The sequence below is a fragment of the Pholcus phalangioides genome, unplaced genomic scaffold (assembly GCF_987345545.1).
Source record: "Pholcus phalangioides strain wild (caught in Gottingen) unplaced genomic scaffold, Ppha-v1.0 ptg000015l_1, whole genome shotgun sequence".
NCBI lineage: Eukaryota > Metazoa > Arthropoda > Arachnida > Araneae > Pholcidae > Pholcus > Pholcus phalangioides.
In genome coordinates this window covers 68,996,805-69,127,736 of record NW_028301608.1, presented here as the reverse complement: position 1 = coordinate 69,127,736, position 130,932 = coordinate 68,996,805, and the positions used below count along the sequence as shown (strand labels likewise).

General features: G+C 36.9%; 3 protein-coding genes, 1 non-coding gene and 1 pseudogene across 4 annotated transcripts; 2 read left to right on the top strand and 3 right to left on the bottom strand.

Annotated features, from left to right (window-relative positions):
- Positions 1 to 19,881: 19,881 nt before the first annotated feature.
- Positions 19,882 to 62,586, bottom strand: Ccdc58 (Coiled-coil domain-containing 58). Its single transcript, XM_089244230.1, has 5 exons — positions 62,484 to 62,586; positions 51,901 to 52,026; positions 32,297 to 32,443; positions 21,625 to 21,684; positions 19,882 to 21,126 (listed from the first exon to the last, which is right to left on the bottom strand). Exons 1-5 carry the CDS (start codon positions 62,532 to 62,534, stop codon positions 21,073 to 21,075), a joined length of 438 nt encoding a protein of 145 aa, XP_089100356.1. The 5' UTR covers positions 62,535 to 62,586; the 3' UTR covers positions 19,882 to 21,072.
- Positions 62,587 to 62,759: 173 nt separating this feature from the next.
- Positions 62,760 to 101,587, top strand: Kap-alpha1 (karyopherin alpha1). The gene is made up of 13 exons (XM_089244228.1): positions 62,760 to 62,900; positions 66,418 to 66,533; positions 70,403 to 70,501; positions 71,784 to 71,880; positions 73,716 to 73,807; positions 74,596 to 74,727; positions 79,636 to 79,724; positions 85,039 to 85,138; positions 85,771 to 85,934; positions 88,217 to 88,421; positions 88,525 to 88,652; positions 94,939 to 95,114; positions 97,433 to 101,587. Exons 2-13 carry the CDS (start codon positions 66,423 to 66,425, stop codon positions 97,621 to 97,623), a joined length of 1,584 nt encoding a protein of 527 aa, XP_089100354.1. The 5' UTR covers positions 62,760 to 62,900; positions 66,418 to 66,422; the 3' UTR covers positions 97,624 to 101,587.
- TRNAA-GGC (transfer RNA alanine (anticodon GGC)) lies at positions 93,108 to 93,179 on the bottom strand. Its single transcript has one exon. It is a non-coding gene; the product is annotated as a tRNA-Ala (tRNA).
- A 2,942-nt stretch (positions 101,588 to 104,529) lies between the features above and the next one.
- On the top strand, positions 104,530 to 123,449 carry LOC149076607 (organic cation transporter protein-like). Its single transcript, XM_089244227.1, has 12 exons — positions 104,530 to 105,004; positions 111,169 to 111,464; positions 112,677 to 112,892; positions 113,899 to 114,002; positions 114,180 to 114,334; positions 114,618 to 114,786; positions 115,170 to 115,320; positions 115,646 to 115,737; positions 119,029 to 119,243; positions 119,545 to 119,726; positions 119,845 to 119,984; positions 122,599 to 123,449. Exons 2-12 carry the CDS (start codon positions 111,252 to 111,254, stop codon positions 122,660 to 122,662), a joined length of 1,701 nt encoding a protein of 566 aa, XP_089100353.1. The 5' UTR covers positions 104,530 to 105,004; positions 111,169 to 111,251; the 3' UTR covers positions 122,663 to 123,449.
- A 1,548-nt stretch (positions 123,450 to 124,997) lies between these two features.
- LOC149076606 (prefoldin subunit 1 pseudogene) lies at positions 124,998 to 125,372 on the bottom strand (annotated as a pseudogene).
- Positions 125,373 to 130,932: the final 5,560 nt, after the last annotated feature.

Here is a 130,932-nt window from a genome sequence, read left to right as displayed (position 1 = left end):
TAGGGGGGCGGCAATTTTAGGTGGGAACAAAAAACACCGTTATAAAATTGTCGAATTTTAAAGTTGCAGAGGCGGCAAAATTATGTTTGCCCCGGGGAGCAAAAATCCTAGTTACGGCCCTGTGAGTACATATTATACGAGGTCGGTCGGTATAGGATTTTTCTCCCAAAGCCTCGAGTATGTATAAAGCATCAATATTCATTTAAAATGAGTGAAATGTTAAGAAAAATAAAAAAAATTGATTTCATATCATAAGTTAGCCTACCTTCCACTCAACAGCAACTCTTGTCTTCGTCTTTGGCTCAAGCTCCTCGCATAGCTGTATTTTTCGTTTACCCTAAATATATATTTTTTTTTACATTAAATGCGTGTATTAATAGCGCGGAAAAACACGAGGAGAATTGTTTGAATCGAACATATAAGTCCATCCAAGCACACATCGCGCCACCATTACAGAGAAAAAGTTGTCGTTACGAGCTAACGAGAGGGGCTTCTTTGTCGTTATCACTGTCGTTAAACAAGGAAAAAAAATTTCCTTATTTAGGGAAAGGCGAGCGCGGAGTGCGGAAATTTTCCCTTTTTCGTTAAATAACGACAAACCGCGTGCGTAAGGAAAAAACTGGTTCTAAGGACAGCGGGATTTTTTTTTGTTCACCCCCCCCCCCCCCAGGGTTTTCCAACGTGAAAACTCGCGCGGAAGGCTATTCCGCGGAACCCTTAACAACTTTCGAATATTTCTTCAACGTACAGGGTGTCCTAAAAGGCCGCATTCGCACTGCGAAACAAGAATCCTCAGTTGCAGTACATAAAAGTGTCAAAAAATATATACATATATTTGTGAGTTACACGTAGTGTGACCATATGATCCATATTTTACGAGGCACAATTATTTTTTCATAATATTATGTTATTTCATCATTTTAATAAAACTGTTAATTTTGTCAAGCTTTTTAAAGAAACTGACTTCCCTGCTTCAGTTTTTAAAAAAACTGATAGGCCCTGCATCAATGGAAATGTCCGTTTTGTTTTTTTTTCATATGGTCATACTTGTTATACCCATCAGGATAATGAAAAACATGCTCATTTATTTTTTTTTTCTCCTCCACACAGGCGCGGATCCAGGGTGATGTGTTGGGGGGGGCGATTTTTTACAGTGAAGATGTCGATCGGTGAGACCCAACCTTGTGTCCGCAGGTGCCAAACGTACTTAAAATAAAAAAACTACTAAAAAAATTAATTAAAAATTAAAATTATTTAAAACTTTCAATTAATTTTCATTTAAAATTAATTGAATATAAAAATTAATTACGATTACATTTAATTAAAAATAAAAATTAATTAAAAATTGAGAGAAGACAGTTAAAAATTAAATCTAGATTAAAATTTATATTAATAAAAATTATATTTTTTCAATATGCAACATACTTATTTAAAAAATTGCTTGCAGCAACTGGTATTACAATTGATGAATAAGCTGTTTTTGATAATAAATTTGAACGTTTGTGCCGGCTACCCTCGCAAAAAATACCGTATGAAAAAAAAGTTTGAGGTGCAGACTGAATAATGTGTGTTATTTATTATTAATTATTAATTATTATTTTATAATAATTAATAATTAATTATAATTAATTAAATATTATTAATATAAACATTGTAAGGAATTCTGATGCACATTACCAGCTGAAAATGTTTTTTATTAACAGTATCATGAGCAATTGTACAAATAAATAAAAACTTTGCAGATGAAAATAGAGCAGAATATGGAAAGCATATGAAGAATTATTATTTTTTTAAGTGTTCCTAGAATCCTACTTCTTCCTCCTTCGCTTGATAAAAATTAAAGCTCACAGTTAACCGGACAAAACAATGTGCACAAATTGCAGATTCATCCGGATGTATTCGATAAATGCTTTTTTTCCAGCTTTTCAAGTCAAAGTAGATAGATACTTTCCGTTTAAATTTTTTTTTATCCTTGTGAAAGTACTAAACGTTTCTCTTTGTGACGTTGTGATAACAATTAGGCAAAATAATATGAATAAAATAAGGATCTCGGTCAACCAGAGGAAATAAATTCTAAGCTGACTCGGATACAAGAAACCTCGTTTGATAGAGACGATCCTTGAACATTTGAAGGAAAAAAATTATATAAAGACCTGACCATGGCCTCCACATCCTAGAGCGGGGCCCTTAGGCAAAAACATCTAGTGGGCCCCCAGACCAGACTTTTCACTGGCCCCTTTATGGTTAATTTATAGCTTAAAAAAACAAAAAAGATGATGAGAATCGTCCCCGGCCCTGTCAGCTCCACCCTTAGGAGCATGAACTTGACGCACAACAACAAAGTAGTTATCAAATAAATAGGTACTACGCACACACAATGACAGCCCCCTTACCCGTAACGGGTCGCACTGAGCTTGTTGTGACCGCTCAAACTTTAAATTACTGCATGCTTTCAGATAAAAAGCTGAACCTATGCGGCGCAGCTTTTGTTCTTTCATATGTAAGGTCCGTGATAAGGCAGTTTCGGTTTCAGTTCAAAACAGGGTAGATGTTTTCCCTTTTCAGACTTTGAATGCCGGTGATGGGATCGGCCAAATGAGCTTTGTTAACATCAGTTATTCCAGGTGAGCCCTCTGTGGTCTGTCTCGTTCGATAGAGAATTCTATCTATTTGCCGGCAGATCCATATGGGGCCCTCAATTGGCTCTGCTTGTCTCGTACTAATTCATATCAGCTCAGTACTTCCCACTCGGCACTGGACCCGACCAAAGGGACTTTGTTTTCATCCGTGGGGTCCCTAAGGTGGTCCCTCTTGTTTCGCTCAAAACCTTGTTTAGTATTTACTCATGATCTGCTTGGCGTATGCACTGAAAAGGTTCGGAACCACTGCTGGAAACTCAAGCATCCAAAGCCGAACAGCAACTTTTCGTGTTCACGTATACGCTTCGAGGACTTGGCGATTGGTATAGGGAACATTAAGCAGTCTTCTTTCAGTTCTAAACAGTTAATTTGTCTTTCTGTGAACAATTTTATAGCACACCAAACTTGTATCCTCTCTTAAAATGAAAATAAGTACTACACACAGTAAAACACCCATTTATGACATGTCTGTATTTACAAATAATACCTTTAACTTCCTCATTTACCTCTTATAATTTTCAAACGAGACGACAAAATTAAAAAAAATTATAAATTTCCAGCTTTGTATACCCGATTTATGAAAATTTTTTGCGTCTGAAACCCATTTATGTCTTCAAATAAAGTTTCCCATACTACTACGTATAGAGTCAGACTTTCAATAATCCCTCCAGTAATCCGATGTTTTTAGGCCGGTTTTCTCCGAGCATAGAAGAGGAAAACATAGTGCGCACATGTTTATGAGCAGAAGTTTGTTATTTAAATGGACTTTTTCAATCAATTTGCAGTAATTCGGCGATTTCGTTAACCCAGTACACAAGGGCGTAGCGAGGGGGGGGGGTACTTGGGGGGGGTCTGGTCCCCCGCCCGAAATGTGACAAAATGACCGTAAAAGGGGGAAAAAAAGGCCAAATCCATTGTTCTGTCACTTTGGTCCCCCCCGAATGAAATTTCTGGCTACGCCCCTGCCAGTACACCCTGGTGTGATATGTGCCAGATTATCGAGAGTCTACTGTACTAATAATTTATATCTCTATTAGTTCCAGAAAAATTCAATTCCATCAGCCTTTTTTTTTTTGCTGGTAGTTTTTCAGTTTTTCCCCTCAATGTTTTTTGCAACTGATTTTAACCATCCTCATGCCCCGCTACTGAAGACAATGTCCTATTTACAGGAGAACTAAGTGCGCTATAGCCCAGGGCGGGAAGTTCAGAAGATCGGCAAATTTGGGGATTGAGTGGCCAAGAAAATTAGCAAAATGGGAGAAGGGCGGTGAAATTTTTATAACCCTCAAATAAACCCACCTCTGTCCAGACAGCAAGTGACTGGGTCAGTGAGTGACCTAGAGAGTTTGCAAGCACGTGAATGAGCAAAAGCGTGACTTAGAGCCTGAGTAAGAATGTGAATGAACAAATGAGTGACATAAAGAGTGAGGGACCAGTTCAGTGAGTGGCCTTGAGTCAGCCGTCAGAAGCGTATACTGGGCCCTAGGAAAAAATAATTTTTCTGAGTCCCCTACCTGGCGAGATACGTTTAGTTTTAAAATTTTAAACCAGATGCCTCTCTGCATTTGAGGCCCCCGCCCGCGGGGAATGCGTTAAGACGGTATTGTCTAGAGCGCGTGCAAGTAACGAAACAATTACCAAAACCAGCGTCAAACACGTGTGTGACCAAAACAGGGTGCAAACATGTAAATGACTGAAAGGTCCGTCCCACGAGAGTTTGCTAGAGGACGCTGGGTAAGATAATTAAAGTTAATAAAAGTCTAAGTCTTTGTTGGACATAAACCGCAAAAACCACAGCCGGCGTGAAGTAATCCGTGCTTGTTCGGTCATTCACAAAGGAAGACGCTCGTTCCTCTGCCTTTGTATTGAAAGCCATAAAAATTATTGCTTCCCCGAGGCGACCGCGGATCCTGACAAAGACTTATTATCTTTAACTTTAATTATCTTACCCAGCATCCCCTGACAAACTCTCGTGAGACGGACCTCTAAAAGAGTGACTTTAACACACGTGTACTTGCAGGAGTGGGAGGAGGGCTATAACATCGGATGGAAAATTCGTGGATAAAGTAGTCAAGAAAATTAGACTAGAGTGGAAGAAGGGCGGTGAAATTTGAATAGCTTTCAAATCGGCAAAACCGTAAATTCGCTTCTGACTGAACATCAAAATTACTCTCAATCTCCTAACCTGAATCTCTGGTTCGGTTTCAAATAAACAAGTCATAAAGGATGAAAACTTTAATTTGGAACCACCTTAGCACGAGTTTCAGAGAATTACTATCAGAGAAACACAAATACACGAAATACTAAATGGTAAATCTTGCTTATTCGAATAGGACGTCAAGAAAAAATATGAAAATGTTTTTAAATATGAAAATATAGCATTGAAAAGTTATTGAAACAAGTATAGACTGTTTTCGATAACAAGAAATAATTGACGCATATTTCAATAAAATATGAGGGTACTAATTTGTCTGCATAATTAAGAAAAATTTCAGAGTAAAAAAACTTTCTAATGAAATTCTAATATTGCGCGATTTAAAATAATAAATTTCTTATTCAATTTTGTGCAGACAATTGTTGTTAAAAACCTATTCAAAAACAGTTTTTCGCTACAGATACGTTAAATAGCAAAAGCTTACTTTCATGCAAATTGGAATGATTTTCATTAATATTTAATTATGATTATCAAGTGCACAATATAATTTTCAGATTTTTTGTCTGAAATTTAAATTTCAGAGATTTAGAATTTTTGTGGTTAAATTTAATTCCCTCAGAACATCCGACACCACGCAATCAATTTTATATAGTGGATTCTACTTATAACGTTCCTCAAGGCCGAAACTTGGGAAGAGGAGGTAGGTATGGTGCCCCGGGCGCTGGACCGGAGGGGGGGGGCGTGAATTTCAACCTTTTACCTGCCCTTTAACATTACAAGGGACACCAAGATGCTGACCAAGCATCTGGTTGCGGCACTGCTCTTAGAACCTTTTCTCGCTTAGTGCGATTCATTTTCGTGGTCCCATCTTCAACTAATGCTCAGACTACAAAGACGTTGCAAGGGGAGAAACGACTTTTATGGCGGTTTTTGTATGGCGGTTTAACCCTGTGGGGAACTCCCCGTTAATGTCATTATCAGTGAATCCGTAAGCGAATGCAGCTTCATTCTCTGGGAAAACCCCAGATGTGCTACATAAGTAATAGAATTAATTTTCTTAGCACCCATTTATTTTAAAATTTTTACATACCGAAAACAGTTTTTTTTCGAAGATATGGCCATTTTTTGATCCACGTCAAGCTTGCGTGTTGCAGGACTGAATTGAAGAAAAAGACATAACGAGGGCTAGAAAACGATGATTCATCTCATTGGATGGCTTGTGCTTTATTACGCGTTACCAAGAAAACTGAAGGGTGTACATTTTTTTGCCTCTCTACACGGGGCCTTAGGCGCTAGGGGGTATGTTGCAGCGAAAAGGCAGCGTGACGGCCGAATCCCTGTAGAACCTTGGTGGGAATACAATTGACCCTCCTCCGGCTATGACTTCTTTATTTTTTCGACCTTACCAGCAGAAGAAATCTCAAGGTGGAAATTTTTCGAGTGCACAAATTTTAGGGAAAGGAACTTTGAGAAAAAAAAAGGAAATTAATTAAAAAAATTAAGGATTGATAAAGAAAAAAAGTGAGGTAACTGGAGTTATGTTTGCTTGAAAGCTCTTGGGAGGGGCGATCGCCCCTTCACCTATTGCTTAAAGGCTCTTGGGAGGGGCGATCGCCCCTTCACCTATTGATTAAAGGCTCTTGGGGGGGCGATGGGGGCGATCGCCCCCCCCCTGGATCCGCCACTGCGCTCCACATTCATTTTTCTCATTTTCAATAAACTAATTAGACCGTTACTTATACAATATCCCGATCGGCTTTTTTTTGTTTCTCACCGAGAGGGGTTTGATCACCAAACGTTCAGTGTGCACATTAGCAATGTGCTGTTTGATCATCATGGCGCTGTTTTCGCAATAGTTCCTTGTATCAGAAAAGGCACTGTAAAGGATAAAAGAGGGTATTGAACACAGTTCACTAGTATCTTATCGACCTGGGCTACCATATATTTCACTGCTATGTAATTAGTATTTCACGAATACCCACGGTTTTTAATCTTGACAACTATGTAATACACAGTAACACTGATTTTTCGTTTAAGTATTCACATTAAAATTCGCAAATGCAGGAAACTGTTAAAAGAACAAGAAAATAGTAAAAATAATAGATGAAATCAAGACCGGAACTGGGGAGGGGGCAACTGCCCCAGGCGCGTAATTCCATACCGTGCATAGGATTTTTAACATGGGATGCGCCTCATTTAAGATGCCTTCATATACCTTCCCTCATGTATACTCCTTATGTATTAAGGAGTTCTAGCCTCATTGGCTAAGATCACTATTACGTCACTAAATCGTCACACCCGATCTCGACTTCGGAACTCGATGTAATGCGCATGCGTGACATATTTATTGGCACGCGTTTTTCCGACGACTGTTGGTTGGCGCCAATATACTGCCTGGCAACGTTTAATAATACATATATCTAATTTAAGGCGCAATCGGCGTATGCCAGTTGGTGAAATGGTTAGAGTACGGGGTTTGTGTGTTGAAGGTTGTGGGTTCGAATATCAATGTAATCCCACTCGAATTCTTTTTTTAATAGTGTTACCCGCGGTCTGTTTTTGGAATATCTTGTTTCAACTTAAAAGTTTTGCCATATTTCCGGTCGTGGTGACAACATAGTTGATATTTTCAGTCCGGGGGGCAGAGGACCCCTGTAACGGCCGGAGGAGCGAAGCCGTTTGCGGACCGCAGGCCCGCGCCGAACGAAGTTCGGCCTACAGGGGCATTTATTAATAAAGTAGTCGGAAGCATGTTTTTTTGAGTTGTGATATTATATTGTATATCATTATTATGATAATTATATTATGTTGCTATAAAATATTATGTCTTTGTAATATTATATCGTGATCTTTAATGAATCCTGGTGTTTGGCGATAAGTTGCCAAACGTAACAGCCATAGCTCCGAATCGGTAATGTTCGGCTCTTCGGCTAGTACGTCACGAGAAAGGTTCGGAGTTAGAATTTCCCTCGATCTTAAATGACGTCATTGTGATCTTCGCCAATGAGCGTATCCTAGGTTAAAACCTGTGTACATAATGGAATTGTGCGCCCCGGGCGCCAAACTTTAGGGGCGGCAAATATCAGTGAAGAACAAAAATACCGTTATAAAATCATCAGAATTTAAGTGGAGAGGGTGACAAAATCATGTTTGCCCCTCCTCATAAAAATCGGTCACTACCTTGGATGAAATTTCGTTAACGATAAATAATATTGAAAACAAAATACAGAACAAGAGGAAAAATTACTACTCACTGTGCTTGGTCATGGGTCGAGTGTGAATTTTGGCATACACCATTCTCATCCGAAATGTGGAACGAGTGATCAAAGTAAGAGAAAGGGTGAATATTACCCTCCCCCTGGTCCAGGGTGCCAAACTAGCACCAGCTATAGTGAATATGAACAAAAACCATTTATTCTTAAGCTTCAACAGAGTAAAACAAGACGAGCTGAGGCTTCAAACAAATAAGAACACAACGAAACTACAGCCAAATCGCTGGATCACTTCCCTTGTGATGAAAGAGATCACAAACTGATATCGTGGCCTCAGAGGAGCGAAAAATTCCAACTTGAGCAAAAACACAAAAGTGAAAGGACGGTCAGTTTTTAGCAATTGACCTGGAGACGGTCCGTTTTCCTGGAGAATATAAATGTTTGCTTGTCGTGGGATGTTACATGACCAACACTGATTAGACATTGAGAGCGATTATGTGTTATTACTAGGAGTGGGAATGTTGACATTTTCGGTGAACTCCCCCACATACAATGATGGTTACTCGTGGGAAATTTCACTTACGCTTTTCTTTTAACATTAAACAAAAGAATAATTGGAAGAAAAAAAACACAGGTTAACGTCAATGTCTTTCTTGAGATCTTCTTCCGCGAATGATCATTTCTATACATTGAATCGATGTAATTATTGTGGATTACAAAAATGTATCACTATAATAGTTTTTCATTGCATATTGTCTCCTCAAAAGCCCTAAATTTTTATGATCGACTAATTGACCGATTGTTGACAGAGGTACGGTATCAGAGGTCGCAAACAGATGCTTGGTCAGCCGGGGCAAGCACGTATTAAGGGGGCTCCCCCTTTTAATGTTGGGGGAGAAGTTAAAGAGTGAAATTTTTGCCCCCTGTGGTCTGGCGCCCGGGTCACCAGAACTCCCAAGTTCCTCTCTGGTTACAGCCCTACTCAGAATAGTTAAAAAAACACACCCCTTTAAAGTACTGAACAGGCAATCAGCAATGTCGACAGCTTATGCCCTGAGAGACTTTGAGAAACACTGATATCTAGTATTTCGGTTCTTCTCTTTTAGACAACTTTTAGAGAGTTGGATCTGCTTTGCTTAGATATGGAAAACAAAAAAAAACTTTTTCAAAAGTGAAAAGTTACGTTTTTTCCCCCTCAAAATCTTCAGAAGAACAATATAAGAATACTCAGGATTTAAGGAACGGTGATGAAATGCGAATTAGTTATCTAAGTAATTTATATTATACTGTTTTGAAAAATTTAATATTGTGGCTAATTTTTCTCAAGAATTATTATTATATAACAAACAAAATGCAATTGAAACCATTGAATTTTTGTGATATTTACTGTGAGATGATCTATGGGATGGGGCCCTCATTTTCAAAGAAGTTTCAATTGTACGATTTTCACCCTTATACGAAGTTTTGACGTGGCCTCTTGCACGTTGTGTAAACGAGGTTCCATTTGCCGTAACGAATCTGTAGCATGGGAGAATTTAACCTCAGGCAAGTTAGAAAGTAAAGCTTTTCCTTTTTCTCTGTCTTAGGATTTGATAGTCAGAAAAGTGATAAGAATCCGACGCCATGAATCTAAATTGACGATTCCAAGGAAAAGAGGCAGGCTGGTGGGGGCACAGAATGCAAAGGAACAATTTAATACTTCCGAATCTTTGAAGGAAGACCCTCATAAAAATCCTAATGTAGGTCTCTTGAAAGTTTTGGGAATACCAATTCTCAGGAAATCATCTTGACTGTTGTTGTCTAAAGGATTTGTGTGCGAGAATAGGAAAAAAGAAAGGAGCCAACAGGAATATTGTTTGTCTTCTACTGGTCGATTATCCAATATTTACATATATACTGCGTATGTATACTTACATATATGCAGCGTTAAAGAAGTGACAAACCATTGTAAAGGCATATACACGTCTGAAACGCATTACTAGGGAACCACGGTAACCAAAGTAAACGTTCGGAAAAAGATTGTTGAGGCCCAAAAACAATTCTTGCCCGACAGTTTGTTTTTTTTTTGCCCATTTGGGGAATGCCCTGCTCTGATGAAATTTTAAAGTAGCCTATCGTTCAAGTCGGGTCCCATTTGTTATATATGCAAAATTTGGCGACGATTGATCTAAAAATATAGATTTATATAGAGAACATACATACACAGACAGAAAATCAATTATTATATATGTAATAGCTATAATACCCGGCGTTGCCCGGGTTTTCTTCAATGAGGCTTTTTTTGGATCACGTGATATCTCCCTCTTCCTTTGAGAGACATGCAAACCGTATCCAAGTTCACCAATATGAAGACTCATGAAAAAAACAAATCTAGATTTAAAGAACGTAAATATATATATATATATATTTTTTTTCTTTTTTTAAAGGGTGCTAGGTATTTCGATTCCCCCCTTTGAACTTCAAGTTATCTATCTCTCTGTTTCTGCTTCAAAAAATGCTTAAAGCTGTGGAATTTTTTCGATGTACTTTTTGCGGGCCCATAATTAATTTTAAAGCAACCTAAACTATATGAATTTATGCAGTTCAATATTAAAAGACAATACGGAGACATTAATTTTCATGCTTGAGATATAATGGGCTTCGTATATCTCTAAGTGAACTCGATATTTCCAAAATCGAGTATTTAATACAATTTTTAAAATTATTGATGTGACAGAAAAAACCCCCACCAAATTTCCGCATTTCTACAATAAAATCGGCAATTTTAACACTGATTTATATGGGGGATCATCCTTTGCCTATCGGTTTTCAACTGGGGTTCCCAGAATCACAAACGTCACAAAACCCTCGAAATCCGGAGACCTTTTTGTTACTGTGTAAAGCTATTCTTTGTTTTAAATTTTAATGAATCAGTGCCGTTTAAAAAATTAAGACCACTTGGATGACTTAAACAACTTAGAAAACAGTAACATTACATTTTTTTAAACATTGATTTTTTAAAGTAGAAGCTGGTTCCTACTCAGTGCGTCGGATAAGACATACATTTCATTGAACGAGACGATGAACCTCTTTGTTAATTATATGTAGTACAGATGACTGGATACGAAGCGAAGATGATTGGAAAGAAAAGTCACATTTCTCTGTGGGGAATTGAACCACCAACCTCGTACTTTCCGGACGTGTGCTCTACCATCAAGCTACAGAGGACAGGCATTTTCTTTCCTAAGAACACCGTGTTCCTTTGGGCTGAACGGGACTGCTCAAGAGACAGCCTCCTAACTCAGCAACAGCTCGTAACGAAATTTGCCTCCGCAACATTGAACTTCTTTGTTAATTATACGAAGTACAGATGATTGGATACCCAGCAAAAATAATTGGAAAGAAAAGTTATATTCCTATGTGGGGAATCGAACCAGAAAACCTCGCATTTTCCGGGCACGTGCTCTACCATTAAGTTACAGGGAACAGACACTGCGTTGTCCTGTTCAGCTCAAAGGTACACAATGTTCTTAGGAAAGAAAATGTCTGTCCTCTGTAGCTTAATGGTAGAGCACGCACCCAGAAAGTGTGATGTTGGTCGTTCGATTCCTCACAGAGGAAAGTGACTTTTATTTCCAACTATCTTCTTATCTTCACTTGGTATACAGTCATCTATACTTCATAAAAAGTGCGAGAAATAATAAGACAATAATAAAAAAGACAATTTCAATTTTAGTGAAACCACAAGGAGTGAAGTAAAAAATATAAAAAATTCCAAGCTGTCTCAAAATATGGTGCAAAATAACTTTATACCAAATATTGGAAATTTAAAAAAAGATTTTCACATTATTTCATGGACAAACAAAAAATATGGCATAGAAAAAATTAAAAGACACTTATACTGAATTTTGAGTGAAAAGTGAAAAAATTCAAATTTATCAAAATCAATATTTTGTACAACCACCTCTGTTGCTAATCAAAGCAAAAATGCAATTTAGCATGGACTCAATCAAATCAATAAATCAATGAGTGTCACAAGAGACATCATTCCAAGCTTGTGATATGGCAGCTTTTAGATGCTCGATGGAAGAAAATTGCCTTTTACCTGCGTATACAGATCTGCAAAGAATGTCCCACAAGTTTTCCATGGGGTTGAGATCCGGGGAAAAAGCCAGCAATGAAAGCACATTGATGTTTTCTTGCTTGAACCACTGTTTTGTGTGACCAGACACATGAATTGATGCATTATCTTGTAGGAATATGCAATCTTCACCACCTCCTTTACATATACCAAGTTGCTTCTGCAAAAGTTCTACATAGCTTTTCGAGTTCATCCATAGGGTAGAAAAACTATATTAGTCTTTCCTTGGGCAGAAAATGCTCCCCAAACAATCACTGAACCACCACTCATTTGACGACTCAACAACCCGGTTTGTGCTTCAAAGTTAATGAAGGTTTTTTTCTTCATTTTCATGAGTTTGATGTTACTTGTAGAACAAATTGTTCGCTGTGAGCACTGCAGTTTTAAGGCAGATTTTATATTTCTGGATGACATTTTGCTCCTTACTGCTGGAGCAAAAACATTATGTTTTGATCAAGCAGACAAACATGGGGTGTGGCCAGATTATTATTTTTACAAAGCCACATATTCCATGGCCTAAATGTGGTGGCACATCGAGAACGTACAATTATATTTGCTATATATGTTTCAGAAATGCCGGTGCCATGCAATAGCCACAAATCGCCATAGTAGTGATCGACTGAAGTTCGTTTGCTATGGTTCCCAACTTTGAGGCATAAATGTGAGCCGATCTTCCTGTTAAAAAGTCTCGCCACAGAGAGCAATAGGCCTACAACAATGCAATTATTCAATCATTACACTTCACCCATAGTTAGAAAAAATTGGTGGCAGATGGCAGCACTACTAATACATCACTCACTTCACTTCTGAGATATAGATGGCAGCACTGAAAAATCATACACAACACTAGATACGCACTCAGACTGTTAGGTACACGCACTTACACTTCCGGCACAACTCACTAGGTAGTAAATTGCCTATGGCAATAGACCTGAGTTGTACTCGGTTTGAAAAAAAAAAAAAACACTACTAATAACAAGCATTATGCGAAAACAAACTTCACGTCAGGTTCACTATACATACACACAAAGTTCAACATGTAGCTTCGCAGAGGAATATGGATGAGGTGCATGTATGGTTCAGCAGTAGCAGCTCTGTACCCCTTGGCATTTTTTCTACTGATGAGGTAGTTGTAAAAAGGGAATATTTTTAATTCATTTGTTATCCAGTGAACTAAAAAAAATAATTTGCATAAAATAACATAGTGCTACACTACTGTAAAATGGCAGAAATGAAAATGTCTAGAATTCACAAAAATACTAAATATCAACTGTTTCTCAAATGTAATTTCACTCACAATTGTATAAACAACATGACATACACATATCAGGGGTGGGAAGTGACAAAGTCCATTTCGGAGCAGCAAAATTCAGGATTCGGAGCAGTTTTGGAGCAGCAAATTGAGGATTCGGAGCAGTTTTGGAGCAACAAAATATAGAATTCGGAGCAGATATTTATAAATTAGAGCAGCGAAATTAGCAACAATATTTTCGATAACCCTCACCCTTTTTCAAAATAAAACAACTGCACTGTCTTTTGTTATCAAACATCTTTTCATCAGCTTGTTTTTTGTTTTGGCTTTTGACACCTTGTTTGAAAGAGCGGCTGCCATAACATTTTTCGCACCAGTCTATTTAAGATGATTTTTTCTTACTGAGGGCACTATTTGCTGTCTGGAACAGCAGCCCTTCAAATGGGCTAAACATTCTTTAGTCTTCATAGATATTACAAATTTTCTATATCAAGTTTTCAATTTGTTTGAAAGAAATTGTTGCAAAATGGGAGAGAATTTCGGAAGAATCAACACGATGGTTGGCGATTCAGCACTCATTATTTGGCGAGATTGGCGATCTGACACTCGTTATTTGGCGATTTAACACCTATTATTCGGCAACATTGGCGATTTAACGCTCATTATTCGGCAAAGTTTCTAAATTAGCAATCATAATTCGGTGGGCATGCTCTTTTCACTCCCGGAATGTTTTTTTTCACGAAACATCGGGGTTTGACGCAATGACGATCGACCACAGCAGTGGTTCCCAACCTTTTTCAGTCCACGTACCCCCAGCCCCGATTCCTCCAGACTCCACCCCTCCAATCTGTTTCACCCATTACAGTTTTCGAAAAACTTCAAGAAAAGGTTCATGTTGAATTAAATTAAATGGTCTTTTTTTTCATTATTTAGCTTTTTATTTTTCAAGTAAGCAAACAAATTAACCCAAAGATTAGGAAAAAAAATTTAATGTGATATTAGGGACTGTATTGAATTACAAAGTTTCGAAAAATTAAGCTCAAAAGAGGATAAATACAAACTCAAATCCGGAGCGCGTTCAATTTGCTTCTATATTTATTTTTTATGTAAGTATACGAAGAAAACGCCCGTTCAACAAGTTCCGTGTTAACAAACGGCAATAAAAACATTATGGCTTCTCTAGAAAGTTCAACGTATTCGTTACTACGGCAGGCCCAAAAACTGACTAGGTTCACCATTCCGCCATTGAAAAGGTTCTTCAGAGTGGTATCTGATGCGAGCTCTAGCAATTTCTCCTTTTCTGGAATCGACAATGAAGCCGGTTCAGAATACTCTTCTTTGAAAGGATTAGATATACATCGATCACCCATTTAAGGCTCTGAAAATATTTTTCAAACGAGGATTTTAATCCTTCCAAGTGGCCAACTGTTAAATTTAGCTCGGCTTGTGACAAGAAATCGTGAAGTATTACAAACACTTCCGAAAAAAAAGGGCTACCTCGTGCCGAAGTTTGAACAGCAACGTCAGGACTTAACCCCGGGACAACCACCTAACTTCGGTGTGCAAAAGCAAAGCGTTGTGAAGAATGTCCATGTATTCACACAACAATTTAAATAATTTGTAGTTGGTAGGATTCACCTTGAAAAAGTTGACAACCTTGACCGCTTCATCAAGAACGTTTCGCAAATTTGGGGGCAAAGGTTTCGATGCAAAGCTGTCTGTGAATATAGCAGAGAGTCCATTTCATTTTGGGAGAGACTTCTGCCACGCGTGCACGACGGCCTGAGTAGCAACCTTCCGTGGATTTCCCTCCATCTGTTGTGAGCCCAATGCATTTTGACCATTGAATTCTTTTCTCAACGAAATAATGATTAATTGCTTCAAATAAGTCTTTAACAGTCGTACAACCCCTTTAATGGGTGACAAATAAAGATTTACTTCGAATTTTTTTTCAAGTACTACCAATTACAAGTAGCACAGAATATTGCGCAAGCAACGTCGGTACTTTCGTCGACTTGGATAGAAAAAAATTCACAACCTTTGACGTGACTTATGACCTGTTCTCTCAACATCGTCTGGCACGTCCTGTATTCTTCAAGACGCCGTATTATTCGACAGAGATATTAAACTCATTACAAGAGCACTTTCCTCTGCAAACATGCATCTGGCAGCATCTTTTCATTAATACTGCGATTCCCCCCCAACCCCCCCGTCTCGCAATACGATAGCTGATGTAGCAGGAGGTTTCGGTAGCGGTATTTCATAATGTTGTATCAGTCCTCTTCCGCACAGATCTAGTTTTTAGCCACTGATCCATAGCGCAAATCACGTGAGTAGTAGGTGCTTGGTAGAAAATTGTGGGATTAGCACGCACACGCCTCAATACAAACGCCCACAATAAAAGTTAATAACAAAACACGAATTAATTAATTCTCCGTTTTTATGCACAGTCCGGCATGCGTCAACAATCAAATCTAAAACGCCAAAGAAAAGTGAGCCGAGAGAAAGGACTTCACGAATCCCGATTATAGGTTGGGAGCGGGCGGGAGGAGGGAAGACAGAACCTTCCAGCGGACGCCACCCCCACTTTCATAGAAGATTACATTGATAAGGAAGTCAATATATTACAACTGACAATATTAGTAAAAACCTCTTACCTACTTTCAAAAATTCTTTTTAATCTTTTGTAATCATTTTGTTCTTTTTTTAGATGGGTACCCCCCTAACGGCCTCTCGCGTACCCCAGGTTGGGAACCGCTGGACTACAGTAATTTCTGTTGCTTCCAGTGGCGACTTTTTTTTGAAAACGGAAACACACTCGCATTTGACCTTTAAAGCTGAAAGACCATTGCAAACCATCCTCAGTTGCACGATCACGGATATTATTGGGGTTTCGCGATGGAAAGCCCGATGATGGGCCGATAGTTTAAATACGGTGATAGTTGAAGTACAGTGGAATAAAACACGCTCTTTTCGGAAAGAATCGTTTCGCGGCAAGCAGGAACAAAAATATTTTGACGTCCTTTCCGAAATTCCGGCCATACCGAGGCAAAATTCGCTATTTGGCGCAGAAAAATACGAAAATACCCTATTGGAGCAGGATGGCGCAAGATGTTAACTTTAGCGCAGAATTCCCACCCCTGACATATTCAAGTTTCATTATTGTAGAAATATTTTTTTTCTCGTGAATACTTGTGGTGTCTTATAATTATGTCTCACTGTAAATGTCATTTTTTGTTTCATTAGGAAATTATGTCAAATAAAAAAATTGCTTTTAGAAAATTTCTATTAAACATTAGGAAAGTGAGGATCTTCTAACTTCAGAACTCACATGAACTTTGTGTCACTCAGAGCTATTTACCAGAGCTCATCTGGGTAAGGCATGAGAACCTCAGCTACATAGGGACTTCCACGATAAGGCGATTTGGCTCTATGATTTATAAGTAATGTGATGTAATCTTGATATAAATGTGTAAATTTGAGTCAATGTCCAAGCATAACATATTGCTCAGCAGTTACAATACTGTTACGACAGCAGTAGGGACACCCTGTACATTAGATAAATGTTCAAAATTTGTTTGGGTTCTGTGGAACAGCGTTATCATCAAGAGTCCTGCACAGAACAGCCTTACAACTAGTAAGAAAGCGTGAGTTTTTACGTTGGAAAACCGTCAGAGGCATACTTCTAATTATAAAAAGTATCCAAATAAAGTGTAGGCCTCAGATGCATTATTCATGTTGTAAGGGGTTGTTCAGTTATCAAAACAAAAATGGTAACTTTTTATATGGACACACTGTCCTAAAAAACCCAATTAGAAAGTTGTTGCCCTGTCTTTCCTGAGGCCAACAAAAAAATTCCACGCTTCCAAGTGCAATTTTTGTTGAGATATTTGAATTCAAAATCAGAGAAAAGTTGGGAAAGAACATAAACAGACAATGCTTCTTTCCTCATTTATGCTGGTTTTTTTTTAAAAATTTCTCCAATATTGAATTCAAATATCTCAATGAATTGCACTGGGAAACGTAGAATTTTTTTGTTGGCTTCAGGAAAGACAGCGCAAAAACTTGCTAATTGGGGGGTTTTTTTGGGCAAGGTTTCTGTATAAAAAGTACAACCCCTTGCAACATGAATGGCGTATCTGAAGTCTACATGAAATCAATAGACTGAGAACATTATGCCAAGGTGAACGCAGAAAAAAGTGCTGGTTCTCTTTACCACGAATCAAATCTGGGTAAGTTCACTGGTCATTATACCATAGAGAGACGATCCGTTTCTCCTTAAATGGTTCTTAATGGTCAGCGTGCTTGCCTGGTATGCAAGAGGTCCTAGGTTCGATTCCTGTTGGATATTTTTTTTTCCAAGCTCACATCCAGAAAGTCTATTGATTTCATGGATCTTAGCTGAGCAAAAATCGCCATCCATCTCTGAAGTCCACGTTATTTAAATAAATTTTTTAACTGGACGTATGCCTCTAGGATCAACGGTTCACCAGTAAGAGACAAGGAGAATTATGGAATTAATGCATATATATTTAATACAATAGACAAGGGGAATTAATACAAGGTTACCCTGTATACTGTACTTCAGAGTGTCTTATAGGATCATGAAATGTTTCAGGAGAGTGCTCTGATCTTTGCTCCCTCTTCTATACAAATACAAAAACAACGCCACAACAGGCAAAATGCCCAACGAGGTGGTCTGATAAAAAGATGCCCATAAAAATATGGCTGTCATATATTTCAATATATGGAAATTATTGGAATGGCAGCAGGGTTGTTTGGTTTAAACCTTGGTTTTAACCAAGTGGTTTTTTTTTAAAAATCAGTTTAAAAAGACACTTAATAAAAGTGGCCTAAATATATTTTTTTCCTTGAAAAATATCATAATGGTTCATTATTAGCCAAAATTTTTCATTTTTACCACATTTTATATTCTTGGGGTATATTTTGATGGTATATCTTTAAATGGCATGAGATGGTATAAGTGGTTTTTCAAAGAGTATCATAAAAGTGGCCTGAATATATATATTTTTTTTCATATGAAGTCTTATCTTAGTTATTTAAGGTTATATATAGAAGCCAAAATTTCTCATTCTTACCATATTTTCTAACCTTTGGCTACATTCTGATGCTCTATATCTTTAGCAAATTCATGAATAAGGATTGCATCACGCATCTAAATGTAGTGGTGTTTTATCTCACAGGGTTTCTTTTTCCCTTCACAAAGAACCAGCAACAGTAGTGACACCATCATGCAAGGGGCAGGTGGTCCTATAATCCAATAACAGCTGTCCCTAAAGGACAAAGACTAGTGTACTAGTAGTTACATTACCTCACAGACATTTTAATTTTCTTTCCCATAAGAAGTAGCACATCTCACACTATATATCACCCAACAGTTTTTTATACTTTCATGGTTAAGCCCAGTTAATCAAGGTTCTACTGTAACAGATTCATGAAAAATAATCAACTATATACAGGGTGATTATAATTAAAGTTTTGATTCCAAAACTATACAATAAGTACGGGTCAGAATGACTTGAAAATTTGCATGGATATTCCTGAAGCAATGGAAATTTCTTTCGCAAAAGGAAAAAAGTGCACGTAGATGATGCTGTATTTCGCCAGCAGTATAATCTATTTTGTGCAACCACATCATTTCGGCACTTCCACAACATCAGTGTGTAGATTGAACAACATCTATCAAGACGCACATTGCAATACCAGCAAAGCAGCTGCTGAAGACCCATTTTGACAATAACAGGATGGCACGACACCTGGCTGGCCGTCAGTTCACTTGACATTAACCCTTGCAACTTCTGGCTGTGGGGGGTACCTCAAAATGTTATGAACAGTGGTCGGATTGCAAACTTCGGTGAATTGCAAGCTTCAGCACATCCCCTATATGTTAGAAATTCCTCAGTAAATATTATAACGTGGTGACGCATTTGATTTAATAAAGGTGAATTGCAAGAGCATCCACATCATGAACATGGCATACTATGATCCGTTGTTGAACAAGAATTTTTGTGCTTTCACCTCATAGCCAGAACACGGACATTATATTTAACATTTCTTAAATTAAGTTATAGTTATTTGTTCAATTACTTCACTTTTTTGTGATGTTTCCATAAATTATGAAATCATGTAATGCTATAATTAAGTACGGGTCATTTTGCCATGACTGGCTATTGTTTCCATTCTACAAGCAAATTTCCCATGTGTTGGATGATGTTATTAATTTTACATTTTTAAGTATTTTTCCCCTTTACTTAATAAAATTCCATTTCTTCAGAAATATTCATGTCAATTTTCAAGTCATTCTGACAATTGTTCTTTTTTTACAGTGTTTTGAAATCAGAACCTTAGTTATAATCACCCAGTATATCATAAATCATCGTTAATTAATCTGCATTATTTATGCTTCATTAAATACATTATATTCACTTAACTTTTATTACAACTTTTGCAAAATAGTTTGCTAATTAAGCACACTGAAAGTAACTGGAGAAAACACCTTTATATTATATGGTTAATAATAACATTAAGAATTTTCAAGCACAAAGTAATTCATTGAGTTAAGCAAAAAATAATTAAATTGCGAAAGTTGGTTTTTGTTGAAATGTAAGAAATATTTATAGATTAATTAATTTTGGAATAGTGTTAGTTGCATTAATAAACATTTTATTTTAATTATTAGAAGTTTACACAGTTATTTATAAACACTTGATTAGGGCTTATAATTTTACATTATAAAAATTATTCATTGCTTTACATGTAGGGAACCTGAATTCCAGAAATGAGGGATGTTGCTCAAAGTGTCCACCGATATTTTGTTGACACATTTACATATATCTTACTGCTGTAATGTTGAAATAATTTAACCTACAGTACAGCTGGTAATTGTACTTACATAACTATCAACAGGAAGTAACAAGGTGATGTTTATGAAAACATTTACATGTTCCAAAGATACCAAAATTAAAACAATGTTACAACAAACAATTACCATGCTTAAAAATAAATGATTAAGAGATACAAGTTCCCCGTATTTCCTTTCTGGAATGATATTTTTGAAATCATTTCAAATTTCAAGTGTAAAGTTGAACCTCATTAACACAGAATACCATTTTAATCTGAATATTTTTTCACATTTATTGGATAGCACAAAACTAATTAGCATGAAATGATTTTTTCCAGTTAGGTGTTAACAAGGTTCAACTTTAATGTTATTCAGCAAATCTGAAAACTGGGAATAAACTTTTCATGACTTTTTATGATATAAATTTATTATGAAATCAATGTAAGACAACCCTGAGAAAAATATTGACCTAGGATGTCTACTCAAACACATGAGGGGCCTGGTCAACGACGGGAAATGTGGAATTTAAATGGAAATGTGTTGTTGAGCAACATCAGCTTATTGGTTTCATCGTCCCTGTTTACATGTTTTAAAAGAAAAACGTCACAAAAATATTCTTATTAACCATAAAAATTACTCAAAACAAGGGATATGGGCTTGGTGTATTCACATACATCCAACAGACATGAAAAAATTCAATTCAAAAAAAAAAAAACTTATTTAAATAAATTTAAAAAACTTTGTTCTGTCATATGTATATATTTTAATGACATTATGTAATGAAAACTATGCAAATTACAAAACTATATAAAGTTCTATAATTTTCCTAATGTCAAATCTTCAAATCTACTGGTTTATAGAATGGACGGCAGCGTTCATAAAAAACCTAGAAAAGGAAAAAAAAAAAATCAAACTGCCATAAAGGAAGCAAATGAAATAAGTCATTTTGGAACCAATTGTTTCTTAAATATTTTAATTTAAATACTTAAAATAAAAGTAAATTGGTCGATTCAAGGAATTGTATGGGTTTTGATATATTTATCTTATATTATTTTAATGGAGAACTAAGTTTTTAATGATTTGAAACTAAATATATTTTTTCCTCTTCAATGAGAAAATGCACTTACGCCCATAAATATAAAGCTGAAAATGTTAAGTTTATGAGTGTGACATGAAAAACAACCCATTTTCTTCTTTCACATAAAATTCAACTTAATAAAGAATAAAATATATTGAAAGAAAAAATAAAATTTTACCATAAAATCAAAATAATATTGATGTTTGACACATTCTATAATATGATTATTGACAAAATATGATTAATGACAAAATATGATTAATGAAATCAATATTGCTTAATGAAATACAAGTGCAAAACACAAACCTTTATACTCCTATCTTTAACAACTTCTTCAACATTCAGTTCATTTTGTAAGAGCCTCAACTATATTGAAACAGACATATAAAAGAATTGATTTGAAATATTCTTTGAAGATTTTAAAAATATTAATAAATATTTCTGAGTGTATTGAAAATTTTCGATTTACTTACTTCATCGTGAAAATCATTTGTCATAGTTAACAAAAAGAACGCAAAATAAATATTGTAATTACAACATAATATTTAATTCCGAAGTTATTACGGGGTTCCTGGCAAAATCTGCTCTATCATTTCCCTGACCGTAATTCAAAAATTTCCGACCAAAAATGCATGTACTGTTATGGGCATATATAATTTAAAAATGTTCCACATCACTCTAAATTATACCATTTCTCGGTAATATACCAATAAAAAGCACAGTGCAGATAGAATTTTCATATATTGCCCTCTCCCCACTTTTAAAATCAAATTATATATAATGCTCCTGTATACAATACCACTTTACTTTGAAATATCACACAGAGATCATTTATCACCAATTCACATTGTTTTAACATAATAATAGATGAAAGAACTGCAAGAATGACCAGTAACAAGACATAGCAAAAAAACAATAATTAAGATGTTGATGATAAGCTGTCACTATAACTTGGAACAACCACATAAACAAAAGCAGTGGTAACAATAATGAGATAATTTTCAAATTATATTTATCATTTAACAAAAAACATTTTTCTCCAAATCATTCAATTTATTTCTGAGTCGTTCTGCTCATAATTTTGCTTTACTCTTAATTTGTTGTTTTTTCCTTCCAAGTCCCTGATATTTTTTTCTCTCTCGTTCTTTTTTCCTCCCTTGCTCCTGTAGCTTTTGCTTGTCTTCTATGTTTTTGATGTCAATGGCACGAATTCCACCTGCTTTTGAAATTGCATCATACATGTCTTTGATGTATTGAAGTGCACTTTCAACAAATGTCATAGGCGCTGGAATCTGGGGCCTGAGGCCGTTTGAGCATCACCTCCTAGAGATAGGCGGCCTCTGCACTGTTTGCCATAAACGTCATTCAGACAACCTAGCAAGTTTGCCACATTTTGAAACACAGCATCCTATTTCGTTTCTTCTTATTTTGGAGTAGAATCTTCCTGATTAGCTCACAAATACCGCGTAGTGATTCGATGTGGGGCATAGAAATCGCCAAATCTGAACCCAATCATTTCTTTTCCTCACAATGATGATACTGGCCAGAGCAGGGAATTTTTTTTCCCTGAATATTCTGAGGGAAAATGGACTGCTTACTGACGTCATAAGCTGAGTGCAGAGGCCTTCTATCTCTAGGAGGTTCTGGTTTGAGTCCCCTCCCCCCAATAAATTTTATGAGGGCTCATGTCTGCACCTATGACACATGCATTTCCACATGAGAAAATACGCATTTCAAGAACCTTTTATGATTCCACAAAATTCTTGTCACAAGCAAAAATATCTGAGAAGAATTTGTCTGTGAGCCAATTTCATCCGACCTTACTTTGAAGAAATTTTCAAATTCATCTTTGAAGCCAAAATTGACAGCACTTGCTAGATCAGTGGTTCTTAATCTTTTTTTTATCCCCCCACCCCCACAGTGCAATACTATTTGCCTTTTTCATACCCCATTGGATAATGTGTTTTCTATTGTTTGTAAAATTTAGTTTTTGTAATTAATTACATTAAATTATCCCTTTATTACTTTTTATAAATTCTTTTATATATTTTCTAATTCCTTCTTTGACCTATGGATAATAATTGGCTTTGGCTTATTTTTTTTAATTAATTCAAAAACTAAACTGAAATCATTATTACATTTCAACATTTTTTGAAATTTGACAGAAAATAGTTCAATTAATTCACTGATTGATTTAAGCCCAAACAACAATATTACATGTGTGTGTGTGTGTTTTTTTTTTTTTTTTTTTTTTAGCCCTTGATAATTTAAAAAAAAAATTTCCTGCTTATGACAGTATCAAATCCAAGCACAACCGGCTAATAGCATAAGATATGAATGTAAACAACCCGAAAAGTATTTTGGGTGGAAAATTAATTTTTACAACATGAACTCCACATGACAAAGCAAGAGAAAGCTAAAAAATGAAGCATCAAATTGTCAGCATGATTCATATTTTTCAAAGAATTTAAAAATCAGTTAACATGTTACAATTTTTTTTTTTCATTTTGCACCCCCACAAAGACTTTACCGCATCTCTGGTTAAGAACTACAGTGTTAGATCAACATATGCTTTAGCTTTCTCAGCAACATTACTTATCTGGTTTGAAAGATACAAACTCTGGAGCACCACTTCCATTCTTTGGATGCCAATTTTTGGAACTGTGATTAATGATCCTAGGGGGATGATTAATGGGTCTAGTGCTGACAATCCCTATAGGACTGATATATACTGAGGACTCCTATCCATCAACTTCCCAACAATATCTACTAACAGCCTCTTCTACACTGCAGATATAATTCAAAAATATCATTAGTTTTGCTTTACACAAGAAATTTTTTTGCTGCAAAGCCTATATCAATATTTTTGTTCGGAAGCAAGCTTTCTGCCTGATCCAGATCAATTTCAGGAAATTGCTTTGGGGAAGCTGCAACCTCCCACTTATCAGGCTCAACCAATCTTGCAATAAGTTTTTACATGAGATCTTGAGGACAGCTTCAAACAAACAAGTTGCAATAAGTTTGGAGCTCTGAAAACTTTTCAGAAATGATTCATACTCTGAGGACAATCTTAATAATTTCTTCTTGCACTTAATGAGGGGATCTTTTACTGTCAAGCTAACAGAGGTAGCAGGCTTACATCAAAGAAACTTGTTCTACATAAACTTCACATTGTTAAAAATGTCTATAGCTCTTTCCAAACATTGCACATTTTCAACCCATTTCCTACTACAAAATTTCAGAGAACACAATTCTTTCATTTTTACTTATTTTTATTGTCCGTAATGTCTGTTAACCAGTCAACTGTCCAATTAATTTCTCCGAGCGTTACCCACAGTGCCCACTTTTTTTTTTGAAGATGCATGTGCTTTTCCCCTTTTCTTGGAAGTCTGAAACATTCAAATATTTTTTTTATAGCTCGAGTGTGCCGAGACATACAGTCGAATCCCGTTATAACGAACGCCAAGAGACCGGAGGAATCACTTCGTTAAAACAAAATTTTGTTAAAGGAATTCAGGTTATCTAGCATTGTTCCCATGTAAACGTGTTTGGGAGATTGAAAAAGTGTTCGTTAAAACGAGATTTTTGCTATAACGGGATTCGACTGTAATATGACACCCCAAAAGTGGGGAGGGGCGGTCATAATGTCCTGTGACTAAAAGAAATGCTGTTGATGGACTTATGTGGAACCATAGTAGTTGAACCTTTGCTAAAAGATATATGAGTAATAAAACAGATGCATCTTCGCAAGGGAATCGGAAATCAAAAAAAAAAAAAAACCGATGGGGATGCAGCTTTGCAAAACATGACAAAGATAACAGTAATAATAGTCTCAGACCTTCAAATAATAATATAGCAATGAGATAATAAAGTAGAAGGATGGCTTTACAGAGATGGCAGCACATTTATGACAAATTATTTCGTCATATCTATGTGAAAAAGACAGAAAAGTCTGCATGTTGGCAAATTCCGTCGTAGGCAAGACCATTACGTATATCAGCAACGGCAAACGCTGTCTTAACCACTTGACTGGAGAAAAAGACCGAAAAAAGTCTGCACATCGGCAAATGCCGTCGTAGGCACCAACATTACGTATGGCAGCAACGGCAAACGCCATCGTAACCACTTGACTGGTTAACTGAGTGTAGCAAGGAAAATTTATAAACAAAAAATATATACCACTAACAAGTTGTTAAATCATCCCACCCAGCTGCCTTCCATGTAACCCACAGGTAGAATGCCCCACCCCTTCTCCATGTTGACATAATATTTGAATGGAAAAGAAATTAGAGCTGGTATTAGCTTTGTTTTCAGCAATGGAAGGAGGATGTCTCCTCCTTACATCCATTTACTCAGAAAGCAGGTTCAACAACATTATAGTTCCAAGTACGTAAAATCCCACTTTTTAACTGATAAGACATTTTGCTCATGCATATCAAACTCTCTCTTAGTAGGGGATCTGGAGGAAAATGCAGATAAAGATTGTTAATAAGGTTTCCCTTTTTTCCTACTGGAGGATCTGAAAGGGAAAAAGTGAAGACCAACCACTGGAATGTGAATATATATTTTTTTTCCCTTGGGGTTTTCCCAGATTTTTCCCAAATATTAAACATTTTCCCTGATTCCCCTTGACTTTCTAGGTCACTAGGATCCCTATATTATTATTTACACACATTTTTATTTACACGTAAACCCCTTCAGCAGCATTGATGAGATATTCCACCTTCACGAAAGCATTGTATCATATTTTATCAATGACAAGCTTAGCTATTTTGAAAAGCTGATTTCTCAATGGAATACATTTTTCTATTTCCCTCACTTTGAACCTGCTAAAACTCAGAAGAAAGCCTAAAAAATATATGGCATTTTACAGAGATTTAGCGATTTCTGCTATGCTGGTTAAAAAGTTGATAAAAATCTTCAAAAGAGCATTGTAACAAACAAAAAAATTTCACATTAATATGAATCTTCAGAATCTTGACTTAAAATTAAAATTTCTATATTATTTTATATATATGAAATTGATTTTCTGTGTGTGTGTGTGTGTGTGTATATTCTCTATACAAATCTACAATTTTAGACCGATCAACGACAAATTTTGCATATATACCAAATGGGACCCGACTTGAATGATAAGCTAAGTTGGTCAGAGCAGGGCAAATGCCCGAAATGGTCGGTCAACTATGGTTCCTGGGCCTCAACAATCTTTCAGAATGTTTACTTTGGTTACCGTGGTTCCCTAGCAATGTGTTTCAGATGTGTATATGCCTTTACAATGGTTTGCAATTCTTTAATGCCGCCAGCAGGGTTGTTTGGTTTAAACCACGTTGGTTTAAACCTTGGTTTTAACCAACTGGTTTTTTTCAAAAAATCCGATAAAAGTGGCCTAAATATCATTTTTTTCCCTGAAAAATATCATATTTGTTCATTATTAGCCAAAATGTTTCATTTTTACCTCATTTTATATCCTTGGGGTACATTCTGACGGTATATCTTTAAATGACATATCATTTTATAAAAGGTTTTTTTTCAAAAAGTCTAATAAAAGTGGCCAGAATATATATATATTTTTCATATGAAGTATCTTAGTCATTTAAAGTTATATATAAAAGCCAAAACTTCTCATTCTTACAACATTTTCTAACCTTTGGCTACATTCTGATGCTCTATCTTTAGCAAATTCATGAATAAGGATTGCATCACACATCTAAATGTAGTGATGTATTACATATCTCACAGGGTTTCTTTTTCCCTTCACAAAGAAGCAGCTACAGTAATGACACCATCATGCTAGGGGCAGGGTCCTATAATCCAATAAAGACACCAGCTGTCCTTAAAGGACAAAGACTAGTGTACTAGTTGTTACATTACCTCACATACATTTTCATTCCCATAAGAAGTAGCACATCTCCTACTGTATATCCCCCAGTCTTAATATTCAATAGTTGTTTTTTTATACTTTCACACACACACTGTTAAGCCCAGTTAATCAAGGTTCTACTGTATAGTAGTAACAGATTTATAAAAAATAATCAGCTATATACAGGGTGATTATAATTTAAGTTTTGATTCCAAAACTATACAATAAGTACTGATCGGAATGACCTGAAAATTTGCATGGATACTCCTGAAGCAATGGACGCTTCTTTCGCAAAAGAAAAAAGTGCAAAATGTGCAAGTAGATGATGCTGTACTTGGCCAGCAGTATAATCTATTTTGTGCAACCACATCATTTCGGCACTTCCACAGCATCAGTGTGTGGATAGAACTTTTATCAAGATGCACCTTTCAATACCAGCAAAGCAGCTGCTGAAGACCCATTTTGACAGGATGCACCTTAACCCTTGCAACTTCTGGCTGTGGGGGTACCTCAAAATGTTATAAACAGTGGTCAGATTGCAAACTTTGATGAATTGTAATCTCCAGCACATTCCCTATATGTTAGAAGTTCCTCATTCCTCAGGAATATGAACGGGGGAAAGGGGGCGCGTTTGGTTTAATAAAGCTGAATTGCAAGCACATCCACATTATGACCATGGCATATTCTGATTCTGCTGTTGAACAAGAATTTTTGTGCTTTCAACCTCATAGCCAGAACACGCGGTGGACAACATATTTAACATTTTTTAAGTTGTAGTTATTTGTTCAATTACTTCATTTTTTTTGTGATGTTTCCGTGAATTATGGACTCGTGCAATACTATAATTAAGTTATAATTTTGCCTTGACTGGCTATCGTTTCCATTCTGCGAGCAAATTTCCCACATGTTGGATGATGTCATTAATTTTACATTTTTAAGTATTTTTTCCCCTTTATCAAATAAAATTGAATTTTTTCAGGAATATTCATGTCAATTTTCAAGTCATTCTGACAATCTCTCTTTTTTTAGTGTTTTGAAATCAGAACCTTAGTTATAATCACCCTGTATATCGTAAATCATCGTTAATTAATCTGCATTATTTATGCATCATTAAATGCATTATATTCACCTAATTTTTATTACTTTTTGCAAAATAGCTTCGTAATTAAGTATACTGAAAGTAACTGGAGAAAAACCTTTATATATTATATGATTAATAACAACATTAAAAGAATTTTCAAAAACACAGTAATCCATTGAGTTAAGCAAAAAATAATTAAATGGCAAAAGTTGGTTTTTGTTAAAATTTAATAAATATTTATTGATTAATTAGCATGGGAATAGTGTTAATTACATTAATAAACATTTTATTTTTGTTAATTATTGGAAGTTTGAATGATTTTTCAGAATTTTCATTGTTTTTAATGTTAATACTATTTAAAACAAAAAAACCGGTTTAAACCAAAAAAACCTGGTTTAAACCAAAAAAACCCGGTTTTTTGGTTTTTTTAAAAAAACCCGGTTTTTTTACCAACCCTGGCCGCCAGTACAGTCAAACCTCGTTAGTGCGTCACCCGGTTAACACGTTACTCCGCTTACCGGGTCACTTTTTGGAAATCCCAATTGTCCTCAGGTAGGAATTTGCACAGTTGTGGCTTACTCCATTTAACGAGTCACTCCGCTTACTAAGTCACATTTTTGATCTCCCAAAAGTGACTCATTAACAAGGTTTGACTGTATATGTATAATAGTTTATGCCTTTATAATGGTTTGCCACTTTTCCAATCCTCCCAATAATAAGAGCTTTTTGAATAGACGTCAAAATCATAATCAGCATGACTTTGAGGGTCAGGCAAAGGATGATTCCCATAGAAATCAGTGTTAAAATTGCCGATTTTAATGTAGAAATGTGGAAATTTAGTAAGGTTTTCCGCCACATCAATAATTTTAAAAATTGTATTGAATTCTCGATTTTTGAAATATTGAGTTCGCTTAGAGATATATGAAGCCCAGAAAATTAAATATAAAGTAATTAGCCGGACCTACTTTTGAGTTGCATATCCATGATTTCAACTTTTTATGATCTTGATCATGCTTGATGTTCTCAAGCATGAAAATTAATGTCTCCATATTGTCTTTTAATATTCAACTGCATAAATTCATGTAGTTTAGGATGTGTTAAAATTAATTATGGGCCCATAAAATACAAAGAAATTCCACAGCTTTAATTAAGCATTTTTTGAAGAGAAACAGGCAAATGGAAGTACGGGGGATTGAAATACCTAGCGCCCCTTTAAAAAGGAGGGAGAAATTATTTATTTCTACGTTTCTTTAAATCTAGATTTGTCATCATATTGGTTAACTTAGACACGGTTTGTATGTCCCTCAAAATTAGAGATATTACGTGATCCAAAAAGCTTCACCTAAAAAAACTCTGGCAGCGCCCGGTGTTATAACTAGTTATTTTATAATTTAACACAAGAAAGACTAGATGGGGAGATTATACCTAGAAAGACGGGCAGGGATCTATGTGACCCCACAGCTTTTTCCGGTGATTTTCGAATATTTCAATATTTGAAAGCATGGTATAACATTTCTATGACAATAGAGTTATAACACAAAGAATCAGAAAGTGAAATCATTGATCTATTAATACATTTTTATTATTATTTAGTTTTTAAAGCATTATGTGCAAACAATCTCTCTCTGTGTATGTCAGTGTTGAGAAAACTCAAGACTGGGGGATTTTTATTTTCTATATTACTGATAGGATTTTAATGGTGCATCGCCTCTAGGTTTTGAATAGGATAAATGAGTGTGATCTTGCTATACTTATTATTTTTTTTTGCAGTTGGAAGCACCCGATGTTCTTTCCAAAGGGTTTCAACCAAGCTTGTCTATGTAAATGTGAAAAAAAATTCACATAATTCCAGTGATGTGGAATACATATCTGTAAGCAATGAGTTACTTGTAAAATGTTTTGGAATCCTTGATGTTCTATTGATGAGGAAGACTCCCATGATATTTCATACACTTTCATTTACATTATTTTTTCCGCTATCGATTGAAGGGATATTATTCAGGGGTGGGAAGTGACTAAGTCCATTTCGGAGCAGCAAAATTCAGGATTCGAAGCAGTTTTGGAGCAGCAAATTCAGGATTTGGAGCAGCAAATTCGGGATTTGGAGCAGCAAATTCGGGATTTGGAGCAGCAAAATATGTGATTCGGAGCAGATATTTATAAATTGGAACAGTGAAATTAACAAGAATATTTTCGTTAACCCTCAACCCTTTTCAAAATAAAACTGCACTGTCTTTTGTTATCAAACATCTTTTCGTCAGCTTGATTTTTGTGTTTTAGGCTTTTGACACCTTGTTTGAAAGAGCGGCTATTATAAAATTTTTTGCACCCGTCTATTTAAGATGATTTTTGCTTACTGAGGGCACTATTTGCTGCCTTGAACAGCGGCACTTCAAATGAGCTAAACAATTTTTATAAGTTTATTTTTTTATACTTGGAAAAAAATTGTTGCAAAATGGGAGAGAATTTCAGAACAAACAACTCGATGTTTGGCGATTCAGCACTCATTATCTGGCGAGATTGGCGATCTGGCACTCGTTATTCGGCAACATTGGCGATTTAACGCTCGTTATTCGGCAAAGTTTCTAAACTAACATTCGTAATTCGGCGAACATGCGCTTTTTACTCCCGGAATGAAAATTTTTTTCACGAAACATCGGGATTTAACACAATGACAATCGACTACAGTAATTTCTGCTGCTTCCAGTGACGACTTTTTTTTTTAAATGGAAACACTCGAATTTGCACTTTAAAGCTGAAAGGCATTGCAAGCCATCTTCAGTTCCACGATCACGGACAATATCGGGGTTTCGCGATGGAAAGCCCGATCAGGGGCTGATAGTTTAAGTAAAGTGGAATAAAACACGCTCTTCTCTCTCGTAAAGAAACGTTTCGTGGCTAGCAGGAACAAAATTTTTTTGCCGTCCTTTCCGAACTTCCGGGCATACTGAAGCAAAATTCGCTATTTGGCGCAGAAAAATGCGAAAATATGCTATTGGAGCAGGATGGTGCAAGATATTAGTTTTGGCGCAGTGCGGCGCAATTGGCGCAGAGTTCCCACCCCTGTATTATTGAATTCTAGGATATTTATGACATTTGGTGTAGGACATGGTTTCCATCTGTAGCGTCAATGTGGTTTGAATTTAGTTTATCTAGTATTATTTCATTTTGCATCAGCTGAGACATCGACGTACATTTGATTTCATTCTGATTCACACATCCAGTCTTCCTCTAGATATATCAATTTGCATCTCTGTTGCTAAGAAAGATAATGAAAAAGCTTTGGTGTAATAATAAGAACATGATAATCCAGGAAAAGTCAAGAAATTTTTAAGCTTCTGGTTTATTCTTACTTGAGATATGGGAGCAGAAAGAGCATGCGGGGTCACACAGACCCTGTCCGTCTTTAATTGTTAAGCAAAAAAATATGAAAGTTATGTTTTTTAAGACTCTGCTAGACCCAAGTTCATGTGATAATTTGCATAAAATATACTTTCTCTATCCACATTCTGCACAAAATTTAACACCTTAACTGATGCCCAAAACATTTTGCACAGGATTGAAACAGATTATTGTAATAATTTTAAAAAACAGTGAAAAATATAATTTTTTGATAAACATTTTATCAAAAATGTCAAAAATGACTAAATCCCTACAAGTTAAAAGTGTGTTTATTTTTCTTTATTTGTTTTTTCACGGGGTCTACATACCATTTTGTATGTCATTCACTGTGATCTTACAGTTTTATCTAATTATGTATATGTCTTTAAAATAAAATAAAAAATCATTGATTAGGGTTAAAATGGTTTGTCAACATTTTTTAACATTCAGTCACAAACTGTATCAATGTAAATTTATTTTTTTTCTCCTCAATTTTGCATCAATGAGATTTGATTGCAGTGTAGAAAATAATTTTTTTTACACAGAAGGGGTGGATGCTGGACTTCTTAGCTTATGGAAAATTATGTAAGAAAAAAAAAATTAGTCAAATAACTTATATATCACTCTTCCTATGTATATTAAAGTAAAATTCTCACCTTTGTTTGCTCTTTTCTAAGTTTTTTTAATAAATCAAAGTTATCTTGGTCATTTGATCGCCGCTCTTTTATTTTTCTAACATCCTCTGATACTGATGCAACACACTGTTTGATAGCTACTTCCCGTTTATCATAAGAATACAACAACTGTGAGAGAAAAAAAGTTTAAATGATAGACAGTTCAAAGACTATTTCGAATGTTGCTTTCATAATTTCATTCAGTTTATATGTACAAGTGTAACTTCAAATCAGAGTGGTGAACATGGATGTTTATTAAAATTGGTACTATGTACAGGGCTATAACTATGATTCTTGAGGATTATGTGATTTGGCTGCCTCTCCACAAAAAAATCAGATAATTTTATAATAGTTGTTTTTGTTTCCACCTAAAATTTGCGGCCCTCTAGTTCCGGTCTTGCTATATATATATATTTTAAATATCCATTCAGCAAGGTATAAAAAAATTATTTAAAAAAAATCGGATTTTTCTGATAAAAATCAACTGAATGTTTATTAATTAAAACAAATATTGTCAATAACTAAGAATGCATATTTTAATATCATCTAAACTGCTTCTTCTCCTAATCTCTCAAATTTAAAATTCAGCATTAAAGAATAAACTACAAATGAACTACAAGTAAAAAATATGAACACCAAAAATCTGTGTTTAACCCTTTGACAGTTACGCATATTCAGATAAATCCTTTGAAAATAGGCAGGGTCTGTTCTGGAAAGACGACGCTTTCCCCCCTTCTCACTAGCAGGGATCTGGATTTTCTGTGATTGGAGATCCTCTCATCGCAACAATAAGTCAACATGAATAGGCCTATTGTAGGTTAGCCACAATGAGTGTTTAAATGTTTATGAAACCTAGGAAATCGGGTTTTCCTGCTTTCCTGGAGAAAAATGAGAAATTGTCATTTCCACCAATTTCTTTATTTTTTGGATTCATGCAAAAAGATCATTATTTTAATTGAATATAAATCAATATTATTACATGAAAATCTCGAGCATCAACGTTTTTACATTCACAACAGAGTATTCGATTGAAAATAATGAAAATATATATGAGCTTGTAACATCACATGGAAATATCTAGTAAAGCTCAGTTGTACAAAAAAATACTGCTGCTTTCCGTATTAAAGTCGTGGCTTATATAACTTTCAAAGTTAATCATTAGCTTTTACGGTACATCCAAAGTCACAGCCTGTCTGATAAAATTTTTTAGTGTGTTCTAACTTCGAGAATTCCAATAAATTCTATAAATTTTAACTCCAAAAATTTAAGGTTTACTTATTTTTTAATCAGTAACGGCCCCAAAGCAGAATGTGCCGAAATCTGCGACGTACGTTGCAGAACAATTACTGCTACTGCAGAACAATTTGGAAAATTTTTAAGAAAAAGTGCAAAAAACACTATTACATGTATGGGGATTTTTACCGCAGAACATTTCCAGTCAGCCGAGGGCTCATCACAGAACAATGCTAAACATTCTGCTTCGGGGAGTACTGCAGGGGTGGGAAGTGACTAAGTCCATTTTGGAGCAGCAAAATTCAGGATTCGGAGCAGTTTTGGAGCAGCAAATTCAGGATTCGGAGCACTTTTGGAGCAGCGAAATTAGCAAGAATATTTTCGTTAACCCTCACCTCTTTTCAAAATAAAACAACTGCACTGTCTTTTGTTATCAAACATCTTTTCATCAGCTTGTTTTTTGTTTTTGATGTTGCAGGCTTTTGACACCTTGTTTTGTTAGATTGGAAGAATTATATATTTATGTACTTTTGCTCAAATGAAGTATATATTATATTTATGTTTATAATTTGTGTAATTATAAAGTTATAATATTTGTTTAATGTGAGTTTATTTGAAGAGATAATTGGTACATATACATTTTTAGAAAGTGTCATCAGTATATGTAAATTAGAAATTATGTGACCACTCATTATCCTCCAATCAGAGTAAGCCCAGGGGATTCTGGGAAAATCAGTAGTAGATTGTGTACTGGAGAGGTAGGAGGTTCAGTAGAATATAGTCTGGCTATTTTTATTAGCATTTATTATCGTTATCTGGCTTATCTTGTGCATAAAAATTTTCACACCAGTCTATTTAAGATTATTTTTGCTTACTGAAAGCACTATTTGCTGTCTGGAACAGCAGCACTTCAAATGGGCTAAACATTTTCTAGAAGTTTTCCATTTTTCTATACTCGGAAAAGAATTGTTGCAAGATGGGAGACAATTTCGGAAGAATCAACACGATGTTTGGCGATTCAGTACTCATTATTTGGCGGTATTGGCGATCTGACACTCGTTATTTGGCGACATTGGCAATTTAACACTCGTTATTCGGCAAAGTTTCTGAATTATTAGCATTCGTAATTCGGCGGACATGTGTTTTTTACTCGCAGAATGAAAATTTTTTTCAGGAAACACCGGGATTTGACGAAATGACGATCGACTATAGTAATTTCTGCTGCTTCCAGTGGAGACTTTTTTATATTTCTTGAAAACGGAAACTGACTCACATTTGCGCTTTAATGCTGAAAGACCATTGTAAGTCATCTTCAGTTGCACGATCATGGATATTATTAGGGTTTCGAGATGGACAGGCCGATAGTTTTAATAAGGCAATAGTTTAAGTACAGTGGAATAAAATACGCTCTTCTCGGAAACAATCGTTTCATGGCAAGCAGGAATACAAATCTTTTGCCGTCCTTTCCGATATTCCGGGCATAATGAAGGAAAATTCGCTATTTGGCACAGAAAAATACGAAAATACACTATTGGAGCAGGATGGCGCAAGATGTTAATTTTGGAGCAAAGTTCCCACCCCTGCGTAATGGTAAAAAAAATTACTAAAGAAACCACCGAACGTAAGTGAAATGTACGAAAAACAGTTTTAATCTTTTTTTTAAATTCTGTGACGAAAATTATGTGTGTCTTACACGAGGCTTTGACATCCATGACAACGGTATTTCCACAAAAACTTTTCTTTGAGGTGATCTTTCTAGATGTGGCTTATATATCCAAGTAGCTTCTTTACCGGAACTTAATGGTGATTAAATCGAAAGTTTCTATTGTATGACACACATTGTAGACATTCAATATTTACTCGACAAATGTCTTTCTTAATTTATCTTGGTATTCAGTATGCTATGCTACAAATAATCATATTGTTCCGGATAATTTTCCACACGACTTCGGGATTGCAAAACAAGAAGCGGTTTGACGGACAAACACAGATTTATTTACAGAACAGCAATTCACACGTACACTGCTGGCCACCCAAATTGCAACACCAAGAAAGACAAGAGATATCGCAACAATATTTATTTTGTAGATAACATGTTGACCAAGCATCAAATGATTAAATTTATAGACTTCTGTGAAGTGTGGTTCCTGCCAAAATCAGTAGCCAGAGTAGCCACCATTGTTGGAGATCACCGCTGCCACACACCTCGGCATTGATTCAAAGAGACTTTGGATGTGTTCTTGGGGTACAGCAGACCAAGCAGCTTCCACGCATTGCCAAAGTTGATCTGATGTGGCAGCTGGGGATGTAATCTGGGTCGATCGTTGAGCAACCATGGACCACATGTTTTCTATCGGCGAAAGATCCGGAGAGCGAGCTGGCCAGGGAAGCAATTCAATCTGGCGATTGACGAAGAACCTTTGGACAATGCGTGCCACGTGTGGTCGTGCATTATCCTGTTGAAATATGGCTGTGGGTAAGCCCTGAAGGTAAGGAAGGACAACTGGCTCCAACACCTCGGAGATGTAGCGCTGGCTTTTTAAAGTACCGGCAATGCGTACTAGAGGAGTGCGAGAGTGATATCCAATACCGCCCCATACCATAATACCCGGTGCAGGACCAGTGTGGCGGTGCATAACGCAGCTGTTCAGCATCCTCTCTCTACGGTGTCTCCAGACTCGAATCCGACCATCGTGCTGTTGCAGACAGAAGCGTGACTCGTCAGTAAAGACAATTTCATTCCATTGTGCCGTCCACATCCTTCTTTCATCGCACCATTGGCGGCAGAGACGTCTGTGGTTCTACGTCAAGGGTAGACGAAGCAATGGACGTCTTGCGGACAGACCACTCTGCTGTAAACGGCGTTGAATGGTACGCGCAGACACTGGATGATGCGGTACAGACTGAATGTGCTGTGCTATGGTTCGTGATGTGGCTGAGCGATCCATCACTGCCATACGCACAATACGCCAGTCATCACGTGAAGTGGTGCACTGAGGTGGATGCGATCGAACACGTCGGTCCATCGTACCCTCCTGCATCCAACGATCACATATCCGCATTACAGTTGTTTGGTTTCGTCCAACATGACTACCGATTTCCCTGAAAGATAATCCACAATCTCGGTAGGCCACTATCCTTCCTCTGTCGAACTCGGATACTTGATCAAAAGATGATCTCTGTTTTCTACGAGGCATAATTGATCGTTTTTTTGAAAAAAACACAATTGTCGTACTTCAAATCGTCGAAAATCTCCAAGCCTTAAATAGCACTTTGAAGTGGCGCCACAGGCACGTGTGATGTGCGTCTGCGCTGAAATTTTAATCATTTGCATATCTCACCTCCGCTAATGCATGTTGTAAATTTCATATTATTTGCATGCTTCCTTCAGGGTGTTGCATTTACGGTGGCCAGCAGTGTATTTACAGCCTAATCAGAGAGCTAACAACTTTTTCGTAAAGTTTAAAAACAACCGACTGTTCAATGAATCTCTCTATTTGAGTCTCTTTGAGCCTGCCATCTTGTGAGCGCCACGGTATTTATAACCCCGGAGAAACTTTGAGAAAAAGAACATTCCACAAAATTCTATTTTAGTTTCCTAGTCGGCAGCGCCACCGTACGGAGGGGTTGAACCAATGTCTGGAGGGGTGGGACTTTCTGGATTTTCCTCTACACGCCCTGCCAGTTCTCCACCAATCATGCATTTGTGCGCTTAACCAAAACCGGTATCAGCCCCGTGGTCAACGGAAAGTTGCGATAAAGGATTGCGCCATCTATCATCCATAGTTCGTAACAATATATATGTACGTTAAATTTCAATACATTTTACTGAAGTTTAAGAAAAATATTAATAATTAGCAATTGATTAGTTACCATACAAATGAAATAATTTTTTCATGGATAATTTTATCTTTGACAAAGTTTTGTGGAATGTTTGCCTTAAGCCGCCCCAATTATCTTCAATATGCAAGTCAGTTTTCATCAATTCTATATACAGGGTGTCCTGTATATAGAGTTAGGGCTGTTACTTATTTTTTATGTTGATGTTTTTAAGGTGAATAATCTGTCAAAGTTCACATTTATGCTGATGACACAACTCTTCTCTCTCTCTTTTTTCCAACATTATGATATTGATATACTCTCCGCAGAAATGTTTAACTTATTCTCCCATCATATATATCTCATGGTTCCAAAATCATAATTTGAAATTTAATCCCTCTAAAACTCAGCGCATGCTGTTTTATGCTGGACCACGTATTATAAATTTTGAAGATGTCACTGACAGATATACTCTTTCAATCACTAACTCTATTAAATTTCTTGGAATCACCTTGCAACATAATATAAGTTGGACAATCTTTGTCTCAGAAAAGTATCTGTACTTTTTTATCGTAACAAAAATTATACGAACAAAAGTTTTTTCAATGCTATATCATTCACCATGTTCAATCTCATTAATTATTGTATATTGAGGTGTGGGGTAATCCTAATTACAGTTGCTTTGATCGTTTTCGCAGAATCCAGCGCCGATTCATGAAACTATTCAGAAATGGGATCACGATCTCATAACCAAAATAATCTCTAACACAAATGAAACTAATCATCTGGTCGTGGATAGCCTTTATGCCTTGAAGATATAAAGTTTCAACAAATTAAAATGAACATATCATGACATCATCATATGCAACAACTCTCAACATAACTACGGCACAAAGAATCATAACATACTCATTCCACTCCAAATCAAAACTGAATATATGAGATGCAGTCTAAATATTGTTGGTCCGGTGATGTGGAACAAACTCCCCAGCAGTCTCAGAAATCTTAATAGACTTTCAATTTTCAGGAAACATTTAAAAACATGGTTACTCAATGGAAACATTTTTACAAATTAATATTGATATCACAAAACATGTTCAATATCTATTTTGGGGATCTCGGGCATAGAAGTGAAAATTTGAAAAAAATAGGAACACCACTGACAAAAAATAGGAGGGAAAAAATGTAATTCCCAAATTATCGTGACATTTAAAAATGTTGTGTCATTGAGATTCATACCTCATATAATTTAATTATAGTATTATCTATTGATATTTCAAGAAACAAGTTCTCTCTCTCTCTCTCTAACGAATTTAAAAAATCTTTCATTTTCACAGAATGTGGGATCAAAAACAATGCAAATGGCAAAACTAAAAAGAAATTAATCAAATTTCTACTGTTACTTGAAAAGTCCACTTGATGATCTTGATCCATTCCCCCTCCCCCATCCCGCTTTTCGAAGAAAGAAAAAAAAAACTGTCCAGATGCCATAGAAATGTAGCGCATGCATGCTTAACCCATTGCCCATGAGCTGCATGTGGCCCCAGAGTCATCTGTTGTGGATCACATTTTCAAACCTAATTTTGTAAAAATGAACTGAGCGATACACTTCCAGATCGTTCAAGAGACCCTGCGGCAGTTTCAGGTCATTTAAGTGGCTCACATCACATTTACAGATCACCACGGCACAGTTACAGATTACTCAAGTTACCCGAGCTGCTGTTCCACTTCACTTAAGTGAGCTGTGGCACATTCCTAGATCACTAGAGTGACCTGCGACACTGTTCGCCAACACTTAAGTGACTCACAGCAGAGTTCCAGACCACTGGAAGTGACCTGAGGTACATTTACATGTCATTCAAGTGACCCACGGCACATTTACACATCATTCAAGTGACCCACGGCACATTTACACATCATTCAAGTGACCTGCGGCACATTCCCTGATCATTAAATATTTCGCAGCATATTTAGAAATCACCGTGGCACAGTTCCAGAGCGCTCAATCGACCCATGAAACTTTTAAAGATCACTCAATAACCTGCGCCACAGTTCCACATTCTTTCAGTGTGCTGCGACACATTCCCAGATCATTTAGATGACCCACAGAAAATTTACTGATCAACACAGCACAGTTCCAGAGTACTCAATTGACCCAGGTCAACTTAAGTGACCCGCAACACATTTCAAAATCAATGAAATGGCCCACACTCTACTGAATGTTGAACACCCTTGATGTAACACCTCCTGGAGTTACATTAAATCCAAAGGATACAATGATTAGAATGGCCCACACATGTTCATGAATGTCTATTTTTTTTTAGACATAAAAAAAAATAGACATCCAGGTCATCAATAGCATACGCCCGAACCTAGTATGCCTTAGAACAAACCTGCTAACCCATGACCCTCAGAGTCATCTCATGTGGCCCAGGACAAATAACAAAACCACACAAGTTGCCCTCGAACGATCATCAAATCATTTAAGTGGGACACATTTCCAGATTACTTCAGTGGCTTGCGGCACATTTGCAGATCATTCAAGCTGCCAACAGCATATATCCAGATCAGCTAAGTGACCCCAAGCACATTTCCAAATCACTTGAGCGATCTGCAGCAAACCCCCAGTTCACTAAGTGGCATGTAGATCACTGATCATTCAGTTGCAGATTACTGTAAGTGACTGGAGGCACATTTACAGATCATTTGAGTGGCATGCTTCGAGATCACTTGAGTGGCTCGCAACACACAGATCACCTAATGGTCTGCGATACATTAACACTTTAATTGCTCAATGCATTTTTTATAGATTATTTTAGTAACGCTCTACACACTTTTCCAGGCCACTCGCTTTCAGATCATCTAAGTGACTTGCGGCACATTTCCAGATGACTCAAACGGCTCGTGGCACACTTCCAGACCACCTGAATGATTCGCGGTACATTTACATTTCCAATTAACTCAACCTTTTGAAGAATGTGGGGCTACTTCATTGATATGAAAACATGTCGCGGGCCACTTAATTAAGTGATCTAAAACAGCGCCGCAGGTTATAAGTATGATCTGTAAATGTGCCGCGGGTCACTCAAGTAATCTGGGAATGTGCCGCGAGCCACTTGAGTGATACCTGTAAGCCACATAGCTAACCCTTGACCCGCAGTAAACACTTGGCCTGTGCGGACCAAATGTGGCCCTGGGGGTTCTGTTGCGGCCTGTCTCTCTCAAACCTAATTTTGTAAAAATGAATAAAGCGGCACAAAGCCACTAAGTATTTAGAAATCACTAAAGTGGCTCAGTAGGGGACTCAACAGGGAGAATGCAGGTGCCCACAAACTAGTGAAAAGTTCTACTTGTTTTTGGCGCACCGAGTAAGATGCCATCAAGAATATTTCATATTTTTCTAAAGGGTGGTTGATGACGTAAACGTATCCATCCCCCCCTCCCCAGCCATCAAAAGTAAGCAAATCGGAACCCCCACCGATGCTGACGTAATACTTGAATGACCCCGAACATAAAGACACCCGAAAGTTACTTTCTGAAGGTTAAAAAAAAACTGGGTTCAGCTAGAGGCTAATTGGTTCGTCTCCCCCCTCCCCCCCCCCCCCCCCGTAAAACCAGACGAGCTCTTTCCCGTTAAGCCGGGTTTTCCTAGGAGCAGGTTTTGTGTGCCGCGCGCAACGTGAATCACCCAGCACGACACGTCGTCCACTCACCAATAAGAAAAGCAGTACAACTGGAAGTCGATAGAGTAGCTGACGCCAGAGGCATATACTATATAGCCATCCTGAGCTGATGCGCCACGCTTACAAAACACAAATGCGTAGCGTGATTATGCAACACATTTCTGCCGAAGCGAAATGATCCAGTTCGGTTCACGCGGCGCAAAACGCCTACTCCTAGGAAAACCCGCCTTTTGGGATGAACGCTTGCTACGGGATCCCGGGAGAGAAACCTATACTTAAAAACCTAAACTTTTATTCTCTCATGGAATATCTCTTGTGAGCCTGTCCCCCGCTTTTTTTGTCTTCTTATTTACAGCAACCAATCTCTGAAACGGATTCACTTTCCTCACTGGACTTGTTTTTAGCACTTAAGACTATAAGTCGCAGGGGCGAAAAGATATGCTTGCCGTCGTCCCCCACTTCAGTGGAACTGAAAATTTTTTCTTTTTTCACTTCTTTTTCAGTAGCGAGTGATGTGAATAAAACACATCAAAAAGGGAGGGAAAGCAGTGACATTTTGCGGTTTCTCGTAATTTTCGTAGTGAGATATTGGCTGTAAACAAAAGAAGGGAGGGATAAAAAAGGAATAGTAGGAGAGAATTGGGGTAAAAAAGGACGATTGCGGTGAAAGTAGGAAAATAGGACATTTCTAAAAACTAGGAAAAATAGGAGCGCTGCGAGGTCTGGGCGTGTAAAACTGTCTCTGCATTTAACCTTGTTCTTTCCCAATTTTTTTCCATTTTTCAAATTTTAATATCTCTGTGAATTAGAAGAATAAAAACACTTAGAAACTTGGATTTTTTTGTGGATTGTTCGTGTTGGACCAACAAAAACAATTTTGACAACACTCAACAATCGTCATTCACGTGTTTTGTTCACAAAATTTGAGTTGTGCTTGTTTAGGATGGCTCATTTTTCTAGTGCTACTGATAATGCTTTGAAAAGGTAAATAAGAGTGAAAACTTAACAAGAAAAATAGGATATATTGACTATAATTGGCGAAAGTATGTCAACACCTGCTGTGGTCCACCATTACGGAATCAGCGAATCTATGGTGAGATATATCAAGAAAAAGGAATCTGAAATTCATTCAGCCGTCGTTGTAGGGCAGTCAAAACTTTGCAGCGCTTATGGGATCCATCTGTTTCTCGTACAGAAAATGCTGTTTCTTGTGGGTAGAAGACTGCTACAAAAAGGTATTCCAATTGATTGTAATATTATAACAGAAAAAGCAAAAAAAAAAAAAAAAAAAAAAAGGAATGGGCTTATGAAACGTCTATTGTCTATTTCATCAGAATTTTATGCAAGTAAAGGTTGGTTTCATAAGTTTAAGAAAAGATTCAGATCACGCAATGTAAAAATTGCTGGCAAACAAGCCTCTGCTGACCAGGAGGCAACTAGAAAATTTTGAAAATTTTGTAGAAAATTATTGAACGGAAGGGTTATGCACCTCAGCAGGTGATTAATGCTGACAAAACTACATTATTTTGGAAGAAAATGTCTCAAGAAGTTAAGCAAGAGAAAAAAAGCAAGCTCATGGTTTTAAGACAAGTAGAGATATACTTACTATGTTGTTTTGTGCAAATGCGTATGGGTACATGATAAAGCTCACTGTCATTTTCAAATCTGCGAATCAGCGAGCACTGAAGGGACAGGGTAAATCAAACTCCCAGTATTTTGGACGAACAATAAAAAGGCTTGTACTAGGAAAACACTTTTCCTGAATTGGTTTAAATGGTGTTTCGTTACGGAAGTCAGGAGGTACCTTGAGAGTGGATATGTATATAGCTATTCAAAGTTCTTTTGATACTGGATTGGCAGAGGAGGAATTAATGCAGCTGACTGGTTCAGAAACTGAATTGGTACCAGATGAAGGATATCAATGTAAAGAAGAAAAGTTCATGACAAGCAACATAGGGGAAGGGCTTCGCAAGCTCAAATCAGCTATACATTATTTTCATAACACATAGATCCCTATATTTTACGTTCTTCACATGAAGAAAAACTAGTAGAGGAAGCCTTGTGAACATACTCAGACATACTTGATGATATGAAGACGACACTGCAAACAGAAAAATTACAAAGTTCTTTCAGAAAACATCCACAACAATTGCTGCAACCTCTTTTACATTCCCTTCCCTTTGCATCACCCTGCTCTTTCTCATGATGTTCGGTAAATAAGATATACAAAGAAAAACCTATGGTTTCGGTTATTCAAGGATTTCTATATCACAGTCACTACCGGAACGTAACCCCCGTGAATACGGGGGGCGGGGCGACTGTACTCACTACAAGGAAAGAACAAATCTCTGATAATACAGATTAATCAAGAATTGATCGGATGATCTGGTATTCAATGTTCTGTCCAAAGTATACGCACCTGTTTTTTGGGCATTGTAAAAGGTATTGAGCATGAGATTTTTTCTTTTGTGACAATGAAATCCTAAATTTTGGCACATCACACGCTCTCCGCCTTATATTCTTCTTTCTACCATCGTACAATTTCTATTCAGGGATCAACTTTGCAAACATAATTTTTTTTTATAGAATACCAAACAGCCGTTTCATATAAGTTTCACCGTACTTTCTAAATATTCTTATTTTGAGAGACAGAATTTTCCAATGAACTACACCATACATACAACTCATGTACACTCGTGTGCAAAATTAAGAGAATTTGCACATTATGTCAAATTTCTGAAAAACTACTTGACAGATTTTAATGAAATTTGGTACAAATACACAGTTATAACAGAGAAAGAGATGTACCATACAAAAGTCATAGTACGCATGCATAACTGTCAGTAAAGCTCATCATTGCAAGAATGCCCAAAATCCATGTTGCGAGATCAAATCGAAAATGAGTCTAATATGGGGTATGGTCCCCCACTCACAGTCAGACAAGTCACACAGCGCGATGGCATACTGAACATGAGGCAGTTGAGGAGTCCCTGTGGCAATCGATCTGACTCCTGCAGCAACAGTTTTCAGTTCCGGAATGGTGAGATGCAATTGCCCTCCCAAGAGCATCCCAGACATGTTCTATATGGTTTAGGTCAGGAGATCTGGTTGGCCAATTCATATGCTGAATATCTTCACTTTCCAGATAATTGCTGACCAGGTGAGCCTGATGTGGATGAGTGTTGTCATCCATGAACAGGAACCGAGGGCCAACTGCACCCCTGAAAAGTCTAACATAGGGCTCTAAGATCTCCTCTCTATACCTCCTAGCAGTCTCACAGACCCTCTGCCAAATACATGGAGGGTTGTGCGACAGTCCAACATGGCGCCTGCCCAGACCATGACACCTCCACTACCATAGTGGTCCATTTTCCTGATGTGGGAGGGATGGTATCGGTTACCAGGCTCTCTCCAGATGAGTACACGTTGAGGATGAGTGTCCAGGCTGAATCTCGACTCATCTGTACTACTGAAGTCTGGTCCAAGGCTGATGTTGTCTGCACCATGCTAAATGCACTCACTTGTGTGCTGCAGTTAGCGGGATGCAAACAGCACGTCTTCTGGAATAAAGCCCTCTCTCATGAAGCCTTTGGGCAACAGTAAACCGTGAAACTTAAGTTCCGGTGGCAGCATGCAGCTCATGTGAAAGCTGTGATGCCATAGCAGTCCTATGAATGAATGAACGCCAGGGTCTCGGCCACCGGACTTATCCCGTTGCCGAGATCTCTTCCAGCCCAGCTTCGTGGCAGAATCTGGAACAAAGTGAGTGCACCTAACAGTCTGAGTGTGTAGCTAGTGTTGTGTATTATATTTCAGTGCTGCCATCTATACTTCAAATTGTGAGTGAAGTGTAATGATTGAATATTTCTAACGTTGTAGGCCTGTTGCTCTCTGTGGCGAGACTTTTTAACGGGGAGATCGGCTCGCATTTGCGCCTTTAAGTTGGGAACCACAGAAAACCAACTTCAGCCAACCACCACTGTGGGGTTCGAACCTGGATCCTCGCATCGCGAGTCCGTCACTATAACCACTCGACCACCACAGCGGCGCCATAGCAGTCCCGTGAAAGTGCAAAATAACGATCCTCATTGGTCGCAATGGCTCTTTGACGACCTTGTCCAAGTCTTCTCAATATGGATCCAGTGTCCTGAAACTGTTTCCACAAATTGCAGACGACACTGGGCGTAACATCAAGCTCTGTAGCCACCTGCACTTGTGATGGCCCTGTCTCCAGTCTACCGATGATTCTCTATCGCATTCCGTCATCCATACATTTGTGGCTACTCATTTTACCTGATAGCTTATAAAATTTACCAAACTCTTGTGAGAAACAGAAACACAGCGGATGTCGCCAAGGAGTACAAGCACACAAATTGTGGAAAACACCTCGTGCCCTTATCATCCCCGCCGTGGTCACAGCTCCGCCCACACGCACATGTACGCCTACGTATTCAACACTGAATATTTGCATACTTCTTCGGTGGCATTATTAGTACCTTTGGTTCAGTACTTTTTGTGAAAATAGGCACAATGTGCAAATTCTCTTAATTTTGCAAACCAATTGAAATAAACATTTTGTGATCCACACAGTTTTGCTACAAGAGCACTTCTCTGAACACAACATTGACATTTGTCAATCACGGAAAGAACAGGCAAGATTACGTCAAAGAGTGGAGTGAATGTGATCATAGGCGTAGACAGGATTTTTCTGAGGGGTGGAGGGGGCGTTTGAAAATTTAATATCTTCTGGGGGTTACGTTTTTTCCTGCAACATAACACTATTACCATATTGGCTCATGGGGGGCTAATAAGCTCAGGAATGTGATAAATTCGGATTGGAGGATTGTGCAGACTTGGGAAAGTGTAACTTCAAAAACTTCGAAAAACTGGCTGCAATGTAGGGTCTAAAGTTTAAAATAACTATGATAATATTCAAATTTGATGTTCACACAGAATGTGAAAGATGTGGAATGGATACTAAAATTTTGATGTTTTTGGAATGCATCAGCAGTGTAATAAACTTGATTTATAGTGAGGCCAAAATTGACTTCATGGATTAACATTTTTCTTGTAGAGAAAAATGCTTTTATTCATGAGCCCCCCCCCCCTTATTGAGGTGAATGCCTGGTGGCAACTCAGTATCACACATATGATGCAGGTCATCTCAATTACCTTGATATACAACCAAAGGGCCACCCACCATCAACCAAATAAACATTGTAGCCTCGTAGGGTTGAAACTACTGTATTTATTTTTAAAAAGGGACTATAAATTTACATCGGGGGGGGGGGGAATCCGGCTTGGAACAAAACATACACCGCGTGGGCGACATCACAACAACTTCTTCGTTCTCCACTACTCTCGAACACGACTGCCACGAGAGCGAATATCGGGCGCGCCACCTATATTCGTGAATACGGTCGCCTTGACTGTTACAGACTCCCCCTCTGGTTTCATGAAACCGTCTCGGTATGAAACCAGGAAGTCTTCAAACATAAACAATAGGGTGCATATAAACAATCAAAAATATTTGACGAACACATTTCAATAATCGAGGGCAAAAAAAATAAATAAATAAAAATCACATATTTTCAAAAATAATATATATATAGTTCATTCTTCACGAGAACGATGATTTGTATGTAGATCAATCTACGACTTTTTCGGAGGGCGGTCTCATCGACGCATAGGCATCACCGGTGTCTGTGCAATGTTCTTGCAAGGTCGAAATGCTAATGTATGACTCACTCCAAGTGATACCTGAGGTGAAGATGTACTGGCCACATCATGTCTACATGGAGATCTCTGGGACACCGCAGAATTTTGGCGCCTCGGCAATGAGCGTCTACAGAGTTTTCGTCTTTTTCTTTCGTCTTGTGGAACTCTACGTGATCCTGGAAGACGGATTCATCCTCGAAGGTCATCTCACAGTATTGACAGACGATCACCTGGACGCGAATCGGCTGTCGCGATTCTGGCAATGACGCTGTCGTTTCCTCGGCGTACGCCTCGTTCATGTGGGTCATGACGTGCTTTATCATCTGCAATTTCCGACTGAATGTGGACTGGCAGATTCCACAAGCGTAGGCAGCCTGCGAGCGACTGGCGGACACGACCTTGCAGCTGCTTGAAGTTGGTGACTTGGAATGGTTTTTTGAGTGTTGCTCGTCAACGTGTCTCTGAAACTGACTCTTCTGAACGAACTGGCAGACGTGACATCTGAATAAATATCTGGCGTCGAGCGGAGGATTAGCGGCGACCCTTTGTTTCTTTGCATCGTCTTTTCCGGGCATAGCCGTTGTTTCTATTAAGGCTTAGACCTTTTTGCGTCCCCTTTCTCTCTGGCTTCGGATGTCCACGAGTCGAGGCGGGACAGGCTTGCGACCCCTCTTGGTTTTTGCTGGAGACATTCGGTACTGAGACACAGGTGTTGGTGTACTATTACCAGTGTTGATATGATGTTGAACGAATGGAGTAGGCTCTCCCCCTGGTTTGAAGACATCCTGATGTTCGCTTAGTGGGGAGCTAAGTTGACGCTTTTGCTCGGGAGTCAAATCTCTTCCCTCGTCAGCACGTAATTGGTATGAATGCATGAGGTCCACTGATTCTGATACTGCACAATCAGCTGCTGGAAGCTGTGGGAATGAGAATTGGTGATGGGGAGTGTCACTGAAAACCAACATTTCCTTTTTAGATCCACAGCGATGCCTGCTGCCGTCAGGAAGTCTAATCCCAGCAGCGATCGGTTTCCCTTTGCTTCTGGAAACACTAAAAAGGTGGTATCAATAGTTCGATTTCCAACGCGTACCGGTACGTTGACTTCATAGACCTTGCAGATAGACCGGGTACCATCAGCTAGAGAAACAGTCGTGGTGGCACTGTTCATTGGTACATTTTTACTTAGAAAAAGCTTGTATAAGAGTTCCCCTGCAACTGAGTGTGTCGCACCTGTGTCGATACATATGAGACCACGATCTTGACATACTTGAATTTCTATCAGCGGTAGCAATACCTGAGCGTCTGTGGGTTGACAGCTGTACAAAATAGCGTTGTTTGGTGATTTCACAGCTGTCGCAGTCGATGGAGAGCAATTTGGACATTTTGCTTTGATGAACCCTGGCATACGACATCCATAGCAAACGATAGACGATCTGTCATGTAAAGGTGCGGATTTTTGGGGTTGCACAGTTTTACGAACTTGTTTGGGTTTATTCGAAAAATTGTTTCGGTTGAAAACACTTCTGATATTGTCATAGGCATCCAGTTTATCAGCAAGAACCGTGGGTGAGATTACTTCTATCCACTCATCCATTAGATGCTCTTTGCATTCTGGAGGGACTTTCTTTTTCATCTGGTAGGTAATGATCAAGTCCTTTAACCCATGGAAAGTTGTGATGTTCGATTCAGTTAACCAGTTGTCGAAGAACGACCTGAGCTTGAAATAGTAATCACGCCAAGTACTGTCTTTCGATTTCTTGTGAGTAGCAAACAGTTGACGGAATTTTTCAGCAGATAATCAGAAGCGTTTCAGGAGGACCCCTTTTACATGTTGATAATCAGATGCTTTATCTTCAGGTTCCTGTGCGATGAGCGATGTTACACTACTCGGCAGGACTGTGATGAGGTGGGATACCCAAAATTCTTCAGGGACCTTCGTCAATTTGAGTTGCCGTTCAGCGAGAGATAGAAACAAGAATATGTCATCCTTTTGAACATCGAAACTCGGGAGCAGTTTATGAAGTTCAAATCTAAATTCTGGTGACGTTGACACAGAGCTGGCACCGCTATAAGCGACTTCGGGTTGAAGTTTGAGTTTTTCAAGTTCGAATTGCATTTCCAACTTTCGGATTTCGATTTCCGCTTGAAGCGTGGCTTGTTCCCGTTGATCTTGGCGTTTAGAGTCCGAAATTCTCTCATAGATGACAGTTAGCAGGAATTCTTTCATAAAGTCCTCATCATAATCGTCGTGGTTGATTATTGCAGATTTTATCTGAATGACTGTCATGTCGGTTGACACTGCTACTCCCAATGCTTGAGCTAGAACGATGAAGTCTTGCTTCTTTCCTTCTGCTAAATAAGCCATGTCACACTATATATAAACCAATGTTTCAATAACAATATAAAAAAAATCTACACTTTTGAGACGTGCGGAACGGCATAAAAAAAACAAACATTAAACATTTTCACACTCAACGAACGCTTTCGCGAATTTTGTTTCAGGTTGAAAACGAACATCGGACGAACATTTTCACACTCGACCAACACTTTCGCGAATTTCGAAACAGTTGATGCGATGAATTCTTTTCAGGTTGAAAACGAACACGGATGAACATTCGAAACAACTGATGCCATGAGTTCTTTTCAGGTTGAAAACGATCATCGGACGAACATTTGTGACGAAAGTTTCACTTACCAATTTGTAGGTACGTTCAGGCTGAACACTGACAATTTTCCTCGAGTTGAAAAAAAACCGCCATATTTCATGTTGGGCGTCACATTGTAGCCTTGTAGGGCTGAAACTACTGTATTTATTTTCAAAAAGGGACTATAAATTTACATCGGGGGGAAAATCTGGCTTAGAACAAAACATACACCGCGTGGGCGACATCACAACAACTTCCTCGTTCCCCACTACCGCCACGAGAGCGAATCTCGGGCGCGCTACCTATATTCGTGAATATGGTCGGCCTTGACCGTTACAACATTCTATTGATGATTGTTTCTTGCACAATTAGTGGATGTGTTTCCAACTTGCATGATACTGCTTAATAGCTGCTGCAGTGGTCGCGTGATCATAGTGACGGACTCACATTGTGAGAACCCAGGTTCGAACTAGAGATGAGATGAATATTTGGCTGCTATTTGGTATTCTGTCCTTTTGCCGAATATTTGATTAAGCTGAATATCTATTTAAGTCTAACAACAAACTAATTTTAAAAAATTATATTAATTGGAATTTTTTGCAATTAAAAATTTAAGAGCCGAACATATCGATAATTAAAAATTTACTGATAATATTTTGTGTTGTGTGTATTCCTTTCTGTGCAAGAGAATGTACCTAGACAAGAAACGTATTAAGCTACTGAAAGGGGCAAAAAGCAAAAAACATCTAGAGTGGAAAAATAAGACTTACATTTTATAATGTACTAGCTTACCAGTCGCGCGTTGCTGCGATCTCAGAAGAAAGGAAATTCAAGGAAATTAAGGAAAGGAAAAAAAAAATTCAAGAAAACGTGAAGCTTTGATGATTGCTACTTGCTCCTTCTGATTCTGACTAGCACAAGTTCTGCGGAATCACACATTGATTACTGTTAAAGGGTTCCTTAATGATGGTACCTCTCACTATTTTAGTTTTTTTTTATTAGTCAACTCGTCTACACATGTCAAGATGATTCATATCATTTTACAAAGATTATTGATATTATGTATCTTATATCTGCATATATTTATGCTATTTGTAAATTGGCAGAATGAATAAAAATTTTCAAAATTTTTTTCAGGGCAGTGTACTTAAATTATGCAAGCGATAGAGCCTGGCCGTGTTCAGCAAACGGTTTTATGATAGTGTGTGCATTCATATCATAGAAAATGTTCATTAGCTGAATTGGTATTCATCAGCTGAGGCAGAAAAAGAATGAAAAAATCTTTGTTAGCTGAAAAATTCGTAAGCCAAGGTGTTTGTTAGGCATTGTTAGGACGTTTAGATTTTCCCAAATAGGATAAAAAATAATACATATCATGAGCAAACACAACAAGAGTCTAGAATTAGAACTTATTTTAATTACTTTTTATTACTGAATTTAACATTACTTAAACTTACTGAAAGCTGAGAAATTTTATCATTTTGACAAAGTTTGAATTTTACCATAAGTCTCGCTCTCTCGATATGACAATCTAGATTCTCAATCCATGGAGAATCAGTTCTTCAAAGTTTTCGTCAATTCTTCTTAAACTACGCCGCCGACCTCCTTTTTTTTTTAACATTAGAAGACGATCAAATGGCCAGAATTGAATTTAGGAACATCAATAATGGAGGACCAGACTTCCCAGGTGGAGTTGAGTGCAAAAATGCAATGTAATGCCCAGAGGTGATCTTGCTGTTACTTTATGTTGAGTTGGCTGCTGTCAAGGCGACCATTCAGCTTTGATTTCATCCAATTTGCATGTAGTCTATTGTTCTACATCCGTCAGATGACAGAAGCCGTGGCGATGGCATGTCATTTCGCTATAAATGCCATGAGGAGGGCAGATCCTTATGACAGTGTGGCTTCACATCCTATGACTTCAGGTTCACGATGAGACGATATTTCAGGTGAAACTATTACTATTACAGAGTTGCCAACTGCAACAGATTGTCCATAGTTTCTACGGACAGCCGCAATGAACTATGAAAGTATGGGAGACTCTCTCAATACTATGAAAATCGGTTTTAAAAAATCAGTTCTGAGTTTTTTGTGGTGTTTTACTTATTTTTATTATTTTAAATGAAACGACATATTTTATAAAGTAACGATAAATTCATATACGCATGTGAGAGAGTTTGAGAGAAGACAAACTCTGAACCGCTCTGTTTTGTCTGTGCGCTAAAGGCAATCTTTAAAGCCATGTGTAATGCCGCCTACCGCTCTACCAACACCACCTATATCAGAAAGCCTCTGCGCGAAGCTCGTGACGTCACAGAAATTGTCTATTTCACCTATAGTCATTGCATATACTGCAAAAAAAGGTAAAGATTTCCCATACGTAGGCCTGCTTTATCCAATGGCTGCAGGTGAAGTGGACGATTTCAGTGACAAAGCTTCACGTTAGTTTTGAGATTTGACTGTATAAACTTGGAAGAGAAATACAAACCTGATCATAAAGGTCTTTGCACTGCTTTGTTGCACTAGCATGCTCTGCAAACGACGCAGTAGGTATTGTGGTATTTAAAGCGTGGACTATGTTATCATCTATTTTTCTCATATTTTTCAAAGTTTCCTATAAGAAATGAAAAATTCTTCCACTATTTCATATTTTGCAATACAACTTCATTTCACTCACACAAACAGCTAATGAAAAATGCATCCAGGGCTTCTTGGTCTCCATCATGCAATGGCCCAGGAAATGTGCACAAACACATAGGATGGCTATCAGGTTCGATAAAAAAGTTTTACAAGTACAGTAGAATATCTATTTTCTGCCTGGCTCTATTAAGAGGTCTCCCTCTTTTAACATGGTGAAAAACTATGTTCTAGTACATAGTTCCCAATCACCCTTCTTAAATTTTTTTTTTCTTTCCATTGCCCCCCCCCCAACCCATAGGATCCAATACTAAACCCAAAGCTTCTACTACTCTCCCCCAAAGCATTCCCATTCCATCACCTTCCCCCCCCCCCAAGGGACGATATTGCACACTTTGGGAAACACTACTCTAGTAGAAATATTAAAAATACTATTCAACCATTGATTTATTTCAAGTTTTTTAAACATATTTCTGCTTGTAAAGTAAAACCCCTCAGATGTGGTCACCCATCTTTTATGGCAAAATAATAATTTGCCCGTTATATAATAAAAGTACGCATTTCAAATGCTGGATGAATGGTCACCCATCTTTTACAGGCAAATTTTTTTGTCCCACCGGTGAAAGCAAAAAAGAGGGTTCACCGGGGTTTAAGCTACGGTCACATTTTTTGCAAAATGCGAAAGTGATAGCCACTTTCGCAAAAATGTGTACAGGAGGTACGGAACGAGTAGACATCCAATCATTAATCATTACATTAGCATTGTAGCATTTTGCTAAAGCTTTTCTCCCCATTTTCACTTTTTTTACGAAAGGATTTTTTTTTATCTATCTTAAACCCTGGGGTTCACTATGCTATCATATGCCAGAGAGTATAAAGTTTCAAGTTACAGCTCTCTATTTTAATACTTAATTTTTTTGAAAATTTAAAAAAAACATTAAAAAACAGCTTGCACGCATGGTAAAATAGTTTTACGAAAATTAAGAACCCCTCAAGACTGTAATCTCTTGTTGCCAAACCGGAAATGTAAAGATATGCTTGAAGCTTCTAGATTTGTCTAGACCAGTGGTTCTCAACCGGGGGCCATATGGCCCCCTAGTGGTACTGGGATACCTCAAGGGGGCCACGGAAGAAAATGGAAAAAGGGACCATGACAGGTGGTTTGGAGGGCTTCAGAGAGCTGAGAAGAAAAATTAAGGTGTGAAGAAATAAAGCTTTTATATTAGTGGCTATACACTTACAGAATCCAACAAAACCACCCATAAAACCAGGGCCGTCTTAGGGCATAGACCTACCCTGGCCTCACCACCTACATTTTGCAACAAGTTCTCTAGGATGAAGTTTTTCGCAGGTCCCTGCTAGATTTTCACAGACCCCCTTGTCTATATAGAATTTTATAGTGTGAAAAACAAAAAATGCTGAAAACCATATCAGGCTCCGGGCTGCAGCTCTGACTGCCCCACTCTTGTGAGGGGTCATGCCCGGGACCCTCATGTCCATAAGTAAGGTAGGGACATTATGATATTTGTATAGTACAATAAATTTTGAAAATAAGTAGGAAATATGTAGGCTGTTTATTATCAGCTAAGTAATGGACTAACATAGCATCACTTTGCCTGGGGGAGGGGGGGGGGCGTGATGTTGAGACGGTTCTGGTAGAACTCGGGCTAGCGGGGAGATCAATAAATTCTAGGCCAGTGGTCTGGATGCCAATTTTCTTTGCAAAATTTTCGTTCAGTATAAATTCAATGAAAAAATTATTTCAATACGTATAAAGGATCTTGCTTCTAGATGAAAGTTGAAGACTCGGGGTAAGACGGGGGCCACGAGAAAAAAAAATAGTTCAAAGGGGGCCACGGGCAAAAAAAGGTTAAGAAACACTGGTCTAGACAATCTCTTTTAACCTTTGCAGGGGTGGGAAGTGACAAAGTCCATTTCGGAGCAGCAAAATTCAGGATTCAGAGCAGTTAATCGAGGATTCGGAGCAGATATTTATAAATTTGAGCAGCGAAATTAACAATATTTTCGTTAACCCTCACCCCTTTTCAAAATAAAACAACTGCACTGTATTTTGTTATCAAACATATTTTCATCAGCTTGTTTTTTGTTTTTGGTGTTTCAGGCTTTTGACACCTTGTTTGAAAGAGCGGGCTGTCATAAAATTTTTCGCACCAGTCTATTTAAGATGATTTTTGCTTACTGAGGGCACTATTCGCTGTCTGGAACAACAGCCCTTCAAATGGGCTAAACATTTTCTAGTCTCTATAGATATTGTAAATTTTCTATATCAAGTTTTCAATTTTTTTATCCTCAGAAAGAAATTGTTGCAAAATGGGAGAGGATTTCGGAAGAATCAACACGATGGTTGGCGATTCAGCACTCATTATTTGGCGATCTGACACTCGTTATTTAGCGAGATTGGAGATTTAACGCTCGTTATTCTGCAAAGTTTCTAAATTAGCAATTGTAATGCAGCAGACATGCTCTTTTTACTCCCGGAATGAAATTTTTTTTCACAAAACATCAGGATTTGACGCAATGATGATCGACTACAGTAATTTCTGCTGCTTCCAGTGGCGACTTTTTTTTTGAAAATGGAAACTCACTCACATTTGCGCTTTAAAGCTGAAAGACCATTGCAAACCATCTTCAGTTGCACGATCACGGATATTATTGGGGTTCCAGGATGGAAAGCCCGATGATGGGCCGATAGTTTAAATACGGCGATAGTTGAAGTACAGTGGAATAAAACACGCTCTTTTCGGAAAGAATCGTTTCGCGGCAAGCAGGAACAAAAATTTTTTGACGTCTTTTCCGAAATTCCGGGCATACCGAAGCAAAATTTGCTATTTGCCGCACAAAAATACCCTATTGGAACAGGATGGCGCAAGATGTTAATTTCGGCGCAGTGCGGTGCACTTGGTGCAGAGTTCCCACTCCTGCCTTTGGGAAGTGGCGCCACCAACTTGGTACTATGAAATAGAATTCTCTGGAAACACACTGTCTCTCGAAGGTTCGATGAGTCTATAAAAATGATGCATGGACAGAAAGGAAGAGAGTGTTGTTGAACTTTAAGCTTTTAAGCTTTGTGTGAGACTTTTATTTGTCTATCATGTTATGCCTGCTTGTAAGTACGTGTAAAATAGCTGTTTTCTGTGAATAAATCTGACATCGTGAGACATCAAGGACATGTGAGACATTATCCGGAACAATAGCATGTAATTGAATAAAAATCGATTCAAAACAAAGGAAACTGTTCAGTTCATGAAATTGAGTCAACTAAACTTTTTGCGGTACCGGTGAGGTATAATCCAGACCGGCAAATCCAATATAATCCAGATCGCCAAGAACGCTATAAGTCGGGAATGCCGGCGCTCTCACTCATTTTGCCGGGTTGTCGTTGTTCTAGATTGTTCCTCAGTAGCTTCTTTCCAGAAGCTTCCATCACAGATGGCGCTTAAAGCGCGGGCGATTCAAAAGGATAAAAGCGTTTTTTCCCTTTGTGCAGTAGCGTCATTGTCTTGGATTATTCCTGATTTACCTTTTTCTAGTTGATTTTAGCGTGTCTTTTCAAACGTTTGAACAGCCATTTAGTTTTTTTCGTTCCGAGTGTTAGGATTACACGAACTGGATTACATTTTCGTCGACCGGTAAGGTTGTATCCTTCTTATTTTTCTTATTGATATTCATTATTTATTTAAAAGAATATGGATACCCGGAAAAAGACCGGGTTTTAATTTATACCTATATATACTTACTAGGGGGGGGGGGCCTCTGCCCCCCCTTCTCCCTTTGGCGGCCAACCCCCCCCAACTTCTCTTCACAACACATCTTGTTTATTCCGTCCCACTTCATCAGCGTGCTATGGAAAGGGACGTGTGAAAGCACCAGCTTACTGAAGAAGCGAATTTTAATAAAAATAATGATAAAGCAACAAAAAACAAATGAGATTCATCAAGTATTCCTAGAAAACTTCCCCATGGGGGGGCCCCAGATTCAATTCGCTGAATTTTAGTGGGGCCCACACCGGATATATCTCGGGCTACCGATGTGTTGCAAATTTTACAATGTTGAACAACAAAAATTAATGAGATACATCCAGGGGAACCCGAATTAGAACCTATCAACATTCCCATGGAGCACTGACCTGGAAGCTTGTCGGACACACCCCTGTAAGGGACCACAAAAATTTTTCATTTTTTTCAATTTCGCAACAAATAAAATCCAGGGCCCCACATCCAGTAGCAGGAACACAATACGCAGATTTTTAGTGGGGAATCCAGACTGGATTTATCTCGGTCTTCTGCTGTTGCAAATTGTATAATGTTAAAAAACAAAAATAATCAGATTCGTCCAGAGTCCCAAAATGAAACCTGTAAACATGGGGGCCCCCGACTTGGAAGCTTGTCGGTCATCTCCGGTGAGAATGCCATGAAACATTTTCATTTGTATTCGTTTTACCAACGAATAAAAGCTAGGGCCCCCAATCAGCTGCCCATTCGTATTCACATACTTTTAGTGGGGCCAGACTGTCTTTATTTCGAGCATCCGCTGTTGCAAATTCTGCAACAGAAAATAATGAGATTCATCCAGGGCCCCCAAAATGAAACCCCTGTAAACATGGGCCCCCGACTTGGAAGCTTGTTGGTCATCCCCCACTGTGATTGCCGTGAAACATTTTCATTTGTATTAGTTTTACCAACGAATAAAATCCAGGGCCCCCAACCAATTACCCGGGACACCAATTCGCATACTTTTAGTGGGGCCCCAGACTGGCTTGATCTCGGGCATCCGCTGTTGCAAATTCTACAACAGAAAAGAATGAGATTCATCCACGGCCCCCAAAATGAAACCTGTAAACATTGGGTCCCAGACTTGGAAACTTGTCGGTCATCCCCCACTGCGATTGCCGTGAAACATTTTCATTTGTATTCGTTCTACCAACGAATACAAATGCAAATCCAGGCCCACCCACGCAACTACCCGTGACCGAATTCGCAAATTTTTTGGAGCCCCCAGACTGGATATATCTTGCGCTTCCGTTATCGCAAATTTTTCAACGTTAAAGCAGCAAGAAAACAATGAGATCCATTAAGGGCCCCTGGAAATGAAAACTTTTAACTTTCCCATGAAGGTATACGTACAATCCCCCCACGGGTACCCCGACCCTGTGTGTTGGGAGCACTGTTGTTATATGTATATTATACATATACATACCTCTCGGCATGACCCCCCCCCCACAAAGGCAGGGCTGACAGGACCAGAATGATTCTTATCACTTTTTGATTTTTCACACTATAAATTAACCACAGAGGGGCCCTGAAAAGCTGGTTTGGGGGCTCGCCATCTAAATTCCAGCCTAAGGGCCCTGCTGTAGGATATGGGAGCCTCTCGGTACATGCACATAACATGGTCCCGATTGGTCAAATGGGTCCCAATATATGCTAGAGTTAAATGAATACTTGACCCAAAATCGTAACCGACTTCCGTAACACAATAACGTAACAGATTTCCGTCACTCAAAAACTTCACCCACTTCCGTCGGTTTTCTTCATCTACTCGGTTGCTTAGCAACAGGTCCTTTTCGAGTTTGTGATTTTGTATTATAGAGTAGATATACTGTATAGTATATGCTTACAGTCGGCCCCCCGTATCCGCGGGGTTTTTTTTTCCTTTATGGAATTTTTTTGCAACTCTCAGAAATCATTATTGATGTGTTTTGTTTACAAAACTTGAGTTGTGCATGTTTAGAATGGCTCGCTAATGGCATTACTGTCATCACTAGAGCCGTGGCAACTCCCAAGAGAGAAACGGTCACTTCGGGTTGGATTAACCTCTTTGGCCACAATGTGCGCTAAAGGACACAACCAATTCTACAGAGCCAACTGAAGAGACATTGTCACGTTAGCAAAACAAGTGGGTAGAGAATGGTTCAATGATATAGATATAGAAGTCGAACAGCTAATAAATAGTAGTATAGAGGTATTGATCGTAGAGCAATTATTGCAGTTGACTGCTCCTGAAACTGAAGCGGTACCAGATGAAGTTCAAGTTAAAAAAGTAGGAGACAAGTTCACCATGAGTAACATAGCGGAAGGACTTTGCACGCTCAAATCAGCAATAAATTGTTTTCATGGCATAGTTCCCTCTATGGTACGCTCTTCACATGTAGAAAAATTGGTAGAGGAAGCCTTGTCATCATATCTCAACATATTTGATGATATGAAGAAGAAACGGCAAATAGAAATCACAATGTTCCTTCAGAAAACATCGCCAACAATTTCTGCACCCTCTTTTGCATTCCCTTATACCTCTGCGTTACCCTGCTCTTCTCATGCTGTTCAATACACTAGGTATACTAGAAAAACTATGGTTTCGGTTATTGCAGAAATATGTAGCTTTATCATGATATGCGTTTTCTTAGAATGGCACATCAGATGTTATGTCCGAACAGCTATACTATATAATCACTTTTTTTTTCTTTGGAAGCTTCTTGGCAATTTTATTTCTAGCTGTTCATTATTTAGTTATATAATTTTATTTATTTGCTTTTCTTCCTGGTCCGCAATCGTCAGCCATTTTCTTCCTTCAATATTTTTTTTGTCGGCTATTATCATTTCCTGCTGTTTTTCACTATTGCATATCGTCTGAAGATGTCACCCCCTTGAGGTCGCTAGTAATAACAGGCTTTTGTATAGACACACAATGTTTGAATCAATTGAGCCATTAGCAGTTTGGAGCTAATTTTTTATTTTTTTACGTTGTATCATATATACCGTTTTTCCCAGTACTTTAAATTCAGTTACCTTGTTGGAATATCTCATCTATGATTTATATCTCTCGGGTTAGATACACATTCATATTTTAATTTTTTTATATACTAACCATCATGTTTTTATTGAACCCAGAGAGCATTTTTGTCCTGACTGTTGTATTATTTAAAATAAAGTCCGGGTTTATTATTTTCAATCCTGTATCTGGTCTAGGACACTATATTTTAATCTTGATCCCTTATTTACTTGGAGAATATTGTTTTGTCATTTGTTTTTCATATAGATTTTTTTTTTCATTTCACCTTCATTAGCCATAGTATTATCCCTTTTTTGGGTTGGAGATTTTTTTCTTTGGCCAAAAAGACATCCAAAAGCATGACTGTTTCACTCTTAGCAGCTTGTCATGCTTGCTTTGAGTTTTTTTCACTAAAAAAAAAATCGCTAAACACATCATCAAAAGGGGATTATACTATACTATAGCTGTTCCATTACGTCCTGTGCATATTTTTATTCAAGCATTTGATTTCTGTGAGAACACAACAAAAATTCATAGAAGATAGGAAAACATGCGGTGTACGATGCCGTGACTCCCCCACAACCAGATGGCCAATCATGCCCGACATGATTCGCTTGAGTGCTGGTCTTGTACTCTGTAGGAAAAGTTATACTGCTTTTCCTCCTTAGTTAACTCACATTGTATGGTGTGCATAAAACTTGCTCCTAAAGCTGGGCTTTCCTAGGAGCAGGTTTTCTATGGCGCGTGCAAACGTGAATTTCCCAGAGCGATACACATCCACTCACCAATAGGAAAAGCACTACGACTGTTTTCCTACAGAACGTAGCACATCTCACACCAGCGATTTATGCTGGGTGCGATTGGTTGACTGCTTCAGAAGTTAAATGCATCGTGCACTGTACATCTACCAATCTTCTCTTCAATTTCAATATTTTCTTTCCCTAAATTTGTCTTCCTTTTTTATTGTGTAATATGGCAAGTAGATGCAAATTATAAAACAGCTGATGCCCCAGACTAAGAAAACACAAATCGATAACACGATAAAGTTACAAGTTTCTGCCGTGTAACGATCTAAGATTGCACAACGATCCTAGATTGTATATCTCCAGAGGAGTGACGTCATCTTCCTCACGTAGACGTACGTTTTTTGGCTACGTCAATGCACTAGTGCGGAGAGGGAAATTTTTCCAAGCATGCAAATAAGCCTAGATGGCGCTTGGAGCACTTTAACTCGTATAAGAAGGCATAGTTCCTTCTTACTTGGCTGCATTTGTGATTTGTTTGCATGTGAGCACTGCTGGTGTGCTAAGAGTTCTCCACCTCTGGAAGTGATCTGCCAAGTTATTGCTGAGGTCTCTAAAAATTAATGGATTGAACTTCCCACTTCTCTGAGGATCACCTTATCAGAAGTTGCCTATGCCGAGCTGTCAGATAGACTCTTCCCAATCTGCTATGCTAGACTAACCTACCGTTCTAGAACACTCTTGCTTCGTCATTATCAGATGGCCTAAATCCAATATTGGGACCCTGCGCATCCATCGCCACCAGCTGGAACCTACGGACTCGTCATAGCCGATCGTTCATTGATCGCTCACCTTCGTCGACTGGGACCCTACGGAGTCGATACCGGTCATTCACAGCTGCCTATCGGTCGCTTCCGACCAGACCTACAGATCCTTCGTCGCCGCCAGTTACTCATCGCCATTGACTGCTCGTCGCTGCTAATTGAATTCTGTGGTTTTATCGCTATCGACCACACCCTAAATACTCGTCAACTACCCATCTCCGCCGAGTGGACCCCACTAACTCATCATTGCCAATCGCTCATCTCCGTTGACCGGAACACACAGACTTGTTTCTACTTGTCGTCAAGAGGACTGATTGTTTATGGACTCGCCTCTACCTCTTCGAATTCCCAGACTCATGAAAAAGTGATTAACTTCTCAGTTCAGAATTCTTTGTTAGGAAACCTAATAAATTATTTGTTCATTGTCAATGTGTCGTTGCCTGGTCACTTGCAGCAACGCATACAAAAACCCTTCATGTAATGAAAACGTTGCAGCTGATGCAAAAAGGACCTGTTCAGTTTATGTGCCACAGAAAAACCTGGCTTAAATGGCTGTAAAGATAGGTTTTCGTAGGATAATTTTTTTCCTGTTGTGCATAATGTGAATCACACAGAGCAACAGGGTTTAAGCTAGATAAAAAATTCCTTTAGCAAAAAAGCGAAAATGAGGGAAAAAGCTTTAGCAAAATGCTACAATGCTAATGATTGATGCATTGGCATATGCAAAGGGGGTTTTTGGGTTCTAACCCCTCTTCAAGCCGAGAATATAGTGTTATTTTTCAGGAAAAAAGTGTAACACACCCCCCAAAGAAGAAGAAATTGGAAGTCCCCAAAATTCTGCGTACGCCTATGGTTGGATGTCTACTCGTTTCGTACCTCCTGTATGCATTTTTACAAAAATCGCTACTACTTCTTTTGAATTCTAAGATTTTCTTTCGCATTTCGCAAAAAATGTGACCGTAGCTTAAACCCAGCAGAGCGACATGCCATCAGGGAAAGCAGTGTGTTTTCCTACAGAGTGAATACACCACATGCCAGCACTTTATGTCAGGAGTAGTCAGCCAGACTGCTTCCGGAAGAGTCAAATGCGTTGTGCGCATGGCCCCAACATAAAGTGGACTGACAGGGCCCTAGCCCTGGGATGATTATCATCATTTTTTTTGCTTTTACACGATATAAATTAACTACAGAAGGGGCCCGTTAAAAGTCTGACCGAGGGGGCCCGCAAAAGATCTCAGCCTAGGGGCCCCGCTACAGGATGTGGGGGCCATGGTTGTGCGACACATCTTTTGTCTATATTTTGTTAATTTTTTGCTGTCTTCTCTTTCCTTCTGCATGTAGAGGATAGAACACAACAGCTGATAAGCCATGCTAGGAAAACACAAACACGTAATGTGATAAAGTTACACTTTTTTGGCGATGCGAAACAGCATTATTCGTTTCACGCAATGAAAAAAGCACACCTGTGCTTAGGAAAACTTGGCTTAAAAGCAGGGGCTGAATGGAGGGCTCAAAAAAATTTAATTATTTTTCATAATAATCATTTCAAGAAGGGCCCCTCCGAGAGGGAACACTACTGCCCTGAAGAAAGGTATGGACAGAAAAAGTGTAAGAGGGAAAAATATAAAGGTAGGTAGCACGTTTAAACGGGCTCAAACGAATTTAAAACACATCAATTCAAATCCGTAAATACATAGAATATATATCTTTTAAATTATATACACCATTAATTTCGCACTGAGCCATCCCCTTGATTTACCCGGAGTTTCTCTAAACAGGCTGACCCTAAGTCTCATTCAGAACTGATAAGAGAAGGTGTTACAGCATTTCTGACACCGGCATGATATAATGTTGGAGTTGCCCGTATCGTGTAGCAACGAGCCCGAGCACCCCCCAAGATCAATTCAGAAATAAAAAAAACCTCCTGAATAAAAAGCAATAGCCGAGCACCCACAAGTCTTACGGCGCCCTTGAAGACGCGTCGGATCATCGAAAAGGCCTGATTAACAATACAATAGTGGTTCAAGCCGACAAAAAAATGTCACAATATCAAAATAAAATGATAGACGAAGTATTACTTGAAACGCTAGTATATCATCACATGTCATCTCCAAGCTGGGGGCCGCCATTTGTAATCGGTCATGACTGTGAGGACTGGTCTTGACTGACAGAAATGGAATACTTTCTTGTACGGAAGACTAAAAATAAAATTAAAAGTCTTACGTAGCAAATTTACGTCTATTTCAAGAAATGAGAAAAATTATTTTATTTTTGCAATTAATCGTAATTATTTTTTATTTATTTTCCTGGTTTCATCATTACCCAGGGTTCCGCGCGCTTCGTTCTGTGGATATCGAGGAGCTGCTGCTGCTGTTTACGTACGTGAGTTCTTCCTTTGGACGAGTTGCTGCACAAATAACACACATTAGACACTAATTTAGGGTTAGTTTAATGCTGTTGCTTCACGAAGTAGCGGAGAAATAATTTGTAATAAGGTAATGGAGAATCGCTTGTTGATCTCAAATAATTAATTTACTGTTTGAATGTCATTTCATATTCGTCTTAATTTATTGCGGCAGTAAACAGTCCTAGGAAATGTTTTTTTTTAAATCCCGGAATTTGATTTCATTTGACAGCATGTGCGCAAGGGCATTTCCTTCTCCACTTTGAATGACTGAGTAATTTTGCGGTAAAAGTATCGGAATTGGGGCGTCTCTTGTACGTGTTGTTATCGTTTTACTGAAAATTATTTGTGATTTGAATGGAGCTAAACGTTTAAACACTTGATGTGTATGCGATTCAACGTGTTGTCCAATAATAAATTTGCCGCGTCTGAAATAAAAATAATCATTTCGTATGTAATTCGGTGTTCTGAACACTAATTTGAACGTGAAAAAGCTGTATTGGCTGCAGTTTTCCATGAAATTCCACATTTAATATTACAATGCAGCAATTTATGTGGGCTGCACAAATTCTGCCACCCTTCTCCCATTCCTTGAATTTGCCCTCCTGTGCCATAACCTGCTTGCCCCAGATTCGTGTAAATATGCCTGTCTCCCCCACAGTCATTCTCTCTCTAGGTTCTTTTGGTCATTCACGTTCTTGCACATAGTTCTAGTCACTCAATGTTCTTGCACACTGTTTTGGTCATTCCCATGCTCACACACTCTATACATCATTGTTTTTGTTGCTCATTGACCGAGTCTGTCATTCTCCGGGTCATCTTTTTAGTCATTCACATGCTTTCGTATGTTCTGAGTTACTTTTGGTGACCTGCGTGCTTGTACACATTCTCATTTGCTCACATGTTTCTAAACTGTCTGGGTTGCTCGTTTTGTCACTCACTGACCTATTCTCTCTAGGTTGAGGCATATTTATGGTTTTTCTCTTTTCCATTACACTAATTTTCTTGACTCGTCAAATTTGCAGCTGCTCCGAATTTTTCACTCTGGGCTATAGTTCGCGAAGCTCCTTGTAAATAAGCCACTGAACACAACATAATAGAGAAAAATAATGTCACTCTTCCCCCTGTTCATACAAAGAATAAAAGACTGGATATCAATCAGAGATGGAATGTGAATTTTCAGAAAGGAAATTCACATTCCTCTGCAGGGAATGAACCACTTACCTTGGTGTAACACTATTTTGTTTTTCTCTATATGTCGCTATCTGGAGGCTATTGTCATTGAAGTGTCAGGAGGATGTTTATGCACATCTCAATTCATTGCAGATATACAAAAAAGAAAATCTCATTCCTCTGTAGTGTAATGGTAGAGCATTCAGTTGGACTGCGAGAGGTTGGTGGTTTGATTCCCCCGCTGAGGCATGTGAAATTTTCTTAGCAAGCTGCGTCCATCTCAGCTTGGTATATAGTCATTCCTACTTTGTACGATGCAATACATTGAAACACAACATGAGTATATGAAAACAAAAAATGTGCAGAAAAAACAACACAAACATGCTGAAACTTCAATATATAGAGGCACAATATTAAAATAAAATGAAAAACAACACAAATACACAGAAGCGGAATAAAAATACATAGAAACACATAAATATATTATATCATTTATCTCTATCTGACACATATTTCGTTTTGCATTGTACTTGTACTGGATATAAGAGGTATCTCTTATAATTTTCCAACAGTAGCCAGCCAGTATAGAGTTTATAAATGAGGCAATCATCTCAGGGAAGAGTCTGATATGGCAGTTTATAGAGTTGGGTAGATCATTTATATGAATTATAAATAGTAATGGCGAGAGGACCAAACCCTGGGGTGTGCCAGACTTGACATGAAGAAAGGAGGAGTTCTGGCCCTTGAATGAGACAAACTGGCTGCGGTTAATGAGGAAGGCCTTCCGCCTATTTAAGCAGTTGAACATTTAGACCAAGGTTTGAAAGTTTTAGAAGTTTATTATGGGGCACCCTGTCAAATGCTTTAAAAAAATCTAGGAAAATGATATCGGATTGAAGGTTTTTGTCAATGGTGTCTGTTAAGTCATGTATAAAAAGTGTTAACTGCATAGGTATAGATAATGATCTAAATCCATGTTGGTTAGGGAAGAAAAAGTTAACGGAGTCGAGGTGGGTACAGATTTACTTGGCAACTATGTGTTCAAAGAGCTTGCAGCAAGAGGAGGTGATTGCAATAGGTCTGAAATTGAGAGGGTGGGATAGTGAACCAGTTTTATGGATGGGAATTATCTTATTAATTTTCCAGTCAGAGGGTAGATTAGAAGTGTTCAGTGAGACATATGAAATTTCTAACTACCTCATTATTTTCACTGCGCAGAATTTGAGGATATGATTTGAGATCCCATCTGGGCTAGTATAGTGGGGTTTGTTTTTTTTAGAAGATTCAGGAGACCAGTTTTAGAAAAAGAGATGGGTTGGAGTTGTGGAGTGAATCAGAAAAGAAGTATTGTGGGGGGGGGGGGGAAATCAAAGGAGAAAACAGAAGAGAAAGCCAGATTAAATTTGGCGGCAATATCAAGGGGAGAAGTTGGGTCTGAGGTGGAAGCTTTGAGTGAGTAGGTGCTGGCTGATTTGGGGTGGAAAAAATTCCAGAATTTTAAGGGATTTGTTTTTTAAGATAGGTAGGCAACAAGTTGGACAGGTAATAGGATTTATGATAAAAAATGATGTCGAGTGGAGACCAAGATTTTGTTTCTGAGAGTAGGATAGTCATTGAATTTGAGTTTATAGACATCACACCCAATTCTTCTTTTCAGATGGATAATGCCGCAGTTGATTTAAAGGAATTTTATGGTCGGAACAGCCATAAAAAACAGGAAAATGAGAAACCGGGATGTTATTGGAAACTGCTATTAGGTCTAAAATAGAGATCGAGTGATTGGATATTCTAGTAGGTTCCAAGATAGTTTGGACGAGGTTAATTTTGAAGAAAATTTTGAGAACTCTATTGTTAATACCATGGTTACCCGATAGGGACTGCATATTATGCCAGGAAAATTCCAATCACCAGCTATAATTAAAAGGTGTGAATTATGAAATCTGTCCAGAATTGTTTCAAGTTTGATGAAGTAGAGAGGGTCCGAGGCAGGGGTATGAGAAGGGAAAAATTGCAATGGGAGTGCAGCTGGGATGATGCCATTCGGCACAGACAATTTCAATATTTGATTCGAGGGGAATTTCAATTGGGGGATAGAACTGTTAAAAACAAGGGCAACACCCCTCCATAGGTATTTCTATCTTTACAAAAGGCAGAGAAATTTGGTGCAGTGTGATATTACTATGCAACCACGTTTCTGTAACCACAAGGAAATTGGGATTATGAGCCAGCAGGATAGATTCAAAGGAAGAGATTTTATTGATTATGCTTCTTGTATTAACAGTTCCATTTAGAACTGTTTATTAACAGTTAGATTTTTAACATCTGATATGTCATGTTTTCTGAGTTTATGTCTATGCTAGTATGTTTGATCCACATTCATTTGGATAATTGGGTTGTACTGTTTTTCACATAGCTGTATTAATTTTTTTTTCCAGACAAAATGTCATCGCATCGATTTCGTTATAAAAATACGGGTTTGGATGCCCAAGAACTTAGACGGCGTAGGGAAGAGGAGGGTATTCAGCTTCGAAAGCTGAATAGAGATAGTGCCGTGAGTTATATATATTATATAAATTATTTCTCTGTGAATATATTGGACAGTATGTTAACCATTTTTGTATAACTAAACTTTACCATTTAAACCAGTGATTCCCAATGTGGGTGTTAATGCCCTCTTGGGGGCGATGGAAAGTTCCAGGGGGGCGGTAGAAGCTACGGGCATAACATAGGATCCTTTGAGTTAGATTGCGTTTGGAGGGGGGGTGCGATGGGAGAAAAAAGATTGGGAAACTATGAATCAGTTTCCCAAACTTTTTGTTCGATTGCTGTTTTTTTCAACATGTTTTTGTTCTCATCACCCCAACTCAAGCTGTCCTATAGGATTTTACACTAAACCCATAGCTTCTACTGCCCCCTTGGGCCATTCCATTACCCACTTTAGAAAACATTGATTTAAACTAAAAATTAATTACTTTTTTGTATAATTGCTCTTATTTTGGGTTGCAGTATTTTTGCTACATTGGACATCCATATTTTTTATGGTTATCTTCTTTCAGTCACCTCATTGGGCATTTTGCCTGTGGTGGCCTTTGTATTGGTATTACAGTGGTTTTCACTGTACTTTATTTCTTTCAAACTGAGCACAACTCGGGTCTATCGCCATGGGCAATTTATTACCTAATGCAGAGGTTCTCAAAACTTTTTCCACCCGCGGAGCCCCTTTCCTCTTTCCAATTCTTATCCACGAGCTCCGCCAGTTCCCCAGAGCTATTTAACAAAGAGTATTTTCGAGAAACCTTTGTCCGGATTACCACTCCGTGGCACCCCGGACAAAGGTTGGATGCGCTGCACAGTTTGAGAACCCTTGGCCTAGCGAGTTGTGCCAGAAGCATAAATGTGTGTACTTAACAGTCTGAGTTAGAGTTACCAGATTCAAAAACTGAGAAAGGAGGATGCCTGAGCATGCAACCTCAGTGATGTCATGTATCCAGATTTCCACAATAGATGATGCCATTATTCTGACCAATAGAACCGGCCATAATAATTTTTCCCAACTGTAAAACAGAACTACTTAATAAAGCAGAAACATAAAATTCTGTGAATTTCAACAGCTATTGGTGTGAGAAGAAAAAACACAAACACTCATATCAATGAAGAAATATGTTTCAACATGGGAAAAAAGAAAAATAATTCCGGAAACCTGAAAAGCGGGCAAAAGGGTGAATTTTCCGAAACCCAGGAGGATGCTTGCAGTGACATCAAAAAGGACGGTTGATAAGCCTAGTCTGAGTGCATATCTAGTGTTATGTTTTGATTTTTCAGTGCTCCCATCTATATTTCAGAAGTAAAGTGTAATTGAATATTAATACTGTTTGTAGACCTGTTGCTCTGTGGCGAGACTTTTTAACTGGGAGATTGGCTTGCATTCAGGCCTCAAAGTTGGGAACCACAAAAACCATTTTCAGCCGACCACCACTGTGGTTCAAACTTTTTTCATGTACTCAAATCAGGGTTTAAGCTAGATAAAAAATTCCTTTAACAAAAAATCGAAAATGGGGGAAAAGCTTTAGCAAAATGTTGCAATGCTAATGATTAATGGTTGAGTGTCTATTCGTTTCATACCTCCTGTATGCATTTTTGCAAAAGTGGCTACTACTTCTTTCTCATTCTAAGATTTTCTTTCGTATTTTGTGGAAAATGCGACTGTAGCTTAAACCTAGACTCAAATGTGTACTAAACTGTCCAGAACCTCTGCCTGAAAACCATATGTGGAAAATTAAATTTGAAGTAAATTAATATCTGTAAGCAAATAAAATATTGTGAAATTGAAATAAATTAATTGAAATATTTCAGGGTTGGGTTTTTGACATGACAAGTGGCAAAAACTGGTTTAATCTGTCACAAACTTAAATGCTTACGTATGTATACATATGTAAACAATTGAAGAAATTTTGAAGGTCAAGAATCATCTTGAATTGAGGAATATCAAACTAACATTTAAAGTAGCCTATCATTTAAGTCGGGTCCTGTTTGGTATATATGCAAAAGATAATTTCCAGAATTCTGTCTAAAATCGTACTGAAAAAACTATATTGAAGATCATAACGGTTGACCTAGTGTTGGCATTGGAGGCTCACATGCTGAGATATTTACATCTTATTTGTTGTATATAAAATTTGATTTATAAATAAACGCTAGATGCATTCATCCCTTGGGAATGCCTTGGAATCTGTAAAAGATGTAAAGCTGGACACATCTAGGGCAAGACCATCTGTACTTGTTTTTCCTAACCACTTGTCCTAAGCTAAAGGACAAGCTCAAGGATGATTTTCCAAGAACAATCTGTAGCGACCATTTTATATTCCTTGAAGATTGTCCTTGAGACCACATGTCAGGAAAAGTGGGCGAAAATTCTTTGACAGCAACTAAACATCCGACCAATCAATGTTATGCCGAAAGTATACAACCACTACCAAGAATAGAAATTTCTTTTTTGATTCTTGAGAAAAGGCAACCATGATCTTGCAATCGCAACATTGTTTATTTTTTGTGATTGCATGTGTATTTTTGGTGGTGTTCAATCCTTTTGAAGCAGGCTTGCGATATTGCATATAAAGAAATTCTTTATGTAAATTTAATTTAACTATGCAAAACATTTCCTATTTTAAAATGGGTCGGGGTAAAAAAAAGAAAAATCCAGCAAAAATTTTTTTTTTTATTCCCATCAATTTAAACGCTTTCTTAAGGTAACTAACTCAAATTTCTGTGGAAGAAAATATTGTGCTCTCTCCACCCCCCCCCCCTAATTTTGATCCTTTGTTCGCCCTCTTATTTTACTAAAATGTGTGATCTTCCTGATAATACGATGTTCAGCACACAATTCAATTGCACAAGTTCTTGTGTTAGACATTGCATCTGTCACATGTTTTTTTTTTGACGAAATACCTGCAGCTGTTTTTGAATCATAATAATCATCCACCAACACAAGTCGACCACACCACCATTGCTGCTAAAAAGTTGTCCTTGAGCTGAACGAGGTCTTGTCTGCCATTAAAAACTATCCTTCCTATATGATCTGCATTATCGTTCATGAAGGATATGGACACAAAAACTTCCCTTTTATTGTTGATAACAAGAAATCTTGGACTGAAGGATAGATTCCAGGCTAAGGACAAGTAGATGGTCAACCCCCCCTGGTCTTATTGGTTTAAAATTGTAAATTTATATAGGGAACATACACAGACAGAAAATCAATTTTATACAGATTTTGTGAGCTTGAAACCACCACTTTGAAAAAGGGGGTTAACAAAGCACTAAAGACAAAGGTTAAACACTTCCAGATAGTTATAGATTTTCTGATAGACTTTAAATTTACAATTTCCTAATCACAATTTGTAGTTTTTCTTCTGAGGTTTCTTGATGAGGAATATTGTTAATGTTAGAAATACCCTTATGGAATGGTTTTCAAATTTCGTGAAAATTTTTCATATATCATTATGAAGCTTACATGATGCAGATTTGTCATTCTTGCGATCAAATTAATTTTGAATGCATTTTGGAAGGCAAAATGCAGAAAATTTATAACTGCAGGTACTAATTTCTCAGTTTTACACAATTTAACTGTTATTTTTTCAATAATGTTTGTAAAGTATTTTAAAAAAAGGTTATTTAGTTAAACAGTTGCTCGTGATTTTTCTGAATTTATTTTAGTTAAACCCATTGATTAATGATGATGCTTAAATTTTTATTAAGGTCCAACACTGAATTGTAGTAGCATATGTTCTAGGAATGCTTCAAATGAATTTATAATGATTTTGTAGAATATGGATGAGTTTGTGCTAAAAAGAGAAGACCATTATTTTTACTTTCAAATATAGATATGTATGTAACATGTAACCATTTCTGTTATGTATTTTACAGCTCTGCAAGAGACGCAATCTTAATACTACTGAAGATGGTCAAGATGGGGAAATATCAGGTAGCATGATGCAAGATGATGCACCAGGATCTATCTACCAAGTAATTGTCACACGTCCATTCCAGTCTTTTTACAGGCTTGTTCAGACAAATAATTCCTACATACTTATTCACATTATGTCGAAATATAATTAATTATGTAGGAGTTCACAAACACAGTTCAAGATATGTTAAAATGCTATTTAACATTTTTGTTTTAAGGAAATAAATTTCCAGTGGTGGTTTAACTGAGATTTTATACTATCAGTTTGTCCAATAGTAGAAACAAATATGATTTCGTTATACCTTTCCCTTCTCTACTACTATTAAACCACACATGCACTTTGTCTTCATTCCTCTGCAAAATTTCAAATGGATTGGTACATATTGGAATGTGTGTGCACATGTTATGAACCTAACGTGAAGTTTGTTACTGTGTAATGCTGCCATCTGTCACCAATTTTTCTAACTATGAGTAAATTAATTGCAATGTTTTAATAATTGTATTGCTGTAAGCCTGTTGCTCTCAGTGGCGAGACTTTTTTAAATGGAAGACTGGTTTGCATTCGCACCTCGAAGTTGGGAACCACAGAAAACCAATTTCAGCCAACCACCACTGTGGCTCACAAGAACCTCTTTCTATTGAATGCAAACTTGATCATGAACAGAGTAGGGATGTAGGTTTAAAACAGTTGAAACTTACTAGGTTTAAAATAATTAATGATTTTGAAAATTTGCTATTTTACCCAGTATGAGGTCCAACAGATCTTGCTCTGCTGTACTCATCCTTTTAACCCATGTAAAAAAAAATTCATGCCTTCAGTCGCTGTGCTCAAGGTCGTTATCTTCATAGTTCTCTCTGAAAATTTGATCATTTTTTGGTCTTGCATAATTTTTCTGGTTAAGGAAGATGAATTGAAGTGTAAGACTAATGCTGGTGTTTTTTTTTTGTCTCGAGATCTTGCGTAGGGACCAGTTATTGGTTCTTATGGAGACAGAATGCAAGAATTTTTTTAGGAAATTTTTGCAGCTATAAGTGATTCAGACAAATTCTCAGACAACAATGAAGTGCTTAAAAAAATTTGTGCGACCAAGATGCTTGTGAAGAGATTTTAAAAATGAGTTTGAATAAAATAAATTCAGGATATGTTTAAGTAGATGCCTTTTGAATTAAAAAAAATTCATTTCCCTGTACTTCAAAAATATAATAAAATTTTATATGGAAGTCTTACAGATCCCACGTGCATCCTTCAGTCCATATTTTAATGTGTTTGCTGCTGGGTTAAGCTCAAATTTCGAAGTAGTCAAAATTTAAAAAATTATTCTATAACTTATCTTTCAATAGGTTGGCATCAGTACTGAAATGATTGAAGCTCTATATTCAGATGATGTTCAACAACAAATGTTTGCCACCCAACGATTTAGAAAACTTCTGTCACAAGGTGAATATTTCTTATGAATTTCAGTGTTTGATCATAGCATAAATAAGATTCACTAAAAATCTTTTTGCTATCTCTTAGCTTGTAAATAGGAAATATGTTCAAAGAAGTTAAATATTGCTTGGGACCAAAAGACTATTTATAAAATGTTGGTGCATAAAATCAAGCATCCACTGCACATGAAGTTAATTTAAAGTATATTATTACAATGGCAGAGCTAATGGTATGAAATCAACAAGGCTTGCTCTCACAGTGAATTCCATTCCACAATCATTTGTATAACAAGAAGGGGGGAGGACAAAAGCTTGAGGTCCATCTTGAAGAATTGCCTGTGTTGCTGTATCCTGAAGAAGCAATAGGTTTTTGTTTAGAGCAAGGACGTATATATAGCATTAAACTTTGCATACAATTCATTTAGATTTATTTAAGTGGGTGTTTGTAGGATATGATAATGCTAATGGGACTTCATCAGCATTTAGAGTATTTTTTTATTATACTTTCCTTATCATAAATATATGCATATACAAAACATTTACATACTTGCCAACTGTTATGATTTTATCGTGTTTAGTACAATTTTAGCAAATTAATATAATTATACGCTTTTGCTTCTAAAAATATTTTTTACCAACTCTAATACTGATGTTTTCCTGCCTATGTCGCAAACTGGTTGCCATTAGAAATCATAAATTACCAGTTGGTCGACATCACTCTGTGGAACCTAGCCAAAAATTCCTGCACTCTCTGCGGTGAGAAAGAGTAGATGGGAGTTTGCACGGCAGTTTTGCTGGTGTGGCTTATGCACGATGTCTCAAGCCACCTCTGTATTAGACAGTGTACTGAGTGATGCCCCAATCCTTTAGCACCCATTTGATGGATCAATATTTTTCCTAACCCGTTATGGTTCATGAATTATGTAGTGTTATTTTTTTTTCACTTAGGCCAAATTTTCTAAATAGACTTGTGCCAAAAATTGAGTTCATAATTCATGTATTTTTGATAGAGAAAATAAAGGTATATTAGTATAAATCTATCCGAGTATCGTCAGAATTTCACCTAGTCTTAAACATAAAATTGTATTTTATTGTTTAGTTATTCAGGGTCAGGAGTTTTCAGGATTTTCAGAAATTTCTGACAAAAAATAATGCACTTGATTCCAGTGCGATATTATTCTATTATGTAAAGTTATATTAACATTAATCATTCAGGTGACTAGAATGTTAAATTTTGAGTATTGGATGATTTTCAACACTTAAATATCCATCTAATGAATTTTTTTGTTTTCTTGTGATTAGGGGACTGTCCCAATGAGTGAAATCATATTTCATTTTAGATAAAACAGCGGAAAAATGTCAAAAGATAGACCTAGCAACAAATTTTTTACTGATCTGTTGTCTTTCTGAGAATGTTTTTTTTTAATTAAAGTAAATCATATCACATCTTTTCTCATGCAACAATTACTTTTTCTGATTATAATCATGTAACTTCCTAATTAATTTTTAGTGTGGGGTACCCTTCCTTTTTCCTTTCCCCCTGTAAATTGGAAAACGGGCCGTGTTACACTTTTTTATGGATAGGGTAGGATTTTTTTTCTTCTGAGGTTGGCAGGTCTACATTTCTAAAACCATGGAAAATTTCGTTTTTATTTCATGGGATATATAATTAGATGCAATTTCCTCTTATTTACTGGAAATCTGTGAACGTGTCTATTGTAGTGCACAGTAGTTGATAAAACGTAGGAGAATTTTTTTTTTAAATCCAGTTAATAAAATCTGATCTATATTTTTCAGTTAAAGGAATGCTTTATATTTATGGAATGGTTGTTCTTTTTAATTTAGAACCAAATCCACCTATTGATGAAGTGATTCAAACTGGAATAGTTCCAAAGTTTGTAGAATTCTTGCAAAGAGATGATGTGTCCACTCTTCAGGTTAGTTGATTACAAATATTTCATATTAAATGCTCTTGTGAATAGTTTTTAATTTGTGAGACTTAACCAATTGACAAAACTATGTACGCATGTTAGGAAAAATTAGGACATTCTATGCTGCATTCTGTGCTATTCTGCAAGCACAGTTCTTAAAATGACAGGATTGTTCAAATGAAGAACACAGGATAGGTGCAAACCCTTGCAAATATAGAAAGAGTGCATATTACTCAATACACTTAAATTTTTTTGTAAAAAAAATGTGGCAATGGCATTAAGACAAGCATTCCATTTGGCTTAGCACAGTGATGAAATTTTGTTTGTGAAGAAAAACTATTGTTGAAACAGTTGTATCTGAAGATTCTAGGAAAATAGTTGTGGACAAAACCTGATTTTGCTAAACAGTTAGATATTAACTGATTTTAATACTAAAAATTTGCTACTGGTTATGTATTTAAATCTAGAATCTTGATGCAGCTTTATTCCTTTTCAACTGTTTTTGAGCTGAAAAAATGTCATTTCTGCAAAGACTTAGTTCTAAATTTCAGCACATTCTAATTATATTAAATGGGCAAAACCCCATCTTGCTATTTCTGAAGGAAGAGATTGCATCCAATTATGAACTACTTTATATAATTATGAACTATCATACTGGATATGAACTACATTTTTTCACCATACATGTGTATGAATGAAGAGTGTGTAGTACTCATTGAAGGTTAAAACCTGCTTGTCATAATGGCAAAAAAAAATTTTAAGCTTGCTTGCACTCAGTAGATTTGTATTTTCAGTTTGAAGCTGCTTGGGCGCTCACAAATATTGCTTCTGGCACATCAATGCAAACTAGGATAGTCATTGAAGCTGGTGCTGTTCCGATATTTATCCGTCTTTTGGACTCTGAATATGAAGATGTTCAAGAGCAGGTAGGCGTCTGCTATTTATTAATGGTCATTCTAATCAATGAATTATTTTTTCAATCAGTTAATGGAAATCTTTAATTTTTTTGCTACATCTTTTTTGACAACATTGAAATAAAGAGTTTATCCACACAGAAATAAAACACTACTAAAAAATCGTACATGGTCAAACAGTCCTTCCAATGAGTTCCTATTGAAGAGTAGAACATGCTGAAAAGCATTGTTTTGAACCCTTATGGTAAAATAAAGGATTCAATTGGGACTATTTTCATTCAGTCAGTTATCTTCGAAATTGGGAGTGAGGAAAAATTGGCGAATAGGGGATTTTTTTCATGCATGAAATTTTTTGTTATGGGCAGGGTTGTTTGGTTTAAACCAAGTGTTTTTTTCAAAAAATCAAATAAACCTGGCCTAAATTTTTTTTTCTTGTGAAAAAATATCATATTGGTTCATTATTAGCCAAAATTTTTCATTCTCACCACATTTTATATACTTGGGGTACACTCTGATAGTATAGGGGCAGGTGGTCTTTTTATCCAATAAAGATACCAGCTGTGCCCCTAAAGGACAAAAGACTAGTGTACTAGTAATTACATTATCTCACAGACATTTTCATCCCTTGTGTGCAGAAAATGACAGTGGTGCCACAAAAATGATCAAATGACATTTTCATTTTCTTTCCCATAAAAAGTAACACATCTCATACTGTATATCACCCTAGTAGTCACAGATTTATGAAAAATAATCAGTTATATATAGGGTGATACTGATCAGAATGACTTGAAAATTTGAATGGATACTCCTGAAGTAATGGAAATTTCTTTGGCAAAAGAAAAAGAAGTGCAAGTAGATGATGGTGTACTTGTCCAGCAGTAGGCCTATAATCTATTGTGCAACAACATTTCAGCATCAGTGTGTGGATAGCACAACTTTTATCAAGATGCACATTGCGATACCAGCAAAGCAGTAGCTGGAGAACGATTTTGACAATAACAGGATGATACGACACCTGGCTAGCTGCCAGTTCACCTCACCTTAACCTTTGCATGTTTTGGCTATGGGGAGGTACCTCAAAATGTTATGAACAGTGGGTGGATTACAAAGTTTGGTGAATTGAAAGCTATTGACATAGCCTAATCTGTTGTGGAATAAGCATTTTTGTGCTTTCATCTCATAGCCAGAACATAGTGGACAACATATTTAACATTTCTTGAGTATAAGTTGTTCAATTATTTCATTTTTCTGATGTTCCCAGAATTATAAATTTGTGCAATACTGATTAAGTTATCATTTTGCTCTAACTGGCTATCATTTCTATTTTGTGACTAAATTTCCCACATGTTGGATAAGTACAGTTTCATTAATTTTATATTTCTAAGTATTCCCCCCCCCCCTTGCCATACAAAATTCCATTTCTTCAGGAATATTCATGTAAATTTTGAAGTCATTCTGACAATGGTTCTTTTTTAGTGTTTTCAATCAGAACTTTAGTTATAATCACCCTATATATCGTAAATCATTGCTAATTAATCTGCAGGGGTGCAAGACCTGCGCCGAAACGGTTCTCTTGCTACATGGTGTTCCAAGGCGGTAAATCCCTGCACATTTGCGCCAATTCTTGTTTGTAGTTTGAGGAGGTACCGCTAATGCACTGTAGTGCGTCAAATATCCGGAATTTAGGAAAAAGAAACGTGTGAAAATTTTGTTCACAGGACGCATTCATTCCGAGGTAAGGGTAAAGATACGGGGAAAACTTCAATTTTTTTTCACTTCCCACCATGTACCACAATCGCGTTATTTCGTGACGTTGGAAAGTAGTTCTACTACTTTGAAGTACAAAATTCTGTACTGTTATTTATATAACTCGTGCGCAATCGAAGTCCCTGAATCAATATGTCAAATTTTCCGATTTTCGGAGAGCGTTTTTTGGCCAGCGGGTTATATACTGAAAAATAACGGTAATTTCGCGGCTACCAACCTGCGTTCAAAGACAGCATATCTACGGCGTAAATTTGCTTTATTTTTCACAAGATTGCGCACGCGCCTTTGCAAAAAGGGATTGGTTTACTCGTTTCAATCACCGAAATTTTTCGGAGATCGTTGGGAAAAAACGGGATCTGTAAAAACTCCAGCTGAAATATCCATAGTTTTGTCATCCAGCCACTATGCGGTTGTGTGGTTATCATCGGCGGTTGCCGATCGTGACGATTTCACATCGCGAAAATCCGGATTTGGCGAACGGGGTGGCTCTAGGAAAAAATCTCTACCCACGCAGAACCTATTTTTGGCGCTGCTGACCACGTTTTTTTTTGGTCGACAAAGCTTTTTCACCCTTTCAACTCCATTTGGTACACCACCTAGAGCGGCGCCCAATATGGCCGCATTGTCCGTCCCTGCATTGGTGGGGGGAGGGCCATGCTCTTAACAATAGTCAAAAGGAAGGAGTTTGTACTATATAGGTTCTATAGGAGCATGTTCATTTTACATAACTTCTGTGAGGTACCTATTATATATAAATGTCCTACCTTTCCAAAACATGTTGGAGAGAATGAAATGTTTGCACCCTCTCTTATTTTTTGTGCTCCCTCTTGTGCATTGTTAGGATGGTACACTACTCCCTCACATATTGCTGGGATGTTGCTTAACATTGTATCACCAACAGAACTATTAATTATGTGTGATGAATCCGTTGCACTATAAAGCAAAGAATTACAAGAAGTAATAATCAGTTCAGAGAATAGATAGTTTGATATTGGGCAGACATATTCAAACTTTATAAGCTTGAAAGAAGCAGCTCAAAATTCAAAATTTTTCTAGTTTTGGTGAAGTTTTTTATCTTTAGCACATGGTAACGTAGACAGTGAAAGAGAGTTAACAAGTTCAGTGTTAACAAAAGTCTGTTTGAACAGTGAAAAATCTGTCCATCCAATACTTTAATGGAATAAGACAAAATCTTATGTTCAAGGGCATGAAAAATTTGAAAAAAAATTGTCATTGAGATGCTGAACTTCTGAAAGGGACTCGTGATTCGTATAGAAAATATTGTATCAGGCTTCAAGCTGAGAAAACAGCTGGAAAAAAAACCATTTTTAATCTATTAACGTGCTATTATGTTGAGAAATTGTTTAAGTAAATAAGTTATTTATATTTTTCTCGTTTTTGCATTGTGCTTTTAAATTTAATAATTTCTTTAAATTCTGTGAGAAACTATTTTTTTTCACGGAAACCCTTATTATATTCTGCACACACTTTTTTTTGCTATATCAGGATGAATAAGATTTTGGTGTTCAAGCAGCAGAAATTCTTGCTGCCTAGATTTTCAGTATACATGATGCTTAATTTGAAAAGAGTCTAATAATTTTTATTCGTCATTTCAGTAATGCATGTTTTAGTAGTGACAGATAAGATACTTCAGAAAAACTTTAAATGGACTTTGATTTGTGAAGGAAATTTATTTAGACTTTGTTCCAACCATTTTTGGCGAAACTTTTGGCATTTCACAGAAAAATTAAATCTTATATTGCAATAGTAGTTTATAGTTAGTTTTTAGTTGTGCTCCATTTTCGAAATTTCTGCTCCAAAAATGAAAGTTTGCTGCTCCAAAATGAATGAGGAGCACTTGCACCCCTAAATCTGCATTATTTATGCTTCATTAAATACATTATATTCACTTAACTTTTATTACAATTTTTTCAAAATAGTTTGCTAATTAAGCACACTGAAAGTAACTGGAAAAAACACCTTTATATTATATGGTTAATAATAACATTAAGAATTTTCAAGCACAAAGTAATTCATTGAGTTAAGCAAAAAATAATTAAATTGCTAAAGTTGATTTTTGTTGAAATGTAAGAAATATTTATAGATTAATTAATTTTGGAATAGTGTTAGTTGCATTAATAAACATTTTATTTTAATTATTAGAAGTTTGAATGATTTTTCAGAAATTTTGTTTTTAATGTTACTGCTATTTAAACCAAAAAAACCCAGTTTTTGGTTTTTTTCTTCGAAAGAAAACATTTTTTTACCAACCCTTGTTATGTGTCTGTTCTCTCGGAAGTGACATCTTTGGAATAGCTCTTTCACATTTATGCATCAAAGTTTTGAAAAATTCCTGAAGTTCAACTGACCGCCTCTGTACAACTTGATGCAAAACCACCCCTATACCCCTTCTTGACTGCACAGCACTTAAAGTAACATTATTTGAATTCTTAAAATTATTTAATATTGTAAGAATTTAAATAATGAGTATTTAAATATACAGTGAAATTAAATGTAAAGAATTTCATTGTATATCTATTTAAATGCAGTGAAAACTCACTACAAAGATACTTCATGTAACCCTCTAAAACAATATTTTTTCCAAGTCATTTTTAGAAATGCCAATAATCTAATGTTAAACTACCGCCTCTCAATATAATGATACTCTCTCAGTAACAATATTTGTTCTTGGCCTGCAGAGTATCGTTTGTATCAAGATTTCACTGCAGTAAAGGTTGGTATTCATTTTCAAAAGAAAATTTTTTTTCTGTGAGAGCATAACCAAATAACAATTGAATAGAAAAGGATTTAAATGAAATTTGTAAATCCAACCAGAGAGTGTAGTGTTAATTAAATATCAAGCCTGTTAATTAAGTATCAGTTTATTAAATAAATCATGAATAAAAATTTGAAAAGATTTTTTAATTTTAACAAAATATTCAAAATGGAAGGTTAATTTAAAATTTGTAAACATTAAAAAATGTTAGAGCATCTCTTACTTTTTTTTAGAATTGTTTTATGGGAAAAAAAATCTTATATTTGTTCATGATATGCCATTATTATCATATATTATTTTTTCATAAAAAATATTAAAATGATAAAATAAAAATATTAAGCACAGCTTTTTATATTTTCATAATTTTTAATGATTAGGCAGTTTGGGCATTAGGAAATATTGCTGGTGATAGCGCAGAATGTCGGGACTTTGTCCTCAGTCATGGAATATTGATTCCTCTGTTGCAGTAAGTGTTTTGAATTAATTTTCATAATTTATTAATGTTTATAAAATAGTCTGTTTTTTCATTTGTGTGTGTTCTGAGAGCATGAGTAAGAAAATCCAATTATGATTTTCTCTTCCCCCTTCTCTAAATTGAAATTTATCTCACTCTGCAATAGCTTCAAATTTGAAGAGGCCAATGAAATGATATTCCATATGAATATGTAATTTTTAATTTTTTACACAATGAAGTGAAGTTACTTCATTTAAGCAGTATCTTCAATCGATACTTGAGAAAACTATCTGCTCTAAAATTTAGTTTATTTCTTACTGCATATGATTTTTATAATCACTCTAATATGTTCAAAAATTGGGTTTTTCAGTAATACATTTTCATCAAAAAATGATCCAGAGGTCATTTAAAAATGGCCATCAAAATCTTTCAGAGGGTTAAAAAGCAATGTTAACCTTTGTTTTGAATGCTCAATATGCTGGTAAGTTGACTAGCAAAAATCAAAAATTATCAAGCAACATAGTGTGGATGATTTCACATAAATACCCATAACAGACATAATATGCTATCATTATAACAGTCAGTTGTGGCTTGTTATGTTGACTATGCATTATAGCAACCATTCCATTTCAACAATCAGTGTGATAAATCCCAAAGGTTTTGTTATAACTACTATTCTATGTTTTTCTTTTGATACAGCATCCGTTTTCCAAGGAATGAGGGGGGTCATTATAATGAGTGTCAACTGTCTTGAGCTTCATTGAGCTAAAATTTTAGGTGCAGATCGCCCTCATACAGCTGTCTGGAAATAGTTTTTTGTAAGATACCGCTTTTCCCATCACAATATATTGCAGCAAGTTGACAAGCAGTTCTTGATGGGTCTGAAACCATTCAGACCCAAATAATAGTCACCATAGTTGAGAAATACAATATAGGTCACTGCCAGGGTTGCTGAATATATTGTAGAGTTTTTCGTGGCACCAATGTAGTACGTGTGTTCACATGAAACAAATAATTTGGCTGTACAAAAGGAACATATTCAAATAATGTAAGTTTTTTTTTTCATTTATCAAGAACATATTTAAACATTTTTGGCCGGTGATCAATGTCGTGTGTACAATGCACGGTTAACCTGCCCACAAAAAACACTTTCTTACAGGGAGTGCTTTTGTTTACCACCTTTACCAAAACCTTACCACATGAACAACAACAAAAAAAGGATGAATTATTATTAAGAAAGGTGAATTATTAATAATTCACCAGAACAAAATTAATTCATGTCATACAGTTATTTTAAATAAAGAACATTCAAATTTAATTGCTCTTCTTTTAGAGTCTCATTACTACTTCAAAAACATGACATTGAACAAATTCTTCCAAGAAACACAAAACAGTCTCTTTGCGTAATATTTTGCTTTTCCAACTTAATTACCAAGCAATTCTTACTTTAAACAGAGAAAAAACATACTAACACAAACCATAAATGTGCATTGTCCCGATAAACGTCTCAGGGTTTTCTGAGAATTATTTTAATTTAAACGAGACCGTAATAATTTTTATTGGGGGATAGTTTGGAGCGGTCATTAAAGTATAGTTAACACGCACAAATTTAGGAGACTGAAATACCAGACCCTATCCAGAAATTGAGCAACAACAGGAAAAAATTCCTCACATACCTTAAAGCTCTGAGTGGCTTGTAATTTGATCACTCAAGGGTCAGCATTCCTAGTCCTCAAGATGACACAAGTACAGTTCACATCAATCGAACATTCAAATTCGAATGGGTACTGGGTAGTAGATGACCGGATCCAAAACAGCAGTCATTTCCAGGAACCTCAGCTTAGCTGAGGTTGAGACCCACATAGACATAAACTCCATCTCCGCTCAGGCCATTGTGACAAATCTCAGGATACTTCATCAGGTTAGACTCTGCAAATGGGAAAACTTATTACATTTCGCGAGAAAAATTCAACTTTTAAAACGGGAAAAGGGGGGGGGGGACTTCCTTTGGACGAGAAAATGGAAGACTGAACCAACCCACAGACGTTTCGGGAGTATAAATAAACTGAAAAAGTTGGCGTGGCTTCGAAATGCGCACACTTTGATTCGTGGCGTAAAATTTTATGACACCACTTTCGACCAATTAAGGTGAAAGGTAGGTGAAAGGCATGTCTTAACCTGGATAAGAGAATGATCCTAAACAAACAAAAAAACTTCCTACGGGTGCTTATCTAACATCAGGGACAATGTACTGTAATATTGACAAAAAAACGAAAACGCTTAATTACGCTCACACAACATATCCAAATAAAAATAAAATTTTACCATTAAATGGAAAATTAATTCAGCTTTCCAACGATAGGTCACACGACATACTTTGATACATAAATTAAGGTACAGGAAAAATTTTGTCACACGACAAAGAAAATTAAAAAATAATTAACACATGATCTTAAATTCATGATGACACGTAGAATACACTTTCTTGAAATATCTGTATATTTTCTGATTGAAAATTATAATCAATATTCAACGTTAACATTTATCAAAGGTACGTGTGTAACTTTCCTTTTCGAAAAATTAGAAATTGTTAACAAATTACTAAATTACTGTGTCCAAAATTTAGCTCAGTATGAATGTCTCATCCTGTAGAAAAATTCTGATGATGTAACAAAAAGTTTCAGACACGAAATGCGGTAATTATGTTTGTTTCAAACAACAAAATTAAACAAAATAAAAAAATTCTCTCACTGCGTCACTCTCGAAAACTCGGAAAATGGCTATCTCTCGCCTTCCTGTACTGGGTCGAATTTAAATTTTTACAAAAACTATAAATTTCTCCAACAAAGACGCCTCAAATTGGCTCAAAACTTGACAGCAAGGGACAAAATTTTTAGAGGATTGATTTAGAAAAATCGGCAAAATTCTCCGATATCGGGATCGCATACAAAATTTTGAAAACATGTACAGTGTGTACTAAAAGTAGGTGTGCAACCTACTCGTTTTCCCAAATGAACAAAGACAACAAACTAATTTTCTTGAAGCAAAATGCACATATGTACGATTTGATACAAAACCATCACATAAACAAGACATGAACAACTCTCAATTACAAATTCTCTGTCATATGTGAAAAGAGGGGAGGGGAGAAAAGTGTCCCATGACTTTTCCACCTTGACAGATCTTTTTTCAAATCCCCTATGTTGAACATCTTTTCTACCAGTTCATTGAAGGTCTGTTTTCCCCCCGCAAAAATCTTCATTGTTTCAAAAAGCACTTTAGCACCCATATTCTGCTGTTACCAAACCATTGCTGCAGAGTAGTATCTTTTAAGCTTATCATGTAACACCTCTTTCAGTTTGGCTCTGGTAATATTCTCTGGAAATACTCTTTGTTATTGCCACCACCTGACTACATATAAAATGATTCATTTCTGAAAAATGCAGAATTAAAAATTAACACAAAAAAACGAGTAAATAATGAGACATCCCAGCAAGAAATGGCATGAATGACACATATTGATTCCCATTTCCACCCAATCTAACAAAACACAGTTGTCAAATTATGGAGCACCTCTTTGTTATAAAATTGATAAACCATAAATCAAATAATTTGGAAAACCCAGCATACTTAGTACTACTAAACCACACATGTACCTTGTCCACATTATTTTGCAAAATTTCAAACAAATTGGTATGTCAAGGAAACAGTTATTTTCCGGATATTATGCTGAGGTGAGCTCGGAAAGAAAAATCATCACGTCTCCGCCGGGACTCGAACCCAGGCCCTCTTGCATACCGGGCAAGCATGCTACCATCTACATCACTGGAGACACATGAATCTGCCTTCCAAATTTCACGCACTGTGTCGTGAGGCGCTGAAGTAGAGGCATTAGTAGCCTCTCTTAACTTCAGAAAAAGTTCACCTAAGCATAATATCCGGAAAATAACTGTTTCCTTGATATCTCTGGCTGAGAAAAAAGCCATCTGTATCTCTCTAAATTGGTATGTGTTGGAATGTGGGTGTACATGTTTGAACCTAACAAGAAGTTTGTTACTGTGTAATGCTTGTAATGCGTAATGCTGCCATCAACTTTTTCTGAGTGAAGTGCAATGATTGAGTAATTTTTACAAAAAGATTATTATTTGATATGTTTTTTAAGTTTCAATTCCAGTTGGTTAGTAAGGGAAAAATTGCTAAAATGAACAAAAAGTGTTGTGATTGAATACACAGGATGTCCTGTAAACACTAGCACAGCTTTATCTGATCAACCATCCATCGTAGAGGTATGATTCCAATTTAAAAAATTTTCAACAGGCATTCAAAAATTAACCTGTACCAGTTTTGGGAGTGAAAATACAGTGTGTAACAAAATAAAAAAATCTAAATTTTTATACAGTCCCCAGTGCTTTAACTTCCAATCAGAAAGCTGTTGCCCTGTCTCTCCTGATGCCATCAAAAAAATTCCATGTTTGTAAGTGAAGTATTCACAGAGATATTTGAAAAAACAGGAAATTTTGTAATAAACAGCATTAAATGGGGGTGAAATTGTTTTTCCACATTTAACACTGTTCTTTTCCAAATTTACTCTATTTTTCGAATTTGAATATCTCTTTGAATATTGCACTTACAAACATGGAATATTTTTTGTTGGCATCAGGAGAGACAGGGCAACAACTTTCTGATTGGAAGTTAGAACATAGGAGGACCATATAAAAATAAAGTTTTTTTTTATTTTGTGACACTGTGTTTTCACTCTCAAAACTAGTACAGGGTAATTTTTGAATGCCTGTTGAGCATTTTTTAAATTGGAATCATACCTCTACGATGGGTCTTTGAGATAAAGGCCATGTATTAAAGGCCACCCTGTATTAAATTTGATAATTCAAATTTTGAAAAGCTGGGGGGGGGGGGGTTGTATTTTTTAATTTTGAACCAAAAAAGGCACAAGCTCTATCGTCAATCTGCCATTTCAGTCATTGAAATTGAATTTCAGCCCTGAAGCAGGACAAGACTATGTCATACTTTTATTCAAACAAGATAAAATTTACTTGTATAATAATCACATACATAAAATCTGAATCAATTAAACTGTAAAGTCTTTAATAAAATTGAAAAAATATCTGAAATGAAATTAACAAAATTGAAAAAATATTTTTACCACTTTTTTCTTACCCAGCTGAGTGAACTTTAAATATAGTCGTACTGATAATCTGACTGTCAGATTAGCAAGATTTATATAGTACTTGATTAATTTAGTGCATTAAATATTGATTTTCTTGTATATACTAAAGTTTCTGTTTGTATCATTTTACTTCTCTATAAGGCTGCTGAGTAAAGCAAGCAGGATATCCATGACTAGAAATGCTGTATGGGCTCTTTCCAATTTATGCCGTGGCAAAAATCCTCCTCCAAAGTTTGAAGATGTACGTCTTGAAACTGTTTTATTTTGTTTGAGCAACAAGCAGTCATGAATTTTGCATGTGATATGAACATCAGGATAGTTCACAATTTAATGCCTTCTCTGAGAAGGAAAAAAAATTGAAAGATGATTAGCAAAAATGTAACAATAATAATTTGGTTTTTTTTTTCTTCTGGTCTATTTGGAAGTTTTTTTTACTTTAATATAGTGCGTTTTTTTTAGATTAGTCGTTATTAAACCTCCTCAGTTCTTGCTTCACCTATGGAAGACACTAAACAGCACAAAATGTCCACCAGGCCAAATGAAATGCTCAGAGACCTCAAAATCAGTTCTAGATGTCCTAAACATATGGAAGCAACATGTTCATACTCATCTGTCAGCAAAACTAATTTTAGGCAGTTTTACAGTTCAAAATAAACAAAATTCACAATGATCTTGATAATGAGAGGTTTTTAAAATTTGAAATTTTGAAATGCAGTTTGTTTTTATCCTTCTCTATGCTTACTGAAAGTCAGTAAGAAAAACATTAATTTTAAAATACAAATAAAGCATCGTCACAGGCAAAATGCCCAATGAGGCATAACTAATGAGTTTATTTAACATAAATATAACTCATTTATTTTTCCATACTTTTAGGTTTCTCCTTGTCTTCCAGTGCTCTCTCGCCTGCTGTTCCACGGTGATCCGGATGTGCTCTCAGATGCATGTTGGGCATTATCATATTTATCAGATGGTCCTAATGAAAAAATACAAGCTGTCATTGATGCTGGTGTCTGCCGTCGTTTGGTGGAACTTTTAATGTACGATTTAAACTTAATCTTGCATCTTTAACTAAATTATTGTTTAAAATGTAAACAGCTAAGTGAATTTTATAGCGAAAAGATGTCGCTCTCCCTTGTTAATATGACAGATACTGAATTCTAGCTGAGTGAGGAGATATCTATGTTGCAGGAAAGGAAAATTAATCTCTGCCCTCACGGGGACCCGAACACTGGTCTTTTGTTTGCCTTTCTCTACCAGCTAAGCTATGAAGACAGAATTTCCCCTCCTTGGAGCGTATGTATATGCTGAATGGCTCTGTGCAATTGACGGTGGCAACATTCTGCTAATAGCTTGCAGTTAACATCAGGGCCACCAGATGGCAAGTATATGACGAAAGGTGTCACACTCTCCCTTATTAATACAACAGATGCGGAATACTGGCTGAGTGAGGAGATATTAATGTTTCAGGAAAGGAAAATTCATCTCTGCCTTCACGGGTCATATATATACTCTCCAAGGAGGGGAAATTCTATCTGCCGTCATAGCTTTGTTGGTAGAGCACTTGTCCGGCAAATGAGGACCAGGGTTTGGGTCCCCTTGAGGTCAGAGATGAATTTTCCTTTCCTAAAAAATTGATATCAGCTAGTATTCTGTATCTGTCGTAGATGAATTTTAGAAGAAAATTTTGACTGTTGGGTATCTAACCACTGTCTCGTTGCAATCAGGTGAGTGTGTTAGACCATCACGTCACAAAAGCATCCATTTTTTCCTTCCTTGGAGCATTCCAATTTATTGTTACTATCTTTTAGTTAACAATCATCAGTTCATTATAAATTCAGTTTTTTGTGATATAGTTAAATATTTTTTCCCTAATTGAATGAAGTTAAATATCTCAGGTTTGGTGTAAAAATTGGATTAAGAAATAATTCTTTAGAATTTTATGAATATGCACAATGAATGATGAATATATTGCAAATACCATGTACACGGATTGATATACAGTCGAACCTCGCTATAGGGAACTTCTTTCATTGGTCCAGTTGACCATAAGTGTTCAGAGAAAATGTCCACTTATAATGAACTGAAATGTCCCTTCTGCAGATTTGTTTTCCAGTTTTTCAAAGGTAAGATTACACATATTATGATCCCGGAAGACAGCATTCCTTGACGTCCGTGTCAAACCCCACTCTTTCACCTTGTCTGCGTTTCTAGGAATCCACTGGAGAAACCGCGAGACACCCAGGCTCTGTTGCAAGAAGCAATGTAAGCTAGGAATCCACTGGTCCATTGCAAGACCCCCTCTTTTCAAACCACCCCTTGAAAAATCGGAACAATAGTGGAACAGACCTACCTATCTATCTCCTGCTGCTGCCTTCATAACCATATGACCCCCTTCAGACTAAATAGACATTTTGCTATCTCAGCAGTATCTTTAAAAAAAATTGGTAAAAATGGTTAATTCCATAAAAAAAAAGCATTTCAATTGATGATAAAATAAAAATAATTAAACATATTGAAGATTGGGCCAATCAATCTGCAATATGCAAGGAATTTTCCTTATTGAAATCTAGGTTCCAACATTTGGAAAAATCGCAGCATGAAAATTGCAAATTGCTGCTCACACAAAAACAAAACTTGGATGGAGCAAAGACAGAAGTAACTAAGATTTTTGCCACTCCCACAACTTTAAAATTCAATAATTCTATAACCGTGTTCTTTGTTACTTTCTGAAACTGCCCCCCCCCCTAAATTTTGCCCTCTCTCTAGTTCCAACCCTGAGCAAAGAAGCTACATTGGTCTCTAAAGTGCAGCTGCAAACATTCTGAATACTTTTTTTCTGCGGAAAATGTGGAGAAAAAACTTTGGACTCTTTGGATAAGAAAATTGATGAGCTTTACTTAAAATCGAAATGTATTCAATCAAAAAAAAAAATTTTTCCATAGGATGTAAAAATAAAAATAATACTGCTGAATTTTTCCTTTCTAATATTTGATTGGCTGTTTAAGTGATTAATAATTTATTAGTAAATTGAGTGTTATCACAGGGAATGCTTCCAATAAATCCACCATCGAATGCTAAAAAATATCAATGCTTCAACAAATTTGTATATAGTGAACCTTGGGTTATAGTGAACTTTTTATTGGGTCCGCAGATGGTTCACTATAATGAGATTCGACTGTATGATTGAGTCGCACAATCAAAAATTAAATATAAATATCATTTTCTGTGTAAATTTTCTTTACTTTGTATTTTTGCTAAGCATTTGGTGGTTTTTGTGCGTAAAAAGTTTTTCACTAAAGAAATTGAAATGTTTTTACAGGCATAATAGCCAAAGTGTAGTGACAGCTGCTTTACGAGCTGTAGGAAATATTGTGACCGGTGATGATGTGCAAACCCAAGTTATACTGAACTGCAATGCACTACCATGCCTATTACATCTGCTTTCCTCTCCAAAAGAGACTGTCAGAAAAGAAGCCTGCTGGACAATCTCAAACATAACTGCAGGGAATAGGCAACAAATCCAAGTAATTTTTTTATTTCAAGAAAAAATTTGTAATGACTTTTGTAGTATAGAAATAAAAATTTATGAATAAAAAATGTCTCTAATACCAAGTTTCTTTTTTATAGGCCGTTATTGATGCTAACATATTTCCTGTACTGATAGAAATTTTAGGCAAAGCAGAATTCAAGACAAGGAAAGAGGCAGCTTGGGCTATAACAAACGCAACATCTGGGGGTTCTCCTGAACAAATCAGGTGATTTATAATGATGGATTTTGTATTTATTCATGAATATACAGGGGATTCGAAACTTAAAAGTGTAAAACGCAAAACAAAACAGAATCACATAGGAATGTATGACCGGAAACCCCAATCCAATCAGCTTGAGGATAAACGAAGATGCAGAAATGACAAGTCAATAATGGGTGAAAAAACTCTTTATTTAGCAATACTTTACACGAGGACAATACACGCATGTGGTCTATGAGATGCACGTTGACTCTGACACTGGCCTCATTGCAAGAATCTCCTTTGCAGCTGCAAACATCTGTGTATTTTTTAAAGGGTTTGACAATCAATGTATTGCCGTTGTGTAGTAACTGTGGATGGTGAGAACTTTAAGCACTTGTTGTGAAACTTAAGATGTACACGTATCTTTATGTAAAGTAATCGCTAAAGGAGTTTTTCCACCCATTATTGGCTTGTCATTTCTGCATCTTCATTTAGCCACCTCGTTGGGCATTTTGCCTGTTGTGGCGTTGTATTTGTATCTTCCAGCTAATCAGGTTGGGATTTCTAGTCATACATCCCTATGTAATTCTGTTTTTTCTACCTCCCTTAAAAGTTTGTACGTTGCGTTTTGAATCGACCTGTATAACAGTGGAACCTGTTTGAATTGGATTGTCAAGGTATCAAAATAATTTTCTGTTCAAGATGGGTTTTCATATGGCACTAGGATTCCAATAATTAAAAAACAGAGGAATTATTTTTTGTATAAAGCCTTGAATTCTATGCCCTAATTGTTGATTCAAAATAATGATAGATGTTGTACCAACATAAATATCATTGAGCTTTTGGTTTTACTCTTAATGTTTAAAATTTTGAGTTTGCTCATTTTTTTACCAAAACCCATTACATCTGTGAAAGAATTAAAATGTGTAAACTATTAAGCAACATCATGCAAGTCGGACTCACATCCATTAATTATACAAGGAACAATCGTCAATAAAATTTGTTTTATTTAGTTGATGCTGAATGGCCCTTTGGTTGTGCATAGAGTGTATGGGAAATCGGTCAAAGCCGTCCAAGGAGAGGTCATCAAGGATACATAGTTGGTTTTTGAATGCGTTGATGAATGGCCGCGCTTGTTGTAGAGTGAGGAAAGTTTTTTATATTAATTTACTATTTAGTCCTGCCATACACATTATAAATAAGATATTTTTATAAAAAGGTGTCGCTCCTCCTGCCATCCACCACCTATAATTGGTTACCCTGGACATGATCAAGTCGTGAGTCTCAAATATTTTTTGTACTAAAATATGTTAAAATTATAGGTGATGGATGGCAGGAGGAGTGGTGGCATCTTTTATAAAAATATCTTTTATTTAAAATGTATATGGCAGTACTGCATAGTAAATTAATATAAATTTTCCTGTCTCAACAACAAGCGCAGCAATTCATCAATGGGTTCCAAAACCAACTATGTATCTTGACGACCTTCTCTCCTTGGACAGCTTTGACCGATTCCCCCACAGGTAGTCCCCCGCCAGCGATAGTGAGAGAACTACTTGCAGGGCAACTTGAACCTGATCCGTCTATTCAGTGGGTGGTCATGAAAGGGTGGTCCTTGTCACTGGGAGTCTGTTGATCTTTTGAAGTTGTTGCCTGCGGATGCTTTGATGGATTTTTGCTGTCACCTGATATGTTCTTCTGGCCGAAGTTGCATGGCTTGAAGCATTTATGTGCATTGTTTCCAAAGCATCTGTGATACTAGCACTGTCCTTCGGCGAAACTGCGATTTCAACTGTGAGATCGTGATCTGGAATGGCAACGAAAGTTCTGTCTGAGGCTGAGACTGAACTTCTAAGCGGTTCAAACACGAAGTGATTTGATGCAGCATATCCTTTAGCTGATGGTCAGACGATAATACTGCTTGGACTCTAATGTTGTTGTTGGATGCCGCGAGGATTCCATCGGCCATGTCTGCTAGTTTGTCCAACATGTTGTCAGAGATCACCAATATTTGCTGGACATGAGTTGGCAAGCGTTGCAGGAATGTGTCTCCGATGTGAGCAGACTCTGCATTTCGAGAAGCAACTGGGAGGGCTTCTTGTCGCCCAACTGCATGCCGGAAATCAAGTCCTTGAGATGCTGTGTCTCGGTATCGGTGTACTGAGCACACAAGAGATCTTTCAGAGCTGTGTATGGCATCACAGCCGAGGACTTTTGGTTCCAATGCCACCACAACATAATGGAATTTTGTGATATCCGTCGTCACTCCAGTGAGAGTAAATTGCGACTCAAGTTGCAGGAACCACACAGATGGATTTGAATGGCAGAACTGTGAGGGTTTGACAGCTACTCAATTCATGTTACTCGGTTCCTGATCCATAGTGAGATTTGTGAAGAAAAATATCAAAAATATATATCGGTACTTGTCTCCTTGGATGATTTGACCAATTCTCCACAAGTGTATTGAGATGTCTGCACCATATGTGTGACACTGAGTTGCCACCATTCATTCACTTTAATTTGGGGAGTTGGGGGGGGGGGGCTCATGAATAAAAGCATTTTTCTCTATAAAAAAATGTTAATCTATGAAGTTAATTTGGGCTAAATGACCTTTCATGTTACATAAACACAAATCTTTGGCGTTGGTATATTTTGCTTATAGTTCATTTGTAGTTTATTCATTAATGCTTAATTAAATTTAAGCAATTAAGAAAAAAAGTTAGGTGATATGGAAATATACATTCTTAATGATTAGCAAGATTTTTAATAGTCAATTTAATAAAAAATAAATAAAAAAAATCATGATTTTTTCATACTTTGCATAAAAGAGGGAGGTAATCGTTAATCAGCCGTTTGAAATGCATACTTTTTTATTATACAAGCGGAAATTGTTATTTTTCCGTAAGAGAGGGGTGTCCATTAAGAGGAGTTTTTTACTGTACCAGGGCTTGACAAATCTAAAAAAATTAACATACCCAATTTAAAGTAATGCATGCCTACTTCATATGCTATTGTTGGCCATGTGGTTTTAAAAAATGCATGCCCAGGCATGTAGGGCATTTGGTTTGTCCAGCCCTGATAAATACTGAAGGGACCTTGGTGAATTTGGTAGTTTCCTGTGTGAATATGGTTCATTCTAGTGTTTTCTGACAGTTTGTGCTTGGGGATTTATAAATGCTCATTATTGAAGAAAGAAATGTTTCATATTATGGTAAAATTATTGAATAAATACTGTCATTTAACTTTAATCTCACCAGTATAGTCTGGGGTGTATTAGACAATTAAGAGTAGACTGTAATCAGTTATTATGGTATAACATCGCTAATTGAAACTAATTAGGACCTGCACTTATTTGGATTTGGGGGTGTCACCTTTCAAATATGACTGTTTTAATTATAGAGATAGTGAGTCCATACATGTTGGTGAGATTTACGTACCCAATAATATTTTAAATAAATACTGATAGTTAAGTCTGGTGCCTTATTTTTTTCAAAATACACTAGATATACTGAATGGGCAAGTAAAAATGCACACACACACATGGTGTGGGAAAGGGCATAAATTGTAAGAACATTTCTTGAATGATGAGTCACAAATGAACCTGAGAATGGTTCATTTAAAAGTGGTGTCAGATTGTGTCTAATAGGGGTTTTAAAAGTGCTCTTTCAGAGTATGTTAAAATGCATGATGATGCAACATCCTACCGAAGTGTTTGTAACACAGTGTCTTCGAACTGTGGTGATCCTAAAATACTTTGCCAAATGAAATCTGACAAACCTTGGTCAATTAAGGTTGTACTGTATGTAAAAATTTGTGTGTTGCCATATAAAGCACTATATTCATGAACGTTTGTCTTTTCTGCTATGAACTCTTGAACTTTCATTAGTTCTCATGCAAGTGTTTGTGATAATGATTTTTATATTAGCTATCCTGATAAATTAGGCTCTGTTGCATTTAAAGTGATGCCTTAGTTTTCATTGATAATCTGTCTGAAAACAATCGGCAAAATCCGAAACTGATGAAAACCGAGGCATTTATTTCCATATGAATTAATGTAAATCCAATTATGACATGAATGTCGCTCTCCACTTGTTAATACAAGATATACAGAAGACTGGATGTTGTGAAGATGTTTAGTATTTGAGATGTTAATTTTTTAAGGAAGGAAAAAACTCATCTCTGCCTCTACCGGGAGTCGAACCCGGGTCCCTCGATTGCCGGACGAGTGCTCTGACCACTAAGCTACAGAGGAGATAGAGGTTTTCCTTCGCTAGAGCGTATATATGCCGAACGGAACCGTGCAATGGACGGTGAAACCGATCAGCTAATAGCTCATGGACGACGAGCCACCAGAGGGCTATATATATGACATGAATGTCGCTCTCCACTTGTTAATACAAGATATACAGAAGACTGGATGTTGTGAAGATGTTTAGTATTTGAGATGTTAATTTTTTAAGGAAGGAAAAAACTCATCTCTGCCTCTACCGGGAGTCGAACCCGGGTCCCTCGATTGCCAGACGAGTGCTCTGACCACTAAGCTACAGAGGAGATAGAGGTTTTCCTTCGCTAGAGCGTATATATGCCGAACGGAACCGTGCAATGGACGGTGAACTCTTCACAACATCCAGTCTTCTGTATATCTTGTAAATCCAATTAATTTATTTTAGACACTCCAAAATAACACCAAAAACAAATTTTATGGAGAATAAATATAGTGTTTAATACTAAGAACAATAAGGAATGATTATAAAATGAACAAAAAGGACTAATGTAAAGAATAAATCAAAATTTAACATGTGATTTACATTTTTATATATTTCTGAAGAATCTTCTTGGCATATGGAAGACGACAAGAAGGGTGGGGATAGGTGTAGATGTTATTGTTTGAAAGAGGAATCCCCCTTTATAAGGACCTTAAGCATCAAGGCACTATCTGGGGTCACTTCCCTTCTTGATCTTTTGGCACTAGACCAGCTTCAGAGTCAGTAGACCCATGTCGCACAAGAAACCTGTCCAAAAAGGTTTGTTTCGTCCGCCTCTGTAAACTTGTCTAAAATGGGGAAAGACACTATCATGAAAAAAGTTGCAGACACAGCCTGCAAAAGCTTTGTCTGGGTGATTTTTTTCACAACACTGTACCTTACTCCGCATGGAGAAGATGTCCTTAATTACGGAAATTAGTAGCAAGAGGTCACATGGGCACGGCATCGAAAACAAATATTTTGCTGGAAAAATCATCGAAACCGATGATAACCGAAGTCGATGAAACCGAGGTATTACTGTATTATTCACAATAAATTGTGTAGCATAATTCTTACCACAGTGAAACTCTTATACACGGTTGTAGCATAAATGAATGACTATTTTTTAAAAATTTATATTTCAAAACTATTACACATAATATAAGTAGTACATAAAAATAAAGAAAAGCATTCCAAGATTATTTTTTTTTCTGTTAAAAATGTTTGATGTGCAAAACCTTTCATAACACGACAAATATCTGATCTGTAATTAAGTTCATTCCACCCACTCTGCAGTTTTACACTGTCAGTGGTCTTTAATTCTTTCATTTCTCAACTGTTAATTGTTCTGATGTTTTCTTTAAGGTCATTGAGCGTTTTTTGCAATGGTGGTTCAAAAATAATGAAATTAAACTCATCGGTGCTATATATATATTAAGAACCATTGACAGTGCAAAGTGTGTGTAATGAACTTAATTACAGATTAAATGTTTGTCGTATTTTTCTACTTTCATGTATCACTGATTATATCAAGTCGGGGCTGGACAAATCACAATTTACTTGGCACAAAAAAATTTTAAGCACCAAAAATTTTTTTACCCAAAGAAAAAGTTCCAAAATAATGCTGCTTTTGACTTTTTCAGGGCATAGTGATCCTCTTCTATGTTGGCAGATATGCTGCTGTAAATTCCAAACATTTTGCGCTGCTCTCAGCTTGTAATTTAGTAACTACACAAAGAAAATTTTAGGCACCAATACCAATTTTTTAGTCCCCATGGCGACCTGGTTCCTGTCCAGCCTGTATTAAGTGTAATAGTTTTTAAAATCTGGCCATTCATTTACACTAACTCTGTATAATGATGCTCAAGAATGGAGAAAAAAATCTTTATACACTATTTATTGGATAGAATATATTAATATTTTGGGAAGTGTGCTGGGACCAAAGAAAGAGAGTAATATCATTATATAGTGTATTATTATACACAATTTTCACTGTATTAAAATATTTGTGCATTGATATGCTCACAAAACATGGCAACTCCTATTGTAAAATATTTTTTTCATAGGTTTCTTGTTGAACAAGGATGTATCCTACCTCTATGTGAATTATTGACTGTCAATGATGCTAAAATTATTCAAGTTGCTCTTAATGGCCTCGAAAATATACTGAGGTTAGGTGAACAAGATGCTAGAGTGCATGGAGGCCTGAATTCTTACTCTGCTATGATAGAATCGTGTTCAGGTTAGTATGATGTTTGCATACATGTACTTTACTGACTATGTAGATTTGTAGGTATTTCAAATGTGTTTCCTTATAGAAGCTTCTAAGTATTGGCTAAGAGTATAGAATATGTTTAATTTTTTAATTCAATTTCGTATTTTGCTGTTAATAATGTTCCGGATAATTTTTCACAAGACTTCAAGATTGCAAAACAAGAAATGGTTCGACGGACAAACAGAGATTTATTTACAAAACAGCAATTTACACATATTTACAAGCTAATCAAAGAGCTAACAACTTTCTTGCAAAGTTCAATCACAACTGACTTTTCATCGAGTCTGTCTCTATTCAAGCCTGGAATCTTGTTAGCGCCACACTATTTATAACCCTGGTAGAAACTTCGAGAAATAGAATGTTCTACAAAATTCTATTTTACAGTTTCCAAGTTGGCAGCGCCACCGTATGGAGGTGTGGGAACTGTCTGGAGGGGCGGGACCTTCTGGAATGTTCTCACCAATCGCATCTTTTTCCGATAAACTGAAACCGGTATCAACTCTCGTTGCCAACAGAAGATTGCGATAAAGAATTCCACCATCTATTGTTTATAGTTTGTAACAATAATAAATTTTTATGTATTCTAACATAAACTGATTTGATCTTTTGATTAACTGTGTGCAAATGTTAGGGGATGAACACCACTACACCATGCTAGATTTGCAAGTTGACCATCTCTTGCTGGTTACATTGCACAAAACATTAATATTTTATTTCTGCTTTAGGCCAAAGCCTGTGAGCAAACAAACACAAAATTACACTAAACCACAGAAGAAGGGGGGGGGAGTGCGAGTTGAAATATATACACATGAAAGACATTGATGAGAAGAGCATCAAATATATACAATTGAAAGGATAAAACAAGCATAATTTACACATTGGCAACTCTCAATGCATATTTTTACAGAATTGATAAAATCACAAACCCAACCTGGCTGGGTATTCAAGAAACTGATTAAATTTGAAAGAAAAGGGTGAGAAGTATCAAAAAGGTGATCACGTAGGGAGATCCACATAGGGCGGGCGTAAAAGAAATGTAAATTTTGACCATAAATTTAAAATATGTGTGCCAACGTTTCTGACGATAGACAAATATATGAAGAAAATAATATTCATATTCCATCTTTCTTAGAATTTTGTAAGGAATAGAAAACAAGCCAAGAACTGATATATCTGGAATTTTGTAAGATTATTTAGAATTTGAAATCTGAATTTTTGATATAAAATGTTGATGGAAGTACCCAACACTGAAATTTTGAGTGCAAGGTTCATTCTCATGGGCAAACATAACAGAGTGAAATTATTATCGCCCTCATTCAATTTATATATATATGAGATTTTTTGATGTTCACAAAAGTATGGTATGTGTGCTCAAAATACAAAAGCAGCCATTTTTTAACCTAAATTTGAATACAGGTGCCAAAATTACATTGCACAAACCAAAAAAAATTGTGACTACTGAAACATAACAATATCATGGCTGAGCTTTTCATCGCCACAATAAATCAGGAGTGTAAGTGAATAGGTTATTTTACTTTTTTGACACTGCTGTTTCAACAGCAGGTATATAGTATTATTAATATATTAATTGGTATATATATTAATTGGTATATAGTGCTTAAGTATGGTGGATGTAGAAAAAAAATTTTTTTGCCTCACTACTTCATTGAAAGATGGTGACGTGGGTTCATTTCAATGTGGGTTGTGTCATTCTAAAGTATTCAAAAAATTTTGTTCCATTAGTAATTAACTTCCTATCAACAGGCCCTGGTCACATATGGGAGAGGCTGGAAACACGCGTCTAAAGAGTTTTGTTTTACAAAAAAAATTATGAGAGGGCAATGAAAAATCTGGCTTAACCAAGTTGAATAAATGGTCTTGTATTGAGGAGGCTGACCTTGTTTTGTTTATTAACATTAGAAATTAAACTAAAAATATATTTTTTGGCTTTTCTGGGCCCACTTAAGTGTACATGGAGTACATATGCCTATTTCAAATCACTCTTTTAAAAATTGCTGAACTTTTTTTCTTTTGCTAACCTGCTGCATCAAAATCTTTGACTGATGTAGCTCTGTCAATTCTCATAGCTAGTGCTCAGCAGTAATATGTTAAGCTGTGAAAAAGTACAATTTATGGAGGGTTTGATTCAGGACACAGTTAACTAATGTCTGAATTATGGTCATGGTATACTGCAGAAATGCTTTGTAACAACAATGCACAACCTTTGTAAATTTTTTTTTTTTTCCTACTCTTTCCATAAATGAGTAAAATAATTTTTTTTTCAGGTCTGGACAAGATAGAGTTCTTGCAATCCCATGAAAATATGGAAATATACCAAAAAGCTTTTGATATAATTGAACATTATTTCAGTTCAGAAGAGGAAGATGCACAAATAGCACCATCGGTTGATGGTGCCAATGAGTTTCATTTTAGTGCACCTGATGGGAATCTCCCTATGGGTGGTTATAGCTTTTGAAGAGCAGCTGAATGCAGAGAGCATTGGAGTGAAAAAAAAACTCTTTTTGAAATTATAACTTCTGTGTGTGAATTATGGGCATTTGCCAAATCTTGCTGCTGGACCTAGAAAACCAGAGAAAAACAACTAACCCTCGCTCTGATGTAGAATCCCAGTCTACTGCAAGAAATTACAAGATGGGTGTCAGCGACATGCAATGTTCAAAATAAAATGTATAGAGTTTTCTTCAGTGTTACCAGTTTCATAAATCACTCAATATGTTTGATTTTTTTAGAAAAAATTAATTTTTCAGAAAAGTTCTATTATATTAATTCTGTGTTAATATTGTATGCATCATTTCAAAAGGTGCAGTTTATATTTCACAAAACTTATTTCAATTGTTGCCAAAAATCAAATATGTTTAAAGAAAATTAGTATATATATTTGTTTATTTTGGCGTTTGTGTGTTTTCGAAAAACTAAGTATGGTTTTCAAAACTGTCATCCTAATCATATATAGCTATTGAATGGTACACCATCTATTCACAGAATAGTGTATCCTTGGTCATAATTATGTTACTTTTAGCTGTTTATTTAAGTATAACTTGCTATCATGTGATTAAGATTATGTGCTTGATTTCATAGTTTCATTGCGCTTGCGAGTCAACTTTCAAAGTATAGGCTTATGATTTTTGAAATCATGAAAATAATTTGAGTGTATGAGTTAGTCTATTATTTTCCATGCTGCAATTTGTTATGACATTTTGGGCATACTGGTATTTTTAGAAAATGGGCTTTATCACCAGTTTATGTATATTCCACCCAATTCTAATGCAATTGAAATCTCAAAGTTATCAACAGTATTTGCATTTGAAAAAGAATATCATTTGTCTAATCTTGGTGAGGTTTTGCATTTTTCACTTTTTTCTCATCTTTATAATTCATCTAAGTCTCTGTTTATTGATAAATAATTTCTAATGCTAACGTAATTTCCATTATGTTAAACAGGTCTAATGTTTATGAAATTTTTTCGTGATTTTATCATTTCAATGATTTATTCAAAATTTTTACAACTATATCATTGATTAGTTAAATTCTCATATAGTGCTATAAAATATGGAAAAAAAGAGAAAAACATTTAAAACTATATTGAGCCCATCAAAAGACAAATATGAAGTTGTATTTGAAGAAATGATAATTCAAGTTAATTTCTTTTTACAAAATCAGTTTGTTTGTTTTAATATTGAGGAATCAAGTTATGAGTGCTTTTGAAAATACATTATAATACACCTTTATTATATCATTGTGTAAAAAGTCTATAAAACTCTAGAATAATGCTGAGAGTAACATTATCCACCAAATGCATTCAGAATTCATATTTACAAACAACACATACAGACACATGTAAACTTGACACACACATACATACCATATCACGCATGTACCTGCCTTAAAACAGGTGACTTGATTGGATGTTCATTGCATGAATGTGTGTTTGTGTGTGCCTTTAAAATGGAAATGTCCTTCAAACTATGAAATTGGTATTTTGTCCGTATGAGAATATTGATTTTTCTTTCGGTATGTATGTTAGTATGTATGCATGTTGTAAACCCAGAAAAGTTGAAATACTATAACAATTTTATCATTTTTGTGAAAATGATAAAAAAATCATCAGTTTTTGTAAATACATTTTTATTTATTTAACCATATTGTTTTAGATATCAAGTTATGATTCAAATGTTTTCTCAACAAATTATTTAGAACTAGAATTTTGTGTTCATTGGAATTACAGTGGAACTCGGTTAATTTGAAGTCCAAAGTCACTGAAAAAGAGTTTGAATCATCCAAAATTTGAATTATCTAATTGGTCTTTCGTGGATCTGCAAACTAAATACAAATTGTTACTTAATCATCAAAATTCACATAGGAGAATAATTATCAATTATTGAAATTTTATCAGTTATGTATGAAACTTTCTCAAATTTCAACAATTTGTAATTGATATATATATATATATATATATATATATATATATATGTGTAATTGATCTTGGCTGCTACATTATTCCACTGTTCTGGAATTGGCATCACTGGAGAATTTCTTGATCATTTTGAACATTGAACCACCGCTATCGTGGTGAACCTGATTTATGGAAACAGTTCATGGTCATACGTTATGAAACTTGTTCCCAAAATTTTTTTTATCATACTTATGCTATCAAGAAAACATACTTTCATTAACATATCCAAACATAACTGAACTTTCTTATACTTTCCATACTCTTAATGATGACAAAATGATTCTTATTTTAAAGGTTACACCTTGATCCTATAGGTTGAAAAGCATAATCGATATTAAGTGATGCACGGTATCTCAATGCACTCCATCTAAACAGTGTTTGAAATAGGCATTTATTATTTTAAAAAAAGTAGCAAGGGAAAAACAGTTTTCAAACTTTTATTAGTCTTTGAAGGATTTATGTTTAACAACTTGATTGAGAAAAACAATGTCTGACTTGTAGAATTTTTCCAAATTTAAATTTGCTCTCACAAAAATTATGATTTTTTCCCTCTAACTTTGAATTATGAAAAATTCTTAAAAGTTTGAATATAACGAGAAATTTTAACATTAAATTAGATAGAAAACTCAAGGAGAGTTTGTAAGGGGTTTGAATTAACCAAGTTCTGCTGTATTTAATTTTGAAAAAGTTTAGTTTTTTTTCCCCTAAGTATTTGAAGCTTTCGCAATGTTTATTGACTGATTAAATGTGAAAATATTTCACCCTATGTGCCTTCACCAAAATTATTATGTAGGAAAGTTAGCTTTCAATCATAATTTGCCAATTTATTATTTTTTTAAATTTTCAAAAGTACATGATAATATGTGTGCCATCCATTTAGCTTTCAGTGTATCCAAACAGGGTGTTGAGCTATTCAAGTTCCAGATGCATGTTTTGAAATGATGTAGAACATAATTACTTTTCAGCGGCTTACTGGACAATAGCTTGCTTTTTCAAATATAATATGTCTCTAAACATTGTTTTTTCTTCATATAAGATTGGTTTGCAAATCTCTTGAAAAAAAAATCAGTAATTTCCTTGAATTCTAGTCATTTTCATAAAAATTGGGCACCTAATTTTTTTTTATTTGATGTATTTATTTAAAAATATCTATTCTTTTTTTGTTCATTTTGTTACAGAAGCAGGCATTAAAAAAGTTTGGAAGTTATCTTTTTCTTATCCACATTCTTAATTTCACCCAAATGCCTTTAAGCTGCAAAATGAAAAAATAAATTAAAAAATGGGAGCTATAGGGTATATTTTGGATAAATATATTTCTGTGCGTTAGGTGGGTCATTTCATGATTATTTTCACATTTTTTGAACAAAAAGTTGAAAATATTTCTATAAAAATTTTTTTTTAATATTATCTTCTCTGAATTTAGAGTTATACTAAATTATATAAGAACTGCTCTTTATAGAAAAAAAAAATGAAACCCTTTTGTGTATTTCAATGAGACATCAAATCCATATTTTGCTCTTCCTGTAAAGTTGGGAATTTTTGATGCACAAGGTTTTCATTATAAGGTGACGATATATATTTCTAGTTCAAAAATAAATGGATAATGAAGTTATCACCGATTTTAACATTTTTGTGTAAAAAATTCTTAGTTGGGCATTTTTAAACTTTGTACCTTTTCCTTGTTATGTTTGAAATCAAACTAGAACAATAAAATTACAATAGAGATTATGCGTGAGTGTGTGTAAGTATGTGGCCACAGACAATGTGTCCCTCCCTCTTTATTTGAATGTTGGCAGGTCACCGTGATACACTAACTTGACCACAACATATGTACATAAACACTGTACACAAAACATGTACATAAAACTACACTTGTACAACAGAGACATTATAACTTTTCGAATTATTGAAATTGTATTTACATAATGTGTGAAATGAAACATTTAATAAAACTTATGAAAGCGCAGCTCAATTGACTATGTTCTTTTTTTTTTGTGATCGAAGTGTAAGTGTTGCATAATCACAGGTTTTTTCTTGTGGTACACAATCAATGTCTAATATTCTCATATTATGCTAATTATCACTATCACCTATAATACTGCACATACTGATGTCTGCGGATGAGTTGTGGAATGTTTTTCTCACAAATCAGGTTTTAAGGATTTCTATAGGTTTTTTTAATGATTTAAATTAGTTTAATGTATGTAGTTGTGTATGAACCTAAAAGCCCCCCCCCCCCTCCCACACATACCACTTAACCACAATGCAGATCAAATGTTTTTTTTGTAAAAAAAGACCAGTGTATAAACCCTTCCCCCTGCCCAATTTTGCAACAATTTTTTTAACAAAATACTCTGCTTATCTTATACATACATAAAGTACTTTTGAAAGTAGGGGATTGCCCATTGGCCCACGAAACTATTCCGAAAAATACTGTACATCAAAGAGACTTTCTGAATGATGAAATGAACTTTGGAGAGAAAAGTTTTTGTCTCCATCAGAGAGGAGAATCGGACGCTGGTTCTGTTACAATCCAAGCAAGAGTACTGTAGATGGAACAGTTTTAACCAGGACTTGGGTGTTAATTACATGCGTGTATATATATATATATATATATATTTTTTTTTTTTTTTGGCATTTTTTCCACTGTTAAGGCATTTTTGTAGTTTTGAGGTATTTTTGCCTTTTTCGCGGTATATTTTCTTTTTAAATTTTCTGACAATGTAAAACATTGAAAAAATTATACGAATGCTGATTGCATAGATCACTTGTGAAAAAATATGCTTGAATTTTTTGGAAAATAAAAGATGCTTTTTGGCTTTCTAACCATATGCATACACAGGGTTTGCTCTGGGGGGGGAACTCGTTTATTAGAAAAATTGTTATTTTTGATGATTGAACTGAAACGTTGGGAAAAAAGTTTATACATATGATTTTGATGCTGTCAAACTTTTTCTTTCGACCTTCGAGCATTACCGGTTTTTCAAGAGAACTTCTGTTTTATTATTTTGATGGCATTTTTTGAAGTTATTTTTAAAGATTTTTTTTAGGGCAACAACATCCGGGCCTTGGTCATAAATATTTCATAGTACAACTATTCCCTTTTTATTATAACAGAGGCACTGATATCTTGATACGCTGAGTAGAGACGTACTAGCGTGGGCTGAGAAAAGAAGATATCTATACAGTAGACTCGCTAATCCGGCACATATCAGACTAGGGTGTGCCAGATTACTGGAAGTTAATTGTATAAAAACAGATTTTTGAAATACAAGTAATATCATAGGCGGAGATAGACTTAGAAGTCTAGGGGGCACGATGATGTCAATTCATATATACATTAGGTCAGTCGACTCCACCTTTGACGCTGGGGGGCCCACGCTCCTCCCGTATCTCCGCCCGTCCCACGAGTAATATAAACTACGCGCAGACATGCAACGACGTGTGCTTGTTTTTCTCTTCTATGCTTGAAGAAAACTCACCTAAAAACGCCTGAATATCGAGTCATCTGTGCCATATTTCATTTTAAAATACGCCCTAGGGGTCATTTAAGTATTACGTCAGCATCGAGGGGAGGGGGTTCGGATTTGCTGACTTTTGATGACAATGGGGGAGGGGAGTTTAAAGGCTGCTTACGTCATCAACCACCCCTTTTTGAAGATATGAAATATTCTAAGCTGCTGACGGGGGTCAGTGTTTTGCTGACAAGGGGGAGGGGGGTCAAAAATGGCTGAAAATCTGCTTACGTAATACTTGAATGCGTGGGCGGAGATACGGAGGGCGGGCCCCCACCCCCAGTGTCAAAAGTGAAGTTGACTGATCTAATGTATATATGAATTGACATCATCGGGCCCCCCTCCAGACTTCCAAGTCTATCTCCGCCTATGCTTGAATGGCCCCTTAAGAGACACAGTTGAATGTAATCTGTACCGTATATGAAGTAGATTTGAACATGTGTAAACTTGGTATCTAATTTTTTTCATGCAATAATAGCTATTTAGGAAACACCCCAGCACCAATTTAATATGTTCGAATTAATGCTGTGTTTTTCATTGGTATTTGGCCTGCACTTGAAGGTTCGCAAAAGCAATCCTAAGGTAAGTGAAATAAGGCCCACGTTTTTTAAGAATATATGTTGCGAGTTTTACCTGAATAGACCTTTATATATTTGGTAGAGTTAAGGAAAATATTTTCACTGGTTTTTTTATTTTTTTTTTTGGTAGTTGCTGAATACAGGGCCGTCTTAAGAGTATCATGGGCCCCAGGCCAAGTGGTGTTTTGGAGGCCCTACCCGGTAAATCCTAGAAAATTTCAAACGGATCTGGTTTTTGTGAGGCCCCCTGGTTAAGACGACACTGGCCGAATAGCGCATTACAAATAAAGGTTTCCCTCCTCCCCCGGAAAGTTTTCGGCTCCTCAACTAGGCTCCGCCTCAGACTATTTAAAGTCTGAAAATCCCTGGTAACTAACTATTCGTCGTTCTGTGTATATCAGAACACCTAATCAGTGTGCGTCGAGGATGCTACAACTTTTGGAACAATGTGAAAATCGAAATTTCAAGGATGACGAGTTCTTCTCTGGGGCATGTGAAAACATTCGTCGCAGCTCCCATTTAAAGGCCTTCATAAGCTGAAACGCCACCAATAACAATAATAATAAAAATAACCTCTAGCCTCCAACGTCTGTGACGAACTTCAAGCAGAAATCTCTTTACGAGCGGTTAAAAAAAATCCTCGACGTCTTTTGGAATAAATAAAATATTTTTTTTCCTCTAAACAAATCAGGGTCACAAGGCCATCTTCATCGGGGCCAACTAGAAAAATCTGCTTTTTCCACAATGGTAATTATAAGGACCCCCATCTCATATCTCTGGTGAGAGGACGCGCTCGCTCTTCAGCCAACCCTCTCAAGATGTATATACATACATCCGATCGTTGCGTGTATGGTGCTAGGTCTTTTATATCAGATGACCTTAGTGGACCAAATCAAAAGTGGAAGAATTATCTGCCACCAGTAAGAGAAACACATCCCTCTTCTCCCTCTTTTCTACTTCAGACCTACAAGATCCCAATTCCGAGCAAATACATACGAAAGCATAGAAATCCCCGCACCCTCACATTGGATTATTGCCCAACAGTCCATCAAGTGACGAACTGCATTCAAACTAAACCACGTTGACTCAAAAAAAAAAAACTTTTCCCCCCGCCCCATTCATCGTGAGGAGAAGAACTTCTATGGTAGCTCCCGAGAAATCAACAGTTTGTTTTACACTCTTGGTGATTTCGTCGAAGTCAAGCAGGCGGAGATATTTAGCTTTGGAGAATTGAGAGATTTCTATCAGTAACTTCGACAATTCTCTACTTATAATTCAAAACCAACCCGAGTGAGTAAAGTTCAATCTACTTTTAACGAGATTTTTCTATAATTGCGTTTTAACATTTTTTTTTTCCTTTTAAAATTCAGGTTCGTTAAATAAAATCATGGAATCTTTTTATTACTTTCCCCCCCCCCCCCATTCCATATGTCTCATTAAAATACATAACGTTTCTTCTTCCATTTGGAAGCTAGCTAAACAGGATGATGATGATAATCCCGTTTAACGTATATGAGCTACAAAAGGGAAAAATTCTTCTACATGACATCCTATGTGAGATGAGTTCAGCTGTGTTTTGAGAAAAGCAGTAATGTTTGGGAAAATACCCAGATTATACTATATTTCAAAAGCGGGGCACAGCCTCCTATTCCCATGACGATAAAAAATTTAACATATTCTTTTGTAAAAACATAAAAATACCTTTACGATGTATATTAATTTGCATTAATTTAAAATGCTCTTAGGCCAGGATTACACTATAAAAGTTTGATAAAAGTTATTTTATAAAGCTTTAAAAATGCAGCCAATAAGGGTATCGATTGCATTTGCGAGAATATAACCAGTAGGATCATTGGTTGCATTTTTCATATTTTATAAAAGAACTTTTACCAAACTTTTATAGTATAATCCCGGCCTTAGAAGGTTAGCAACTCAAATTTTCTCTGGAAGAGATTCCCCCACTTCCGAAGGTTAATCCTGCCTACACACCTGACAGTATTAGCCAATGTATATATATATTATAGCCTTGTCCAAAGTCACGTCCTCACGAACTGTCCAGCAACTGATTGGTCACTTCATAAGGTGACGCATCTGAAGTCTGGGCCATGTACGAAGTTACCGGCAAGTCCAGACTAGGGACTTGGACCGTAAGATATAAGCATACGTTTACGGTAAATGTGATAAATCGGCAATTATATGCATAGCCAAAATCAATCGTTCCGGTAAGTTTGATAAATTTCCACGGCGTTTTATTGGACCTTTTGCCGACGATTATGCATGATTTCCTAATGAAATTGGTAAGCTTGATAAATATGAAAGAAATCATATGTATTTTAATTTTACGACTTAATTTTGCCCACATTTAGTGCGTGCGCTTCACAAAGTTTGCCATAAAAACTTAAGGCAAAATGTGTGTGTGCGTGTGAAGACCAAAGCACAAATGTTTTTTTTATGTATTTATTTTTTATCAGTCTTATTATGTTGAATAATGAATCAGTCATAAATTTTCGCATTTATCAACATGTGGAAATATAGCCAACGTATCGGTAGATCGAAGTCATCTTAAACTGAAGTTTATGCATACGGGTCCGGTAAATTTAAGTAATTGACGATTTATCATATGTATTTACAAATACGGGCTAGGGATTAAACATAATCACTGGTGAATGTGATAAATTCGCAATGTATGAATAAAATTTATCAAAGTTACCAAAATGGTCATCGATTATGTATAATAAATGGCGCTAATGCATTATAACCAGATTTATCATAGTTTTTATCATGTAACGTTCATACAACATGGCAGGAAACATATTTGAAAATTAGAGGGGGAAAAAAGGTAAGAATGAGATGAGGCAGGGCCGTCTTAAGAGCATCATGGGCCCCCGGGCCAAGTGATATTTCTGAGGCCCTACCAGGCAAATTCTTGAAAATTTCAACCTAATCTCATTTTTGTGTGGGCCCCTTTTCTCTTGAGGCCCCCGGGCCGTGCCCGGGTGGGCCCATGCCTTAAGACGGCACTGAGATGAGGATGTGGTTGAAAAAGGGTTGCAATATAATAAATGGTTGCTCCTAGAAGAAACGGTCAACAATTTTACCATTATACAGCTGAAATTCGCCGCATAAGAAGTGTTCAAAGGGGGATTGTGTTCCGATTATTGGGAATCAAGTGTGTAACGATGAACGAGTTGAAGAGAACAAAGAATTCAGAATTTCTGGTAAAAGAATGCAATTCTTGGAATGATTTCAATATATTGTCATGTTTATATGAAAACGTTCCTTGAAACAGGGAAGCACCTTGACAAACTAAATGTGTGTCTGGATGAAGGGAACTTATTGAATAGGTAGCAGATATCGAAACCGTTAGAGCAGGATTTCTCAAAGGGGGCAATATCGCCCCCGGAAGGGTGGTGGAATGTTCCAGGGGAAGCGGTAGAAGCTATAGGTTTAGTATAGGATCTTGAGGGTTGACTTGAGCTGGGGGTGAGGGCAATGAAGAAGAAATTGAACAAGGGGGCGATGGGATAAAAAAAAGTTTTTAAAACTCCGCATTTTTGGAGAAAATCGTCCCTTGGTAATTTTTTAGAAAATTCAGGGTTGGAGTGTGTCTAGTAATGCGACAACATCCATTACGAACGTGACTACAACTGACACTTTTGAACATCTAGCTCAGCCCCAAGTTACCATAACAACCGAGCCGTCATTGGAATGCCATACTGTTGTCATTCCGCGACTCGTTATAATACAGGGTCTAGTTTGCCCTCACTCATCGCCCCTTTTCCTTGACGATAAAATCACCGATATTTTTGAACGAGTATGTGGTTTCAAAATCGCTTCAAGAACGATTCACATAAAGCGAGAAAAATGCGCGGTTTCTAATCAACTTAAATTGTAGTACGGCTTTTAACTTAATGAAATAACTGACAGTTTTATCAACATCTAAAGTTCATTTGTAGTTTTTCGAAAAGTGATAGGAAAGGTTTGTTTTGAATTTTTGTCGTTTATAAATACGGAGGAGATGAATGAAGAAAAACACTTTGCATATTTTCAAGGGAAAAAGATGAAAAGAAAAAGCCCCGAGAGAGAGCCCCTTATCGATTTGGTCTCCTGACTTTTCTTTTTTGTAAACATTGGTGTCGGTCAAAACAAATGGAGCGAGGCCTACGTTTTTCGCTGAAACGACGATTAACATACAGGCCGAATCCATCAGATATCGAAAAAGATGATTCAAATGCGATTAGCGATTACGTAATTCACTGGGGAATTATCAGCAACGAGTGATGGTATTACTCATTCTGTTAAATTTAGTTCTATTGCATGACCCTCGGAGGGGTCCTCGGAAGTTTCTGACAGTAATCTTCTTAATACTGTGGTTCTCTAAGTGTGTGTGTCGCGGCGTCGTCGACCTCTGTCAAGGGCATCGCGAAGAGTCGATATATTGATGATGTATTGATATGTACATAGCCCCACATATTGCAACAGGGCCCATAGGCAGGGCTGGATCTTCAATCCTGTGAACTACGTAGCCGCGGAAGGTACCAATAGAAAGGGGCCGATTTTATAGGGTGCGAACTGAAAGGGAGCAATTTTTTTATCACCAAAATATTATTCGTTTACACTTGAAAAATGTCCAAAGCCGGCCCTGCCCATAGGCTAGGATTTTAGGTTGACCCTTGATCGGATTTTTCATGGGCCCCATTGTAGTAAATTCATATCGGGAAAACAAAAAAAAACTGAAAAGAATAGTCCCGGGCCCTAGGGCTAGAGCCCTGTCAGCCCCACGCTTGTGGGGGGCATAGATGTGTGTCCATTCATCGTTTTCCTGGGGAGCCGCGGATAAACGATGACAAGGCCAAGGGAGTCGTTGGTGGAAGAAGTTTGAGAGACAGAACCACTGCCTCTTTAATCCATATCGTGCGATTGCGACTCTTTTCTTCTCTATTTTCGGATCATATTACGTCACATCCTCTCAAACTTTTTTGTCAATTTCATTTTTCAAGTTAAAATTTCCTCCATAAATTTGTGAATTACATAACTTATGGTGTTTACGTAATTAATCGAGTTTAGCACTATGTGCATTGTTTTTCTGCATAGGGATTACGCATCTGTTTTTGTAAAACGTAGATTTGGCTCTTATTATGTTGTAGGATTTTTATTAAAAGTAGTGTTTCTCAGAATAAGCTTTGAACTTTATTGTCCTATTCGAATACATGATTACCTTGGTATTAAAAAGATCAACAGGTGCTTTCTTCTTCCCCTTTTTCCCTTCATATTTTAGCACGAAAAAAAAAACGGCAAAAATTGCGAATTTCAATCACTGATGTTATTGTTCTAATAAATGTCAAGGGGTAAATTGCTTTCAGCCAACAAAGGATGTAATTATACACTTACATCTGCAGTGAAGCACAGCCATCTGCGTGGTTTGCAGACTCTTTTTCATGGATAGTTTAAGGTGATATTAGAGTCCTCTAAGTTTGGGATGTAATGTAAGTGGAAGCGCTCTAGATATTCTCGTCGGTGTCATTAATTTGAAGGTGTTGAAATCCCATTCTCTTACTTTGTTACCGCTCAAACAATAAATCTTTCAGTTGGTATATCAAACTTATGCAATGCTCACCAAATATTTTTTCGCAATTGACTCTTTTGTTCATACTCTCTCTGTCGGCAGATTATATTTTTCCGGCGCATCCTTGGCCTAGAACTCGGTCATTGATGGTGATCTGAAAAAGAAACAAAAAAGATTCTCTTTCTCTCTGATATTCTGCCAGAAATCAAGGAGAGAAAAGAAAAACAACAGTCGCACAAAGTGACACTAAGGCCATGTCAATCCAAAAAAGTTATAGACTATGTTTTTCGAGAAGGACAATGGTGGGGGAGGTGGGCGGAATAAATTACTCCCTTTACGTAGTGCATTCTGAGCCTAGTATATCGACCCATCACGGCATCTTTAAGCCATTGCTTGCGAGCACCACGGTGCTCCCTAAAGTACCCAGAGTGCTCGATGCTCGTGTCCAATTTCGTGCTCGCGAGCACTTGATCAACGTTCCAATTAAAGGATCTCGTAAAAATTGCATTCAAGGATTGAAATCATTCTGATTTCATGCATTGATATGGTAAACTTGCGGTAAGGGTGCTCGTCTTTTGGTGACGGGTACAGGCAGTGCTCGTGACTAGAGAAAGGTTGAAGACCTCTGTGTTAAGATAATCTCAACTTCGGTAAAATAAAGGATAATAATTTGAACTACGATGATGATCTCACTTTTAGGAATAACTCAAATGTATGGGAAACCCAAATGAACTCAAAAGTCATTATGTAGCGTTTAAGTTTATAACGTGGCGTTGAAAAGAGAGCGAAAGCACGGACAGAACTTCTTCAAAACACACTTTATTAACAAGTGTGAGTTAACAAGCGTTTCCCTCAACTACCTTTAATTCTATTGATCTTTTTTTTTTAATACTATACATATAAAAAATTTAGACGAAATCAAAAGTTCAACGAAACCACAACGCGGGCAAAGTTGGTTTTTTTTCAGCAAAAACTGACCCGTTTTTTAGACGGTTCCTCCTCCTCCTCTTCCCCCCCCCCCCACCCGCAATTTCGGAACGGACTTTTGAACAGAAAAACTCGGCTTATATACGAGAGTGTACATATTCGGTATATAATTCTAGAGAAAGTTCCTTGCTTTAAAAGACTACACGAAGAAATATCGAAATTTAATAATATTTTTCTACGGGAGATGAATACTGTATTTGGTTTTGTTCTTTGCAATTTGTAATTTTTTATTTAAACCTTTACTCTAGTTTTTTTTTTATTTGACGCGTGTACAAGCAATGGAATTCCTCAGAAATGAATGTATGTGAATAAATGCATAGATTGTCGTTCATAAATCCTACTGTCACGTCTTGTGTACCATTAAACTCGTGTCATGTTTTGTAAGCTGTCACCTTGTCCAGTGATGGAGATGTTTGACTTCGCTTGATATTTTTGTTATTTGCTCATCGTGATCGCTCAAGGTTCTTCACGATTACTGTTCTTCCTACACGACAGCATTTAGCTGTTAATTGTAGCAACATTTCGTACACGAAGACAGTTTATCGGCTTTGATACTAATGGCAGAATAACACACCCTCTAGTTCCACCGCGTGTCGCGTATTATTTTATCCTCCTTCAATAGTCAATTGGAATTCCTCTTATAAAGCATGTCGCGAGATTGTTGATCGTGTGAACTCCTTTATCTATATTGTGCTTGTTGATATTTTACTATTACAGTAAAACCTGTCTTTAACGGAACCTGTGTTCAACGGAAAAAAATCTCGGTCCCTTGCGATTCCGTTGGAGACAGGTTTTACTGTATTTATTTTCTTTCTAATTGTGACTTTCTAATTGTGACTTTCTAATTGTGACTTTCTAATTGTGACTTTCTAATTGACTCTCTATGTCGTTGTTCCTACAGATTCATATACTATATGCAAATCTGTTGAATGGGCAGAGTGCATTGTCATTCATCGCACATTTCAGTTATCTTAGATATCAGTGATGAAGACGAACAACAACGACTCCGCTATGGGCGTTAACAAAGGTAAAGTTACCGAATGTAAAGAATTTACGGATATCGTTGGTGGTCACGGGCCATGGCAGCTCGGAATCTTCGCTTTCTTTTTCTTTTGTGCTGCACCTCACTGCATGCATAACTTGATCATGACATTTTTCGCCCCTAATATCGACCATTGGTGCGCAAGACCACCCGAGGTAAGTAAATCGAGATTTACCGTTTACTAATCAATCTTGAACAATCAAAACTATCCTATTATCTGCGCAGTAAAAGTACAATCTGATCTCGGTGTAACGTCACATCCCTTGAGACAGTATTACACTGTAAAATGTTTATGAAAATTCTTTCATAAAACTTGACAAATGCAACCAATAAGCTTATCGGTTACATTTGCTCGAATGTAACCGATGATATTATTGATGTAATGCCAGCTTTAAGTGTTTTTTAATAATGTAAATTTTTATAGTGTAATACCAGCTTTAAGACAGAACAAAAATTACTCCATAGGAGAGGTTACTTGATAACCAGTTAGCCGAATTTGTTATTAGCGAGATAACAGTGAAATTAATAGACGTTATTAAGGTCTGACGTTATACAAAGTCACTTGATCAGTATTATACAGGGTGTCCTGTAAGTGCTAATGCGGCACTTATCTCATCAACCGTTCTTCGTAAAGGAATGATTCCAGTTTAAAAAGTGCTCAAAATGTGTTCCGAAATCATCTTGTACCAGTTTTGAGAGTGAAAATACAGTGTGCCACGAAATAAAAAAAATTAAATTTTTATACGGGCTCTTGTCCTCTAACTTCCAATTAAAAAGGTGATGTCCTGTCACTTCTGAGGCCCAACAAAAAAAACCCCACGGTTTTTATTTTAATATTCGCTGAGATATTTGAATTCAAAAGTTGGAGAAAATGTGAGAAAGACTGGCATAAACTAACGGACAAGCTCATTTGAATGCTCTGCTTTTGAATTCAAATATCTCAGCGAATATTGCAGTTAAAAACATTATATATATTGGTGGGCTCAGAAGGGACAGGACATTAACTTGGCAATTGGAAGTTAGACGACAAGAGCCCGTATAAAAAAATTTTATTTTGTGATACACTGTAATTTCTCTCTCAAAACTGGTACAGAGTAATTTTTGAACACTTTTTGAGTATTTTTTAAATCGGAAACATACCTCTAAAACGAACGGTTAGTGAGTTAAAAACCGAATTAGGACCTACAGGATATTCTGTATTAAATGCTACGCGTCAACGATAACTACAAGGTGTAAACCTGTTCACGAGTTTTCGCCCACGCAAAATCTCATTTCTCTGAGAATCGGGACATACCCAAAAATGAAATAAATGAATTATATGAACTTGAATAATATCGATGAATAGGTTTTTTCCCCTATCTGTTAAGGTACTAGCGACAAACATGAGCGCCGAGCACTGGAGAAATCACAGCCTGCCTCTGGAGTACAGGAGAGGTGTCCTCGTCCCAAGTAGGTGTTACGTGCTGACCAAGGACAATTATTCTACTCTGTCCGGCTTGAAACGAACCCCCGACGGTTCAGCAGCTAGCTGCGAATCTTGGGAATACGACGTTTCTTCTTATCGTGCTACCATGGTCGACGAGGTAAGTTTACACACCTGTGAGAGATAAGCATATTTATACCCTGTGATCCGCTTTATCTTCATTTCCTCTTCGATTCAACGTGAATGCATTTTTTTTTCTATTTAGGTGCAAAAGAAAAAAATAATAATAACTGGCAACCCCATCTGATATTGTGGTTTTTTTCGATGCTTTCTTTTTCCGTTGTATTATTATTTAGAAAATATTTATAACAAATTAATTGTCCAATTGAGTTTGACAAATCTACTGAAATAGGGCTCGCAATCTACAAACTGATTGCTGATCAAGCAAAAGGAATGTATTCCCCAATAAAACTTTTGTCACAATATTAAAAATGGCTTTAATTTTATGATACTGGTCGAGGCGAGACCTGAAATGGTTGTACAGTGCCTCGGAATTATCGCGTAAAAGATAAAATTACGGATCATCTATCTCTTCTGCGCTATCTATCTCTTCTCGATGACATGCCATAATTCAAAGACCAAATGTTAGAGCGAATTAGTCCTTTACGTACATGCTTTTGGCAACAGTGATGCATCTAAAAAAGTGTATCTTTGTTGGAAATGGGGGTAGGAATGAAAGAGTGGAACAGGCTTTCAATTCTTGCTCCTCTCTTCTTCCTGCCTATATAAAAACATATATACCTTCCTCTGTATATTTTTTTACTCGTCATAACTCAGCGAGTGGGAAAAGAACAATAATAATGCTGAGGTAAAGGAGGATAAAGCAGTTCAAAAAACAAATCTTTTATATGGTTAGCAATAAAGAGTCTCGATTCGAGGAAAAGAAAGGAGGGAGAGCTCGACTATATTTTTTTCCATTTGGTCCGAGACGAGATATCTCGTCTCAGTACGCAAAGAAATTAAAAGTCTTGGAGCAAACTTCGTTGATTGATTTAATGGGACTTAATTCGCTGTTTCTCTGATTTCGAAGGGGAGGATTCCCCCCCCCCTTTTTTTGTACGAATTTAAAATCATGTTTCATCGTGTTTTTCTTTTTATTTTTGCAGTTTGATCTCGTGTGTCATAGGGAATGGATGATTTCGATGGCCAAAACTGTCTATATGGCGGGATTTCTGGTATCGGTCGTACTTTGTGGTCAGCTGTCCGACAGGTAACGGTTACAATCTCCCTTCCCCCTCCTCCCGTTAATTTTTTTTAAACTGTGCATCTACTGATTTTGAAGAAAAAAAAGAAAAAAAAATATGCAGTATATATATATATATAAATCGTGACATTTTTAACGGTCGTTTATAGTATATTATTTGTTTTTTTTATATTTTTCCCTAAGGTTTGGTCGACGCCCGATTGTGATCGTTTGCTTGATCGTTTTTCTGATTGCCGCTTTCATAACTCTGCTGTGCACCAACTTCGTCATGTTCATCGTTCTTCGTTTCTTCGTCGCACTTGGTCTGACCTCTGTTTTCACGGTTTCGTACGTTGTCCGTGAGTGTGGATTTTAAACTAAAGTCATGTGAATAATACACATATATACAGGGCATTCGTTAACTATGTGTTTCAACACAATAGGGGAGTGGGGTGTGATAATAGACATCAAGACGAACAATCTTTACAATTAAACCTGTGTTTCTGACATTCCACTTAGAATGTCAGATATTTCTTATTATCTGTGTAGATTCCGACTTACTGTAGATTCTTATATTGTGATGCAATAATATTTTGTTATAGCATGTAAAAGTTATTATTATAATTTATTTTTCGAATGTAGTCACCGAGATGGTGAGCGCAGAATACCGTTCCGTTTACTGCTTCCTGTTCAAGTTAGGATTCGTTTTCGCCTATATGTTACTACCGGGGATCGCTTGGCTGATACCCAGCTGGTTTTGGTTGCAGTTTACTATTACAGTACCGTGGCTGGCGCTCTTGAGCGTCTTCTGGTAAGTTAAAATTCAGAAACTTCATACTGTAATAGTTGATAAATCCGCCATATGCGATCGTGCGGGAATCGTTCGCTTTTCGAAAGTCCAGGTTCATTTCATTTCCCACGTTCACTAATAGCCGGTTGGTATTAATTTTCTGTTTTTCTCCAACTTTGAAGAGCGAATGCGAATCGGTTTCCCCAATATTTGTCCGCAGAGAGCGTCAAAGCATTTTGTGATTTCTATGCTGTCATACCAGACAAGACCCGAGTTCTGTCCCTTTCGGGATGTTATCCCTTTACCCATGTGGGTTGGGTCATGCTTGGGAGGTAATTTCTATGCTGACACAACTGTTCGAAATTTTTTTGAGATGCACCTAAAACAGAATTCTGTCTGTATAGGGTCGTGCCTGAAACGCCAAGGTGGCTGATGATACACGGCAAATATTCCGAACTCGAGAAAGTTCTCATGAAAGCTGCGGAAAGGAATCGAAAAGATCTCAAGCTGGCTAAAGGGGCGATAACGGATTTCATAAGACAAGTAGCTTCTGAGGTGAAAATTTTCAATCTTTCACGATATTCATTTCAATACAATATCAGACATTATGTTTTTTTGTTTTTTTAATTTTCGGATACTATATACTGAAAATTATACTGAAAAATATATATTCATATTTTTTTGAATATATGATATGTAATCACAAAATTTTCATGTTTACCATTTTGACAATGAGTTTCGATGAAAACATTTTCACTAATTTGTATTTTTTTTTATCGTTGTTATGCAATAAAATTATACATACATACATACATACATATATGAATGTGATTCATCGATTTCTTTACGATTAACCGACGATTATTTGTGTTTAAGACAGAAAAGACAGCAAAGTGGAAGGAATGAAACTGTACTAGATCTGCTTCGGACACCCCGTCTCAGGATAATTACTATCAGCATGTATTTTGCCTGGTAAGAATTAATAACCAAAAATGTACATACGTGTGTTATTCTTTTTTTTACTTCAGTGTTTTGTTCGTCGATTCGTATACCGTCATTAGCATCTATATCTTATAAATGATGTACGACAGTGATTCCCAAAATGAGGTGACGTATTACCACGAGATATTTTGTGGATAAAATGATATTGAAGGCAATGATAGGGCTGTGATTCCCAACCGGTGTGTCACGGCGATTCGGGACGACACCGTAATGCCTCTGAATCGGATACGGGTGATTAAGTTTGTAGCCTATATGTGTGAAAATAAATCCAAACCATAGGCTGCGGTCATAGTAGAGCAAAGAGGTTAAGCTATATGAGAATTACGAACTTTTTACGAAGAAAAAAATGCATAGGGTTAGAGGAAGAGACATATTCTCGCCCATATTCTCGACATATGTTCGCCCATAGAGAAGGAGGATAGAGAAAATATATGGTCGGAGGGGTTCTGAAATGTAAGGGTGTAATGAAAGAAAAAAAAAAGGAGAGAAACGGGCTAATAAGCAGATAGCGAAAATCAGCACCTAGAGGTGAAAACAAACTGGATTGTTCGAATCCTGCACCTCATTGAGTGCTTCCTTCTCTTCTTCTTGAGTATGTGCGGTTTAGAACAAAAAAATACAATTGTTTTCGTTGCTAGTCTCCATTATGCACTCCCGTACCTCGTGGTCGCCTCACTATATGTCCGGCCATAGGCGGATACAGAGAAGTGATCGCTCCCCTCCCCGTTCAGTGAAAACTGTATTATTGGCTTAGGTGGCAGGATGGAGGTGGATATTCACCCCCCCCCCCGTTCTATGCATACTTCCGGCGATTCCCTCGTTCAGGGGGGGGGGAAGTGGAGGCTGTATCCGCTTATGCTCCAAACATTATTGCATCACCGCGTTTAGTCCAGAACACGAGTCCCTCAGTCATCAGTTTTCAAAGTTTAGCTATACGTTTCTGTATTATTTCTGTATACACAGCGATGGCCAACCAGAAACAAACATTATTATGATGTTGAAGGGCGTCCTGTAGGTACTAATGCGGCCTTTATCTCACGAATCGTTCGTCGTAGAAGTGTGATCTCAATTTTAAAAATGCTCAAAACGCGTTCAAAAATGCCTTGTACCAGTGATGAGATAAAGACCGCACACATACCTGTAATGCACAAACACTGTATGCATTAATATTATAAACACACACCTCTTCTACAATGTAAACTGACTTTTGAATTTCGAATAATGTCTCATCCACACTGAACTCGGGAAAAAAAGTCATTCGATAGAAAATTCTTGGAACACAAAGGCAAAATAAACAAAGGGAGGGGGAATGAATGATAATCCTTCATTCACTAACTGATCTCGAGAGATAGAGATATATTGTCTGGGGAAAGGTATTTTGAACTCTAACTAGACACAGTTCAGAGTTCAGAACTTTCGATCAAATGGCTATTTCATTTTTTTTCCTCTATAAGCTCTTCCCTCCAATTTTTTCCCCCTAAAAACCTTATCTCGTGAGCTTGGGAAAGATCGATAAATCGATCTTTCAGATGGAGTTTCATCACGATCTTTGAACCGAAGAAAAAGAATCCAGAAAAATCGCAGTTTAATTTTGGCGTAAGCATATGCGCCATATGTAAACGTCTCGCCATGTTTTCTCCCCTTTTTTTCCTTCAAGTCGAGACCTAAGCACGTGAATTCGAAGAACCGTTAACGTCAAGCCAATAAACAAACGTTACCACTTTTTTGCCTGTCTCATTGAATTTCATGCAGAATATATTAAATCTTTTTCTTTTTTACATTTGGTCATGACAAGAAATACACAAAGATATCAATATCAATGAAACATGGCGGGAAATTACGACTCGCATTGTTATAATTCGAATTGAATTAAGCAACTCGCATATTATCATGCAGGGTGCATAAGCAAGTCCCTTTATCCTGGAATAACTCGCGAACCGTTGATCCTAGAGCCATATATGTACTTCGAACTGGCAAAAGTATCCAAATAATGCGTAGACCTCAAATACGTCATTCATATTGCAAGGGGTTGTACACACTTATTAAAATAAGCCAATTAACTGTTTATTCGGTCACCCTGTCCTAAAAAACCAATTAGAGTGTTGTTGCCTCGTCTTCCGTTCTCCTGAGGCCAAAAAAAATCCATGTTCTTTAATTTGCTGAGGTATTCGAATTCGAAAACCGCTGAAAATGAGGAAAAAAACAGCATATGAAGCGTAGAATGAGCTTGTCTGTTAGTTTATGGGTTCTTTCTATCATTTTCAATGATTTTCGAATTCAAATATCTAAGCGAATATTGCACTTGAAGAAACATGGAATTTTTTTGTTGGCCTCAAGGAGACAGAGGCATCTACTTTTTTTATTGGGTTTTCTGGACAGGGTGACCGAGTAAAAAGTTAATTTTTTATTTTAATAATTATACAACCCCTTGCAATATGAATGACGTATGTGAGAAAATGTTATTTGGATACTTTTTCCAATTGGAAGTATGCTTCTAGGATCAACGGTTCGGGAGTTATTCCAGGATAAAGGGACTTTCCTATGCAGACCCCTGTATGTACAGAGTGTTCCACAATCCGCTGACGGCTTTCAAAATGGGAATAGCAAGAAAACAGTGACAGATATTAAAGTCATTCTTGAGGAATATAAATGAGTGAAGTCAGGAAATTCAGCTCCGTTATTCATGTTGGAAGAGGTTGTACAATTATCGAAATAAAAAAAATTAACTTTTTATAAGGACATCCTGTGCCCAAAAACTCCATTAGAAAATTGTTGCCTTGTCTCTCCTGATGCAGTCTCAAGTGCGATATTCGCTGAGATATTTGAATTCAAAAATCGGAGGAAAGTTGGGAAAGAACGCAGCAAAAACTGTCGGACAACGCTTTCTATCCCAACTTTGCTCTGATTTTTTAATTCAGATACCTCTGCGAATATTGTACTTAGAAACGTGGATATGTTTTATGTTGGCAGCAAGACAGACAGTGCAACAACTTCCTAATTGGGTTTTTGGTCCATATAAAAAGTTATTTTTATTCTATTTCAATAACTATACAACCCTTTGTTTGCATCATGAATGGCGTAGCTGAATTTCTTGACTTATCACGTTCATACTCCGTAAGAATGACTTTATTATCTGTCACCATTTTGAAAACCGTCCGTCGATTGGGGGGAATGATGTCTGTATGAATACAACATGAAAACATAACACAAAAGAATACAAGAGGAAGCCAGATAATTATGATAATCATTTCTCGATCGCAGGTTTATAATATCGTACATATACTACGCACTTTCTTGGAATACGAACGATCTCGGAGGTGATCCGTACTGGACGTTTTTCATATGCGGCGCAGTCGAACTACCGGCCACCATCATATTCATGTATCTCAGCAAAAGAATCGGCCACCGACGAGCGCTCACCATCACGAACGTCGCCGCTGGGCTGTGCCTTTTACTTATGATACCTGTGCCCGAAGGTAAAGACGGTAATTCCATAAAAATACAAGTGCATAAAGAAATGAATTAGTGTGTAGATCAGTGTTTCTCAACCGCTGGGCCGCGGCCATCCTTCAAATCGAACCACGTGTGAATCGCTGTCATTTTTCACCTATTTGTTTCCCCATTAGTCGTGTGTATCACTGGACTTTCCACTCACAAAAAGAAAGAAAAAAGAAACCAACAGGGCTGCGCGGGCTCCCAAAGGTTGAGAACCACTGGTGTAGATAATAGCATTACTACAACTAATCAACATAATAATGTTTTGTTATTCTCATTTAGAAATGACGTGGCTCGCCATAACAGTATCAATGACCGGGAAGTTCTTCAACTCCGGATCTTTTGATATCATCTACATCTATAGCGCCGAGGTGTTCCCAACTGTTGTCCGGAACGTAGGAGTGGGATCGAGCTCGACGTGGGCTCGCGTAGGGGCCTTAACTGCACCGTTTATAAAACAGTGGGTGCGTATATTGACCATAGACCATCTCTCGATGTCTAACAAAATGCCGAATGAAACTGAATAATTTTAATTTTTGCTCTATTCTTAGTATACATTTTTAATTTTTTTTTTTTCTGAAGGCTGACGTGACTCACGTGTCCGTGCCGCTAGCCATTCCCGGAGCACTGTCTATTTTAAGCGGACTGATTTTGTTCTGGTTGCCAGAAACCAAAGGAAAGAAGCTACCGGACACATTGGAAGAGGGCGAACAGTTTGGAAGGTACTTCTGTCATAATATCACTACGATATAGTCCATTGTTTCCCAACCTTTTTTTATTGTCGTGGGCCGCGACCTCCCATAGTAAAGGTTAATGCTTCTTGACGAAGTCTCTTTCCAACATACATTCCAAGCAGGGTCGCAATTAGATACTTTGGCAACCGGGGCAAGAACGCATTTTTGCGCCCCCATCTAATGTAGAAGAAGCAGTTAAAGGGTGCATTCGGCGCTCCCTTCCGTCATCGCCTGGGGCACAAGATGTATTGTTTTTTATAACTTGAATTTTATCGTAAAAACTGAATAAATCACAATTTCACAGTAGAAAATATGTTATTTATATGAATGAAAAAATGAATGAATGATTTCGCGGACCCCTAATAAACTACTCACGGGGAAATCCACGGACCACTGGTTCAGAAATACTGATGTAGTGTGTATATGATGCCTACGCACACAATGGTCCTTGCGCTAATGAATCCAAATTCCAATCCAAGCCTCTATGCACACAAACAAAGAAAAAAATCCTGTACAATAAATCTAACTCTAAAAAATCGAGTGTTGCTCAGGAAATTCCCCAAATGATTGGGTCGTGAAAGAATGTCAAAAAAAGTGCCTCCCTCCAACACTTTTTTTTCTATTGGGAAAATCATTAGGTCTCGTGTGTGAAGACATCTTTACGGGTTCAGCAAATATGATATTTCATGTATGATGGATTCAATTCATAGTAAACTTTCAGCAGTCAGTAAGCATTGACTGATTACGCAATTATTGAAATTTTCCGGGTTATTATTCCCTGCCGTGATTGGGTCATTATCATAGCAAAAAGTTCCATCCACTGATGCCGTGAACATCCTCGGTGATGGTGGGCAAGTAGACGGTGTGACCTCCTCGGAAGGTCGAGTATGTTAGTCGAAGTAGTGGACAAAACGTTTGCTATAAAAGCGGTCACGGCATAACAACCTGGAACGTTTCAATGGTTCTGTTAGTCGTAAAGAATACAAGAGCTCACTAGTACCTGGACTGATTAGTTTCGTTGTGTGTCAAGTTAGTAACGAAATAATGAAGAAAATTGAAGCAAAAAAACCATTGATAGCGGCAAAGCGAGTGAAGTACAGTCGAATCTCGTTAAGACGAATTTGTTCAATGCGAATTGAATGCTTGTCCCGTGGATGTCGTTTAATGTCAACGTGTAAACAACGAACTCTTTCTATCTATCGGTTAAGGTGTCTTAACGTGATTCGACTGTAATAACAATTGCAAAACGTATGGTACAATATACAAAGGGGAGTGCGCATTTTCAAAGGAATACTTGAAGCACGGAAACTCTTGGAACCAACCCTCATAGTCGTATTTTTGCGATTGATAATAGTTTCCTTCGTGTTAGAAATTACGTTGTTTTTTTTATTGCCTTTTTCCTTCTAATAATCTCTCCTCTACGGGTTGATAAGATAGCTTTTTTTATCTCAGCAACAATTGTTGCAGTTTCAATGTTACGTCGATTCTGTGATTCCGTTTATCTCATTCAATCCATTATATGATTTTTTTGGGGTTTTTTTTTGTTCCTTCTTCAACACAGAGTGCACGATAGTCGAGGCTGCCGGGCCTCTTGCTTAGACAGGCCTGCATTCACAGCAATGAAAGTGAAAAGAAAATTAATTATAATATATAATAATAATTATTATTTTATTTATTGTTTATTTATTTCCATGCGTGTTTAAAAAAATGGCAACACCTCACCAATGGAAACGTTCATAAAAATCTAAATAGAGTAGTATAAGAAATTGGAGAAAATTGTTCGCTTCGCTTCGCAAAGGTTTCACAATGTTTTTTCCCCTAGGGTCCTTTCGTCTAGTTAAGTCAGAATGCACACTGGACTGATGCAATAAGCGATACAACCCGCAACTCGACGCGGATTGGTTAAAAAACCTGTAAAAATCTAAATACCTGAATTGCAGGTTTTTTTTAATCGAGTTGCAGGTTGTATCGCTCGTGTGAACCCGGCCTAGGCGTGGCCCTGCTTCAACAGAAGCAGAAAACAATCTTCTCAAGCCTTGCCAAACATGTGAACGAATCTTGAAGTAATAGTTCGCGAGTCACAGAAGTGAAGTGTAATAATTGGATATTTGTACCATTGTATGTCTGTTGTTCTCTGTGGCTAGACTTTTTAACGGGAGATCAGCTCGCATTCGCGCCTTGGGATCACTGGGCACTCCGTGATAATGAGATCTGGTACTATGATTAAGTATGTTTATTGGTAGGCTGGTACTTACAACCAGGTACGAGGGCCTGTTAACATCAACGTGCGCGGGTGCCACGATGCTGTTAAGACTGCCCGAGGATGGATCCGAGTAACTAAAATTTTGAGTATCTCTCACAAATATTGAGAGTTTACTATATACAGAAAGGACAGTTCACCCAGCAAATGAGGGAGATAAGTATTTCTGGAATATATTATCGTTCTGTGTGTAGTTTACATCAATTCAGGGAGAAAAGGTTCGAAATTTTTTAAAAACATTGTGTTCCGCATTCCAGGAATTTTGTGTGTGTTTGTGTGCGTGAATTTATATAATATATATATTATATTCTTTTTTTCCCCTTTTCTCCATCAACTGTGTAGAAAGAAGCCAAAGCTGACCAAAGACGGGACGAACGGCGTGCATATGCGGAATGGGCTAGTTTAAGCCTTCTCACTACATCGATGTTCTCGTTCATGTATTCTGCGGACATCTCACCCGATTTTTCTTGAAAAAAATAAAGAAAGAACTGAAACAAAAGCATTTGGGATCAAAAAACGCCGGAGGCAGATGCCGGTTTCTAGTTTGTAGGAATCGTTTCTGGCGTGTGTTTGTGGCAAAAGAGCGATCTCTATTATTTGTGGCATTTTATAGACATTCAATCTCATCACGCAGGAAGTGCTCTTTCAAAATGACCAAACATTCGAGTGCATTCAGATGTGATACGTGTATTGCGTATGGCACACACACATATACCGCAACTAATTTTTTTTCAACTATAATATGGTTTATAACTTTCAATATTTTTTTTATCGAAATCATCAGTGTTGCTTGTGTCTGTGTGATTGATAAAAGGGTCGACCCGAATGCTGCAGGGCAAAGCCTACATCGGCAGTTCCTGTTGGGACATCATCAGTCGTTTGATGCTGACTGGGTTCTCTACGCGAGCCCTACTTATCTCTCGTGACCCCCCCCCCCCCCCACTCCCAGTTGAAAATAATATTCGTATTTTTTGAACTTGACTGTATTCCATTATTGAAATCGATTTGTACATATTTATTTAGATATTTTTCTTCGATTACAAAAACAGCTTGAATAAAATGCTGATATTTATCGAAAAAGTTGATGCATTAAAATTTATTAGAATAATCTTCATTTACGGAAGTTTCCACATCATTTTATGGCGCTACATGAACTCTCTGAAATCTGCAATAAATCGAAATTGTATTATACAAAAAAAAATTCCAATTTGTTTTCTTATTTTTCAATTGTGGCGTCTGATACTCGAGCTTGATACGAAATAGATTCACTCGTCGCTGATTGAAAAGAGAAAATTGCGCATTCTCCGTACATGGAAAAGGGCTCTATTTCAGTCTTACAGATCTCTTTAATCCACATTCCAGAAACATTTCAATCTTTTTCATGAGCTTCTTGGCGGAATTCCGTTCGGATACGCCCTATTTCAACGGAAATCCGCCAAGCAAGACATTTTTGATTGCGAGCTAAAATATTTAAGCCTAAAAAAAATTCAGGAATTAGAAAAGACACAAAAACAAAATCAACGTTCTTCAACCACTGATGCCTCTGCGAGTCCCCACCCCCAAATATCTCGTGGTGAATTTTTTTCAGTAGAATTGCAAGCGAAATTACACTAATTGAAGTTTTTCGATAGTGGACCATATATATATATATATATATATATATATATATGTATATATATATATGTATATATATATATATATATATATATATATATATATATATATATATACACACACTTTTTATATTTTACCAATTGATATTTTTTGTGGAGGTTTCACAAACATGATTTCCTCCATTTCTGATTTTTCCCCACATTTCATTCTAATTTTCAGAAACAATCAAGAATTTTTATTCTTTCGGACACTCTTCGTGAAACACCTCGGAACAAATCACGAAACCACTCCAATCATTTCTGATCACCAGAAGCGGATTTATGGTTTTGCCGCCTGCGGGCGGACACAACACACACTTTACCACCCTTCTCCCGTTCTAGTATGATTTTCCCGAAAACTCATTCTTCTAATTTGCGGCCCAAGGCCCACTCAGCTCCCCCCGTAAATGTGCCTCTGTCTCTAAGTCACTGTTTTGGTCACTCACATACTTGTACACTATCTTTGTCATTCATTTGGTCACTCACCGAACTAGTATCTCACTCTTTAGACCAGGCTTACGGCGATCACTGGCCTGGTTCCTCGTTTTCTAGGTCACTCTTATGCTCAAACACTCTCTAGGTTATTCTTTTGGTCACTCACCTGCCTTCATACTTCCTCGTCTTTCTTTTGGTTGGTCACTGACCTGCTCCCCTGCTCTCTAGGTCACTCACATGCTTGCAAACTTCCTAGGTCACTCTTTCTGTCACTTACTTACCTTGTCCGTCAGCAGAGGCGTAATTATGATATTATGGCCTGTGAGAGTAAAGAAATTCTGCCACCCTTCTCCCATTCTGCTAATTTTCTTGAACTCAATTTGCCCGCCCCCCTCAAATTTGCCGCACCTCCAAACTTACCGTTCCTGGTCTATAGCCGAGCTAGATATAAACACGCCTCTTGCTATCACCCTGTATAACTCGGTCCCGAATTAGGAATCACGAAGGATTATGCATAAAATACGCGAATGTACTGCAACCAGTCTCTCAAACTCATTGAATAATAACACCAATTACGTTTATTCAATCAACATGTGAAATGAACGCACACAGGACATGGAAATATTTTTCAAAAAGGCTACGATACACGCGTGTTTAGTCTTTGGGCAACTTGACAGAGACTAGGTCTCGCAAATCGTTTTCGCACCTCTGGAGTTCGGCGCTGCTCTTGGTTTTGTCGGCTTGAAGCGATTTCATCTTGTCCGTGGCGGCTTTTATCTTCTCGTTCAGCGACCTGATGGTGCCTTCCCTGGTACCGAGAAGAAACATGCGCCCTATTTGCTTGTACGTCAAACCGTCGGCTATCGCGTCCACTTGCTTCTTGGCGTAATTTGCCCGATCCATCAGGTTCTTCAGGTGCTCGATCTGCATGTCGGCCAGCTTTACCTTCTGAGTCGTTTCCAAGAGCCTAATCTGCATCTCCTGAAAAGCTGCTTTCAGCTCCATATCCACGGGGAAACTCTCCTCCATTATATGATTTGACTATTTTCCAATAAAAACTCGCACAAAAGAAAAGGAAACAACTTTAAATTACTGGAGGCGAAACACAATTTCCGTACGATTGAAATCCGCTTCCGATCGAACAAAGATTTTGAAGCCTTTGAAACTGCTGTTTACCTCAAAGTGTCAGTCGGAGTACGTGTATATATTACGCATCCTGCTGCTTTCATTTTAGTCGCGACTCGATCATTTTATGCAATCCAGCGAAGCACGTGATTTCCAGGGAAGAAAGTATAATAAAATTTCATGAATTAACCTCGGTGAAATCAATCGGGTAACTTTCCATTGAAAGTAATCGAAACATTGCTTCTAATTTACTACGTCTTCTTTAATCTACTTTCTCTGAAAGGCGTAACTTGAGGCCGAATCGTCTTTCGGGGAACTAAAAAAAACGAATTAAAAAGTGGTTGCCCTGTCTCCTTTGAGGTGAACAAAAGAATTTCCATGTTTCTAAGTGCAATATTCACTGAGATTTTCGAATTCAAAAAACGGAGGAAATTTGGTAAAAAAAAACAGTGTTAAAACGTTTTTTTTTCACCGTTGCGGGTAAAACGGTTTTCCCGGTTTTAAGTGACTGCACGCCGTTTGAAAACTTTTTTTTAATTGAAATCATGTTTCGAAAGTCAACGGTTACAGACATATCCAAAGTGCAAATAATTTGGGACAGCCTGTATATCAAATATTTTCTCACGTTTCGGAGGAGTCCAGCCGGATCCTATTCCCCCCCCCCACACTCCTTCTTGGCCTTGCCCCAGTCAAAAAAATTTCAATTTAATAGAGCATGTGCCTCTTTTTACTACGCCTGGAAGAAATTCACTTTGTTGAATTTGAACGAAGATTCCTCGCGCCATCAATAGCGGAAGTTCTTCATGATTGCTGCTTTTTATGCATTGAAACAACTTGAGTATAAAAATTAAAATACAGTAGAATCTCGATTATCCGGCTCACGACTATCCGGCCTCCGTACTATCTGGCCTTGTCTCTTGGCGCCATGACGTCGCCAAGTTATTGGAGCTGTTGCCAAACTTCACTAAGTTTGTTGCCAATTTGTCGATATTTACAGAGGAAGGCGTTAACCTTCATTTTTACGCAAGCTAATGACTATTTACAGTCGCAAAATTACATAATGAATGAGAAATAAAATAGGAATTGTTTCTGGAACAAAAATTCTACTTTTGATGGTATGGGGTGGGGTTAGGAAGTGAGCATTTACAGAACCCCGGCCTATCCGGCTTTTAAGTAATCAGGCTCGCCTTTCCGCCTCATTACGTCGGATAGCCAGAATTCTACTATATTGTGATAGTAATAAAAAGTGTTAAAAACGAAGAATATGAATCACCGAATGTCTCGATAAAATTTTTCTTCAAAACACTCGAGGGATGAGTTTCTGTAGACATAAAATAAAAAAAAACTACAAATTTGACTTAAAATTGATTTTTTTAGCCGTGTAAGAATCTTTGATTTTCATATTTCTCACAATTATTATACAATATTCGAGATCGGGACTGACACATACTGCAGCTCATTTCTTTTCCGATCATTTTTATCGTTTCAATTTTATTAGAATCAATCGTAGAATACTGTATACATATGTATATTCTACGGTCGATTTATTTACGATAAATAATTTACGATATACTGTGCCTCGTATTTACAGGGTGTCCCATAAATTCGTAACTACTTTAAAAATTACTATAAATTGGAGGAATCGGTAGATTTCAATGAGGTTTGCGAAAAGTTATTATCAAGAAGGGGGATTTCTTTGACAAAGAAAAAAATTTAATTGAAATTTTTTGTCGATAGAAGGGCGTTTCACGCCAGCCTGGCATAATTGATTGAACCCGAACCTTCCTTCAATCTTTTCTGTATCCGAAACGTTCGTAAAGCTTCAACCTGTGATTCGTGGGCTGAGAAAAATCACATCAATAGTGTAACTTAACAATGAAAACCTTAAGTAAGCACCGGTATCAGGGAAGTTCAGAAATTAGCTATTAACCGTACACCCTGCATTTTAAAGGACTCTGATTTACATATATATGTTACCGCTAAAGCTCGAAAAAGGTTAATGTGCACATTACCTAGCTAATCGGCAGATTAACTGATTTGATACCTAAATAATCTGTAGAATAACTGATTTCTGCATTTTAGCGGTACCATCTCTATTGATTTGCCTTCGTGCAGCTCCCTCTATCGAAAAAAATTTGAGCTAATCTCCTTTCCTAAAGAAAACAAATTCCCCTTCGTGAGAATAACTTTTTCGCAAAACAAATTCAAGAAACCCCCCCCCCCCAACACCCCCAGATGAGGTCACCCCCTTGTTTCAAGGCAAAATAAAAATATCCCCTTGCATAATAAAAGTATGCATTTCAAACCCCTGATTAACGGTCATTCTTATTTTATGAACCAATTTTTTTTGTCCCGCCTTTGGCACAAAAGAGAGACTTTACAGTAATTCCTTCAATTTTTAGAAATTTTTTGACTATTTACGAATATATGGGACACCCTGTATATATATATATATATATATATTTTACTTCTTTTTTCCCGACGGGCTTCGTTAAACACCAAAGCTGTATGGCGACATCGTGTTCAAAACATTCGTCGCAAACACAAAGTTGTTTAGTTTTTAATTGTCTGGGATAAAAAGAAATTTATAGCTTGACCGCATTCACCCGAAAAAAATTCATTTCCGCCTCACTTCATACTTTTATGGCACGAACGCTTGCCACAAGAATTTTCGAAATAGATATAATAAATAATAATAAATAATAAAATAAATTTTGAAGATTGAGAAAATGGATTTATATGAACCGTTTTATTGCTCTTTTAAAAACAAATTTTGATAACAAATGACATTATCTGATGCCTGTCCATACAATGAATCAGTGACGATGTTGCCACTCAGAAAGTGAAAACGATTCTTGTTAAAATAATTTTCGGAGAAAAAAAAAGTTTATTTGTTTAAAATTAATTTGAAAGTTTTCGGGACAGAGATATATAGCTCTTTAAAACGCGAAGCACCCCTAACAAACGGGACTCTGACAACCCTAAACGGGAACAGTAGTACAAAATTAGTGGGACGCGAAGGCATGATTTCCGGGGGGCGATGGGGACTATCACCCCTCCAAAGACTCTGATAGTACTGCCGATAGGTGAAATAATAGTGCCTTTAATTTTAGAAGCATACAACTTGGGGCACGGATAAGGAGATTTAATTTCGGATAGGAGGCCGTCTCAGATTTTGTCGATTGCAGTAATGGCGGACATTTAAATTGGCGGCTTCTGAATATTGTTTATGCGTCCCTTTTAAATGTTACTTGATTATATTAAATCACAGCTATTAAAGCAATGGCGAATAATTGTTGTTTTGTGCATTTAGTTTGCTATTTTTAATAATATATATATATATATATACCATATTTTATGTATAATATATTTATTTCTATGCTATTTATAACAAATTTTGGTGAATTATTTAATGGAAATACTAATACTGCATCGTCCGTATTGTGTAGAATACTGATAGATTAATAAGTAGAACACCGATTTAAATGAAATGAACATATTTTTTTAATAACCCCCCTTGATATCGCTCAGAACAAAGAGCACCACAATTACAAAGAGCGATACACTGTAGGGCAGCCTTCCTACATTTACACTGTCATGTGCAGCCTTTCTTGCAGCCACTGAATGAGAGCATCTTGCGAAGGAAGCAGGTTGTCAATTGCTCTACCTTTCTGAATAGACAGGTGTTCACACAGATACATTTCCAGCACAACTCACTAGGTAGTAAATCACCCATAGATGGTGATAGACCTAAGTTGTGCTCGGTTTGAAAGAAAGAAAAAGCTTCTATAATTATATAAAGGCAAAATTCTTGTAATTGTTTTCATCTATCTGCAGTACTATAATAATATAGAGAAAATTGGTGTGCCCCATGAAATTCGGGAATGTTCTTATGATCCAACATCATCACCCGGGCACACGGATTTGTGGTCATGATATTGACTAAAGGTGAAGGTTGACTACCACGGATCTAAAATGTCAGGTTCACAATAGCCAATGGGTGATTCCTAAAGCTGTTGAAGGAGAGCTTTACATCATTACGCACTCACCACCAAACAATTTGAAACATAATAGTTGTCAATACCGTAATATATAATTGTATAATAATTATATAATAATAATTGTGCCGGCATTCTCCAAACTTAGAGGTCCTTGAAATTCCTCTATAGGCGTTTTACCCAAACGCACATTCAACGATTCGGTAACAGATAACACAGCAAGCTTCAGAACATCATTTTGTCCCGTGAATCGCGATACTGTGAGACGACTCAGTTATCACACACACCCCAACCTGTCCATGGGCTCAACTCCCCTACCTCCCAACCCAATATTTTCCACTGTCTTCATTATGTAGAAATATTGGGTTACGACAACCTCCAACCTTCCTACAACACACATACACAATATTTTTGAGCCCTCCCAATGCTTCAAATAACTTCACGCCTGTGAACGTGTCCTTCCCCCCCCCCCCACCCAAGGGTGGCTCCAGCCTGGGACCCGGGATGATTCTCATCATTTTTGTTTTTTTTCATGCTATAAATTCACTATTCACTGCCCTACTGCAGGTTTTTTTTTGGGGGTTGGGGAGGGCATGGCTATCAATCGTAACTCATACGACGAAAGGAAGTGGGGAAATATGTAGTGTAGGTCTTTCACTGTTCGTTTCAAATTGCATGGGTAGTCAAGAGTACGCAACATTTTGAAAAGCTAATGCTACCACTCATGATGCCAATACCTTGTGTCGTTTGAGGAATGTTTCAATGCATAAATTAGATTATAACTTTATTCAGTTTTTCTCTTCAAGAATAGAATCTTCGCAACGACAGAGAAAATGTCCAATATGAATTCGTGAACAATATCCGTCGAGATGTTTTCTTTTAATCACGGTAAAAGAGTACAATCTGTTGGTTCGGATGATCCAATAATGAAAGATCGTTTCCTTCGAGTTGCGAGTTTTTTCTTTTTCGACTTCTTTCCTCGTGTGTCAAACAACATCTCGAAATAGAGAAGAACTTCACCGCGATGGCTTATACAGATTGCTTATGGAACGGCCGCCACGACAAGTCGGATTACGCTTTTCTGGTTCGAACCCCGACGGCTACCGCGATGCCGAGAACATTCCGGCTAGCGGCGGTCAAAACTGGCATCTACCACCCGTGCCCGCCGAAATTCAGGCGTATCGACAGGGACAGCGTATTGGGCAAGATGCCGGACGAGCATTGCAAGACCACGACTCACTGCAACCGAAAGGATTTCGAGAGAGGTTCTCGGAACGAAGACCTGAAGGGCAGGTTCCCTTGCTTGTGGATAGCGTCGATCAGGGAGCCGATGAAATACCAACAGGATTTCAGGAGGGCGAAGGCCGATAACGTTTGCCTCAAAAATCTTGCTGAGTACCGACGGCTGGACGAGCCACTGATCCCATCAATCGACGAAACTCCCCACGTCGCTGTTGCGTCTCCTC

Excerpts from the sequence above, each read along its gene's own strand:
- Ccdc58 (XM_089244230.1), bottom strand. The coding sequence starts at position 62,534 with ATGGCGGCCCCCAGCTTGGAGATGACATGTGATGATATACTAGCGTTT. Across the intron at positions 52,027-62,483 it reads ATGATATACTAGCGTTTCAA|GAAACTTTGAAAAATATGAG; the intron begins GTAATACTTCGT and ends CATTTCTTATAG. Across the intron at positions 21,685-32,296 it reads TTAGAAAAGAGCAAACAAAG|TTGAGGCTCTTACAAAATGA; the intron begins GTGAGAATTTTA and ends GTTTCAATATAG.
- LOC149076607 (XM_089244227.1), top strand. The coding sequence starts at position 111,252 with ATGAAGACGAACAACAACGACTCCGCTATGGGCGTTAACAAAGGTAAA. Across the intron at positions 119,244-119,544 it reads TATGATACCTGTGCCCGAAG|AAATGACGTGGCTCGCCATA; the intron begins GTAAAGACGGTA and ends ATTCTCATTTAG. Across the intron at positions 119,985-122,598 it reads GAGGGCGAACAGTTTGGAAG|AAAGAAGCCAAAGCTGACCA; the intron begins GTACTTCTGTCA and ends TCAACTGTGTAG.
- Kap-alpha1 (XM_089244228.1), top strand. The coding sequence starts at position 66,423 with ATGTCATCGCATCGATTTCGTTATAAAAATACGGGTTTGGATGCCCAA. Across the intron at positions 70,502-71,783 it reads CACCAGGATCTATCTACCAA|GTTGGCATCAGTACTGAAAT; the intron begins GTAATTGTCACA and ends ATCTTTCAATAG. Across the intron at positions 71,881-73,715 it reads TAGAAAACTTCTGTCACAAG|AACCAAATCCACCTATTGAT; the intron begins GTGAATATTTCT and ends TTTTTAATTTAG.